We start from the raw sequence: 144,179 nt of genomic DNA on the forward strand, positions 1-144,179 counted from the left end.
TAGATGATCAACTTTTACTATCGATTGAACTAGTAAGTTATGTGAACTAATAGATATAACATTACGATAATATATGTGACCATTAATCAAAGGACTATTAGAATAGTGGGTTTACAAAAATAAAATCCGATTGAGAAGGTTAAGGTGGAAATAAGGATTAACAATAATAGGTTGCGTTTCTTTAGTTGGGCTCACCAATGTAGAATTATGGTCTACTATGATATTAGTACTGCTCTAATAATAGACCTAATCCTAAATTTGTAGATTTGTCATGATATAACTGCCTAATCTATAAGATCTTACGTGGAAGTCACACCATCGACTACACCAACTCACCGTATCGTAACAACTACCAATACATGATGAAGAACAAGCTTAGGCTAGAGAAAGAACAATATATTGAATATGAATAAAAGATATAAGGTAATATTCAGCAGAGACCACGCCTGCATGTCCGAGCCATGCCACTCGATCGACTCCAGTCCATTCAATTCATTCTCCGCGCCTTCTCCATTGTTAGGTATTTCTCCGCGTTAAATATTGAATATCTATTTTCTGAGTAGTCTCGTGTTCACAGCTTTGTGGATTGTGTGGCTGTTGTCCAATGCCACTACACTACTCTCCCACCAGAATCAACGTGATGTTGGTTCGATACCAAATTGGATGGGATCGTCGTGCGCCGGAGGTTACCAAGGATAATAAGAATCCTCCGGTATGTGATGATAAGCTGAAAGATAAATCAAAAAGAAGGCGGCAGCATCTGGTCGGGAAATACATGTAATAATTTTTAAAAAAATCTGCCTTCATGCTTAACACACTTAAAATGACAATTTGGGTGAAGATTATTTGAGCTATAAAAAATGGGATTACAGTAATAATAATAAAACAATGCGTGTTAATAGCCGTTGGTTAATAACTTGACGTATAGGTAGTAAGTATTTTGTGTTTAGAAATATTAAAGTAATGAATATTGTAGAAATGTTAATATTGGTATTAGTTTTGGTTTAAATTATGAAACCAATTTACAATTATGCCGGTAACCTATCCATATGTGATTTCCAATTGCATCTGTACTAGTAGGCTAACTGGAAGAACAAAAGTATTACCATGGAAAAGAATTCCAACTAGTGTTCCAGTTAGTTTGATACGGTTTATTTAGTTACGGGGAGATTTTCTCAACCTCATTTTTACTTGACCGTGATAGAATTTAGTAATACTACTAATACACATGAATGTTCATCAAAACAAAATTTAAATACGTGAGTGATGATTATATGAATTTTGGACAGATAGCTAGGAACAAATCGTTAAACATGAGTGTATTCGTAAGAGACATGCTCCAGACTCAATGTTCTGATCTGTGGCAGACTATTTATTTATACTTATATTTGCCGGCTGATGGTGCATACAAGTTAGTTGCAAGTATGCAGTTTATTATAAGGCGGAATACGATTCAATTGAGATATAGTGATTATAAGTTACTGAAATCAGTTAAGCCTGTGTCACATTACTAAGTGATGTGGTGCTGTAAGATGTACTCGGCCAAATACGTTTTTACAAGATGATTAACCGTGAGTGATGCTCATGTGATTATCAGGGAGTACATAAGTTGTAACCAAGGGAGTACACTCCCAACTCATGTCTATGATAACGGCTTGAACCTTAGTCAGTGTTGGGGTAAATTCGACATTGATGTTTTCAGTTTGCAGGAGATTTGCTCGACTGCTTATACTGATTATTTGCATGCATGATTGTGTCGCTAAACCATCAATTAGACTGACAAGGTTTTGAGATATTTACTGAATGAACAACTGATAGAGAAACATACTGTAATCATCTGTAGTGAATGAAGATAAAAGAAAAACAACACTAGTGATAATTATAAGTCAATTTGCTGACCGATTTTGTTAATAGTTTCATTAATTTTATCAATCATATTACGTGATTGTCAAGTCATGACAATGCTTTATGACGATATCCTGAAACTATTACGTTTAACTAGTTATAGTGCTGAATGAGGATTAGTCAGTGGAAAAATAGGTATTGTTGCTTTGGGTGATTCGAAATTATCAGAAATTTATAACGTTAAAGAATCCGAGACGCCTAATTTAATTATAAATTTTAATTCAGAAAGATTCGTTTAGTGTTAATTCTAGTAGGCTACGGAGTTTTGATTTTAAACGTTTGTTTAGCCAACAGCCACCTAGGGATTTAGTTATTTTACTAGTGCAGTTAATAGTACCTAAATTTTTAACCTTATTATCTAAACTATGTTCGCATTTTAGGCTGCTAATATGATTAATCAATCCATAAAGCCAAATACGATTAGCGACAACGACTATGATGGGTTTATTGATAAATGTTAAAGTCGATTCAGATGATTTCTAAATTTAGAAGACATGAAGATATAGTGTAACGTATGTGTGGGCCAGGTTGACAAGCAGGTTGTTGACGTATATGACAATTTAAAAATAATGAACATGATCAGATAAATAAATTCCAAGTTAAGACTGCTTGTGAAACTTCAAGCAGGAATATGACGCGTTATAAACATTCCATAAGAAGTTACTGCATTTAACCTAGGGACACTTACAAATATATGGCAAAAGCAACTGGAAAACATATACATGTTAAGTACAAAAAATCACTAAGTAAAATAGTTGAACTCGCCTGGATTATTTTTGAAAATTAGATTATTCAGTGGACGACATATATAACGCCATTCGTAAGGAGTAGTAATGATCCAAAAGTATCCAGAATAAAACATGCAGTATGGCAATTAATTCCAGGGTGCTTGATGGTGTTGACGTTTCTGCCACTCGCTCGGATTAGAACAATCGAATGAATTCAGTTAATTGTGTGGTTGTTATTGAACGAGCCATCTAAAATGACCTTATGATTGCAGAAAACCTATAGATGAAACTCACCGTATGTTTTTGGAGAAGTGTCATCCTTGTTGTTTGGCAATGGAACTCGAAAATATGAAATTAGGCAGGCAGTGGTCAGAAGAAAAGATATTACAGGATAGTGCATAGTTTAAAACAAGATGAGGTGTTAGGTGAAGGAACACTGATAATTAGATCCAGATAACTATTAAGTCCTTGATTGCATTGTTAGTCAATGTATACTTACGCTATTTACAGGTCATATTTGCTAGAGCTTGATGTTTAAACAAGTCTATGTTGCTGAAGCATGTAAATGCTATTAAAGCTTGTCAACGAACCATCAAAGCTAATTAGTTGATATAGATGATCAACTTTTACTATCGATTGAACTAGTAAGTTATGTGAACTAATAGATATAACATTACGATAATATATGTGACCATTAATCAAAGGACTATTAGAATAGTGGGTTTACAAAAATAAAATCCGATTGAGAAGGTTAAGGTGGAAATAAGGATTAACAATAATAGGTTGCGTTTCTTTAGTTGGGCTCACCAATGTAGAATTATGGTCTACTATGATATTAGTACTGCTCTAATAATAGACCTAATCCTAAATTTGTAGATTTGTCATGATATAACTGCCTAATCTATAAGATCTTACGTGGAAGACACACCATCGACTACACCAACTCACCGTATCGTAACAACTACCAATACATGATGAAGAACAAGCTTAGGCTAGAGAAAGAACAATATATTGAATATGAATAAAAGATATAAGGTAATATTCAGCAGAGACCACGCCTGCATGTCCGAGCCATGCCACTCGATCGACTCCAGTCCATTCAATTCATTCTCCGCGCCTTCTCCATTGTTAGGTATTTCTCCGCGTTAAATATTGAATATCTATTTTCTGAGTAGTCTCGTGTTCACAGCTTTGTGGATTGTGTGGCTGTTGTCCAATGCCACTACACTACTCTCCCACCAGAATCAACGTGATGTTGGTTCGATACCAAATTGGATGGGATCGTCGTGCGCCGGAGGTTACCAAGGATAATAAGAATCCTCCGGTATGTGATGATAAGCTGAAAGATAAATCAAAAAGAAGGCGGCAGCATCTGGTCGGGAAATACATGTAATAATTTTTAAAAAAATCTGCCTTCATGCTTAACACACTTAAAATGACAATTTGGGTGAAGATTATTTGAGCTATAAAAAATGGGATTACAGTAATAATAATAAAACAATGCGTGTTAATAGCCGTTGGTTAATAACTTGACGTATAGGTAGTAAGTATTTTGTGTTTAGAAATATTAAAGTAATGAATATTGTAGAAATGTTAATATTGGTATTAGTTTTGGTTTAAATTATGAAACCAATTTACAATTATGCCGGTAACCTATCCATATGTGATTTCCAATTGCATCTGTATTAGTAGGCTAACTGGAAGAACAAAAGTATTACCATGGAAAAGAATTCCAACTAGTGTTTCAGTTAGTTTGATACGGTTTATTTAGTTACGGGGAGATTTTCTCAACCTCATTTTTACTTGACCGTGATAGAATTTAGTAATACTACTAATACACATGAATGTTCATCAAAACAAAATTTAAATACGTGAGTGATGATTATATGAATTTTGGACAGATAGCTAGGAACAAATCGTTAAACATGAGTGTATTCGTAAGAGACATGCTCCAGACTCAATGTTCTGATCTGTGGCAGACTATTTATTTATACTTATATTTGCCGGCTGATGGTGCATACAAGTTAGTTGCAAGTATGCAGTTTATTATAAGGCGGAATACGATTCAATTGAGATATAGTGATTATAAGTTACTGAAATCAGTTAAGCCTGTGTCACATTACTAAGTGATGTGGTGCTGTAAGATGTACTCGGCCAAATACGTTTTTACAAGATGATTAACCGTGAGTGATGCTCATGTGATTATCAGGAGTACATAAGTTGTAACCAAGGGAGTACACTCCCAACTCATGTCTATGATAACGGCTTGAACCTTAGTCAGTGTTGGGGTAAATTCGACATTGATGTTTTCAGTTTGCAGGAGATTTGCTCGACTGCTTATACTGATTATTTGCATGCATGATTGTGTCGCTAAACCATCAATTAGACTGACAAGGTTTTGAGATATTTACTGAATGAACAACTGATAGAGAAACATACTGTAATCATCTGTAGTGAATGAAGATAAAAGAAAAACAACACTAGTGATAATTATAAGTCAATTTGCTGACCGATTTTGTTAATAGTTTCATTAATTTTATCAATCATATTACGTGATTGTCAAGTCATGACAATGCTTTATGACGATATCCTGAAACTATTACGTTTAACTAGTTATAGTGCTGAATGAGGATTAGTCAGTGGAAAAATAGGTATTGTTGCTTTGGGTGATTCGAAATTATCAGAAATTTATAACGTTAAAGAATCCGAGACGCCTAATTTAATTATAAATTTTAATTCAGAAAGATTCGTTTAGTGTTAATTCTAGTAGGCTACGGAGTTTTGATTTTAAACGTTTGTTTAGCCAACAGCCACCTAGGGATTTAGTTATTTTACTAGTGCAGTTAATAGTACCTAAATTTTTAACCTTATTATCTAAACTATGTTCGCATTTTAGGCTGCTAATATGATTAATCAATCCATAAAGCCAAATACGATTAGCGACAACGACTATGATGGGTTTATTGATAAATGTTAAAGTCGATTCAGATGATTTCTAAATTTAGAAGACATGAAGATATAGTGTAACGTATGTGCGGGCCAGGTTGACAAGCAGGTTGTTGACGTATATGACAATTTAAAAATAATGAACATGATCAGATAAATAAATTCCAAGTTAAGACTGCTTGTGAAACTTCAAGCAGGAATATGACGCGTTATAAACATTCCATAAGAAGTTACTGCATTTAACCTAGGGACACTTACAAATATATGGCAAAAGCAACTGGAAAACATATACATGTTAAGTACAAAAAATCACTAAGTAAAATAGTTGAACTCGCCTGGATTATTTTTGAAAATTAGATTATTCAGTGGACGACATATATAACGCCATTCGTAAGGAGTAGTAATGATCCAAAAGTATCCAGAATAAAACATGCAGTATGGCAATTAATTCCAGGGTGCTTGATGGTGTTGACGTTTCTGCCACTCGCTCGGATTAGAACAATCGAATGAATTCAGTTAATTGTGTGGTTGTTATTGAACGAGCCATCTAAAATGACCTTATGATTGCAGAAAACCTATAGATGAAACTCACCGTATGTTTTTGGAGAAGTGTCATCCTTGTTGTTTGGCAATGGAACTCGAAAATATGAAATTAGGCAGGCAGTGGTCAGAAGAAAAGATATTACAGGATAGTGCATAGTTTAAAACAGGATGAGGTGTTAGGTGAAGGAACACTGATAATTAGATCCAGATAACTATTAAGTCCTTGATTGCATTGTTAGTCAATGTATACTTACGCTATTTACAGGTCATATTTGCTAGAGCTTGATGTTTAAACAAGTCTATGTTGCTGAAGCATGTAAATGCTATTAAAGCTTGTCAACGAACCATCAAAGCTAATTAGTTGATATAGATGATCAACTTTTATTATCGATTGAACTAGTAAGTTATGTGAACTAATAGATATAACATTACGATAATATATGTGACCATTAATCAAAGGACTATTAGAATAGTGGGTTTACAAAAATAAAATCCGATTGAGAAGGTTAAGGTGGAAATAAGGATTAACAATAATAGGTTGCGTTTCTTTAGTTGGGCTCACCAATGTAGAATTATGGTCTACTATGATATTAGTACTGCTCTAATAATAGACCTAATCCTAAATTTGTAGATTTGTCATGATATAACTGCCTAATCTATAAGATCTTACGTGGAAGTCACACCATCGACTACACCAACTCACCGTATCGTAACAACTACCAATACATGATGAAGAACAAGCTTAGGCTAGAGAAAGAACAATATATTGAATATGAATAAAAGATATAAGGTAATATTCAGCAGAGACCACGCCTGCATGTCCGAGCCATGCCACTCGATCGACTCCAGTCCATTCAATTCATTCTCCGCGCCTTCTCCATTGTTAGGTATTTCTCCGCGTTAAATATTGAATATCTATTTTCTGAGTAGTCTCGTGTTCACAGCTTTGTGGATTGTGTGGCTGTTGTCCAATGCCACTACACTACTCTCCCACCAGAATCAACGTGATGTTGGTTCGATACCAAATTGGATGGGATCGTCGTGCGCCGGAGGTTACCAAGGATAATAAGAATCCTCCGGTATGTGATGATAAGCTGAAAGATAAATCAAAAAGAAGGCGGCAGCATCTGGTCGGGAAATACATGTAATAATTTTTAAAAAAATCTGCCTTCATGCTTAACACACTTAAAATGACAATTTGGGTGAAGATTATTTGAGCTATAAAAAATGGGATTACAGTAATAATAATAAAACAATGCGTGTTAATAGCCGTTGGTTAATAACTTGACGTATAGGTAGTAAGTATTTTGTGTTTAGAAATATTAAAGTAATGAATATTGTAGAAATGTTAATATTGGTATTAGTTTTGGTTTAAATTATGAAACCAATTTACAATTATGCCGGTAACCTATCCATATGTGATTTCCAATTGCATCTGTACTAGTAGGCTAACTGGAAGAACAAAAGTATTACCATGGAAAAGAATTCCAACTAGTGTTTCAGTTAGTTTGATACGGTTTATTTAGTTACGGGGAGATTTTCTCAACCTCATTTTTACGTGACCGTGATAGAATTTAGTAATACTACTAATACACATGAATGTTCATCAAAACAAAATTTAAACACGTGAGTGATGATTATATGAATTTTGGACAGATAGCTAGGAACAAATCGTTAAACATGAGTGTATTCGTAAGAGACATGCTCCAGACTCAATGTTCTGATCTGTGGCAGACTATTTATTTATACTTATATTTGCCGGCTGATGGTGCATACAAGTTAGTTGCAAGTATGCAGTTTATTATAAGGCGGAATACGATTCAATTGAGATATAGTGATTATAAGTTACTGAAATCAGTTAAGCCTGTGTCACATTACTAAGTGATGTGGTGCTGTAAGATGTACTCGGCCAAATACGTTTTTACAAGATGATTAACCGTGAGTGATGCTCATGTGATTATCAGGGAGTACATAAGTTGTAACCAAGGGGAGTACACTCCCAACTCATGTCTATGATAACGGCTTGAACCTTAGTCAGTGTTGGGGTAAATTCGACATTGATGTTTTCAGTTTGCAGGAGATTTGCTCGACTGCTTATACTGATTATTTGCATGCATGATTGTGTCGCTAAACCATCAATTAGACTGACAAGGTTTTGAGATATTTACTGAATGAACAACTGATAGAGAAACATACTGTAATCATCTGTAGTGAATGAAGATAAAAGAAAAACAACACTAGTGATAATTATAAGTCAATTTGCTGACCGATTTTGTTAATAGTTTCATTAATTTTATCAATCATATTACGTGATTGTCAAGTCATGACAATGCTTTATGACGATATCCTGAAACTATTACGTTTAACTAGTTATAGTGCTGAATGAGGATTAGTCAGTGGAAAAATAGGTATTGTTGCTTTGGGTGATTCGAAATTATCAGAAATTTATAACGTTAAAGAATCCGAGACGCCTAATTTAATTATAAATTTTAATTCAGAAAGATTCGTTTAGTGTTAATTCTAGTAGGCTACGGAGTTTTGATTTTAAACGTTTGTTTAGCCAACAGCCACCTAGGGATTTAGTTATTTTACTAGTGCAGTTAATAGTACCTAAATTTTTAACCTTATTATCTAAACTATGTTCGCATTTTAGGCTGCTAATATGATTAATCAATCCATAAAGCCAAATACGATTAGCGACAACGACTATGATGGGTTTATTGATAAATGTTAAAGTCGATTCAGATGATTTCTAAATTTAGAAGACATGAAGATATAGTGTAACGTATGTGCGGGCCAGGTTGACAAGCAGGTTGTTGACGTATATGACAATTTAAAAATAATGAACATGATCAGATAAATAAATTCCAAGTTAAGACTGCTTGTGAAACTTCAAGCAGGAATATGACGCGTTATAAACATTCCATAAGAAGTTACTGCATTTAACCTAGGGACACTTACAAATATATGGCAAAAGCAACTGGAAAACATATACATGTTAAGTACAAAAATCACTAAGTAAAATAGTTGAACTCGCCTGGATTATTTTTGAAAATTAGATTATTCAGTGGACGACATATATAACGCCATTCGTAAGGAGTAGTAATGATCCAAAAGTATCCAGAATAAAACATGCAGTATGGCAATTAATTCCAGGGTGCTTGATGGTGTTGACGTTTCTGCCACTCGCTCGGATTAGAACAATCGAATGAATTCAGTTAATTGTGTGGTTGTTATTGAACGAGCCATCTAAAATGACCTTATGATTGCAGAAAACCTATAGATGAAACTCACCGTATGTTTTTGGAGAAGTGTCATCCTTGTTGTTTGGCAATGGAACTCGAAAATATGAAATTAGGCAGGCAGTGGTCAGAAGAAAAGATATTACAGGATAGTGCATAGTTTAAAACAGGATGAGGTGTTAGGTGAAGGAACACTGATAATTAGATCCAGATAACTATTAAGTCCTTGATTGCATTGTTAGTCAATGTATACTTACGCTATTTACAGGTCATATTTGCTAGAGCTTGATGTTTAAACAAGTCTATGTTGCTGAAGCATGTAAATGCTATTAAAGCTTGTCAACGAACCATCAAAGCTAATTAGTTGATATAGATGATCAACTTTTACTATCGATTGAACTAGTAAGTTATGTGAACTAATAGATATAACATTACGATAATATATGTGACCATTAATCAAAGGACTATTAGAATAGTGGGTTTACAAAAATAAAATCCGATTGAGAAGGTTAAGGTGGAAATAAGGATTAACAATAATAGGTTGCGTTTCTTTAGTTGGGCTCACCAATGTAGAATTATGGTCTACTATGATATTAGTACTGCTCTAATAATAGACCTAATCCTAAATTTGTAGATTTGTCATGATATAACTGCCTAATCTATAAGATCTTACGTGGAAGTCACACCATCGACTACACCAACTCACTGTATCGTAACAACTACCAATACATGATGAAGAACAAGCTTAGGCTAGAGAAAGAACAATATATTGAATATGAATAAAAGATATAAGGTAACATTCAGCAGAGACCACGCCTGCATGTCCGAGCCATGCCACTCGATCGACTCCAGTCCATTCAATTCATTCTCCGCGCCTTCTCCATTGTTAGGTATTTCTCCGCGTTAAATATTGAATATCTATTTTCTGAGTAGTCTCGTGTTCACAGCTTTGTGGATTGTGTGGCTGTTGTCCAATGCCACTACACTACTCTCCCACCAGAATCAACGTGATGTTGGTTCGATACCAAATTGGATGGGATCGTCGTGCGCCGGAGGTTACCAAGGATAATAAGAATCCTCCGGTATGTGATGATAAGCTGAAAGATAAATCAAAAGAAGGCGGCAGCATCTGGTCGGGAAATACATGTAATAATTTTTAAAAAAATCTGCCTTCATGCTTAACACACTTAAAATGACAATTTGGGTGAAGATTATTTGAGCTATAAAAAATGGGATTACAGTAATAATAATAAAACAATGCGTGTTAATAGCCGTTGGTTAATAACTTGACGTATAGGTAGTAAGTATTTTGTGTTTAGAAATATTAAAGTAATGAATATTGTAGAAATGTTAATATTGGTATTAGTTTTGGTTTAAATTATGAAACCAATTTACAATTATGCCGGTAACCTATCCATATGTGATTTCCAATTGCATCTGTACTAGTAGGCTAACTGGAAGAACAAAAGTATTACCATGGAAAAGAATTCCAACTAGTGTTTCAGTTAGTTTGATACGGTTTATTTAGTTACGGGGAGATTTTCTCAACCTCATTTTTACGTGACCGTGATAGAATTTAGTAATACTACTAATACACATGAATGTTCATCAAAACAAAATTTAAATACGTGAGTGATGATTATATGAATTTTGGACAGATAGCTAGGAACAAATCGTTAAACATGAGTGTATTCGTAAGAGACATGCTCCAGACTCAATGTTCTGATCTGTGGCAGACTATTTATTTATACTTATATTTGCCGGCTGATGGTGCATACAAGTTAGTTGCAAGTATGCAGTTTATTATAAGGCGGAATACGATTCAATTGAGATATAGTGATTATAAGTTACTGAAATCAGTTAAGCCTGTGTCACATTACTAAGTGATGTGGTGCTGTAAGATGTACTCGGCCAAATACGTTTTTACAAGATGATTAACCGTGAGTGATGCTCATGTGATTATCAGGGAGTACATAAGTTGTAACCAAGGGGAGTACACTCCCAACTCATGTCTATGATAACGGCTTGAACCTTAGTCAGTGTTGGGGTAAATTCGACATTGATGTTTTCAGTTTGCAGGAGATTTGCTCGACTGCTTATACTGATTATTTGCATGCATGATTGTGTCGCTAAACCATCAATTAGACTGACAAGGTTTTGAGATATTTACTGAATGAACAACTGATAGAGAAACATACTGTAATCATCTGTAGTGAATGAAGATAAAAGAAAAACAACACTAGTGATAATTATAAGTCAATTTGCTGACCGATTTTGTTAATAGTTTCATTAATTTTATCAATCATATTACGTGATTGTCAAGTCATGACAATGCTTTATGACGATATCCTGAAACTATTACGTTTAACTAGTTATAGTGCTGAATGAGGATTAGTCAGTGGAAAAATAGGTATTGTTGCTTTGGGTGATTCGAAATTATCAGAAATTTATAACGTTAAAGAATCCGAGACGCCTAATTTAATTATAAATTTTAATTCAGAAAGATTCGTTTAGTGTTAATTCTAGTAGGCTACGGAGTTTTGATTTTAAACGTTTGTTTAGCCAACAGCCACCTAGGGATTTAGTTATTTTACTAGTGCAGTTAATAGTACCTAAATTTTTAACCTTATTATCTAAACTATGTTCGCATTTTAGGCTGCTAATATGATTAATCAATCCATAAAGCCAAATACGATTAGCGACAACGACTATGATGGGTTTATTGATAAATGTTAAAGTCGATTCAGATGATTTCTAAATTTAGAAGACATGAAGATATAGTGTAACGTATGTGCGGGCCAGGTTGACAAGCAGGTTGTTGACGTATATGACAATTTAAAAATACTGAACATGATCAGATAAATAAATTCCAAGTTAAGACTGCTTGTGAAACTTCAAGCAGGAATATGACGCGTTATAAACATTCCATAAGAAGTTACTGCATTTAACCTAGGGACACTTACAAATATATGGCAAAAGCAACTGGAAAACATATACATGTTAAGTACAAAAATCACTAAGTAAAATAGTTGAACTCGCCTGGATTATTTTTGAAAATTAGATTATTCAGTGGACGACATATATAACGCCATTCGTAAGGAGTAGTAATGATCCAAAAGTATCCAGAATAAAACATGCAGTATGGCAATTAATTCCAGGGTGCTTGATGGTGTTGACGTTTCTGCCACTCGCTCGGATTAGAACAATCGAATGAATTCAGTTAATTGTGTGGTTGTTATTGAACGAGCCATCTAAAATGACCTTATGATTGCAGAAAACCTATAGATGAAACTCACCGTATGTTTTTGGAGAAGTGTCATCCTTGTTGTTTGGCAATGGAACTCGAAAATATGAAATTAGGCAGGCAGTGGTCAGAAGAAAAGATATTACAGGATAGTGCATAGTTTAAAACAGGATGAGGTGTTAGGTGAAGGAACACTGATAATTAGATCCAGATAACTATTAAGTCCTTGATTGCATTGTTAGTCAATGTATACTTACGCTATTTACAGGTCATATTTGCTAGAGCTTGATGTTTAAACAAGTCTATGTTGCTGAAGCATGTAAATGCTATTAAAGCTTGTCAACGAACCATCAAAGCTAATTAGTTGATATAGATGATCAACTTTTACTATCGATTGAACTAGTAAGTTATGTGAACTAATAGATATAACATTACGATAATATATGTGACCATTAATCAAAGGACTATTAGAATAGTGGGTTTACAAAAATAAAATCCGATTGAGAAGGTTAAGGTGGAAATAAGGATTAACAATAATAGGTTGCGTTTCTTTAGTTGGGCTCACCAATGTAGAATTATGGTCTACTATGATATTAGTACTGCTCTAATAATAGACCTAATCCTAAATTTGTAGATTTGTCATGATATAACTGCCTAATCTATAAGATCTTACGTGGAAGTCACACCATCGACTACACCAACTCACCGTATCGTAACAACTACCAATACATGATGAAGAACAAGCTTAGGCTAGAGAAAGAACAATATATTGAATATGAATAAAAGATATAAGGTAATATTCAGCAGAGACCACGCCTGCATGTCCGAGCCATGCCACTCGATCGACTCCAGTCCATTCAATTCATTCTCCGCGCCTTCTCCATTGTTAGGTATTTCTCCGCGTTAAATATTGAATATCTATTTTCTGAGTAGTCTCGTGTTCACAGCTTTGTGGATTGTGTGGCTGTTGTGCAGTGCCACTACAGATCTTCGTTTAAGCTCAGGCGGTTGTAGTGTTTGTTTCCTGACCATTCTGTTTTTGCTCACATAAATCCCCTTCGTTGTGGATAGAGTTAAAATTAAACAAAGTTTAAGGGAATTTGTGATTTCAATTATGCCTACCGGACATCTGCTTGAGAGAGTACCATCACTCTCATAAAACATTTATAAAATGTTAATATCTTACAATCAGAATACTAGTTAATTAAGATGCAACATAGCTTTCCTGTGTTTTGTCTTTTTCAACAGAAAGTATTAAACCATTGAATAAAACTGATATGAATCTCTGACGTTATTACGTAGGTCATGTCGCACTGGCCTCACTATACTGCCGAAATATTTAGAAAAAAGCATGTCTGGGTGTATTTGAGAAGTTCATTATGGATATTAATGGGATATCAGGTTTCGGAGTGTTGAGTAGCCTACAAATAGACGTAGTGTTAGATTTGGTCCACAAATTAAACTATAAGGAGATGCCGATAAACTGATTTAATTCTTTTAGAAGTTCAGTTGTCTTTGATTAAACTTTACTTTGAACTGTTTGGAGATCTTTTAATCGGTCTCTGGATCTGGTCCCGAAGATGAATGACTGAGAGGTTTTCCTTTGCAGTTGCTTTTGTTCATGACCATTGTTGTGTTGTCTTTATACGATAGGAGTATGTGAATTGTATGAATTAGAAATCCCAGAAATAACGCAATCTAACCAAGAAGTACTAGATGAGCACGAAAAAACGTACTGTATATGGAGTTCGTAATAAAGCAGTCAACAAGTACAAAGGAATTATTAGTTCATACAAACACCACACTTTATCAGCTATGTACATGAAAACAGCTCTATTTTTTAGTAAGAGTTCTTTATTCGGTAGAAGGTAACTGGCATTACCAATGATAAACTTTAAGGTCGAAAAAGGGCTTTCTTCACCACTTGATAAGAAGAAGCCTATTCTACCATGTGGTGTTTGTATGAAGTAATGGTTCCTTTGTACTTGATGACCGCCCGATATCAAATTCCGAATACAATAATTTCGTTTGTGCCCACCTAGTATTTTTGGTCTAAATCACGCAACTCCTGGGATTACTAATTTGTAGAAAATTTCAATCACTTCCAATTATCACTTACCACCAGAAAGCTGAATTAATACGATGATTATTCAAAAACGGTAGGACACTTTAAAATATTAAAAAACGACAATATATGGTGCGAAAATGAATGAGGCACTTCGAACTAGTGAGTTCTACTGGAATTTCATAGTAGTTAGTGAGAAAATGATATATGTACATTCCAAGATTATTTTGTTTGCTGTTCGAGAGATTGTCATAAAGAAGCTCGCGACCCGTCTTTAATTCGTTTGTGAATATTAGCCTTTCGAATACGGTGCGTTGGGAACATGACAGCTGATCCCAAGAGTTAATATCTTGGTCAATAACAACTTAAAATTATTGCTGGCCTGATTTGTTGTAGGTTATTGTGAAATGCTCTCCTCCAGATCGCGGACACAGTATTCTTAGATTCGTCTGTACTCAGATCCAAATATATTGCACAGGAGGTTGTTCTGGAAACAATACTACTCTGTTCTGTTGTGTCCGGGGCACTAGGCATTTGCTACCTGTACCCAGAGTTTTCAGTTCGGTTTCTGTTCACCGAATTCTAGAAGGACTCATGTCAGATCGTAACAGGTACCCAATGGTCCTAGTTTTTAATGATACCCAACCAAAATTAACTCATTAATTAAAGGATTAAATATTTCCTCCCTAATTCTCCCGTTCTTATATATGAGATACAGCCCCGTCTTCTTTACCTCTGAACACTCTGGCATGTTGGAGCGTTTACATTGTAGTACTTACAATCGATGAGCACCTTAGCATCTCAAACCCCTGGTTTTTGAAAGTTTCTCTCGCATCACAAGCTAACCAAAAGCAGCCGAAAAGTGGACTTACACTCTTGAGTTTAGGAGCTAAGTATCTTGTACTACATTTTCTAAGATCTTAAACTGAGTGAAACATGGGTCAAGAACGTAGATATTCCGATGAATATCGGCCGATCTAAGAATTATTATGCATCTTTTAAAGTACAGAATGCGCATGTAGTGTTCATCACGATTCACTGTTAAGGCTTATACTCCAGCGCTAATATTCCTTTGACTTTATCCATTATTCTTTGATGACATAAGTCTGTGGCGCGTAATCAGACGTTTGGAACGACTTCTAATTTTTCAAAAGTATCGAACTCGACTTTAGAGTACTTCAGATGTTGTTAGATTATTCGATATTGGGACAAATTCATCTTAATATGAGGTTTGATTACATTTTTTATGCACATTCTCAGAGCTTTGATTCAATCCTGGAAAGCCCTTCAAAAATTCACATGGAATGAGCAAATTCAATATTATCACCATTTCAAAAGTCTTTAACATCCAAGGGGCACAAAATCTGCCGTGGTTTTAAGTGTGAAAATAGCAGTAGGGTGTATTCAAATTAGATGTCTATACCTCAGTAAATAAAAATGTAGATCTAGCAGCAATATACCTCTAAGAAGAGGATGTCCAATGCTTACCAACACTGCCGTCTGATATGTCTTTTATACGAATACCTCGAAACCAGTAAAACCAGGGGTTAGGAGTGAAAAGATGAGGAGATATTTTTGAAAAATTGCTGAGGCGTATAAGTGTACGGAACCTAAGCTGACTAATTGTTGTAAGCAAAAAGAGAAGCATTATCTATCCGAACGTGATCTGGTGTCCATGTTTGATAGAGAAGGTTTGGCTACGTTCTTATCCAGTTGAATTAAAGAGGTCGACGTCAATATCAAGAACCTGCAGTACCATTTGCTTTTGGATCTTGTCTACCACTACAAAAACTTCGGGATTTTTTAATAGGTGAATAAAATATAGAGCTGATGGTTATAAAATTACTAGTCAAACAGAAGTCTAATCACACCGATAAGATCGTTGAAACAGCTTTAATGTTTAATGGATAACCCAATTCCAAGTTTTGAGGCTTAGATACATTGTACGAAATATTTCACCACGGTGTTGTGCGCAAAGTTGAAGCGGGGAATTGGCACGTGTTTCGAAAAAGGCGGTGGTTTTGTACTTGTTGTGATTATCCTTGCTTTTGTGTAATTGTTGCATCAAAAGCATTCTTGATCTATATCAAAGTATTTTAGTTAAAGTTTCTTGTGGTACCGTTTTACTCATTGACTGACACTTGTGTTCATATTGTGTTTTACACCTTAATCTGGCTAAAATGGTTGGTAGTACTCACAAATGTGGACAACCAAACTGTTTGTTCCCTGTGGAGGAAGGAATGCAGTTTGATAAATTCAAAAAGTGGTTCCATAAGATGTGCACCCGTTTAACTCCCACCGCATACAAAAGATGTTCGAAGCTTAACCCACATTGGCTTTGCATGCTTTGCTGTCCAAATAAGATGTTACTAATACATGAGGCTATGAGCCTATTGGCTTTGGCCTGTAAGAAGAACGATGGCGCATGCGCTAATAACACGAGCACTGATAGTGACGAATGTGTCAGTTTAGTACATGCTTCTGCGAGACGCCTCAAACACACGGCTATGACTGACGGAAAAGTGAAATTTCAGTTAGCATTAACGACGGGGGTAGTACCACCTGACACTAACATTGTTAACCATGCAACTCTAGTGCAAACTGAAGATCTGGATAAAACCATCACTGTTCCAAATAGACCCAGTGTCCTGAGGGATAAAAAGTGGACTACAAAACGGAGAAAGCCGAAACGAAAAGAAAAAAGCTGTAGGCAGTACGCAGGTGGTTAGCAAGTCATTGGTGGACTTCCATTGTGAGTCACAAAATACACTACCAAAATCTGACAGTAGGAGAGAAACCCAACATGGCGTGACTGAGAAGAAGAATCTAATATCATCGGAAATTATTGTAAGTAAAGTGCCGGAGTCAAACGGCCCTGATCCCAAAATTAGACACGCTCATGATTCAGAGGAGCTGGGAGAATATATTCGTAGTATCTTACCAGATAACTCTAAAGGAGTCCAGGTCAAAAAACTGGTTAGAATAGGTAAGAGGACTGAGGAAAATGTTGAATCCCGACCACGCATACTCCTTAAGGTAATCCTAGGATCAGAGAAGCAACGGAACCTGTTAAGTAGCGCTTGTTGTCATGACTATTCCGACATCCGAGTTAGACCTGATATGTATATCGAAGATAGAATAAAAAGAAAGAAAACACCAGCTGAACTAGAAACCCACCGACAAAATGGTGAGGGAAATCTCCAGTTAGTGGCTTTTCGGATAGTCAGGTCTTGAAAGCGAATGCTACCAAGGCCTGTGTGGATAGGCCGTTCTACCTAGGAGTTTTATATGCCAACGCTCGTAGTCTAAGAAATAAGTTCTATGAACTAGAAGCATTAGTGGACAGATTAAGGCCACTCATCGTAGCAGTGACAGAAACTTGGTTAGTCCATGACTTAGACATTACTCCTGAATTATCTGGATACCATTACCTAAGGAGTGATAGACATAGATGTAAAAAAGGAGGTGGCGTCCTGTCATATATAGCCAATAATATAAATATACGCTCCTCTGCTAGTGAATCCCATGATAGCGGTACTTGTGAAGACATTGGCTGCAAATTGGCTATCGAATGTAGTTTATTTATGCTCGGTGTCATCTATCGCAGCCCGATCTGCTTAGCTGATGATTTTATTTAAGAGCACATTCATCTTTGGAGTGCAAATACCAGATACTTGATAATAGGAGACTTTAATGCACCTGATATTAGTTGGACTGAGATGATCTCGGAAGGATCTATAAACTCCTTTGATAGTAGAATCCTGGTAACAATAATGGAGCATGTACTAGTGCAGCATATATCCAAACCCACACGTTTTGGTGCTAACCAAGGTTCTTCTCTGTTGAACATGGTAATCACTCATGATACTGAGGATATTTTCGACCTAAATATTCTTCCGCCATTAGTGAACAGTGATCACGCTGTTTTGTCATTCATGTTTAGAACTAGGGATATGTTATACGATCAGGTTACACCCCGCCCAAATGTATGGAAAACTAACATGTCAGCCATTCAGGAATACGCTGTTAAGACATTGGATTGTAGATACTAGCTTATCAGTTGAAGAAGCATGGTCTGTATTTAAAGGTGAGTTTAGTTTAGTTACGTTCCTGTTCATATCATACCTGGTACGGTGAAGACCGAATAACCGTCCACCATGGATAACTAAAACAGTCAGGAAACTTCTTAGAAAAGGGAAGAAGCACTGGAATATTTTCATCTCTACTGGCTTAGAACAATACAGATCCAGTTATTGTAAGATTAGGAATACCTGTAAAGCGTTAATAGATAAGACTAGACGATCATATGAAAAACAATTGGTTAGGGATTCGAGATATAGTCCAAAAAGGTTATTCTCGTATTTAAAAAGGTAAACTCAGAGAAGCGATGGAATTCCATCACTTTTGATACAAGAAAATCCGTTAATCTTGACAGAAAATGATACCCAAAAAGCTGAAGCTTTATCGGAATATTTCAGTAGTGTTTTCTATTGGTAATGAGGAACGACCAACGATTCACTGTGATCGCGGCGGCTCACTGATGGACCCTGTAGTCATAGGAAAAAGTACTGTTTTAAGGCTACTTCAGCCTCTCAAACCTGATAAGTCCAGTGGTCCTGATGATATTTATCTTTGGATTATGAAAGCCCCATCAGATGTAATTGCTGAACCATTAGCGATACTGTTCGATATCTGCTACAAACCATGTTGAAGGGCACAATCTTTTCTCCAGGGAAAAACACGGTTTGATTAGAGGCCTATCATGCTTGATGAATCTTTTTATTGCAAAAAAGATCGGGTAGGAACATTCCAGGAATATTCCTGTAGATGTAATTTTCAAAGATCTAGGTGAAGACTTCGATAAGGTCTCCCATTCTAGTCTCAAATTCAGACTGTGATGTTTTGGAATCAATTATACAGTTGTAGATTGGATGAGTAACTTTCTCCATGACAGGATAAAAAGGGTGAGGGTTAGTGATGCTCTGTCTTCGTGGGTACCTGTAAAAAGTGGAGTTCAGCAAGATACGATCCTCGGTCCTCTTCTCTTTTTACTTTATGTAAATTAATTACCAACTGTTGCAAAATCATCCGTTCTACTCTTCGCTGATGACATAAATATTTGGAGACCCATACATAGTATGTCGGACAGAATATCATTAACGGACGATCTTAGCTCGGTAACATGGTTAGACAGGTGGTCACTAGAAGTAAATCCTAATAAGAGTGTAGTGATGCAGTTAAATAACTCTGATGAATCGCATGACTATACACTACCTGGATTCGTGCTACCCAAAGTAAGAAACTATAAAGATTAAGAGGTCATATTAAGCAGTGATCTCAAAACCACTAGTCACTGTAAGGCTGGTGCTGCGAAAGGCTATAGTGTATTACGGTTTATTCGTAGGTTTTTTTAATATTTAGATGATGAAATGTTTAGATTTTTATACCCGATTTACGTGAGACCACATTTAAAACGTGGGAGTCGAGCAGCGAGTCCTTGTTTCAAGTATGAAGCGGATATGCTAAAAAGAGTCCAACAACGAGGTACTAAGATGGTACAAGGTCTATCTAGCCTATCTTATGAAGACAGACTGAGACACCTCAACTTATTTCCATTATCTTACCGTAGAATACGGAGTGATCTAATACTGGCTTATCTCATACTGAACTATTACCTTGGTATTAACATATCTTATCTTTTACTTCCATCTAGGACTGATCATTTGAGAGGACACTCGAAGAATGTTCAAAAACCGAGATGAAATCGTTTACGTCTGGATTTTCGTTTCTTTCACCGAGTAGTGAATTACTGGAATTCTCTACCTGAACACGTAATATCAGCACCTTCGGTTGATACATTCAAAACGACATTGGACCTCCACAGTATTAAAAACTGTAAGGAATAATATGGTTCGATAGACATCATATCCTTATTACTGAAGACTGAATACTAAAAGTCGGAAAATTTTATTAGATATTCAGCAACACATCGCGTACTAATTTGTCTCTTTGCTTTCAAGTTGCTATGATCATTCAAGGAGAAATACTTCACTGTCCATAACTTTGCAACGTGTCTGTACACAATACATCTAATACTATGTGTATATTGAACATTCGGCTGAAGTAAAACAACATCTTTGTCCTTCACACAAGCGGCCATTTTCTTGGTGTTCGTTAACATGCCTTTGTAAAGAGGTTTAATGTTATTTCCCACCAATAAGTGCTCGTTTCTCGATGGCTTCTCCTGGTGAACATGAACAGTTTACCGAAGAAAGTACAAGTTCATTTCAGTTTGGTCACGATGAAAGGTCTTCTAAAAGGTAGTTGTAAATCACATTTACGATTGTTTAGTGATGAACAAAAATGTATTCTCGAACTTGAAAGAGCAATCGAGGCTAAAACGAAGGAGAAGAATAGTCTACGTACAGTGCATATTAAATCAAAACTTATTTTGTAGGGGAAAAGTTGCGTTCAATCCTTCGACTGTCTGAGCGTTTGGATGCTTTACTACCGTTGAAATTGGAGTCTAAAGAGAGGGAACTACGTCATTTTCTGGTGAGCAAAATTATATTAGTTTGAACTTTAAGTTGTTTTTTCTCATGATTTGCGTGAGCTTTCGAAATCAGAATGGACTGAATTAACACTGGTTAGGTTAATTTTTGATAAGATATGAGGACGTGCGTAGAAAAGGTTTGTATGTTTAATTGGTCTTAAGCAATTAGTTTCATAGCTACCATACCTATTTCCGTTCGATTTATCGATATTACAAAACAGGGTGAAGAGCACCTCGAGTATTGAAATTAAATTGAAATCAAAAATTGCTATTGTCTCAAAACATTTAGGATTTTGATGAATTATGTGCTAGCTTCTGAAATGCACCGATTTCATTCACTGTTCATAGACCAACTAAACATTGATAGTCTATTTGGGCAGGGTGTATCACGACAGATGTGACTAGCTAAGCCTATTAGCTCCAATGACCATTTAGTTCTCTTCTCTTTTCCCTCATTAAGACGGCGCTTAGTGGTTTCGGTTTCTCATTGCAGTCATCCCGCATTTCAAATTACCTGGCTCAGTCGGACCTCATTATTGGAATTTGAAAGGGTTTTCGAGACTATCATGACTCCAGAGGCCGACTATTCTGTAGCCGTATGGATGATTTCCTCTATTGCATTCATTACGATTTTAGAACCTCTGGACCTCTTTCTAACCTTGACAGTTTTTTGAACCACGCATAAGAAGCGTATCCTCATTATTTCCTTGGTTTTGTATAACATATTTTTGCTGACTGTTTGCTGATTGGCTAATATTTCTTAAGTTAACTTAAGATTCGTTCAAAGGTCGCCCATAAATTAGAGTCTCGCCAAAAACTCTTCTTATACCTAACTTAAGTAATACGATCTAGTGTGCATTGTACAGCAACTGCGAATACTATATTCCTTCCTGGTACTCAAATAATCGAAAAAATCGTATTGATTGTTGAGAAACGTGCAAAATAACTTCTGTGCAGTTGAAAGCACGTCATCTCTTCTCGCCCATATTCAGTACCTTCAAACAAACTTGCTAACAAACCTAGCCTCATCCTACTGTATTACTCTGTGAGCGTGTGGCATGGTCTGTGAAAATTAAGGGTATGTGTAAGCTACAATTTTTTGATCGTGTATTTTCCCAAAGCGTTGTTGTGTGTCGTGAAGCAATCGAGTGTGGGATGTTCCGGGAAGAGATAGGGAAAATCATTTTATGGAGTTGTAAATCCTCGCATCTATGGTGGCTAAATGTAAATTGCGTAGGACAAACCGCCGCCTCCCCCTAAAGACGATGTATTGTGTGAGGGTAGGTCGAAAGCAAGCTAAGGGCGGTCAAACCAAAACGTGACAACAATCCATAAAACCATGGGCTGTTGGACTGAATCATGTAGGTGCGTAAAAACTACCTTGTTGGGGTTCACAAAATTGTAACCAGTGGTTGCAGACGTTCGGTAACATGGTTAGAATCGGTCATTGTTATGTATATGTGTACTCATTAGTCTCTTTTAGATCTTGGATTTCAGAACTACTTTATATCTTTTATTGTGCAGATTAGTTTTGAAATCATATTGTCTGGTTTCTTTTACTGTCACTGATATTTTTAATACTTTGGGATTCGTCTTATTTCATATATCTCTGGTTTGGTGTGGGGACTAGATCCAGTGCACGTATTCTTCAAACTCTACGTTGATGATAACTTATTAACTTTTGAGGCAAACTATAAAAAGATCAAACTGTTCGAAGCAGACAGTAATGTAGTTATCATCATTAAGGCTGAGCTACTAGTACAATACAGAAACTTGTCTTGCAATTCTGTAAGTGCATTTAGTTTTGGAGATACGGATTATTGTATCATGAACTTCACAGAATTCCTTATTCAGTAAACTCAATGCAGAAAAGCATTCCATGTGGATTTTCGACTTGTGTACATGCATGTTGTGTTTGAAGGTATCTTATCTTGCTACTTGTTAGTTCTGGGTTCTACTAGCGCAAGATTATGGATTTTCACTCCTCGAGTACCTATTTGTTTGGTGCTCCTTGGTATTCTGTATTTTTTTCAACTTTGTATAGGATATATTACTAGATCTTTCATTTGGTATCTGCCTCAACGGACTTGAATAAGTTATGTAGTGACCTAAGGTTGACATGCAGCGACCTACCTAAGACATCGATGACTAGTTGAACTATAAGTTCTAAAGCTCAACAGAACTCACAATAAAGACAACTTGAACTTGTTTATCTTGAAAATATAAGTTCCAGATTACAGTCACATGAATAACTGAATTATCTAAAGAGAATAACTAAACAAAAATGTTTTATCACTTCAAGAAAAATTTTCGTACGAAACGGTCATCTAGCCAAAAGTTTTGAAAAAAAAATTATTTTTACAATATTACGACGATTCTGTGTATGTGAAACGGAACGAGTTCAATGGGATCCATGTTCCTGCTAATTGATACGTCCATTAAATCTATGAGATTAACCGAATACTTGGTTTGGTTGCGTGTATCTCAGTTCGGTAATGGTATTCCTTGGAATGAGGGTCGCCTCTTATCCAACAGGTTTGTCCCTCAATATCTACTAGATTCTTTATTCAGAAGAACCTTTTGCAAGAATACCAGATAGAAAAAGGTGGGAGATACGACCACTGCTTTTGTTATGCAAGGACTTCAGCTACATAGTTGTTAAACCTGTTTTATCCTACTAAAGAGTATCGGAGACGTGCTGTTTGATAATAGTTTCCTTTGAATGATCACTCATCGATGATCCCACTACCTTAGTAGTGCTGTGTTCTAAATATTTGTTTGTAGTGATGGTAAAGAACAACATTCTGTTAATTTTCTCATATCAAAACACTGACTTCAGTTGCTCTGACTGTTCTGGGTGTTTCTTGATACTACAAGTTATTTCCCGATTCTCTAATTGGATGTGTATATGGTCTGCCTATGACCCCGGTGAAGGAACGGTTATGTTGTTTCAACATTTATTTACAAATCACGGCTTCCTAGTTGAGGTTTTGGAACTCAGTCTTTACAATTTTGTATTCCTGTATATTTGGTGAAGATATTGTGATGAAATAAAAATGTTTCCTGATTACTCTCCAACTCAATCTGTATATTTTGGTCAGTTGAGTTTTCCTCTTTTGTTTCATCACAACATTTTTTATTTTGCTTTTTGTGATGAATTCTTCATTATTTTGTTGGAAAATGTTCGTGTCATAAATAAGATTAATGGGGACTTATCACACTTCGCTGTCATGACAAAAATCAGAGGAATTGAAAGTGAATAGTATTATAAGACTAAGGAATAAGACCAAACTAAGATTTCATAACTCCCTTATGACGATGTAATAAAAATCCATTCATTCGACCAAATACAACTGATTTTGAGCTAGTAACTACTTGTCTTATCAGCCTGCCTGGTATTGCAACACCTCAAGTGATATGCACCAGTTTGTGTGATTAATCCATATCACTACCATAAACGAATCCAACCACCATTACGAGATATCACTTTTTACTATGGCTAGTTATCTATTCACATACTGCACTCATATTAACTATGGCTTCTCGACATCTTGGTAATATCAATAGTCTTCAGTGATATAGAGCTGTATACGTGGGACAATTAGTGTTTAAGGAGTTCGAATTTCTTACATTACATCAACTTTACTTGATCGCATTAAACTTTCTTGGCTACTCAAGTTCCCATGTCCACTTTTAAAGAAACAGTGACTATTGTTCATATGGAAATAATTTAAAGAAATTCTTCGGATAAATTACCTTAAATTATCCTAGTGTAATACAATTCGATTTCCAATAGAGTAAATGGTTAAAAAATGACCAAGTTTGTCGTTAAACTACAACCAGTTCAAACCTATTAATGTTATTGCTGAATTACTGTGTTAACTGTATAAACGTTTGCATATTTTTGCTCATTGTTTTTCTTTGTACTATTTAGTACTCCAGTGAATCAAATCAGTGCTTGACTGGTTACAAAAATTTTCAATTAATATTGTATTCTGCTTATGTAGTTTTAAATCATAGTTCTTGTGAACACAGCGTATTCTAATTAAAAATTGATTATAATCTATTTCTAGACTAGATATTTTCTGTCGAATATTTCTATGAGCTTAAGTGCTAAGCTCTGAAGCCACTCACATTTCTTCAATCACAACTTCCTTTTTTTGTACTGTGTTTATTCCTATTTCTAATGACTCAGAAGTTAGCTTTTGAATAATTTTGATTTCTGCATCATGCTTAACAATTGTCGCTAAATTGTTAAACGCTGACTACTTGTTAAACCTAAATTTAATAATACCATTCAACCTGATATTTTTGTTCGCTGTTATTGAACATCTTTATTTGTGTATGTGTGTAATTCTTGTAAGCATTGCTTATACATTAAATAAATGAGATAAATACAAATGCAGTTTTTCTATTCTTACAGTTATTTATTAGCAACTAGGATTATTATTACTATGTAGTTTTTGTAATCGATCTTCAAGAATCGTTTGGAAAACAAAATAACCCCTTGATGGCATATTCAGTTATGACTTTTATCAGTTTCTTGTTACTATATGACTTTTTGCCATATGTTTATTGAAATTTCTAGTGCATCTCAATGCTAAATAATAATAATAATAATAATTTTTTACTACGTCCACATTTCTACAGATTTTACTGTGAAACATTGGTGAATAAATTTATGGCCAAATAACTCATTAACCTAATGATTTTGTTTATTAGAACTATTCTTTTTAATCCGTGTTCTGATAAGGAAAATGTCTAATATTGCAATTGTATAGCTTATTTTAAAAAATTGTGTTCTCCATGTAGAAATGCTTTCTCTTCTTAATAAACCTTGAAATCACATAGATCTTAGTTATCCTAAAATAAAACAACTTGTCTGTCACGTAATAGATATAAAATATCTAATTTTTGACAACTAGTTAGTCAGTCATAATGCAGAGCTTGACACCGTGAGTCAGTCCAGGTTGACATACTACAGCACGAAACAAAATAAACCGCAAATTATTAGGAATAATCTCATGTGCAATAATAATAAGAAAAGCTGAACCTTGTGAATATGGCTCGAAATGATAATTAAAAGACATGCTTGGACTCGAGATCTAAAGGAATGTATGGTGCATGCGTCACTAACCACACGGCGGTTTCGATAATCAGGTGAAATTTTTCAGAATTTCACTGCAAATAAACTTCTGTACGTTGTCTCGTTAGCAACATCCCACTTATCCTTGGATTAACTAACATAAAGTTTACTCACTTTCTGAAATTTTAATTTTTCAAGAGTCCTTAATTCAATAGTTGTCTTAACCTTTTGGATGCTGTATCGACTTGAACTTCCAAATAAATGACAGAAAGCATGTTTTGTTTCATTAAGTTAATTCAGTGTTAGAGTTTCTCAAAAATATTATTCTATGGAACAAGTAAACGACAAAAGCTACTATAGTGAACCTATTATTTGCGTCAATTTCAAATGTTCGTGTATTTGTATGTGGATTTATGTGCACGCATTTATAAATCAGAAAAATTTAACTGAACCAAGATTTAATCCAGTGCACTATATATTTTGATTATAACATGTGACTAGGGTTGAACGTTATTTTAAAGGTGACTTTGTAATGACTTTCTTCGTTAGTTTTCATCTTACCTGAAGAGGTGTCAACTGGTTGGTGTGCGTCAATTTTGGCAGCCATAATTTTCAGCTAGAACACTTCATCACATCCCTAAAGATATTTGTTTTAACTGGTTGAGAGCACCAATCAGAGGATTTTCCGATAGGTCTCGACTGGCAAGCATCAAATACAGCTCATTATTTACTTGCTTTGAACTTCATTGTAGTGATCTGATGCTAATAATCTGTAAAAGGGTAAAGCTTCGTAAAATATTGAGGCTTTGAAAATTCTAATAGCTTTGCGTTTTGTAGTTGTATATCCTTTTTAACATGACATGGCCTGTGTTTGTTACTCGATAACAGGAATTTTCTTTTGATCATATAGTAATTTGTTACTTGTAAGCCACTTTAAAGACAGATTTTAAATTCCATCGTACAGTATATTCAGGCTAATAAAGCTAGTAGACAATGCATCAAGGTAACAATTGTCAAGATTTTAAGTTCCAGGAAACATCTCAAAGGCTATGAAAACGTTTTGCCTCCATTTTGGAGGGGATATTTTTTCATATCTGCTGGGATGGAAGTATATATCATAAACCTGTTTCGAGTGATCCATACAATATATTTCCTCATAAGTTTGTGCGTTGAGAAATGGCATTGAACAGAGGTATAAATAAATCAGAAGTTCTTACTACTTGGCTGCTTAAAATACCATGTATACATTTCGTCAGGTGACTAGTACTAAAGTGTTAAATTTCAGCAATAAATTGGTTTTGGTCACATCCATATTTCTGATGTGTTAGTGATTTAACTGGATTTTCAACATAGTGAATGCCAGTAGCCAACGTAATTCTTCTGATAATTGTTTTTCTTTTCCCTTATTTTATATCGTTTCTTAGCTCCCTTCAGTGCCTCGTTCGAATGCGTGTGACGTTGATGCTAACAAAAGCCAGACCACTTCAGGCGGCTGTACAATTAGTTCCAATGTTCGCCCCGTTCCATCCTTGGTTAGTGGGTTAACCAAGTCTGTAGATAGTTTATTGGGTCCTGCAAATGCAGTGGCCCGTGCTACTAGTTCAAAAGGCGGGGCTCTTCTACCTACTCCTTATCCTAATCCTTCTCAGGCTAGTGGTAAATCTGTTACCCATAATCGTGGTATGCTACCGTCAGGAATTCATTCACAATCCACCAAGGCTTCTGTAGACAATGGACCATATATTAAAGATGTTCCAAATTATGCAGATGTATTAATTGATTCTTCTGTTAACTTGATACTATCTCGTTTACGCCGGACACAGTGTAATTTTGATAAACTTGTTGCAGCTAATCAATCGGAACTGCAGTCATTTACTTTTACTCAAAACAGGTAGGTTTAAGCGGTGAAAAGCATGTTATTAGTTTAGGCTGATACATAAGATTTAAAACCCCTTGTCCAAAGTCTTACGAAAATTACGGTAGCGTACTTGGTTACTTACTTAGTAGTATTAAAGTGTGTAAAGCTACACAACTGCTGATATTTTGACATTCGTGCTTCACTTAATGTGTCAGCATAATGACTTGGTTAGGTTTTTCATTTAACTTACCTCTATTCATTTTGTTCCCCTTTGATCAACGGGATTTACATAGACTGTTCATCTATGTTGCTTCCGAATTTTGTTACTCGAGTGTTATTGAAATGCTTCTGTATATTAGTAATCTATTTTCGTGCGTAATCGGATGCTACTTTGCTGATACAGAAACTTTTGTTGTATCTGAATATTATGAACTTCTTAGAATTTATGGATACTTATTAGTTATTTCGTAGTTTTTTTTCTCTAGAAATTAGTTATTAGTTTGTGATTTGCGACATGCTAACAATTCTTTAACATCAAAATTTCTGTTGCCTTGATATCATTTGCATTACACTTGCCTTTCTTATTTATTTGAACACGTAAATATTGGTAAGAAGAGGCACTGAACACATATGCGCCACACAAGTCACTTGATTTGTGTATGGGCTGTGATACTGCCCGGGTGCCCAGACTAAAGGAGGTGGTTTTCTTAGGAGGACACAGGCGGAGCTTTCGACCTAAATATCTGATCCACAAGGCAGTGGAGCAACATCAGGAGATCCAGTCTCATGGTAGCTGGTGACCAACAAGAGGTTAATACTGTTTCTTCCTTCATGATACTGGAGCCCATGTACACCGTTATTTTGAAATCAGGGTTTTCTATCTCTAGGTGAAGCTTCCGTGTTCACCAACCCGGTTAGACCGCCGGACATTCGTTTTTCGTCCTCAATTTCGTAAACAATACCCGGGCCGCGAGAAGGCAGTTTGTAGGACTTCTTTTGCACTGGCTGTATACGCGTGGCCATGTGAGAGCATTTCGAGAAGGAGAGCTGACTCTTCCAACCTTCGGTCGTACCTGGGCATTTGGGGGCATGTACCGCAAATAATAGAATATGATGACTTCGCTTGACATTCAGTCTTTATCTTCCTCTCGATCTTGAGCTCCAGCATTACTACGTACAAAACATTCTACTCTGTCTTTTCGAACCACATACCTACTATTTAGTCATTCATTTTATCTATGGTGCCACACTATTTCCACCTTTTTTGTTATTTTTATCTCATGCTAGTCATGCATGAAAACTTGGCCTAACTAATTCACATTTGTGCCAGGCTCTTTGTCGATGATGTCTATCAAAAACCGTTTGTTTCATCTATAGCGGTAACAAATCATTAAAAACCTTTAGTTCATAAGTAGACTGTTAGCAAGTACCTATAATTATTCAGTGCATCTTTTTTTAATTCTAATAGTGAATAGTAATCCTATAGGTATTAACTTTGCAAAAATGCATTTCGTTGTCTTATTCTCGCTTATTCAACTTATAGTCAAAATGGAAAAAGAATGATGATGCGTATTCGTGTTCTTGAACATGAAAATGAAGAACTAGCAAATGTCAATCGTACTGGTCGAACTGCTCGGTTAGAATCAGAAATTTCTTTACGACGTGCATTCGTAAATGACTTGAAAAATGCTCATTCAGGTAAGTGTATGTATATATGTGTGTGAGGGGGGAACTTAAGTTTTAGTCACGGTGTGTGACCAATAATAAAGATATGTAGACAAATTGTTCCATTTACTTACTTGTCCCAATCACAATAAATGCATTGAGTATGTAAAAAGCGCTTCATGGAACAGTACTTATGTGTATTCATCACAATAACCATTCTCGTTTTCTTGATATCATCGATAATAAGATTAACTCTCACCTTGTCACATTGTCGCTCTTCAGTTTCAATGAAGAATCGTCCAGTTCAAAAGTATTTCATTTCACTATCACAAACTAGTGAAAAGTCAGTAAATATTACTTCGTTCTCATAACTCATTAGTTCATACTCACGTACTCAATTTACGCCTCGTTTCATTGTCTACTATAGTAACCTAATTCAGTGTTGCTTTTGCTGTAAGTAAATTGTTAAATATCGCGGAACCTTGAAAACTGCTTACTTAATGACAAATTGCTCAGTATCAAAATCATGTGTTTTTATATTCCTATTAGTATTATCCATTTGTGAACTAACTGGCTTATCGTGATTCACCGGATAATTGCTAGTTTGACAGTGACTATGTAATTAACACACACCATATAAAAACATCTAATCTGAAAAATTGCATAATATATGTTTTCGCATTTGAAAAATGCAAGCTTTGGTTTAGCAATTTACCTGATGTTTTATTTTATATATGAATTCAGTGTAAAATTAAAGTAATTTGGCCACCAATTTAATGTAGATTAGTAAGCTATCAGTTCAGTTAACAATTGCCTGTCACATATATATTCATATAATCGGCTTCCTTCCAGATTATTTGTATGAACGCCAATGGGACTATCTACTATTCAGCTTCCCAAACGAAATTAAGTGTAGCTCGGTTAAAACTCCCAACTTACGAAGTTCTAATGGTTTTATCACTAAGCTACAACTCCATAATATTCAATGTATAGGTCAAAGTTAGTGTTTTATATCGACCTAGTAAAATAAAGCGGCCTGCTTGAATATCTGGGCTACCTGTTTCTGCCATCTGATTATTTCAACAAGTTATCTGTTTTTTTCATTTGTTTTAACTTATAATTATGTCCATTAATCGCATAACCTATTCAGGCGCTTTTATGAAAAGCCTACGACCTTTCGCTGCACAAGTTACAAAAAAGTACTATAAAAGACGTCGTGGTGGTTGGCAATATGCGTTAAAGAGAATGAACATTATTCGTATGTCGATTCCCAAGCTGCTAAATTCTAACTGCCGATCACGAATCAACGAAGTGGACTATCTGCAATTCCTACTAAGTCAAAATATGTATCGTAATTGTGGTGTCATCACAATTCAAGAATCTTGGTTAAATGATTTACAGGATGACTGCCTAGTATCACTACGTGACTTCAAAATTTATCGTCAGGATCGATCAAACAATAAAAAGAGGTGTGGTGGCGGTGTAGCTACGTTTGTAAACACAAACTGGTGTCGATCTTCGTTTGTGTGTTTTAAGTTTTCAAATGATTGTCTAACTCTAAGATGTCGTCCAAAACATCTGAATAAATACAAATATGTTTATGTTACTAGTATCTACGTTACTCCAGATTGCACATCATCTGCACTATCTGTTTTCGCTGATGAATTCACTGAGTTCGCTGTTACTGCCTTCAGTGATTCACTTTCAGTTGTACGTGGTGATTTCAATTCATTTGACTATAGCTTCCTTAAGTCACTTGGTCACCAAAATGTAGTAGATTTTCCTACCCGTTTGGATGCTCATTTAGACTTCGTCTTCATTAATGATGTGGGTATATATGCGACTCGAAAACGTGCTCCATTGTCTAGCTCGGATCACTGTATAATTCGTGTTCTACCTAAATTATATGAAAAGCATGGGAAGAGTACACTGTCACATCAAACCAAGAAAGTCAAATATAGGAATTACTCAGAAGAAAATATCCGAAATCTGAAAAACATGTTTCATACGACTAACTGGGAATTATTTACAGATGACTCACTGGAAAACACTACTGATGTTATCACTTGTTACCTTAAATTCTGTTTTGATATTTGTTGTCCCACTGAAACCATTTTTGTAAATTTTGATCAACTTACATTTTCACAACTAAAACGATTAAAGGAGATGAAAGAAAGAATGTACAAGGAGAAGAACTCTAATGAAGTTCGTAAGCTAAATGGTCTGATAAACCTAGAGATTAGACGTCTCAATTCTATGTTTACTCAAAAACTCTTGTCTTGCAAAAACTCTCCAAGTATGTGGAAACTCTTTAAAGAACTTACAGGTGACAGACAGTTTAGAAGCGATAACCAGCTGAATGTTTGACTTAAATAAGTCTTTTGTACGTCAGTCATCTGATGTGATGCTCCCTCTATCCACGGGTTTAAATAATAGCTGTGTTCCTACTTTCACTGAAACTGATGTACGAAGATGTCTCCAGTCACTTAATTCATCTCGATGTTTGGGACCTGATGGTATCCCAGACGTCCTTTTTATAAAGTGTGGTGACGTCCCATGTTATCCGTTCACAGCTATCTTTAACAGATCCTTCTCATCTAATCTCATACCGAAAATGTGGAGAAAGATGAAGATAATTCCTGTACCCAAGAAAGCATCTGGTGATAAGAATGTAAAATTTAGACCTATTGCAATAACTTCACCCTTCCTCAAAACAATGGAAAAATTAATAATACTTCCACTTCAGCCTGCGATAAAAGAGCATATTGATCAATATCAGTTTGCTTACAGACGCAAAAGAAGCACTTTAGATGCTGTTGCTGTTCTACATCACAACATAGTGTTCAACTTAGAAAACGGTGAAAAGTATGTTCGATGTGCTTTTCTGGACTATACTTCAGCTTTTGATTCTATACCAAGACAACGTTTACTTAACAAGTTAATCAGCGTCAACACTGACAGCTGGATAACCAACTGGCTGTGTTCCTACCTCCGGAAGGGAACAGTACACTGTGTTTGGAGGAAAGTGTTCAGAGTCTCTACTGTCTCATGAAGGTGTACCGCAAGGAGCTGTTCTTTCACCTCTTCTTTTGTCTTTTTCTGCATGATCTGCCATCTTGCACAGAAAACATTTTTGTAAAATATGCGGATGATCTCACTGTATGTATGCCTATCTCTTCCTCCTTACATTCCATAGAAATGAATGAGTTTTTGTCTCGTATCGATTGTTGGTCTGTTGATAATGGTCTCATATTTATTCCGTCTAAATGTCAAGCTTTAGCATGAGACATGAACGGCATCTAACCACCATTTTGAGATCCCATAATGCTTGTGCCATTGGAGACTCGTTGATAAACACAGTGTCGAAGATTAATTATCTTGGTGTCACCTTTTCCTCTGATCTGTCTTGGTCTTCTCACGTTTTATTGTTATCAAAGAAGGTTTTCCGTCTGACCTACTACATAAAGAGATTGCATGCTCTTGGGATTACTCGTCATTTACTCTTACAATTCGTCAATTCTTGCATATTACCTATTATTTTTTAATGTTCTCCATTATTCCTTCCCGGGCTTTTGAGAAAAGACTTTGCTGTATTGAGGAGAATGCTGAAGGCAGTTAGCAAGATGTGTGGTGAATCTTTCGAGGTCATAATTAATATGGTTGTCGACAGACATCTAAAATCATGCAAACTCCCGGCAGGTGTTATTTTATCACATACTAGCCATCCCCTTCACTCTTATCTTTCTCCTTGTATATCTTCTGGTAGAACGAGACGCAATTACATTAAAATCCATGTACGCAAGCAAAAGTATAAAAGTTTTATAATACCTTACCTTGCAAATATACTCTGTGACGAACAGGTTGTTAGAGTTAACCTAGTCAATAACCTACATTCTTATCCTGTCTTTAATTTTAAAAGTTGTACAGTTTTTCGTTTTTTTTTAAAAAAGCCTTTTTATTTTTTTTGTATTTGTTACTGTGTTTTTTTGTTGGTGTTGCGTAAGTAACTTGTTGAAATACCCTGTGCTGAGAATTCTATATTGTACCAAAATATAATATTGAATAAAACCATTAATAATAGAAAATAATTATTATTGAATAAACCGGCCTATTCATATATATAAACTGCTGATTATTATAAGTTCAAGTGCTATTCAGTAGTGATCTGATTTTCATGGAACTAAGGTCGGGAATGTACATGTCATTTGAAAGTATAAAATAGTAATCCTTACTCATTCAGTGCTAAACAAATTTAAGTCTTATAGCTAGACGGTGTTATTTCCCAAATACTGTATGTCATTGGAATTATTGAACATTTTTCGTTATATTAGTATCTGACAGACAGATCTATGATTGGATTATTTTCAAAATACAATATAAAACCAGTAGTTTCTACTTTTGCATACGTAATCGTAGTTTTTCCATTTTTAATCTTGTAAATCAATGATATTCCCTGAAAGCATTCTGATTTTCGTCTATAATCTTTATGTTAGCTAACTTTCTTTAGATATCTTTTCATTGGAATTTTATCTTCATGGAGAATTCACTTTTCACTTATTTAATGGACTTTAAAATTTTAGTGTGTGGTTCCTGGTAAAGATATACAAACTAGTGGTTCACCTGCTTCTCTTCCTAAAACAAATAATTTAACACATATGATCGTCCAAATAAATTAATATCGTAAAATAAATGATAAGAATTTCAAATCAGTTCGTAATTCATTATGTCACTCACAGTTCAACGTTTTTTTATGGCAATACAATCAGAGTTTTCTGTTCCAAATCTGTAAGCTCGACGAAAAGTTGACATGTATTTCTTTTCTAAGAACAATTGGTTTTGGACATATTTAAAGTATATTAGCTACAATTTTGTTATGCTGCTCTAAGGAAGGCGTTTCAACTTACCAAGATAACTGTGAAAAGTATTTTAAAGCTCTGTCCCATTTGTAACATTCGTCCTAGTTTGTTGTACCGTAGTCATGAGGAAAGGGACATCTACTGAGACTTTTTTAATATTTGTTTGCGCACTATAATTTTTTAGTTACTTCTTTCTGTTGAGGACTTATCTGACAAGATCAGCTGGATTTTTTTCAAACTTTTGACTTGTAAACTCTATGTAGAGATAGTTTTTTGTTCTTACTTAATTCTTGTAAGCACTGAGTCTGTTTGATACCGTGTCTAACAGTTTCTTATCGCTTTTTATTCTTTTAATAATTGTTCTTAATTCGTTTGCATCTGCTAATTGAGTACTCAATAAATGCTTTATTTTTTGTTGTTGAAGATATGGAGTATTTAGTGGAGGAGGCTGAGACTGAAACTGAAATGCTTGGTAGTTCTTTAATGATGCTGCAACAAAGACTACAACTAACTCAAAGCACTGCAGAACTCTTGGCTTCCGAACTACAAAAACTAGAACCAGTGATTTGTGCTGGGATGATGAATTCCGATGGCGATACTGATGCTAAGGACGTGTTGTTACATGAGGAAACAAAATTAGAAGACGTTACTTGTGTGTCTCCTGGACGACTGCAAAATTCTCTGAACGATAGTCTATACGATGAGGAGCTTATTTTGGATCCAGGTATTGAAATTAGCCGACAGTCTTCGGAATCTCCCAAATCCTATACTGATATACCAGTCGTTAGCGACGTCAATTCTCGGGTGACAGAAACTAAATATAATAAAAAGTCATGTATTTATGCCCGAGTTCTCCCCAAACCTGAAAATAATATTTCTGATGACGAAAATTTCGGTAAATCGAAACGTAGACGTGTCTCAGGTAGTTGTGGAGATTCATCAAATGAAAAATGCACAAGTCATTTAGACTCTTTATCATTTTTACCTGCTCCATTGTCTAGGAATACAGTATCTACTTCCGCCAGTGATCGAACTAAATCGCGTCCTGTAATCCCTGTACGCGGTCCACAACGGACGTTTCATTCAAACCGTGAGCATACTGCTCAAGTTACTCAAATAAAATCCATTTCATCAACAACAGCATCACCATTAGATGAATCTATTTCTAGTAAACTTTTAAAACTTTCTAAATTTAATAGTCAGTTAACTGTTGATTCCTCCATAAAATCCCCATGTATAAAGTCTTTCACATCTAATCATCCTAATGTTATTGATGGCTCGTCTTCATGAAATCCCTTTCCTATCCATTTATTTGTTCAAAATCTCTTACCTGTCTCTTTCGTATGTTGGATGTTATTTTTATCGTGTTTGTTTCTTCCTATATGGAGTGGTGTGTGTGTGTATTCAAATAGAAATTATTCTTGATTGTTTGATTTGCTGATGATGTTTGTCTTGATTTCCGATAGGTGGCTCGCTCGTGTTTGTTCCTAATTTGTTGGGCTTATGTTTCTTTCTTCACGCTCATAGATAAATGTATTCTCGTTCAATCTTTTTTTTATAAACGAACTACTGTTTCTTAAATGATATATCGAATAACACTGATAATCAATTAAACCCCACTTGTGTTTCCCTTCTGCGTTTGCACTCTATATATACATATATAAAAGAAATTGGATGTACTTAATATATGCTCCTGTCAATTTTTAAGTAGTGCGCGTATTAATAATTAAAAAAAATCTTTACAAAATAAACTAGCTATACATTATTTTGAACAAAAAGAAAGACTAGTTAAGTTTTCTCATTCTTTGCTATGATTAGTCTCAAGGTGTTATCAATCCTTTTGATTTAGATACTCAATACATTGAATATTATGTCGGTTTGATTTCATATAGGTGACATTATTGTTGATATTATTCATTATTATTATTATTGCTATATATAATGATGATGATGATGATCGTGATGTGAATGAAGTTAGCGATCAGTTGCATTTATTATCCATCAAAAGAATCACTTGAACATGTATACATATATCTTTCTGTCTGTATTCAGATAGACAAGGTATCTAATTTAATGAGAAAACAGTGAGAATTTTACTATTCACATATTATTAATGTATATATTTGTCAAAACAATATACATTTTAAAAATGCATAATAATATCACGAATTATTAACACAGATATTGATATGTGCAAATCTAAGTCATCTCATTTATTCATTACCAACAGCAGTGCTTTCACCCACGTACACAGGAATAGTGTGGCGTTTATGTATCGAAGCAAGTTACTGTTCATGTGTATTGCAATTTTATCGTTTCAGGTATTCCTTTTTTTCTAAACTGCCAATTATATGAGTATCTTTTTTACTCTATTTTTCTAATTTGGATATTTTTAGATTTAATTTTGAAAAATTATTTTTATACATAAACCTACTTCATTATTTCTGTTAACGTTCTTTATTGTTGGAAAGTTCTCTTTCTCAGATTTCATACTACCTACCGACCTGTGTGTGTGTGTGTGTGAACTGACCGGAAGAAGCTCTCAGTTTGTGATAGGAAGCAATTAACACTGTATAGAAAATTATGTGGTAATAACATTCTCAACGCTAAAACTTAGAATGATAATCAGTTCTGTTATTAGAAACATTTAGGTTTAAGAGGATCAAAGTTGTAAAATTTTCGAAGTAACAGTCACAATTATTCAGAAAAGCACCGAATTTCATACCAAAAGGCTGTCAGTGCATTACATTCGTAATTAATGCTCAATTCATATAGTGTATATACAACCGATTGATTGACATTAAGTTCACAAAACGTAACGGGATTGAATCCGTTTGTTTTTCTGCTGTTTGGATTTACTTTTATTCTGGTTGCCACGGCTTCCAATATACCGTTTACTTCTGAACCTGTCATGCTTTTATTTCAGCTGTGCATTATGTTATTCATCATTAGGATATGATAAGATCGTAGAGATCATTCTACTTGCTTTTTAAGAAGTTATGGTAATGCTTCTTATAAGCCGTTTTGTATAAAGCTTTTGTTTACTTCAAAATTGGAAGTCACCTAAGGAATGACTATCTTGAAAAATATATTAAAAAGAAATAACCTTGAGTCACATCAGGATCGCCCACATTTCAATAATATAATTGTGAAACACAATCGACTGTGAGCAAATTACTTTTATTAGTGCCAATTTCGCTTGATATCCACGTAACTATCCTTATCACTTTGTGTTATACATTCGAGTGGTGTTTCTTGGAGAAAGGATCATTCTTCTTAAATATTTGTTTTTTTTCATGGGATTCGTACTTCACACTATTAGGGAATTTTTTCAAAAAAGAAAAGTATGGAAATTACCAATGCTTGCGTTGAAATTGTTTTAAGACTGGAAAGTTTCATTTAATGAAAAAAACAAAACAATGAGAGTCATCATGTTCAGATGAAATTATTTAAGTATAAGTGTGAATTTCTTGGCCTCTATCAAAAAATCAAGATTGTTACAATGTAGTGAATTCAAAGCTTTGTGCGTAAACAGATTTGACTCATACAATTATCTTTATGTAATTAATCTTCGTTTCTAGATGAAATGAAGCTACATACTGCATTCTTTTATTTTAGATAATATTAAAGTTTTAATCCATATTTACAAAATATCATGTATTCTTTGTACGTGGGAGATAATCGTTTCGGAATATTTTTAAAAAAATCTCCATAAACTCTGAAGTGTGTTTGATAACTTGTAGTAATTACTCATATAATAATCTTTAACTGGATGCTAACCAATTACGAAATTATTATATTAGAAAGTCTTTCCTGCAGTAATTTTGTTTCTTTTATAACTCAAATCATTTGATCATTACTTATTTGAGTAGATAGAAGTAATCAACTGCTTTTGTTGTTTGTTATTGGTCACTGTGAGGTATTCGTTCTAATGAGTAGTAATATACAATTAACTGGGAATACATGATTAAAATATATGTTAATAAATTATGCGAGTAGAGAAATTAATGAATAGCTTATTTGCAGAGTATGATATTGTAGTCTAAATTGCTTATCTCTGTTTTTACTGCGTAGTCTTATTGTTTATAGTATTTTGATATTTTAAGCTTTTATTTAGTATATCGATAGTCGATGTGTTTTTACTGTTTTGTAACTATCGTTAAATTGTCAACTAAATTATCGCTCTATTTTGTATCACTCAGGATTTAGTTGTGTATAAATTGTGATTTCTCTCGTGGAATTTTGCCATGTTCTCAAAGCTTTTAATCCTACAAGTTTGACTCAGTATTAAAATGTTGGTTTGGTGTGTTCTTCTTCTGACTGGCTATTAGGTATAAACTTTCGCGGTCCTTGCTTATCGTCAGTTGTTTGGTTAGATAGATGTAAGGTAGATTCGTAGCCAATGAACTCTTTGTTTTATGATTTAATTATGTCAACATGTAGAGGACTGAAGGTCGCCACAGTATTGCTTCATAAGGAAGTTGAAGCCTACCATTTACATTGAATGTTCTTTTTAGTCAATACAGAATGACATCAAATTCTCCGTCAGCCTATTCATTTTCGATAGAATTTGGTGTGAGAACACTTCATTAGTCGGCTGACTGCAGGGATATTATGGGAACCCGAAAAAAATATTTGATCGCCTGTACTTTTTATGGGAAATTGTTTGGATTCTAAGTATCCACTGTTTGGATGTTATTTAATTGGTGCGAATATGAAATTGTTTTGGTAAATGCATTTTAAATGATCATTCTAATCATAGGACAGCTTTGTATCTTTATCAGTTATAACAAATAATTTTGGCTGTTGGTAATTTGCCAAATTTCAGTATTTTCATCCTATATCTTAATTAGTGTATGTGCTTCATGGACAAATTACGAAAGTTGATAGTCTTCTGTAATGTAAACATTTGCCTTACTGTATTTTTATTCCTAGCAGCCACTGAAAAGTTGTGGAAAACACTAGTTTTTGAGTTCATCATTACTAATGCCATGTCATTGTTTTGAAATAGATGGATCAGTCTATTGTACATATACGTATTTGAGTTTATTGTTCATTCACATCTGTCCAGTAGACTACAACTCTCTTTTATTTGCGATATGCGGTCAGAAGTTTTTAAATAATATCCACTTCAGAGACAATGATAGTTTAGACCAATAATTATGCGATCGGAAGTGATGGTACCTTTAAAAATTTATTAGCATGCAAAGCTACGACACTGCAATCAAATATTTTACAATCCTACATGTAATTACATGGATGGATTTATATTAGGGCAGATTTATCAGTAGCTAAACGAGTGTGGTCCGAGGTGCGATATTTATTAACATATAATCGGAACATGTTTTCCTATCGTGTATCCATTATCTAAAATTATGTACAAAAAGAAATTTGATGAGTTAAATATCTTTTAGAGCTGAAATTCATTATGTTTTTTGTAATGTGCATAATAACTAGGAATGCCTCGCAGAATTTAGTTTCTTCAGGAACTTTTCCTTAATTGTTATAACACCACCAATCTTTTATTATCATTCGATTGGTTACTATCATTTTTGTGGTTCAAGAGTCATGATTGTTGCCAATATAAAATTGTATTACAATATTAACTGTTTGGAACATATCAGATTCCTCTCGAATTCTTACCTTCTCTCAGTCGTTTAAGGAGATTACTCTTGTGAAGATAAGTTGACGAGCTCTCCAGAACACGTCGCTTCCGTTCATATTAAATATCTTTAAATGCTTCATAATTTGAAATAATCGTAAGCTTATGGATTACAAAATAGAACATCTACAAAGCTGTACAATTTAGAAATCAAGTGTGTGTGAAATAACACTCATTGGGCAATATATTTTATTATTATTATTATTACACGTCATGACATGATTATCAAAGAATATAAAGACAAGAAAATCGCATCTCTTTCTGCAAAAAAAAAAGATTCTGTTATAACTGACAAAGTTGAATCATTTCTTTGTATTCAAAAAGAAATATTTGAAATTAATAATTCTAATTTTACACTGATACTTCATTTTCGCATAGTTCTGCTACTTAAATAATTTTCTTCCCAATGAAAAATAATCTTGACTTATATGATTTTCTTGGAGTCGATAATAAGAAACAATCAGTGCATGGTGTGTTTGTTTATATCGAATCAACTATAAAATAATGATCATTATGCAACAACATTGTCTTTTTTATTAATAAAGGAGAGAGAGAGAGAGAGGGGAATAAGTCATAGCAAATACAACTAGCATTAATTTGTAAAATACAAATACGAAAGTTGAATTATGGTTTTTTTTTTCTGTTCTTCATTTGCAACTGATGATATTCAAGGTCTTCATCATTTCTCGAACCTGTTCATATACCTGTGAAAAAGAAACATTCTGTAAAGACGTTCTATATTCGTAACAATATTTGTTGAAATACAAAGAAACATTGTATTCTATATTATTGAAAAAACATGTTCGGCGAAAAACAAAACCGGTCGCTTAGTTTTTCTATCACTTATGGTGTAGTTATGTGTATAAGACCTGTTTGAACATCTGGGCTACCTGTTCTTGACATCTAAATATTTCAAAAAGTTATGTTTTTCTGCGTTTATGAAAATTTCACAACTTTTCGCTGTACAGGTTACAAAAAACCCAGTCAGAGACATCGTGGTTGCTGGCAATATGCAACGAAAATAATGTACAATATTCAGATGTCGATTCCTGAACTGCTAACATCTAATTGGTGGTCACTCAGTATTTATCGTCAGGGTTGATCAAGAATTACTTTGTGCTGAGAATACTGTTGCACCAATAATATAATAACTATTATTAATAATATCCATCAAACGTTCCGTATATAGAAAGCCGACAAGGACAGGACAGTATCTTAGTTTCCAGTCTAATCCAATATAAAGGTGGTTTAATAAGGGGCTTATTCTAATCCAGCGTGCATACAATCACTGCCAGTGAAGTCCTACTCACTACCTTCTCGCGGCGAGGGTGTTTACGAAAATGAGAGGACGGAAAGCGGATGTCCGGCGCTTTACCCGGGTCGGTGGATACGTAGAGTCCATCTAGGGGAGTTGGGAAACCCTGATTCCAAACCAATGGTGCACATGGGCCCCAGTATCCTGAAGGAACAAATGGCGTATGAGCCCACTGTTGGTCACCGGCTACCATGGGACTGCATCTCCTGAAGTTGCTCTACTACCTTGTGGATTAGATCTTTAGGCCGAAGACTCCGGGTGTGGCCTCTTAAGATAACCACCTACTTTAGTTTGGGCACCCGGGCAGTATCACAGCTCACACACAATTCGAATGATTTATGTGGCGCATATCTGTTCGGTGCCTTCTTGTACCAATGTTTATGTGTTTAAATAAATAAATTATCCAGCATGTTTTTCACATTGTGTTCTCTATTATTATCTTCGGCCACCCTTACCTTTTAATAGTTCATGTACGAAATAAGTATTACTTGAGGTACAGAATTACCATCCGGGTTCTGATTGATAAATCTTGTCGAATGTTATCAATCTAACCATAATCGTAACACGATTCATTTGATTAAATAACTGAAGCGTACTTCACTCTCAATTTATGAATAAAACATGCTGACGTGTTCATCCCAACTATTTTTTATACCCATAATAATAATTGAGATGATTAGAGTTTCTCAAAGAGATTTAGGCTTTAAGCTTTATTGAAATCATAAAATTATTTAAATAAATTTTAGTAATCGAATGTTTGAAGTACACGATGTTATACGGAAATCTTTCCTCTTCTGCATTATTCGTAAATTTCACCAGTTAATTATGGGTGGACAGGAAATTCCAGTTAATCGTGACCAACACAGATCTTGATATAAATGTATTAGGTCAACTCACTGTACCACACATCAGCACAAAAAAAGTTAACAGGACGAATAATAAACAAGTAGCAGTATCAATAATAGTGAGAATGATTAAACGTTATAGAATGCAGTTCGAAAAGGAATGGATTTGAAGAATTAAAAGATTTTAAATAATAAAGAAGCTTAATATTTAGGAGGGATAAAGAGTGGATAGGTCCGAGCCATTTTAGCCGATTTTGAATCATGTTGACTAATATCTACAGCCACTGAGTGTGCCTAACCAGGTAGTCTACACCAGGGATTTTTGGTTACATGTTTCAATCACCTCAACCGATAAAGACACGAACTCGTCGGTCGATTTACCTAGTATTTGTACACTAAAGCTCAGTTACGTTATCAATTTTCCGTCGTAGCAGAGGTCTACAAAGTACACTCACTGAATATTTAGACTTCACAACTAAATACATTACTATAATTCGTGGATTGGTTGGCGTTAGACATTAACAACATTGGATGCCAGCTCAGTGGCCCAGTAGGTTAATCGTTCGCGCGCGAGACTGAAAGCCCTGGGTTCGAATCCCGCGAGCGGGATCGTGGATGCGCACTGCTGAGGAGTCTCACAAAAGGACGAAACGGCTGTCCAGTGCTTCCAAGTTTTCAAAGGTAGTCTAACATCAATCGATTCATGATCTCAATCAAAAACTTCACAATCTCCACAACCCCTAAACTTATAATTTATATAATCGAATAATTATGTTTTTTGTGATATCCCAATGAGTATAAAATTGTATCCCTTATGTTTCGAGACTTGATCAATTGTGACTACATCTCAGTCCTACAGGAGGTCGGTCGCAGCCCGGATAGCTCAGTGGTAACGTCTCTGACTATGAAGCTGGGTGACACGAGATCGAATCCGTCAGGAGCACCGGTTCCCTTAAGATTACAGGTACACCTTGCTGACGAGTGCCAAGTAGCATGAAACCCTGGGTCCAGGGTTTCCTGTCGACTACCTCCAACCACCTAGTCTCAACATAGCGCATGCAGTGTCGAGTCAACTAGACTGGTGGCCACATACAACTTAGTCGATAGCATTCGATCTGCACTAAGAAGAAATTGACACACATGACATTGATCACCACCCAGTGATCAATCAATTGTGATCATAATAGGTCTGAACATGTCAATGTCACGTTAGTTGTGGTCAAGGTCATTTTGTATGAGACAACTATGTCTATTTGTATGTGTGATGGTGGGTATGAAAAATATGTAATTTGTAATATGAAGTAGTGTCGTTGGAGTTGTATGTGTGTAGTTTGTACGGAAAATAAATAAGGTCGAATGTAGTTGTTTGGATAATCTATCCAGGTTGGATGAATACTCGGGCCATTATGGTAGAGGGTTGCACTATTATATGAAACGGTTCGGCCAGTTACCTCTGTTCACTTACCATAAGAAATATTCTGAGGATGTGATCTGTCGATAAATTTGACAATTACAATGAGATAAACAGACTGGAATACAAAATTTCCGAAATTTTTCTCCCATCAAATGATTACGTGTAGTCGACCATATTATAAACTTGACGCTAATCTCGGAGAATATGTGATTTGACTCGGTTTAGAATACTCGAAGTAACAGAATATTTGTGCCTCAATATGTACAACAAAACAACATGATTGAACGCTTACTATAACTACACATTCACTAATTTGTTAACACAAAATAGTCAGAAAATCGTATGATAAAATATTACCTCAGGTATAGACTTATTTGCATTAATTCTGGTCACCAAATTTTGTGCTTCATAGAATTGAATAATCGGCATACATTGTTCTTTGAATTGTTTTATACTGGAATGTTCATCAATCATTGGAATAAAAAAACACATTAAGTTATAATTTACTAACATCCATGAAACGACTAGTAAGGAATGAAAAAGTCGTTTAGTTGAAAGAAACTATGATTCAAGGGTAAATCATACTATACTGGATTGAGACGGCCTCAAGGTGTTTCCCACAAGCAATCAGCATTTGCAGCAATTTCGTCTTACTACAACGGAAAGAGGTTAGAAAACTAAGCCTTGAAAATGGCGCACATCACTTTGCCCTATGGATTCTCGTCGCCAATGATAAGGGTTAATGGATTATTCAGTTAACACAAATCATGAACAACTCACAAAACGGTTGTATGTAAAGGGACTTAGGCAGTTTTTCCTTGAGTCACTTCCAGTAAGTTTTACAGTCGGTTACCTGAAACCACGTAACATCATAACAGAATATGCCTATCATGAGAGAATTACCGATGCTTTAATGTTTCTTCATTATCGTCCACTCGATTTGACTTTCGTCCAAGGCAACGTTGGATACATACCTGAAGAAACAAATTAGTTCATTAAATATTACATGGAGATTACATTTTGCATATATATATATATATATATATATATATATATATATATATATATAAACCAGTTTCACTCATGTAATAATAGTCGAAATTCTAAAAAATACTAGATTATTGGTGCCTTCTGAATTTCGCAAATCAAGTTAATCATAATTGTATCATTTTGAATTGGATAATATAGGAATACGTTGGAAAAGTGTTGTAATTGTTCAAGCAAAGACAATGCAACAGACTAAGAAGTTATTAATAATTTGACTAAACCAAGTAGGTAATTATGAAATATCACTTAGGGATTCCTAGATAATTGTAATCTGTGCTTAGAAACGTTGAGTAACATGATCCGAAATCGATCTATTTGGATTATTCCTTACCTTTCTTTTGGGCTAAAGAGCTTTGCTTTAATCCATACTTTTTATTCCCCAGTTTCATTGGCCAATTATACTTCTAATATTTAACAATCAACTAAGGTAGATAATTCATATCTACTACTCATCTTGACAGATTCCTTGATCGCTATCATAGACAGTACATTGCTCATCTTTTATCATCAAGTACTTTTTACTCAAGTTCAAAAGGAATGAAATTCCCCACTTTATCTTAAAATGTGAATATTCAAAATTTTGATTTGAATCGGAGCAGGAAGTAAGACGAAATTCGTTATTTATTCTCTGAAGAAGTCGCTTACATTGAGCTACGAAACGCCAGAAAATCTAATTTTTCACTCATTGGGATATTACAATTTTTTATTGTTATTTAAAACCACTGGATGTTGACTGAGTCGTCTATAGGTTAGGTGCCACCGAGATAACTAAAGGTCCTGAGCTCGTGAGTACGCTCTGTCGAGAGGTTACACAATAGGAGAAAGTAACTGTTGAACGCCTCCTTATTTTTAGTGGTTATCCAACTAAAATCAATCTATGAAATTCAACAATCTCTACAAAACCCTACAGTAACTATAATAGTTAGTTTGATTAATGATAAAGTAATAAATCAAAACTTACATCGTCTGGACAATCTAAAACAATGACATTTTTTAATATCGTATGAGGGCCTAAATCTTTTTCCCAACACAAACGATTTTCATCATTACGTGGAAAACCATCCACAAGAAAATTCGTACAATTAGCATTTTCAGAATTTTTTCGCATTGCCTATAAATAGAAATATTAAATTGTGTATCCAAAAAAAATAATAAAATAACGAATATCACCTTCAAATTAAATTAACCTCCACTGATTAATGGTTCAGTGATTAAGGCATTCAACAATGAGTTCCTAAGTTGGACGTTTGAACCCCGGTCCAACTCATTCCGTTTTAAAAGCAAGTAAGTAGTATCGTTAGCCTTTACATTTAGAGTGTGGTTCTAAGTCCAGTACACAAGTCTGTACGTGGATGATGAGTCAGTAAATAAATTTTGTACAAATCAATAACTACACTAACCTCACACAACAAAACAAAACTTATGATTAAAAACACAACGTATCAACTCATGATTAAACCAAACAATCTGATTTTTTACCAATATACAAACATTTAACGAATGCAACAATCACTCGTACACGACATTATAAGCATAAATGGATGGTGACTAAAAGTAGAATTCAGGATTCATGTTTTAGACATAAACAACATGGTTCAAGAAAAAATAAATTCGCAGACTGAAGACTATAAGATAATTCCAAACTCAAGATCTAAGGAATTACAAAGAATCGATGTATCTGAACCGTCTCTTGAACTATGTTACTTAACACCTCCAAAAATTGCTTACAATAATTCAGATGATCACAACCAAGTAGTCTGAATCTATCAACAAAGTTCAATTCAACAGTCACACGTTTTGGTTTGACCGCGATTAACTCTACAAAATATATCAGGCGAAAAATCCACATTAGACAATCTATTTTTTGGAACCGGAGCATTATCAGAAAAGTAAGTGGTATATATAATTAATTTGATCTTACGATGTAAAATATCTACACACACTAATTAAATTGTCAGTCTAAAATAATCAAAATGTACACGAAATAACCACCAAAAATAAAACTTGAACCAACTTGATATAATAAGCCACAGGTAATTTCAGCCGGTACGATTGTCCCATTTTTCATGTGTTCTTGTATTTCACTAGCAAATTCAGAACCTGGTGAATCGCGAGCTTGTCGAAGTAATTCACCAGCAGATAAATGTACAAATCCATATTCCTGATAAAAGGTAGATAGAAAACCGATTTTAAAAAAGTAGTATGGAAGCAAAATATTACAAAATCATACTATTTGTAAATAAAAAAATCCAAATAGTAGGTCAACCATCAATACCAAATCTCCGTTTAGATGATAAAAAATTAACTAATGATCTGAGTGACCTACATATAGATATGTTGACTTCTTAGTTAGGATCTAAACGATTATCTTAGTCAAAGGTTGGTAATCGTAAATGATATGAATATAGTAAATCGATTGATGAGGTATTGGATCTTTATCTACCGAGATGATTAGGATATGTAATACGTATCCCCACCCACCGACTAATTCGACAAGCGGTGTCTGCTAACGCAGTAAGTTAGGAGAAAGTTAGGTGTGGTCAAACCAAAACGTGGTATCAATTCATGGAGACATTGGCTAGTGGACTGGGCCATGTAATTATGTAGGTTGTAGTCAGCGCCGTACAAAAAGTAAATTCAAACAAACTAGGTTTACTGACCTTCACAATTTGCTGGCATACTGTACCTTTCCCAGCACCCGGTCCACCCAAAACAAAACAAATATTAAACTTCATATCCCGCCAACTGATGGTATTTGATTTAATGAAAACTGATCTTGCAACACAGAGTGACCAGATGATTCTAAAACAAAATTAAACCAAATTCCAAGAAAATAAACATTGTACTTCCTAATATTATTGGATCGTTGAGAACATTGATATTTGGACACGACATGTTGCATAAGTTTATACATATTCATACACTTCTTTTTTGCAACTTTCCCAATAAAATAATAGAACCTTTAAGATTTAAATGGGGCGGGATGTACATAAATATGTTCATAACGAGAAATACCACTGAAAATACCTTACAACTGCCTACATAAATATACTCGTGATAACTGATAACTAAAAATGTGGTGGTCGCAATTGAGAAAAGTTTCTTTTACAATTAGATCAGAGCATAACCATAAAGCAGAATCAGAAAAAGCGAAGCTACATGATACCTTTTCTTCAAAAGTTGTAGCAGGAAGGTGTTTTTCAAGCAATTAAGTTCATGACGGTACTAATGAACATTGGCTGATAAGCATAGATAACCGTTAGATGATTGGAAGACTAATAATTATGCGCGTAAGTGTACTCAATTTGTCCCAGGACTTAATATTTAACCTGTCCACCATGATTTTAAGCTATGATGAAGAAAATGAACATTAGACTTAAGTACAGAAATTTTGTATACAACACTCAAATTAATCGAGAAAACAACATTGAACATTAAAAAAAGATATAAACTTACAGTTACTAATATGACATGAACACAAGTCCATAAGAACCTGAAATCTAAGTTGCCCTACTGTATGAGATTTAACGTGTTTATTAATGCATGACTTAGGTTTATGAGAGTTGAGTGATCCACACACCCAAAATATCATAGTTCATATATATGATGAAAATTCATCAGAAAACCAATAAAACTGAAAATTTCTAAAAGGAAATGATAAAAAGATTCTAATCTGGATGGAGTCATATTTTACGAACCAGGTGGTTTAAATGATGAATTTATTGCCTGTTTACATACTATGAACACAAACTTATGAAATCTGAAAGCGCAATATTATTATGACCAACCTGAAGGAGTCGGAAAAACCTAACCTCGAAACTAGTACAACTTAATTTACAAAGATTACTATCCAAAACGTTTTGCGGAGTAATACTTCAAGGGTATATACCAAATAATTAGGAGGTAAGGAATGAGAGCGAGCGACACTTCATCCTCGTGTGATCTGTAGATGAAAATTCTGGGCCCGCTCCTTATTTTCATTTATGTAAATGATCTACCTTGAGTGGTATAGCCATGTATCCCGCTGTTTGAAGACGAACTTAAGGTATGGAGAAATACACACAATATAAATTTAGAGGTAAAATTGCGGGAAGATTAAAATTTAGTGATTGACTAGAATCGATAGCCGTAGGTAGACTCTAGAAAACGTCATAAAGAAAATAAAGTGTGGCAATTCACATTTCTACGCATAGCATGGAACAGTTATCAACTATAAGTAGTCATAGTAAGTAATGACCTCAGAACTACAATCAGTAGACATATGTTCAACACTCTGTGATGCATTTTAAGACGATTACATTGATCTTCTAAATATTAAATGGTAATAAAAGCAAAAGATAGAAGCAGTGAACGACAAGAGTCGGACTTTAAATTTCACACCTCACCTAGTTCAGATTACTAGAATCATCGTGTCATCCTTCTGTTCGAATATTCGAGACGCGAGACTAAGAGTTATGGAACGCAATTCATGAACTCTTACTCCTAACTTTTGATCCTAATCCTAATTTCCCATACTAATCTATGGTCCTATTTTGACAACAATAAGTCAGTGAGTTATCAATGTCAGTCTGGATTCTCTATACGGTACACTAATAATATCATAGTGACAACTTGAAGCGAATTTAAGAGTTACTTAGGGATTAAATAACCAGAAATCAGCAACCGGAATGCAACTTTTTAGTAAGCGCTCTAAAATATAGATAAATGAGATTAGAGGTGATTATAATCACCTACAAGACTTTGAAAAACATCAAGAAACTTATAAAAGCTAAATACCAGTTATTTAGGATGGGAATTATCGTTCTGCTTTCAGGATAGATCTTACCAACTAGTCCAACATCTTTTAATGACTAGCTACTAACCCTCAAACTCTCAAACGCTGACTCTCGGTCGAAACACTCCTAACTCAAGTATACTAACCCCAGTATTTCAGTACATAAGGAAACCACCATTCAATCTTTTCGACATACGAAATATAAGGAAAACCAGTAGACGGCGACAATTGCCGCTCCAGCTTAAGCTATACAAAACAGCGCTCTAAATCAGTGCATTGACCTGTTTAATTTTGATTAAGCACTAAAGTCCGACGTTGTAATGTGAGTAAACCGAGAGTTCTTAAGACGTCTTATGTGAAAGAGCAAGAACAGTAAGCAAACAAGCTAAACCAACATCACCTGGTGACCTTGAGTGATGACCAAGTATCCAGACCCCTTAAATATTGTGCTCAAAATATGTCAAAACGCGCAAATGTTCAATGCCTCAAATATTCATTGTAAGGCAAAATAAAAAGAGTGCTCAATTTTAGGTTCATTACAAATTCAAGCATCATTTCCGGAATTAAAAAGGACAGTGGTATTTTTCCTCGTTGAGTAAACTTTATTGTTTTGATCGTTTATTACGTATCAAGACTACTGTTTTCACTTTAATCGAATTTATTTCAGTTGAAGCATTCGACTAAAGTATCTTTACCGTTTCTCAATTAGTTTATCATCGGTACTCTTGAGTACCTTATTTTCTACTATATTTGTTAGTACTTTTGGTCATAACAATCTACAATTTTCCACTTTTTGGTCATAGATCATTTTTTGTCTCCGAGCATTATTGCATCTCGCTCTTTTTTAAAAGGATCCCTTTTTAGAGACCGAACAGTGCAAAAAAGGCAGTTGCTAACTTTCAGGTTGTCGTTATCCCATTGAAAGTGGTATGCAGTGCGATGAGTGCAAAGTCTCTTACTCTAGTGGAATTGGACCATAACCACACAATCCTCAAAGCTGAATACGAGATTACTCGGAAAATAGATATTCAATATTTAACGCGGAGAAACACCTAACGATGGAGAAGGCGAACAATGAATTGAATGGACTGGAGTTGATTGGATGGCATGGCTCGGCCATGCAGGCGTGGTCCAACTGAATGTTACCTTATATCTTCTATTCATATTAGATATATTGTTCCTTCTCTAGCCTAACCTTGTTCTACATCATGTATTTGTAATTGATACGATACTATCCTGCAATATCTTTTCTTCCGACCACTGCCTGCCTAATTTCAAATTTTCGAGTTCTATTGCCAAACAACAAGGATGAGTTTCAGCTATAAGTTTTCTGCAATCATAAGGTCATTTTAGATGTCTCGTTCAATGGCGACCACACAATTATCTGGATTCATTCGATTGTTCTGATCCTCACGAATGGCGTTATATATGTCGTCCAATGAATAATCTAATTTTCAAAAATAACCCAGGTGAGTTCAACTATTTTACTTAATGATTTTTTTTACTTAACATGTATATGTTTTCCGGTTGCTTTTGCCATATATTTGTAAGTGTCATTAGGCTAAATGCAGTAACTTCTTATGGAATGTTTATAACGCATCATATTCCTGCTTAAAGTTTCACAAGCAGTCTTAACTTTGAAATTATTTTCTGGTCATGTTCACTATTTTTAAATTGTCATATACGTCAACAACCTGCATGTTAACCTGGCCTAGGTCTATTATTAGAGCAGTACTAATATCATAGTAGACCATAATTCTACAGTAGCACAAAGTTTGCACGAATTTAACGCCTGCGGCTTTCAAAAGTTTCAGTAAAAAGGGTTGCGTATGACTTTGTCAGCGATGCTGTTCGGATGGAAACAGCTTGTTGTCCGAAGCCATCTCACTGCTAGATGCTGCGTAAAAGTGTTTTAGTAAGCGTAGTGAAAACACATCCAACAGCACTCGCTCTGTCGACACTCAAATTTATATTAAGCAAACTCAGGTGAGTTGGAAAATAGGTGACTCACACCGATCAAAGAAGGAAAAACATAGTCTCCAAAGAGGTCCGTCCTAAACAAAAACTCAAGAAAAGAATGTTCTTCTGTCCCCCGTCTTCCAAACGGCATCTAGCAGGAAACGCCTAGAAGCCGCAATCGCAAGGCTCGATCGGTTCCTAGCGAGAAACATAACCTAACTTCTCAGGTCATCGACAACCCTCCAGAATCCAACGGTAGGCTTGACTCAACTGTCGTTGCTTCTCCTGGCGCCGTTGACGAATGGGTACGGGTTGTAAAGAGGAAACAACGTACTGATATAAAAGAGAATCCTGCCGCCGTAAAATTAGTCGAAATATTGAAGGCTGACAGATCAGTTATTTTTCATAGAATCAAGGGGAGCGAGAGCTCTGAATCAAAAAGCTCGTTTTGAGCATGACATTGTACTGATTAAACAGATGCTTGATCAAATCATGCCTCAAAATATCAACGGGGTCATATTGCTAAAGGTGTACAGACCAGGAAGTCTAGAGAACTTGAAAGTAAATCAAGCCAGACTGCTCAAAGTAGTATTCAAATCTTCGAACGAACGCGACCTAATTTTACAGAATGGACATAAATTAAAGGGTTCAGAAGTTTTTATCCATTAGGACTTACCATTGGCAGACCGTGTAAAAAGACGGGAAGCCGACAAAGAACTACAACTTAGGTTAGACGCTAACGAAAAGAACCTGAAAATTGTAAATTTTCGGGTTCGGAGAACCCATTTAACTATATTAGTTGTTTCTCTGGTTAGTTGGATGTGATTCAGTCACTGATAAGTAGGAGCAATTAGAACCTTATGGTCTTAGACAAACACTTAGATAACTCGCTAATTGTTTGGTGGAGAATACCGAACAATTAAATGCTTGAAAATCAAAAGGTTAAATTGTAGTGGAATTATTCTTCAGGTATTTTTCATCGGCAAGATATTGCAGATTGTTCCATGGTGTCGCCAGCCTGATGACGTCGTAATCCTTTGCTGACTCTCAAGACACTTTGGTAGCACGTATTTCTGTGCAAATGCACTTACACAAGGAATGAGTTAACCCTGTTTCATTAAGGATTGGCGACTATGTTATGCGGCATCACTTGCAAATCCATTAAGTATTTCGAGGGTATAATCCAGTCGACCATATGAAATCATGTTACAAATTAGTAACCGTAGATTCTGTCCTCAGTTTACTGGACATTGAATGCTCAAATTCTGCCTGCCAAACAAAATAGTAAACTGTCTGGAGGTTAAGAGGATTTAATTCGCTACTTTTACATCCTGTCAAAAGTCGAACTGTATGACTAGTTTCTATGAACGACGTACCCTAGCTCCTTGGGACCTTCATGATAGCCTTTATCGCGTATCAATCTCAGCAGCAAGGAAGTACCGCCGGGTTTGAAGCCGGTGTAGGTTTTGTCGTTTTGTGATGGCCGTAATCGAAAGTAAGTCGCCCGGTAAATTTTACTAACGGAGTTATAATATTATTTTTAAATTGTCTTATTCGTAATGGAGTTTTCGAATTTCGGTAATTGCACTAGAAATGTACCTTACTGTTCTTTGAATTATCATGGAAATAATTCTGCTTTTGAATCGTGATAGTCTGTACTCTTGTTTTACTGTTCCTTAGTTGCTCTCATATGAAGTGTTAAACACAATAATATAGCCTAAGTATCATTATATTACAATTCCTATCATTTAAGTGATAGGAAACATTACATATTGTATGTATCTGGATATTTTTCCAGTCATGTTAGTTTTGAAGCTGGAGATATTTTATTTGCTAGTATCAGTTTTTTCATAGTTCACCTAATAACATACAAACACCGAGGTCCAATGTTGGTCGCAGCGACAAGCAAATAACTTTACATGTCTACGAATATATCTATAGTTGTCTAGGCTTAAAAAGAAAATTCTGGATTTATATGATACTCATTGAGTTCTAAAGCTTTATGTGCCTAAAATAAGATGGGATCACCACCAAATTTTTCTAAGAGTGCAAGCATAGTGTCTACTGAAAGATTATAAAGTCAAACAAAATATTTATCTATGCTTTCATCATGGTGCTGTGCAAAAAAGCTTTCCTCTGGTCTGTTCCTTAATATCCTTCAAATATGGTAGGTGATTGTGGAATAACAAGCGTGGATTTAAATGCATGCATGGACAGCGAAAAGTCTTCAGTTTGGCCAACCATTTTTTACTTTGGTTGAGTCTCCTATCCCATCAGAACAGGAATGCTTGCTAGTCGAAATCCAACCAATTATTCCAGCTTGGTTCCTAGCTCTTACTGTAATCGACACTGCGTTCACTGAACATGAATGTCAGGATCTTCAAATAAACAAACATGGGATTTGATTTTCGAACCAGCTGATGGCAGTCAAGCTCATAGTGTTGCAGTTTTGTCAGAAATCCATCAACGTCTTGATTTTCTAGTGTTGTTCAATTATTGTCCAATAACTATGCAAATGCTAAAGATGAAGCTTTCAGGTTCATTCTTGCTGCAAGTAGATTAGCAACTTACTGCCTCGTAGTTTATGTCGATTTCAATCAAGGGTACTAAATATACCATAAGCGATTGAGACTTACCGGATATCTGATTTAACTTCCTTACTTTTGCACAAACATCCCAACCATGTGAAGGCTATGCCGGATATCTATGAAATGGACGCTTAACTTCCTTAAAGCAAAATAGATGACAATAGGCTCCTCACCTTCCAATGTACTAAAGTACTTACGGGTACTGTCGATGGTTTTTATTAGTAGTATGACGTTGGTCACAGACTGAATTTTTGTTTTTTAACCACTTCTCTGACCAAAAACATGTCTCCTTAACGTTCCGATACAAAAATACTGATGTGCACATGAGTTACTGCGCAACATGTTTTTTCCTACGAATATGCTCAATCTCGAATGCTGTTAGGGTTGTTTGAGCGGTTCCTACCTTCCGTCCGCCCACACCATGGGAGGATACTTGTTTTTGAGGTACTTGAAAAAAAAATTGACTGGTAATAGTCTTAATGACCTGGGATCGTGACTGCTTGAGGCCGGTCACCCACGGCCGTTTCGCAAATAGTTTTTTTGCGTAAGCTTTGCACTAGCATATTGCTATGCTATTATTATGTGGCATCTTGAATCAGTGAATGTATATTCCCGGTCCTACTTTGCGTATGACTAACTGAGTAACTTTTAAGGTCATGCCGCTTGTGAGGGAAACCCGTGGAAGTACTTGAGGTATGCTATTCTTATAATCGGCCTTTTAAACCCCTTCGATTGTAGAGAGACAGGTTCTTTGCAGATGCTGGTCGTCTGAGGTAAGGACTTCACTGCTGTCACATCTCTATACAGTCATCAGTACTACGTCCCCCTCGGACCAAGAGTTTTGTTTCTTTTAGTCTAATTCTCTAGCCAACCTGCCTGATATAGTAAGACCTGAAGGAACGAGTGTTCCGGTCAACATATCTTGAATGGATCACAACAAACAAACCCAAACATGCCTAGGTAGCAACTTCGGTAACGTCATTATCATATTGCTATTATTACTAACATTTGTGGCAGTATTAGACGGTTTCTGAGGCTATCGTTATTAACTTATACACAGTTTGCCCTTAATAGTAGACTTTGTTTCACAAATATTGTAGGACTTTTCTTTTCTAAATTTGTGTATAAATAAACCTGTCGTTACGTATATTATCATTTCCAGAGCATAAATCATGATGGTTATCTGATATATGTAATGCATTCCTTTAACTAATGAAACGACATTCGTATTAACTCAAACCAAATGAAAATTATTCTTGAGTTTACTTGCGTAAAGCAAATTGCTTCTCTCGAGAACAAATGACTTAATGAGTGTTTCAGCAGATTCATTAGTTATATTCCTTATTCATTTAAAACCATAGGCCGTTTAACGCTATGAAGTAACCAACTATTTGGAAGTGATATTTTTATTTAAAAAAGTATCCTATGAGTATAGAGTTACTTGACTAGAGTTAGCTAATCACTTGTATGCTGACTCTTCGTACAACTAGTGGTTTTACTGATTTTAAGTGGGCATTTTCACATCCATTAACTTGGTTTAAATCAGTAGTGATACATGCATATATTGGTCACAACCGACTGAGTCCGCCAAATGTGTTAACCCGTTCTCATGTCACATTAACACGAGGAAGCAAAACTTACAAGGTGAATATTAGAGAAATAAAAATACTGTAGTAACAACGACAATTGGAAAGACAAAATATCGATAAAGGATAAACGAAAAAAGAAAAGGGTTTTATGAAGGATTAATCCAACACAAAATTTAGGGCAAAATAAAGGGTGAATGCATTTTCACTATTGCGACCGATCTCAAACCATGTCAACCAACGTTTAAAACTACTAATCGTGGTTATTATGCTCACTCCAACCGGGGTGTCTGAATCTACCTACACTGCTTAGTCAAGTAGTCACTAACTTTATGAACTGATGCTACGTCTTGGTTTGATTTCCCCTAGCTTTCTTCACCACTTCTACACTAGCTAACATCGCCCATCCTAAATAAATTGCTTGTCCCATTATTTTTTTACTCTCACTCATTTTCATTCATTTGTTTTATTTTTGTAATTTTTATACTTGTCTTTCTTTCTTTGTCTCTTCATAATCTCATTTTCTTATTGTGGCACATATAAGATTTTGTGTCCCGTTGTATCAATATTTATGTTTAAACAGTTAAATGAATAACATCGCTCATCAGGGTAGACAATGGTTGGGTACACCTAATACTTGTCCCTACCATCTCAGTTTATGAAGATTCAGTATCTCATCAACCAATTTACTATCTTTACGTAGTGCTCTGCATATAACAATAGCATCACTTGATTTCTACACTATATGCGTAAGCATGCGTAATTACGAAACGATAGCCTGTTGGTTAGAGCTTCTAACTTTCAACTTCAGTCACATATTCGAACTTCATACACATATATTTCGATTTGGAAAGTTGTGTATTATCACTAACCCTCGCATATTGGGGCTCAAAGGCGAATACCCAAATATAGGTCTGAATATTGGGTTTTTACGTGTATATACTTCCCGTTATATCGTAGTTGCAGTTTTCATTTATGCTTCCAACTAGAAGTAAATTTTTCTTAACATATCTTTTTTAAAATCTTTTACATTCAGTGAAATTAATTACATTAGTCTGACGTATTTCGTCTTTTATTGTATTGAGACCAAATGCTCTATATAGCAAATTTTTGACTGTATACACTGGTTGTTTTTGCGTGCCAAAATAAATGATTCACACCTTTACGTCGTTTTTACTGTTAACGATTTAATCTTCGAGTCAAAAAATGTTTTATAAAATCTTACCTGAAAGTAAGGGGATGGATTATTAATTAGAATATTCGGCGTTTAATCATTGAGTAGAGCAGTGATCTCATAGCTAAGGTGTCCGATTTTCAGTCACTAGGTCCCAAGTTCAATCTCCGCCTCATCTACTTAGGTTTGGACAGCCATTTAGTATCATTAGCCCTCACAATAAGGTGCTGGCTCACAATCAAGTACCTGATGAGTGAGTTCATTCGATTTAATAATCATTAAGTCCCAAGTTCATGTGTTTCAGTTAGAACTGCTAGTCATGATGACTAAATTTCACAACAAATCACAACTCGAACCTTTATACACAAATCGATAATTATTTGTCAAGTTGCATTTAGACATTTGAAAAAATATTCATCGACTGAAGTCTTACATTTTTAAAAACAATCATGAAAGAAAAGTGATCAGAGAAGATAACAAGGGCTAATACATTTTCTAACGATGAAGATACGCTATCGTAAACAATGCTGAGCTCTGACGTTGTCAATCTGTGTAGCTTTAAATTATAAAACTAGAATTATCCACATTGCTTTCTGTTGTTAATCATTTAGTTTACTTCTACCCCATGACATCAGTTTGACACCTCTTTTGACCGTAACTGTCTTGATATCGCTATGAACGAAACGAGCTATATTGACTGGGACATTCATTCGTTCAGGTCCTACCATATTCCGACCGTTGTTGGTACCTTGACGTGGTGGTCGGGCTTGCCTATCGTGATAAAACAACCGAGCTACACTGGTTGGAACAACCGTTCCTCAAGGTCCTATTATGTCAGGTTGGTTGAAGAACGGTAAGACTAAAAGCAACAAACCCAAGTTCCGAAGGCGAAGTCGTACTACTGACTGTACAGAGGTGTGACAGCAGTAAGGTGTTTCCTTCAGACAACCAGCATGACAGCGATGCTGCCTTCCTATAAGGAGGGGTGGGGTTAGAAAAGGTCGACCCTAAAAATGCACACCTCGCCTTATCTCACAGATATCCGTCTCCGGCGGTAGGGTCTCAACAAGTACGGAGCTAACACAAAAATTACTCATAAAAGGGTCGTGTGTGACCGACCTCAAGCAGTTGTTCCTTGGGCATTGCCGTCACACTCTCAGGTCACTAAGACCACCTCTAATCCAATTTCCTTTCCAGGTACCTCCAGAAGGACCCTTCCATGGTGCGGGCAACCGGGAAGTGATAACCGCCCTCATACCTCTAACAGCACTCAAGACCACTGTACTCATAATCAACCTCCCTCTTCACTTATTATTCCTCCTACATCGACTTTCACCTCTAAACTTCCTTTTTCGGTTTCCCCCTCAAGTGTCACCATAACCAACGATTCTAATGAGCAAAACACTGTCCCAGGTCTACTGAAACCTCGCTCCAAACTACACATTGGAGCCTTCAACGTACGAACCCTATGTCAAATCGGTCAGCAGGCTTCCTTGGCTAAAACCCTAGGATCTCGTACCATTGATGTATGGTGTGTCTCCAAAAAACACATACAGGATCCTAGTGTGGTCATTCACTTGACCTCACCTCGGCAAAATGGAGAGTCGACGAGATACACACTCCGTGTATCTGGTGACCTGATGGCCAGTTCTCGTAGACCGGCCTCAGGGAGTTGCTCCTTGGGCTATGTTGTCACGCTCCTAGGTTGTTAAGACCCATTCTTGACCAAGTTTCCTTCTCAGACCTGAAAAAGTATCCCACGTCATGAGCAGCCGAGAAATAGAAACCACTCTCATACTCCTAACAGGACACAAAATGAGTTTGATACCTACTTCCAGCCTAACATAGTTTAACATTTACGATGTTTCAAATTGACTTATCTAATCGGCTTATTTGAGAATTATTTAGTTTTACAATACCTATCCTCATGTTCTGTTATTTATGATTGTCTGTCATTGTTTCGCTTACTGAAAATGCTTACTCAATCCATATAATAGTAACTCTCAAGTCAACTAGATAAAAATTTTACTTGATTGTTAATCAATAATTCTTTATTTTCCCTTTTTCTAAAATTGTTTTTACAGCTTTATTACCTGGAATCCAGTCATTTTTGTCAGTGGATTTGAGTACTATACAATTACCTCCCCATGTAGAGCAAAAACGTCAGAGATTCCTTGAACTTATTGAAGTTCTTAGTTTAGGACCTATACCTCCATTACCGAAAAATAGTCATATTACAACAAATCCTGTTACAATCAATACTGTTACTGCTGGATGTCATGGTAGTGGTGATATTATTAATACTACTAATACCATTACCACTACTAACAATAATAATTATAATGTGACAGTGTTACAAAGAAGACCATTAAGTAGTAGCATTGCACGTTTCTTTTCAAATAAGCGTTATTCTCTTCCTCCTACGATAAGCTGGTAAGTTTTTGAGTTGCTTATCTTTTTTGTCTGTTGATGAAATGACACTTTTTAGCCAGATCGAATATTCTCCATTAATTCGTTATTATGCTTTTAAAGTAGTTTGTCTTTTTTCTACTGATATTATGGCTTCATAACAACTCACATATAAAGTTTGTGATGTATGCTGCCCTTTTCCCTCAACCTTAAGGTTTTCTTGACTCAGTATCATATGTCAAAATAGATAGCACATAAGCACTTGCAATCCATATTTCCCGAAACTTGCTATTCACTGAAGAATTTTATTGTATGAGAACATCATACAATACTATTGCTCATTATTGTTCTTTTTTACCAGAGATACATTTTGTTAGTTGTCATATTTACGTATAGCTTAAATTAAGTTGCTCATTTTTTAGGTATATATCTCAAGTTTTCTCTTTGTACATCAATTCTTATCACAACAATTACTCTAAAATGTTTTTGTCTACAGAGATTGGTGTATGTTGTTTTTTCTTGTTGGTTATTATTCATCACAATGTTAGACTTACCTCTCATCCACCAATATACCCTCTTCTCCTGTCAGAGATACCAGACGCTTGCCTATACGAACTAGCATTTGAGATCTACTATCATTACCCTCATCATCAAATCTCAATGTGTTAAAATGAGTGTTTCTCTGGGATTCTTATTTTCGTAACATGAAAGGACCTACCTGTTTTCAGTCTTGTATTCTCATCACCACATAAACATTCAGACTCCTCTCTCACTCCATTCTTCTGTTATCAAACGTCTGTGGACAGTGAATTCAATTTTTAAAAAAAGGATTAGGGGAAAAAGAAACATTTTAATAGGTGCAATTCTTTACTTTTTATTCTTGTATTATGGACACAATAAATTAACCTATCTAAATTTTTGGAATGAAACTCATTGAAAGTCTGAGTTTATGTCCTTTATAATTCACTAATTTTCAGTCTATTTCATTGGAGTCAATGAAAATGAATAACTAAAAATCATATGTTTATGTTTTCTTTGTGATGAATGAGTAGTTGGATGTAGAACTACCTGTCAATAAATATTCATTTTATTGTCTAGTGAGTAATGGCAAGTATCTGATAATTTGTCTTACTCTATATTTTAACTTTCCCCAGTTATATTTGTTTGCCTGTCTTTTTCCTATCAATTATCTTTAAAATAAGTATGAAGATAATTAATCTTGTTTAATGTTGTTTCTTCCCGGTAAATTTTCATTTCTTCTTTACGATTTGTTAGATGCATATTCGCTCATATGCATATATATTTCTGTCTGGAAATATTTAACCATGGGTGTTTCTGAAGCATTGTTGGGATATAATGAGACTAATGAGTTGGGTACTTTTGAAATTCAACATAGAGTTTTGTGTATTAAAATGATTAATCAATTAAAGAGACTGCGAAATTCCGTTAAGTCAAGTGGCTGAAATATATCATACCGTGTTGCTCAATCAATTACTTACTATGACACTGTATGTTGATTGACTTAGGAGTGGTTTAAAAGGAAGATAATGACTGTTTAGAAAATGCATCACAGTAGCCTGCATAGTGGTTGACTGTTTTGGATTAATCTACGTCGATCGATATATGATTCCATGTGATGATCCTAATCAGTAACTAAACCATGTATAACATGACCTAGAATCTTCGGTTTTGTGTCGTTCTGTGGACACTGTTATTCAATATCTTTCATTCCTTTTAAAGTACATCTCTTATAATTAGCTTTCCACTGCTATGAATATTATTATTTTTATTTATCTCCATCCTCATCTTGGGCATTTTCTCCTTTAATATGTTGATGTGAGGTTTGACAACTTGACCTGATACATGTTCCTGCCAGGCCCCAGATTGTCTTCGTCATAGAGAAGGATTTTCTGATTATGTAGACGGTCATTCGCTTTGTGTTCTCTCATTTTCAACAACACCCCCTATACAAAAATACGATGAGTAGGACTACCTTGGCAACAGCTATACAGGTGTAACCATTTGAGAGCATTTCGATAGATAATGGGCTCTTCTCATTATCGGTCTTACCAGGGCATTTGGGGGCACCATGACCTTCGCCATCATATCACTCCATAGATTTTATTGACTATCAGGGATGCTTCAAGAGATTATATGACTTGTATTATTTATAAATATATATTATCACTGTCAAATGTAAACTACTTAAAAAGTGAAATTTTCACTGTTTTGTAACGCACCTTCATTGAAAAGAAACCCCTAATAATGGTAGATGACTCACCATTACCATTACAATTGAGTACTAATATTAATACATAAGTTTTGTATGAATATGAATAGGGACAAGTGAAAATAGACTGATAATCCTGACAATAATATTACCAATCATAGACGCGTATATAAAATGAATCATAAAATTTAATAATATTAACCGAAAGAAAAGAGAACACAAAAAGCAAGTCATTTCATCGAAAAGGAAAATATCAATGAGGAAAAGAATACAAGTGAAAGACAGGGTGAAATAAAATAAAATAATTACAACATGTATGATAGAAATAACCATAAATTGGGCGATTATTGCAATTCAAATGCAAACAACAACAAAGCATACGTACTTAAAACCAGTTAAGCACAGATAACTCACTATATGTCATGAATATGTATCAATCAGTGTGTGAGTTCTGTGGTTTAATAGTTAAGGTATTCGATTTCAACCACTTAGTTCCAGATCCTAACACAGTTCCTCCTTTTCTGGTTTAGACTACAGTGTAGTATCGTTAGCCTGCGTACCTATTGAATGAGTTAGATGGATTAAAATAATTCAATCAGTTTACGTTACTGCATATCATATCTAGAATGAGAAAACTAAAAGAGATATGAATCAGAAAAGCGGTAACTTAACAATTGTGATGGAAAGCTAATCATAAGAAACATATATTTGTAATTGTCCATGCTTTGCAGTTGTAAGTATCCAGAACTGAATTGGGGCCACTCCTTTTTGGGGTATGTGGATCCCTAATAAATGACGTTTAAGGCGATATGTAATGAATTTGATTCTCGTTATAAAAACCAGCACTAAGATGCAGGTATATTCAGTTGACAAGTCCTATGTGATATGAAACGCTCATCCTGGATTCCACTACTAGCCGCAATCCAACTGCACAGCGTTTGTTAAAAGAAGCAAATAAGGTCAAAGAATGGAAAATACTAAGAAACTTTGCTTTAGGTTTGAAGGAAGGTGAAAAAATGAATACAATCGCTTTATTACAACTGATATTAGGCCACATCATCCGAGTTTTATAACTATCATCTACATTCATCTCATAAATCCTCAGTCATTGGACTATAGGTTTGCATTCGGTCACTCTACATAATTTGAATATTCACTGAAATGCCATCTCCAACCCTGGGAATTTTCAGATTAAGATCAAATACGTAACTCTTTTCTTGGTTTTCTGAGTGTTTCATGTCTCATCCTAATCATCACACTAAAAGAAGCTGATAAATGTCCATGGAAAAATGAATTATCCTTTAAATTCTGCTTGTTTATTTTGTTGGACCATGTTTTTATTCAAATAGTTCAGAGTATTCACAAACTTTAAATCCCTAGTCCATTGATTGATTTAATACCTTTACTGTCTAGTGACACTAATAAACCTATGTACTAGATCTTAGTTAATAATTGACTGATCTCTGTGTAGTCGTGTCTATCCAGTCCTTTAGTGCTCGATCGAATTCTATAGATCAGGTTGCAGTATGGCTACTAGTCTAAGTGGTTTGACATCACATTCAGTATATCCAGATGTTAAGTGGTTGGTGTGAGTTTATGCTTTGGTGATCAAGGCATATCTACAACACTGAAGGGTGCGACGCTCCATGCGGAATTCGAGTCCGCGCCACCCAATCTCACAAGTCTGAGAAGCTACCACTAAGTGATTTGAGCCACTGACTTCCCCCAACCACTTAACAACTAAACCTTAGTAAATTGACTTACTAGTACATAAATTCTTACTATTATATATTCAGATTTATAATGTTATTAATTAATGCAGATTATCCTTCTGTTTAATGCGTATAGGAAACATTATTTCTTACTCAATATTCAATATAGCTTTGATACTTACATATATACAAACATTATTAATAATGAGAATACATGTGTATACATTTGCCAAGATTTGAAATAATAACATATCAGTTTATCTAACTAAGATTCAACGTAAGTTTGTTTATTCGAGACATATAGTTAATTGAGATTTAGAATACATAAAAATTCCATTATTTTCACTTAGATCTTTTTAATCAAGCTTTACTGTAATTATACAATAATATTTATATGCAAATATGAAAAATAACAAATTAATCAAGACAGTTTATGGGTTAACGATAACAATAAAGTAGATTGCATAAATAAACATAATAATTAGACAGTACAAATTAATAGTAAGATGACGGGTATATTACTTCTGCTACAACAACAACAACTACTACCACCATTAGTGGCAAGAATAACGGTTTAAAGCAATATTTCAACATAGGAAGTAGGTCAAACATCAAAATAACAATTATTAAAGTTACGTATTAAAAGCAGTCAGTATAAACCTATAGATATATGAATATGTATTAGACAAAAACATAAGGAAAATAATTTAGTTCACTTGTATGTATTGTCCTTATAATATTTCAATATTTCTCATGTACATTTATCTAGTTAATGAGATAGTAAATGCGCTAAATTCCACTGTCTTCTTTGGTATATAGACCTTAAGTTTCTTTGCTATTGTTGAATGATTTAGGTTAAGTGTCTGAATTGAGAGATTTTCATTACTTTTCTGATCATTGTCATTAACACCTCGATTGTCGTTCTAGATATCATCGGCTTTTCATCTATAAAAGCCCCCGAATTCCCTGGTACGACTGGGAGTGAAGAGAGTCAGCTCTCCCTTCCGAATTGCTATCATATGGCCACGTGGATACAACCACTGCCAGGGATATCCTACTCACTGCCTTCTCGCGGCGAGGATGTTGTTTACGAAATTGAAAGGACAAAAAGCGAATGTCTGGCGCTCTAACCGAGTTGATGGATATGGAGGATCCATCTCGGGGAGTTGGAAAACCCTAATTCCAAACCAATGGTGCTCATGGGCGCCTGGATCCTGAGGGAGAAAATGGCGTTTGTCACCGGTCATCATGAGACTGCACCTTTTTACATTGCTCCACTGCCTTGTTGATTAGACATTTATGTCAGAGCCTCGGGGTGTGACCCCCTAAGAAAACTATTTACTTCGGTCTGGGCACCCGGACATTATTCCAGCCCTCACACAAATCGAATGATGGAGTGTAGCGTATATATATATGGTACCTCCTCGTACCGATGTTTATGTGTTTAAATAAATAAACGTCAGCTGATACTTTGTTTAGAACTGAGCTTTTCAGTTTATGTTGATGACTCGGTTGGTTTCGTTATTTTTATTCATCCTTGCATTTTTGTTGACCTTTGATCATGAGATTGGTTAACCTTTAGCGTATCGATTGATAGATTAAATCTATTTCACTATGTTTACTGATCATCGATTAATCTTAAATACCATACTTCTAGAAATTCTTTAACATTCTTAAAATTTCTTTGGTCCAAAATCTCTCTGTTTGACTAATCATTTTCATTTTATACAAATTAAACACTGACAAATTTGTGCGTATATTTTCACTGTTTTGTGTTTTTCAATAAATTGTTTTATAATTGTCTTAAAACATTTTCAATCTTTGTGTAATGTATAATGAGACCATCAAAACGAATATATATAAACACAAACATCGGTACAAGGAGGCACCAAATATATATGCGTTACACTCCATCATTCGATTTGTGTGAGAGCTGGAATACTGCCCGGGCGTTTAGTATATGGTTTTGGGGATCGTTGAGTTTTAATTGAGATAATGAACCGATCAATGCTAGATCACCACTGAAAATATTGTACGACCGTTTCGTTCTCGTATGGAACTCCTCAGCAGTGCGCATCCATGATTCAGCACAATATTAATAAAATATACCAGGTAATTAGTAATTTGCTAGATGCTGACATTACAAATTCTAGTGTTTATGAAGATAACTACAAGTGCTCTACAGAATATTTAGAAGACGTGGTAGTGGGAGGGGGGCTGAATAAGGGGATAAATACTTAGATATATTAATCAATAGATGGACAAATTGGAATTGTTGTTTAATGATCAATAAGATAGTTTGAAAAGAAGTTCAATACATTCGTAAATAAATCAAAGTTAAAAGGATTCTCCATGATGTGAACAAATCAGAATAGATAATCCTTTTTTTTAATAGTTTAGATTTTATAATCCTTTTTTTGTTTTGTTAACTGATTCCCATTTGATATTAACTGTATGCTTGTTTTAACGAAACATAGTCAATTCTTTTAAAGAGATTTAATCATATATGAATCATTCAACAAATCTTAACTTATACTGTCAGTTAATTAACTCAGATTTGATTTCATTCTTTGTTTTAAAACTTTTCTTACTGTTAATTATTGCTGTCTTTAGTGTATTGCCCTTTAGTATCAGAGTTAAAATTAATTTATCATTAATCAAAACATTTCAACTTAGTATTTATGTATTATTTATCTATCCTCGAAATTGAAAAGAAAAACACACTCTGAATGTCAAGTTTGTTTGATAGTACTGAGACTAAAATAGATGAAGAAATGTTTGTACTTATAACAAAATGTTTGAAATGTAGATATATTTCCTAACTCAATAGTAGATAAATACAAGTCATTATGATATAAATATTACAATGAAAGTTTAAATCTCAAACAAAATAAGTGGTATATATGTATTCAATGACTACTTACGACATACATTATCCTGAGACATAAATTTTACCACTTGTTATTTTATTTATTTTAACACATAGATATTGGTACAAGGAGGCACCAACTACATATGCGCCACACAGATCTCATTTGATATGTGTGAGGGCTGTGATACTGCCCGGGTGCCCAAACCGAACCAGGTGGTTTTCTCAGGGGGTCACTCCCCGAGCCTTCGACCTGAAGGTCTGATCCACAAGGCAGTGGAGCATCTTGAGGAGATGCAGTCCCATGGTAGCCGGTGACCAACAATTGGTTCATACGTCATTTGTTTCTTTTAGGATACTGGAGCCCATGTGCACCATTGGTTTGGAATCCAGCTAGAGCCCCGGACATTCGCTTTTCGTCCTCCCATTTTCGTAAACAACACCCTCGTCACGAGAAGGCAGTGAGTAGGACTTCCCTGGCAGAGGCTATATACCACTTGGTCAAGCGAAATATCATGCACCTGGTTGACATACACTATGAACTACATGTATACAGTCACTGTCTACCTGACATTTTAAATTGGTAAGAATAAATAGATGTATATTAAAACTGCAAAAACGCTCAAATAAACGAAAACTTTGGAAAATTTATGAATGTAGAGTTTCTTACTTTTGTATGAACCTATATAGATGGGCAATAAAGCAAGAAAGAAAAAGATATAGAATATGTACAAACTTATCTTATGTTCATAGGTTAGGGGCTTCTGGATTTGAATTGCAATAATTTCATGAACACTTGATTTTGTAAGATTAATAAGATTACCTAGCAGATCATCATCTAGCTGGTATGTTATTGTTATTATCATTATTATTATCGCTGTTGAGTATTTATTAATGTAGATCCATTATGTAAAAGTAACTGAAATGAAATATTTCCTCGTTTTCTTTATTTATTTATTCGTCTTCATACTAAATATCTGAATGATAATTTTTCACTATACATAATGTCTACGATACAATAGTTTCCTTTTCTTTTTCTTTTACTCCCATCATCTTATGATTATTGATATAAACTGCTTTTCATTATAACTTATTCAATATATTATTAAAAGAATGATTAAACAAATAAAAGAACACCGATTTGTATACAAGCTGTTTCTTTTCAGTTTTTTTTTGTCAAAAATAAAAAGTTTTTTAATCTGATTTTTTTGGCTTTGTTAGTAGTTTACTACTCTCTGGATGAATTGCGAAAACATGTATATTTGATCATGTGTGTAAATACCTAGAAAAACATGATATGTGTTTCAACATGTCTGTTTATATTTTGAGAATAGACTTATTACATAGATTTGTTATCTATTTAGTGCATTTTTTTGTTCCTGTTGTCGTTGCTTCAATCTACCGTTTTTTTGTGTACTAAATAAAAAAGCACAAACTACATGACTCATCAGTTTCTATCATCCGATAAAACTGTGGACATTCTGTAATGTTTATATGTGTTCTCTACTTACTTGTTTTTTTTTATTACAAAAGATTAATTTTAATAAATTATAACATTGATTCATAAACTCGAAGATATTTTATTTATATAATAGCTGAAGTACAGTGATAATAGTAATAATCATAATATTGACGACGATGGTGACTGTTCACTTTTACCAAATGCACATTACTGTCTTTCTCATTCTTTCTTTACGCGTTTAGTTTTTTTTAATTTCTTTCTTTCAGTAAAGCAATTGTGTAAATGTGATTACTTTTTCAGTAGTCTCAATAATAAATTATTAGCTATTATATATATATATATATATATATCCTTCTTGGTTTGTAAACACACTGTTTCATTGCTATGAATGTCTATATGGGGCAAAGGGAAATGTTTCATTTAAAAATTGTTTATTACTGTTTTGTAAATATTTACGTGTTTTTTTTATATCGATGTTTATTAAACAGTACATAAAGGTTTCACGTTTATTTAGATTACTGGGTATGAATATCGCTAACTACTTTTCTGAAGCTATTATTTTGTCGAATGAGTACATGATAACTACAAAGTTATAATAATTGTGCACTTCATATTTGTGGAGTTGCCAACTTTTTAACACAATGTATATGATTTAATCGTATAAATTTAAGTCATAGGATAATTTATTCGTAAGGTATGTACGTCCAAAACAGATTTCCATGATATTATCTTTGAGTATCATGTTTTAGTGGCTAGCCAGAACGTATGTCCCATCGTATTTCGAACTGATTATTCACTGAGATAACTAATAGCTTATCCAACGGACATGAATTTTTGTTTGTAGAGGTAGGTAGCTCAATGGATAATGCGTTGAAGTGAAAGTTAATGGGTTCGAATCCAAATGTTAAGCATTAGTAGTGGAATGCAGGTGCATCCACTTGATAAGTCCCAAATAGGTTGGAACGCACCCCCAGTGCTTCACTGCCTGTGTTGGATCCCTTGTTTAAATACTAATCCGACTATTTCGTTTCGAGTAGTATCTTTTTCTCTCTCACGAATGCAGCTCCAAGCCTATTGTATATTATATATATATTTTTCCTCCTTTCACTTGAGAAATACACTGAGTGGAGTGGCGATTCAATGGTTACTATGTTAGATTTCCAGTTTCTAAGTTGCAAGTTCAAACTTCACTCTGTCTAATTTTATTAGATCAACTAGGGAATATTATTAACCGTCACATGCCGAATGTGACTCAAAGCCAAGTACATTAATCCGTAACATCTGGTAAATGAGTTGAATAACATAATACATCTTTGGTTGATTATCTCATGAGTTCCTAGATTTTCGTATTTTCCATTATGTTATTAACTTAATTACTACTTAGTAATAAATAATTTTGTATATAAAGATTTCTTCCTGATTTAATGGGTTTTTTTCTCTCCATAGTCCATCACCACCATCTGTTCTCATAGATTCGTTCAAAACACCTGTTACAACAACTTCTGGTACATCAGTTGATAAGAGAAATTCACAAGTCTCCGATATATTTCAATCATCATCGTCATCATCTGGTCATTCAATCCATGGAATTTCATACGAATCACCATCAGACAATAAATCTGTTCATAGTTTTGATAGAACAAGAAATTCACTTATAACATCAGTTCCATCTTCTCTTCCACCTCCTTTACCACCAAAAAAGTCCCAACTACATAAGTTATTTTGTAAATTAGACGATCCATATGAAGTACCAAAACATGCCACAACAGTATTAGTGGCTAACACCAACACCACTACTGCTGCAGAACCAGCAACCAGTTTAACATCATCATTATCAGCGTCATCAACAACCACACCTATCCGTTCGAAATCATCAATTACATCCACTAACGGATTGTTATACAGAAAGAAACAATTCAATCGATTGTCATTATCACCTCAATTAGGTATGTCTTATCGTATTTATGTGTATGCGTGTGTTTATGCATCACTAAAAGGTGTTGTCTTTTACTATTTGTCATTCTTCCTCTTATTAACTCTTTTCCCAGTCCGGATATTCACGTACTTGACTTTTAATCAAACTGCTGGTTTGCGAACCAACAATACTATCAGGTTGACCAAAGTGTTGTAGTTGGAGTGTAATTTGAATCTGCGGTTTAGTTGGTGAATTTCGTACAATTTAACAACTGAGCCACTGTTCCACTTTGATATTCATTACTTATTTTAAGTATATTTTTTAATTGTGGTTTCTATTAAATTCTTAAGATTTATAACTCTGTAGTTAGTCTGCTTGGAAGACCTCATATTATCAAATCCTTTTAATAGCTTCTTATATGTATGAATAATATTTTTTCAATTCATATTTCTGCATTGACCTTTGTCTTGTTATTTGATTGTTTGTTCTCATTTTTAGTTTTGCTTATTTTCCTGTATCCCTCCTAGGTCATTGTTTGTTATCATGTATTTATTATGGTGCAATTTCAATTTTGATCTCTTCAATATCAAGCTTATTCTGAACTATTTACTACTCTCTCTGTCTTCGATCACTTTGCGTATTTTATCGCTGAAATGTTATGTACAAGTGATCGTGTAGATTGAATTTGTTATTAGAAGTATATCTTAATCGATTGTAATTAGGAGTTAGTATAGGCTATACTGAAAAATTACAACAATTCACATATTTCAATCATTATTTTGATTCTTGTTCACATTGACGATACAGTAGAACAAATTTGTTTTCGTTAGATTTCAGGCTTGTGTTCCTTTCCATCGATTCAATACCATTAGTTGCGTCTATATATATATATATATATATATATATATATATATATATAATCTTAATTTAACAAAAGCAGTGAAGTAAATTTATACTGTTGATTGTTATTTGGAAGATAATCATATGATTAAGAGATTGATGTTGTCAGTTGTTTTTGGAGTTTTACAAGTTCCGTTATTCCAATCATGTAGTCTTTTCGAAAAATGGTATCATCTTTTATTAAAACTGTTGACACTTATTGACAATTGTTTCTTAAGCAGAATTTTGTAGTCTATTTGTTTCGTAGTGATTATTGACCTTGTTTCATATGTAAGTTTACTTACTATTCCATTTTCAGTATACATTTTAAAAGATTGATGTCTTCGTTTTTAATAACTGGACCTGATTGATTTCCATAACTTTATAGTCTTGCCACTCGTGCTATGTTTTTATTAACACAAAACCTTTAAAAATGAGAATATGCTTATTATTTGTTTTATTATCGATTATTATAACTCTCTCTTTTTTTAAATTGAACTTTCCACCCTAGAAATTATTCAAGATAAAAAAACTAACTCAACTGTTCCACATGATTGGCTTGACAATAATACTGCAGTTAGTGACGTGACGACAACGCTAGTCGATTCAGTTGGATTATCGGACACAATTCATACTATCAAACAGGATAGAACATTAGTGTAAGCGTTTATACACATATATTTAATATTTTGGGTAAATAACACGGATTCTGACTTTATAGAATATACTGGTATCATTATTGAAAGAAGTTTATCGTATTAGTTTGGAGAGTTTGTGTAAATTGTTGGTTTTTAGAGTGTATATCACGGACTAACCTTAGTTAGACAAACATTGAAAACCAAGAAGTACTAGATTGTTTTCGTAATTTACGTTTATAACTACAATGGGGATCATATGACCCGGAATTTTTAGGACCCGCTGCTTGCGTCTTAACCTTTAAATTACTGACTCGTCATCTGATGGTTTACATTTCTAGCTTCAGTTGATTCACAATATTGCACAATCGTTTGGATAGTCCTATATTGAAATGAAAAAGTTTTTCAATGCTTCCTGATTTTCACTAATAGTCTATGGTCAGTCAGTGATATAAACTATAAAATGTTAACTATTCTTGGAAAAATTCGAGTAACTAATGAGCATAGATCATTGTGTTTGTCCTGGTGTGATGTGTGCTACTTATATCGACATAAGTAATATATGGTGTTAGTCGTGAACAGAAGGTCTGACAGCAGAGAAACAAGAGGATCGAACAGTAAAGAGTGGAAACAGGATGCGATTTGTATGAAAATACAAGAACAATGAAGTCTGAGTGATTTTGAAACAATTGGTGGACATTTTTCAAATTAAGCATTTACTTAATGATTGTTAGGTTTTATTAAGAAGTCCTGTAATTTTGTGTTAAATACATTCGATTGTCCCCACTGGTGTTCTTGTTCACTACACTGGGACCTTAATGGACGTTAATCGTGTGACAGATTGTTCGAAATGGATTTATTAGCTTAACTGGTAAACATATTTAATTGTTTTATTTTCTTTACTCAGTTTAAATATATGAACCCTAATTTCACAATCTTAATGGTGCATTAGTTCATTTCAATCTTAGTTTTTTGTTTCGAATCTTGTATGTCTATGTGTGTGTGTGTGTGATAGAGAGAAAGATGGAGCGAGATTAAGAAAGAATGCGACAATTCTCAGTGTAATATCCATATACACCTGTAAGTAATGTGAACAATAAACAAACGTATTCAATCTTTTATTATACCTTCGCATAATTTTTATCATCTTCGAATATATATTCACATTTAAGCTATCGTTAGTGCTTTACTAGGGTTTATGACGAATATATTACTTGTAAATATATATATTGATTGACATTTTTCAAGTTATTCAGTGTCCAATTATCAATGATAAATGGTTTTTCTTGGTTATAGTACTTCCATTTTGTATGTATACTGTCCATTATTGGCGTCATTTGAAAATCTAAGCAAATTATGTGTTAATTATATTGTTTAATACATACATACTGTTTAGTCATTACTACTGATAGGAATGGTAATGATATGAATGCCTACATTAATGATAATAATGGTAATAATAATTATTATTATGCAGTGATTATTGAAAATTTTATTATTGTATATAGTTTCATTTGTCAGTAAATTCATATGTTACGTTTAAATATTCATTTCTCGCTCTTTACACGCTTTTATTATCCCTCCTCTTACTTTATATGTATGTGAGTGCGCCTGTTGATAGTTGTGTTCACTTCTTTCGTGGTTCTCATACCCTGTTCATGAAAAAATCGCATTAAATTTTAACAGATCCTTTCTCTGTGTTTCCTTGTTTTTCTGATTGGAATATTCTCTACTTTACATTAAACCAGATGTATCTCTGATGTATTCACAGTATTTCTATTTCTTTTATTAAATACGCATAAGATATCCCATGTCTGGACACCAATAATATTAAATCAGGGCTTTCCAACTCCGCCAAGTGATCCCTCTGTATCTGCGAGTCTGGTTTAAGGATCAAAAATTAAATTTTCACTCTTAATAGTAAACTGAATTTCTAGACTTCTTAATGATGGAAGTGATTATTTTGTACATTAAATACAAATGACCAAGATTCAAGTCTTAATAATGATATCTACAAATAGTTGTATTCCTACAAAAAGACTTAGTCTCGAATCACTCTCTCTTATATCAAATATCTGATGAATAGGAATGTAGTTATCGATAATAGGATTTGATAGTATTTCTAATAAGCAATTAGACTTTGAAGCTCTGATAAGTTTAGAGAAGTTTGATTGTGATTTAGAGGATGGCCATACCACAATGTGGCATCGTCCACAAAGTTATTGACTGTGTCATGCAAGTAGGTACATTTTCTTTAGCTGGGATCCACGCGATTACCGCAATCAATATTTGTAGACAATAATTGACATAACACTGAATCAATCATAGAGGCGTATATTCATTCACTCTTTGTCTCCCATTAGATCACTTTTATTCTACAAGTCCATTTTTCTCGAACCATCATTACTGTCCATGGTTGATGTTCTTTACTACTACTAACCCTGTTACTACTTCTATAGTGAATGAACGCTTAGGTGGGGTTAACCAATTATTATTTAGTACAAAATTACTGTATCTTCGTAAATTATGAAAACCTTACATTAAGTACTTTATTCGCACATCTTCCATCAGTTGTCCTTTACATCGTTCATGATTCAACCAATTCTCAATTCCTTTATGTTTCCCTTTCTGTTTTTTTTTAGTTCAATCTTCTCAACTTTCTTTTGACAGACATTCCACTTCTGATTAGTGTTACATACTACTTATATCTGTCGATATAAATAGCATACACCACACTTCTACTATAACATTTGTTTCATTCCATTATGGTGATATCGTTTGGCAACTTGAACCTACACACGTATTTGTGACAAGTTTAACGTTGCCTATGACTGACTGAAGTTAGTATTACGATATAACTATTGATTAGTAATAATTTTGTTCTTTTACTTCATAGGTGATAATTTTAGGGTTATAACTACTTTAGTCTTTAATCTTTCTAGAAAATAGAACACTTTTAATATCTACCCTACATTAAATGGTAACAGTCAGTATTCTGTTTTATTTTTTTTCGTATTAACTAATGTTTACTAAGTTAGTTGTTCGTAACACGAAATATTTTTCTTATCTCTAGGTGACATTCGTCTACGTATTCCATAGTTTACTTATTAGTTTTATCTATTCTGCGTTAAACTAATCTAGTTCTTTAATTGAAAAAAACTTTCAAAACATTTTGAAATGATGGAGAAAGTTTACAGCTCAATTGAATTCTTTTAGTTTTATTCATCTCTCTAAGCTAGAGATTACTTACTTACTTACGCCTGCTACTCTTAATGGAGCATAGGCCGCTGACCAGCATTCTCCAACCCACTCTGTCCTGGGCCTTCTTTTCTAATTCCATCCAATTCTTGTCCATTTTTCTCATGTCTATCTCCATTTCTCGGCGTAATGTGTTCTTTGGTCTTCCTCTTTTCCTTTGGCCTTGAGGATTCCATGTGAGGGCTTGTCTTGTGACGCAGTTGGGTGCTTTCCTCAAGGTGTGTCCTATCCACTTCCAGCGCTTCTTCCTGATTTCTTCCTCTGCTGGGATCTAGTTTGTTCTTTCCCACAGTTGGTTGTTGCTAATAGTGTCTGGCCAACGGATCTGAAGTATTTTGCGTAGACAACTGTTAATAAACGCTTGTATCTTCTGGATGATGGCTTTCGTAGTTCTCCAGGTTTCTGCCCCATACAGTAGAACTGTCTTGACATTTGTATTGAAAATCCTGACCTTGGTGTTGGTTGATAGTTGCTTTGAGTTCCAGATGTTCTTCAGTTGTAAATATGCTGCTCTTGCTTTACCGATCCGCGCTTTCACATCTGCATCAGACCCACCATGTTCACATTTTCCAAATCGTCTCCGTCAATTGTGATTGGATTGATGCATGCTGTGTTGTATCGGAGTTTATTTTTATCTAAACACATAAACATTAGTACAAGGAGGCACCAAGTAGATATGTGTCACACAAATCATTCGATTTGTGTGAGGGCTGAGATACTGCCCCGGTGCCCAAACCGAAGCAGGGTTGTATCGGAGAATCTTGCTTTTCCCTTTGTGTATATTGAGACCTACTGTTGCTGAGGCTGCTGCTACATTGGTCGTCTTCTCCTTCATTTGTTGTTGCGTCCAGGTTTTATCTCCTCGTTTCTGCAGCATTTTGAAGACTCTCCCGGTTTCTCACATTGTACGAGTATTCCATGTACCTAAATAAATGGTTGCTCTGGTTGTCAGAAGGGGCATCGGCCTCGTGATTTCCGAAGGAACTCGGCTTTCATAATGAGGCGTCATAGTTCTTCTAAATGAAGACCTTCTGACTCCCAGGGCAGAGTTTAAAAGATTTGAATATTTTTTTCTTGTTAGCGTTTTTTTAGCGAGTTGGTTTTCTACGGGATGGGGTCGCTAACCCCATGCCAACCCTCCTTCTTTATCCGGGCTTGGGACCGGCAGTAGTCCCCGGAGGGACTCCAGGCGGAGTTAGGCTAGAGATAGTTTAATTGGAAAGCTTTTATGCAAGTTTTATGCAACACCATCAGTGCTTACTGTATGAAAAAGTGAGCTTTTTTAATTTTTCCATCAGTCATATATCAATTTGTCTTGATGTCCTTAATTGTAAGTGATTATTCTTTTATGTTTTACTGTTATCCGGTGTATTTATTTATATTCAAAATTGATTGTCTTCGTCTTGTTGTCATTTACTAGTTTTGCTGCCTAAATATTTTCACTTACACTCTGTACTCAACATTCTGTTGTTTTATTTACATATAAGAACTACTTTGTAAAAAAATCTCCTTACACTATATATTGATTCACTTGTTATTTCTACTAAGTTATATTATCTTGATTTATTATGTATCCCTTTAATTATGGTTTTGTGTATATTGTGTGTACAATGTAGTCAAGTATCTCCTCAAAATGTATAAACATTACCAATATCAATTTCCTATTCCAAAATTTAAACCATTTGTTTCAATTTGGTTTAGTTGCATTCAATAGTTGGTACGAATGTTGATATACATGGATGCTAATTTATTTTTATTCTTCTTCCATTATGTTTGTTATTGTTTGCGTTACTATAGCTACTTCGTCGTTGGTCTTGTTGCTTGATATGCGACGAAGGGTGGGAGGTGGACATGTACATACACACATATATGTTTATGTTTATAAGGTGGGTCGGCAAAGAGAGAATATTAGCGTTAACCACAATGGTAATTTTTTATTGGCAATATTTATTCTACGTATTGCGTATTTTTTGTTTTTATATTGTCACGATGTAAGTATGAATAATGCTTTGATTATTTCTAAAGATAGAAATTGTTTTGTCTTGTTTATAGTCTCAGGACAACAGGGCCTATAATGGTGTTAAATATATGGTTCGATATAAGTATATTACTTTGATCAGTGTAATGCATTTTGTTGTTGAATGGACTAAGTGTAGGTGTAGGTAAAAAAAAGGAGAGTTAGCAAGATAAGAATTTATTGATGGTCTTAAAAGATGTATATGTATATAGATCTTTCTTTTTGTTGTTGTTGGTCAAATTATGTGTTAAACTGAGAGTGAAATATCGTAACAAATTCTGTCAAATATTTTTCGATTTTTTGTTTCTTTGACTCGTAACTAACAATAATTGCAGGTCAAATATCATTAGGCATGTGTATATGCAATATGTGTCAATTACTGACACAAACCGGTTTCGGTTCATGTTGTTAACATCATAAATCAGTACACTGAGAAAGGAATTTGACAAGATAAGTAGTATAAGAGAGGAGAAATAAAATCGAATATAATAGAAAGCTATATGTGTTATGGATATTCGTACAAGAAGAATAACTGAAATGTATGACACTACTATAAATGAAGAAGGTGATATGGCTGATAACTGCAGTCAATTACTGACTGTATCATTTAATATCTTTAAGCGTAAATTACAGCTGATGTATAAACTCTAACCAAGAAAAGTACATATACTTGTATGAATCAGATTAAAAGTTAATTAATTTATTATTAGTGGCTTTATTCAATATTATTTTTTTGGTACAATACATAATTCTCAGCATAAAGTATTTCAACAGGTTTCCCTTATTTCCTGATCGATCCTTGCGATAAATATTGAGTGGTCTCCAGTTAGATGTTAGCAGTTCAGGAATCGACATGTGAATAATGTATATTCTTTTCCATGCGTGTTACAAGCAACCACGATGTCTTTGATTAGGTTCTTTTGCAACTTGTAAAGCGAAAGCTCTTAAACTTGTCACAAGCGCACCTGAATAGGTTATGAGAATAATAAGCATAATGTTGTGTTAAAACAAACAAGGAAACGTATAAATTGTTGAAATATCTAGATGGCAGGAACAGGTAGCCCAAATATTCAAACAGACCGCCTAGTGACTTCATAGCCTTATGCTATATTTTCATTTACTCACCTCTTTTCAAGGTAGGTGGTAGCTAGACATGTATAATACATCTTAAGGGTGTTTACAAAGCTATCCATCAATAATCTGTTCCTATCTAGTATTTCAAGTTTAATTTCAGAATTATTCACTTGAAAGTTTCTTTTATAAGTATGCAAATGGACATCTACTTAATCATTTGTTCAGTATTTTTAGAGACTTAAATAGTTTATCTATAAGCCATGTAGATAAACATAGATATTTTTTCGAGAGGTATCTTATTACTGAATTAGTGATTTATTTTAACCGTTAATTTTTCGTAAGTATATTTTGTAGTTGCTGTTTATTTTATACGAATTGCAATCACTTGTCAGTAACTGATGCCATCTGCCGATCGAATTCTTTCGATCAAATTAAAATAGAATCAGTTTAAGGGACTCTATGATATGTTTATTATCTTTAAACTACTGAAAGAGAATTACGAACCTAGATCTCGTATAAGGTATTGTTTATTGAAAAAGCAACTACAATTTCGGAAAACTTTTACTTCTTGTTGAGTTCGAACCAACATCACTTATCACAGTTTTAAAAGTAATCAGCTAGCTATTCTCCATCTCGGACATTCTTTAGAATCGAAACCTTTTCATCCATTAATCATATGGTAAAGCTAAAACTTATCACTGAGTCAGCAGTAAACGTGTAAACCCCTTCAAAGGTCAGCGCTACAAATTAGGATTAAGAGTTGTTATTTCCGAACAAAGAATGAATCGTAACTGCTAGGGGTTATTTATGGACTATTATGACACCTATTCTTATCGCAGAATTATTAAGTAACTAGATTATATATATATATATATCTTTTATCATAAGCTTTCGATTCACCTATTGGCTATTATTATATGATTTACCATTCCTAACTTATTCCCAAATTATCAGTTATAGTATCCTATACTCACAGCCACTTTTAGCTTGCTCTTGTATGTTTATTATTTTTCATCTTATGGTGTGATGCGGTCTGGTCTGCTTGTGTTTCGCAGGCCATGGAACATAATTTGCTAACGAGGATTTTGGGAAGAATAGCCATCATAATTGCTGGGAGATTTTTAAACTAGAGAATAATCATAGCATTGGAAAAAATCCCACTCTCGTTCGAACAGTGTCAGTCACTGTTTTAGCAGCAACAGCGGATTTTTTTAAAACGAGTTCGAATTTATAGGGAAATTTATCGAAGTAACTTGTACTGAGAATTTCATATTGCACCAAAAATATAATATTGAATAAAGCCATTAATAGTAATAATAAATCAGATGCAATTTTGTTAGGTGCTGATTTTTCTAACGATCCATTATTTTCCTATGAAATTCCTAATAAATTCGAGGAAAATATTTCAGAAGAATCAACTCCTGGTGATGTCATATCAAATGTTATTTGTCCTTATAATGTATTTGTTTCTGGTTTTATTATTATTATTATTATTTGAACACATAAATGTTGGTACAAGAGGGCACCAAATATATATGCGCCACACCATATTTGTGTGTGTGTGTGTGGGCCGTGATACTGCCCGAGTGCCCGAACCGAAGTAGGTGGTTTTCTTAGGAGGCCACACCCCGAGCCTTTGACCTAAAGGTTCGATCCACAAGTCAGTGGAGCATCGTGAGGAGATGCAGTCCCATGGTAGCCGGTGACCAACGATTGATTCATACGTCATTTGTTGTTTCAGGTTCCTGGAGCCCATGTGCACCATTGGTTTGGGATCCGGTTAAAGTGCCGGACATTCGCTTTTCGTTCTCTCATTTTCGTAAACGACACCCCCGCCACGAGAAGACAATGAGCAGGACTTCCCTGCAGCGGCTGTATACGCGTGGCCGTGTGAGTGCATTTCGAGAGGGAGGGCGGGCCCACCCCACTCTCGGCCATACCAGGGCATTTGTTTCTGGTGGAAAACTTGGTCAATGCAGTAGATGTTAGTAACAGTATTAGAGATTTTCCATCTAACATATGATACAAAGAGAAAATATGGTAGTTGTGATCTAAGGGAGTACAAAAGGTGAATACACCTCCGCCGCTGAGAATGATTCGGAGTCATATCACCCAAAACCTCTAAATATTGATTGCGATAATCACGCGGAACTGAACCATGTAGTCTGCACTTACCTCTATAACTCAGTGGCTTCATGGACTGATGTTATATATATGTTTAATTGTCTCTAGCTTTCTTGTTCCAGTCATGAGGCGTCGGCATTTTCGGTGGCTGGGCATTGATAATATTTGTCCTAACCGTCTCAGTCGTTAAAGACTCACCACCTTGTCAACCGTGCCAGTTTAACTATAGTTTTCACCACAGAATGACGTCAGCTGAGGACGATTTCATTACTACGGAACACTAGATAGTCTTTTCACTATAGTTTGGGTTTCCTTTTTTGAGGGTCCTAGACCATGTTAAACTCAAAGCAATCTATTTTTTTTAAAAAAAGTCCTGGATCATTCTCATACTTGATTGTGAATGTGCTAATTAAGGAGTGTCAAATTAAACACGAATCAACTGTTATTGGCTTCCCGTACTCATTTTATATTCCTTTGTATATAAAGTGTTTTTCAATCGATTTACAAAATTAATTCGATTAAAATTATTACTACTACTCACATGACTATTTGTTTTGATAAACGATAAACTAACCAATTAAAAACAGTGTTAATTGTCTTATTTAAAAATCCCATTTCTTTGTAAGCTATGGGTATAACATATACGTCAGCTAAGGGGAACGGATCATGTGTGTATGTATATGTATGTGTGTGTGTGTGAATACGTTGAATAAATCTGTTCAGCGTAAAACTTGTTTGTTTTTTTGTGTCTGTGACTTACATTGGAGAAAAGAGGATTGTGTGTCTGTCTATAGACTAGCAGATGATGATTAGTGCATACACGCAAATCGTTTTGTTTACATGTTCTATGACTCATCGTTCTATTGAATCCAGTTACTATATATATGTATATGTGTGTTTGCTATTTTATCTAAATGCCGATTTGTCTACGCCTTTCTTTCCGGACAGTTAAGTGTTGTTTATGATTGATTATGAATGAATAAAAGTCTATTTTTAATTATGGATTACTGTTTAACGTTTGTGTAGAATCTTATTAATGAACAGTTTAGAATCCGGCCATCTTTTTTTATTCAAGACATTACAATGTACAATTTTTTTTTTGGTGTATGCTTTTATTCAGTTCATCATTTATTTGCGTCATTCAAACTTTTGTACAATCTTTTTGTAGTTAAGTCGTAGTATTTCAAAGATTTATTAGGATATTGAATGTGGTCTTTTATTACTGACCATGTGAGATCAGTTAAAGTGTCACTGAAACACTGTTCGATGATGTCGTAGTTTTAAATTTAACAATGCCTACGTTTTACCTATCACAAGATCAACTTTTGAACATTTAAAACTCCTTGGTTAAGTTTCAGTACGGTGTTAAACTTAGCTTACTTCCAAACTCAAGGGGAGAAATATTTGATTCCTTTCAATCAATTATAAAACAACAAATATGGATGAATCAAAGGAATTACAAAATGTATGTTATTTTTATGTCGTCAATCAATTTTTCTAGATCACCTTTCTACTCCTTTGTTTTGGTCTTGAAAAACATCTGAGAAAGGTTTTCATTCATAAAGAATATCCTTATCTGAGAGTCTTTGTGTAGTTGTGAGTAGTTTTTACGTGACTCAGTATGTCCTCGGTGTTATTCGTTGGTACATCCTCCACAGTGGGATCAATAAAATGAAGTATCTATACAAATGATGATTGGGACCGTTCTTTCTAATACATTTGTACTCTTATCAGATATCTTTATAAATTCTATCTCTTGACAATACATACTTTTAGATTGGAGGAACAGATGTTATTATGGGATTCTTAATTTGTACTATAATTCAAATACTCCTAATCATCATAATAAATCAGCAGTTTACCCACTTAAATCTCTTCTACTTATTAAAGTTGCATTCACCTCAATAATTTTTCCAATAACCATCAAAAGGAAATGATACTTTAGATCAAATTTCTCCACATTAATTAATTGTCAAGCCATCTTTAATCAGCACATCATAGTTTAGTATGTGTACCATGACCTTGGAGTCATTTCCTTGAACTTGAGTAATTCGACGTGATCTGTAAATTTAACAATACCAAGTGCATTTAGCTGTGATTTTTTTCTATCACTTTTAAACTACATCACTTGTAATTTCTTTAAACATTGGTTTTTGATAATTCAGGTTTTAAAAAGTGAGTAAATTTAAATAATTTACAATAGACTTGATTCATTCTGTTTTACGCTTTAGTTGCGTTTGGAATTAAGGTTCTTTTATGAAGAAGAATATTGGGTCATTATTGTTACTTGAAAGGATTTTACTGAGATTGTTTTACTTTATCAACTGTGTTCATCATAAAGTGGTTTCAGTTGAGTTAGAAGTGAATAGTAGGAAGTACTAAACAAATGTCTCGTCCTAGTATTGGATTTCTCATCAGCTACCTGACTAGTCATTTCAACTTGTCTTAAAGTTCTAGTGAGTATTTATAGTTGGTGTTCAGATATATGGGTAATAAAACAGTTGTTACCCGTGGCACTAAATATTCATTGTGCTATATTTGGAGTTGGTTTAAGTAGAAATTGTTCAGTTGGACGCTGACCCAGCTGTTTTAATCGTTAAGCTTTTGCCGCGAGTACTGAAGACCCTGGATTTGGTTTTTAATGGTTCATACTATTTTGGATTTCTATACCAGAATGCCCTTGTTACTTTGAGATAAGAATATTATTCACCAGTCGAAAAATGCCCATCCACTAAGTCTACGTACATTCATATTCAATTGTAACTGTCATCTCCCCCTCAAAATGGCAGTATTGACATCATATATTTGCGTTTTTAGGTTTCATATAATAATGTTCCTATAAAGCAATGAAACTATATTATATTCTGTTCATTTTATAATTTATTTGATCATTTAATTAATTATGTTACGAGTATTTATATCTCTGACTAGACAATCTGTATATATTGTCAATCAATAGCGCAAACTTCGATATTCTCAATTGTTCATTCATTTCATTATGTAATTAGACTGACAAAACTATTCTTGAATAATTAATTTTATGTATATATTCTCATGTGACCATATAATAAACTTGTCCAATTGAGGTTGATCTATATGCATGACAAACACTTTATTAATACAATTTACAAGCTGAGATATAGGTTTTTGAAGAGGAATGAATACCATACACAAATGTGTCTATCAAACAGTTTTACTTATAGGTTGATTAGATGGTAATTAATAGCAAAGCTGACGTATAACCAATCAATAGTGATTAATCTGGTCAACTATTTATCATACTGTTTATTTTGATTATGATTTTGGATTATTCGTTATTAGCATAGTGTGTTTGTAGGAATTACGTAGTTTACATCATGAACTGACCTTAGTTAAACAGCCATTGAAAAGCAGGAAGTACTGGATAGCTATTTCGTCGTAGTATGGAACATTGTACGTCCTCAACCTTCACCAGGGATCGAACTCAGGACCTTCAGGTCTCATGGAGAGTGCTTTAAACAACGACATATAATGGTTTACAGTCTTAACTTCAATCGATTCCCAATATTACGGAGTCATTTCCTAATGCTGTTAAACGGTAGTTGCCTCATATCTGGCATAGTCGATTTCTACTGGTTACGCCGTGTCACTAGGTCTCAGGGAATCTCATCTCTCAAAATCTAATCACTGTTGAACGTTCATGATTATTACTAGTATTGGAAGAGATTTGTATTCGTCAGTCATGAATGATATATCCCCATTTTGTAATAAAATTAATCTTATTATTATTATATTCATTATTCTTAAAGTGAATTTACATTATTTTTTATGTTTCTATTATGTCCATTGGACATTTTATGATTTTGTATCTCTGATATTCAATAAATACTTTATTTTCACGTCTAATGTATACTTTAGCTGTTTTTAAATGTATTCGACATTATATTGTGTTCATAAATGTCACATTGGATCACAGTAATCATGTGATAAATACTGATATTTGATTAACTAATTGATCAAGGACACATCATTATATACTAGTTGTTGTCGTCGTCAGTGGTGTCAGTTAATATTCTTGTACACTTACACAATGTATCACAAATTTGATTACAAGTTTGATAATTCATATGCTACATTTATTTAATTTTCAGATTGTTTATTCATAAGCAGATAAATAAATAACTAAACAATATGTAAAACTTGCTAATCGGTGTTCGGGGTGGTTGGAAGAAATTTAGGGGCGGCCAAACCAAAACGTGGCCATCAGTGCTTGAAGTTACTAACTTCTAGTCTGAGCCATGTTGGTAGATGCAGACTACTTAGTTGGGGTCCGCGTGACTATCGTAACCAATGGTTGGAGACTCTTGATGACATGGCTCAGAATCACAATGGCGTCGGTGTATACACTCTCTGTCTTCCCTTAAACTAAGAGATTAAAATCGCTTCATATCTTTCTTTCTACGAACCAATTCTTTCTTCCTGTACTATATCCTTATATGCAATCTTTCTTTTATATATTACCACCTCTGAATTAACTACTTTTATGAATCCGATGTCCATCTTGTTGTGTTAATGAGGTATGGCAACTTGGACCGATGCATATATGTGCCTGGTCCTACGTTGTAGCTGACTGACTGACTGACTGACTGATGTAAAACTAATTTTTTTTACCAATTAATTCTTTTGTTCTTTTTTTCTCTTTCTGTGTATTTATTTTAATGGATACACACATGTACTCATAGAGTTTGTTTATTAATTAACTGATCTTTTGATCAATTAAATAAAAAGATCATTACACTTAGTTTACCCTCCTTCCCCCTAAAAAGTGAAAACAATTCACCTAAGAAATCCATTCGAAAGTCTATTGTGGTGATTATAAAATGTAAATAGGTAGTTAATTGGATTGTCTGCCGTAAATCGGTCATTTTGTTCAAATTTATGACAAAAGAAAATGTCTGACTATGAATAATGAAAGAATTCTAGTCGTAATTCATAGATAGGTAAGATGGGGGCGTGTTCATGTATGGCTATTGAATGGAAGAAAGTGTATTACGGTACTATATACCACAAACCACAGAAAAAAGAAGTTGGATTTTGTATATTTCTTTTTGTTTATGTTTCGCACTGTAGACTAACCTCAGATAACCTGTGAAGATGAGGAAGTGTTAGAGACACTTGTTTCATACTGGTATACAATTTGTTAACAATGCTTATCCTTGACCTCAATGAGAATTGAAACCAAGACTTTCCTTATCTTATAAGAAGCATTTAACATTTAAATAATTGAGTTGGTATCCATTAGTCTGGCTTCACAATTGGAAATTTCTACACAAAAGAATATACGTATATACTTGTGTATAATATCTTAATATATATTCTGAATACATCTTACCGTAGATTAGTAAAACCGTGTATATGTCACGTGATTTTTTAATTGAAATCATGAACCGATTGATGTTAGATCACCGTTGAAAACCTGAAAGCATTGGACGGCCGTTTCGTCCTGTTGCGGGGCTCCTCAGCAGGGCCTTTAGTCTCGCCCGCGAACGCTTGACCTATTGGACCACTGAGCTGGCATCCAATGGTTTTAGTGTCTAACATCAACCAATCCACGAAATCGCGCGACCATCTCCCATTTTACTGAGATAGATACCTGTCTCTACCCGACACGGATTAGCTTCACTGATCACGGCTTCTCACTAGAACTCCGAGAATTCCCTCACGAAACTGGTCACTAGTGAACATATATTAATTATCAGTATGGAGGTTATGGAGATTATTAAGTTTTTGATTGAGATCATGAACCGATTGCGGAGTCCCACAATAGGACGAAACGGCCGTCCAGTGCTTCCAGGTTTCCAAAGGTGGACATAACATTAATCGGTTCATGATCTCAATCAAAAACTTAATAATCTCCACAACCCCTATACTGATAATTACATGATTTATTGTGTTTTTTTATAGTCCCAGAAAAGAAGTTATTATCATACTTAAAATTCATCAAGTTTAGATTTCTTATTATTAATATTTGTATCTAACTAATTCTGATGAATATGTCATCCTTTTTTTCAATCGAGATTCTCTTTGATCTTAACTATGATTATGTTTTTATAATTCAAATATTTTGAAATTAAGGGTAATTCCTCATAAATTTCTATAAATTTCAACTGGTGATAGAATCTAGAATGTGGCTTTCTTTTTGTTTAGGACTTATATGTTGAATGTATATGCATCTGTATCGAGGTTTTTCATTATGATTTGAATTCAGTACCTCTTACCTTAGAATTCGGTCAAGAATATCATCAATAGGATAATTAAATCCTTCTTTAATAACTTTATAAATATAATTCTGTTTTTTATTTATAGTTTACATCACGGGGATTGATGTTGGTTAGATAAGCACTGAGAGTTATAGACTAGATCCTTGATTAAGTTGTGGAGACGCTCTGTGCTGATGAGTCTCATTCTAGAAAAAAAAACGACTACATAGTGCTCTCAGGTTTCCAATAGTTGTCTAGTTCAGATCAGTCCATTATGTAAACTGTAAGTTTTGATAATAGCGTTTTAGAAATTTTGTTACATTAGTACCAAGGCAATTGATAGATTTTTGCTAAGTATGACAGTCATTATCTATACTTTGTTTTTTATTTAAAGAGAGGAAACAGAGGAGTTGATAAAGCTAAACTATATTGATGGCCTGAAGCGACTGATGAGCCAATGTGAAAAATGTTTTTAATTATAAAACAATTTACAGTAAGAAATAATAAAATTACAATAGACAATTAGTTTTAAATGACTAGTGAACGGTTGCATATTGAATTACTATCATAGACAAAAACACTTTAGGCTTAGATGTTCAAATTTGGTCGTATAGTTAGGCTTATGAGTTTGAGTTATAAGTATTAGAGTTGAGGTATGTTAGGGTCAGGATTTGTGAATAGGCTGGACGAATTCATCTTATCGATGAAGGCACCCTTGACGATGCCTTGAATCATATTAACTACGCTCAAATGCGGCATTGGTCAGCAGCAGTTTTTAATAAGATACATGCTTTCTTCTACTGTGCTCGAAATGACATATCACCAACAAGGATATGAAAAAAAACAATAAGCCATTTTGGAGCATAAGGTCGATGGATACGTAAAGGAGGAACAGTTATGGTTTTGAGAAGAAACAAAGGTTAAGGTTTTCGTAAATGATGAGGTTAAATAGAACCATTTGTCATACAGAATTCTAGTTCTTCTAAATATGTACCGAATGCTTCAATAAAGCTAAAAAAAGATGAAGGCTTATTGTATTTGAGATGGTTTTTTTTGTGGAGTTTGTGGTAATATCAATGGTTAAGATCATGAGTCAGTTGAAGCTAGACCACCATGGAAAACCTGGAAGCACTGGACGGCCGTTTCGCCCTATTGTGGGACTCCTCAGCAGTGCGCACCCACGACCTCGCCCCCTGCGAGATTCGAACCCAGGAGCTACTGGTTTCGCACGCGAGCACTTAACCACTAGACCACTGAGCCGGCATCCAACAGTGTTAATGTCTAACTTCAACTAATCCACGAAATTGAGTGACACATTCACCGGTTAAGTGCTGGTTAAGTGCTCGCGCGCGAAACCAGTAGGTCCTGAGTTCGAATCTCGCAGGGGGCGAGGTCGTGGCTGCGCACTGCTGAGGAGTCCCACAATAGGACGAAACGGCCATCCAGTGCTTCCAGGTTTTCAATGGTGGTCTAGCTTCAGCTGACTCATGGGCTTATTGTATTTGTCAGGTTTTTGTTTATTTTATTATATGACTTTAAACGTCGAGTCTATTTTGATCGAATGATCTTTGTTCTCAAACTGTTCGATTGTCTATTTGCTTATATATATGTGCTTGAATTATTTGCTTCTTTTCTTTTGGTACAGTAATGTCTAGAAAGTTGCTATAGTGAAGGGGAGAGATACTGTAAAAGTATAACTTTTGGAACTATCCTTCAAAGAATTATTATTTGTATTTTTATTGTATAACTATTAACTATTTGTATTCTAGTTGTCAGCCTTTGTTTGGCGCATAAACACTTGTTCTATGTTTTATTTTCTTATCGCTTGTTAGTTATGAACTCATTACTTTGTTTTATTTGACTTATGTCCATATTATACTTCCTTATTTATGCTTATATGAGACTTGAAAATTAGCTCATCACACTAGTTTTAATTATGAACTGAACTGTACAACACAGTTTATTCGCTTGCTATGTTGTTATCCTTTTCTGACTATCGGGCAAGCGAGCATATGGGAACTGCATCCTACGTCAATAAGTATAGATCTCGGCTGTTACCTTTCTGTCTTTTGGTTGCTGATTAAAGAAAAGTCATTAGCCCTATACCGCCGGTGTCGGTGGATTAATTAATACTCGAACTAGAGATTCTACATTTCTTTTTTTGATCACACGAACTCCGAAATATAATACAGGAAATCTGTTCCTTTTATCGTTGGATCCAACGTAATATCGATATATTTGTTTGTTCTTTTTTATCTGAAATTCCACCTTGTTAGATTACCAAAGAAAAATGTAACTGGCTGTCAAGCACGTCGGCCGAGCAGTTCTTTAACTGATTCGATATGGACATTAGCTGGTATACTGTCACATCGTTATAAATCAAATAAATGGATACAATTGAATTTATGTCTGTTAACAAATAATTCAAGATTAGTTGCTTATAAAACTGGTCACTCAATGACACCATCATTAGCTTTATTCTTATACGGTTCCACTGGTATTTATTCCGGTCGTGACAGTGGTATGGAACATGTGATTAAAATAGTACATTCTAGTCGTGAAATTATTGTCTTGGCTGCACCTACAGAAGAACAAGCATTGATTTGGGTTCGAGTAAGTTGAATTATTATGGAAATACACATCATCTATTGTTTTTTTATAATTGAATAAATTGATTGTATGAAGGTTGTATTGTTCATCACAAATTGTCTTCATTTAGAATACTGTTGAAAACTAAAGAGTACTAAACAATTGTTTTGTCGTAGTATTATGGAATTCATCAGCTTTGCTTACTTACGATCCCATCAGTGTTTATATTCAAGATTTTCAGTTTTAGCAGCGAACACCCTTAGAATAAATAAGTCAGCATCCAGCGGTACAATTTCAAAATGAATTAATTTTAGATATAGTGATATGATCATGTGATGTCATCGGTGTTATGCAAATTCGTGGTTGATGGAAGACTGAAACGGTTGTAGTATTGTGTGTAGTAGATATATGTATTTTGGCGTATTATAGAATATACCGAGATTGGGAATATGCACTCACTAATGATTTTATCTGTGTACAGTAAATAAGTGACGATAATTGACTCAACTATTTAAGGGGTAAATATTTCCTAGTTCTGATAAGAAATAATTATCTCTTACCTAATTTGTTTCACATTTCATTCAATGATAAGTTGTTATAATGAAGAATACCTGTATACTAGGTATTTTGTTCAACACATCATTTAATTCATGTTACAGGGTACTATTTACAATTTCTTATACTGTATTTTCGTTAAGGGAAATAAAATATATCATAGAACTAAAAAAAAGAAACATTATTATGTTAGTACATATTTATGATACGGTTACTGTTATAGTTTGAAAAATCCATGTGATGGCCAAATTTATGTGGATCGGTTTAATTCAAATATAGTCTATTTTTTGTGGTGGACACTTATCTATAGGAGTTATTGAAAACTACATAACGGTTTGAAAAATACTTAGGAGTACATTAAAACACACACATACACGACCGTACAACGCATGGAAATCATGAGATTCAGGTATAGTATTTACATGGATGATTCAGGTGTTTAGTATTCTCTGAATTTCTTTAGTGCTTCTCTATGATGTTTACCAGAGATGTGAAAAATATTTTCTCAAGTAAACCTCATAATACTTTATTTTCACTATTTTAAATAATGAACGGATCTTAAGCAATCATTGAAAACCGGAAGCACTGGTAATGGGACTTCCCACCATTGCACACTCACTATCCTATCGGGGATCGATGGATACTTAACTTTTAGACCTCTGAGTCGGTTTACATTCTTTAAACTCACGATATTGATCAACCTTAAGTGTCTCAGACCCGACTTGTTTGAACTTCACCGATTACATAGCTCATTAGAATTTTATTTGTGCTGACTACCATAACACTGATATGTTGACTTAAATATTGTTGTAATATCTTCTTTCTTAAAATTTAGCAAATCAACCAGTACTCTCAAGGTTCTATACCAACGGAAGTTTGTTCATTTCTACCACATTTGAATGTCCCAAATTCCGTCAATACTCAAACGTCTCCTACTACTTTTACTAATAATACTAACAAGAATACAACTGACCGAAACTTCACATCTCCACAGTTATCAAGTTGCAATAATCGTTCTTCTATGGATGTAACTGATTTACAGGTAAGGTGTATGATATGTATTCTTTTGATATCACTTGATGGCCATTCATATGGTTTATTGTAAATTGAACGTCCTCATCATTGTGCTAATCGTTTGTGACATTTCATTTATTCACTTTGCCTACTTAATAATCAATAAGTAGCATAATGTAAGTCTTTTATATTAATCAGTCTCAGAGTTGAAAGCGTTGTAGGTATTCTGTAAAAGATTTATTCAATATCTTTTTAAAATACAAATACTCAATCAGTCGTTTATGATTAGTGTAGGACCTAGGATGAAATATACAATGGCCTAGAAATTGTCATTATCAGTAAGACCGATGTGAGATTGATAAAACGAATTGTAGAAGGGTGAAAATAACACTGGTATCAGTGATCTTAAGAGAAATTAAACATAATCAATATGCTACATAAAGAAGATATATATTCACGGAATAGAAGGTAAAAATGATAGATAATAATAATCATAAATCAAGAATTTATAACATAAACTAATATGATCGGTACCATATTTGTAGAACACCTTAATTTCTCTTTTGAATTTTTCCCTTTCCCTGGTTTCTCATCAGCTAGCTAGTTATATATCTTACATTTTCATATCATATTCTGGGACATAAAGTATTTTGTCATTTTTTTCTTTTTGATTTTTCAGGCTGACAGTGATTTTTTAACTTTAAACAAAACAATATGTATTGATTCAATTCCATCTGTAAATCCTACAAAAAGTCCATCATTTGATAACCGTAATGTTGGCCTTTTAATTAGTTCTTGTGAAATTAATTCTCAGCGTAATCGGAAAGCAGAAAAATCTATGACAAACCACAGAATAACAAATCCTATTGATGATGTTATCAATACTAATGACTCTTCCCTTAATGGTAGCGGTATGACAGATTCAATTCATCATTGTCTCTCTTCTAGTGTTGTAATACCATCAAGACCTTTATCATCGATGACATTATCGTCTGTATTCGATTCAAGTACGATAAGTATAAAACAGAATTCACGTCGTAGTAGTTTAATTTCATCAATGCGTCGTAAAGTAGAATCGTTTAGTTCTAAACGTCGTATACGCAAATCTTTACCACAATCTTTACAACCATCAACTAATGGTTATTCGAACGTATCTCAAAATGAAATGGTGTTAACAGGACATAGACGAATGCTAAGTGATGGGCAGTGGAAAAATAACTTATCTAGCTCAAAATTTTCATCAGTTCAATGTCTTCAACAACAATCACAGCATATGATTTCATCACCACCGCTACCACCTCCTCCCGCTGCTTGTGTATGGGACTCATCTGGGAATTCTGGCAAAGGATTTGGTTGGTCCCATTTAGTATCAGCTGGTGTGAGATTTTTAAATCAACACACAACACCAACAGTTATCCCATCTTCCACAAATAATGGTCGACCTCGATCTGTGCGTTATGATTCTTCAGCGGCAACATCGGATCTTTTCTCTTCACAGATATGCTTGACATCAAATTATGGTCCATTATTGGATTTAAACACAATAAGGTCTCATTCTACTGCTCCATATACTATTGATGCATCCAATGATAATCACATAGTCATATCAGGTAAGCTCGTATTAACTAATGACTTTCCTTTATAATGAGATGAATTTAATATTTTGTTTACTTTACTAACATATAAATTAGAAATCTTGGTTGTATTACAATTAAATATGGCAAATATATGAGGGTGGCAAAATGTAGAATACTTCATTTTGTAGGTATTTTTAAATTACCATTATTTTGTTTTACATAATCATCTATTTGACTAGATAGGAAGATAGAGGTAATTCATATATTAAATACAGTTTCCGTGTACTTGGCTTTTAAATACACTTTATGTGTAAGGGCTAGTGATACAATCGGGCTACACAAACGGAGGTACTTAAGTCGGGACTCAGATGTTCGATCTGGTGGCTGAAAAGTGGATACCTTAAGTACTTTGTTCTACTGCTACATGTCTATGTGATCAGATAGCTGAGTAAGTGGTATTTACTGGTTGTTTTTATTATATCGACAAGTCTTTTCTGTAATTCATTTAACTTCTCATCGTATGAATTTCGGTAGTTCCATTTTCTAATGGATCTGTTTCTGCAAACTATCTCTTCACGTAGGTCACTTATCCGACTACGTTATTTGTGAATGTACAGGTTTGCCAGTTTGTTTGATAGATGCTATCATATAGCATAGGCGATCTTGTACATTATTTTTAATTCAATTTAAATATGTGCTTGTTACATGAGTTATAATTATCCATCGTATTACTAATTTCTTAATTTGTTAAAGAGAAAACTAGAAATGGAATGATTTCTTTTCCACAGATCTACTCTTCTATAGAAAAATTAGCATCAGTGGGAGTAAGTATTTTGTGTCCTTTTTAAAACTGGCATTCATTCATACATCGTTTCTACTCCACAATGATGATGTATTAGACTATAGTCAGTCCAATTAATTTTCGATATAGTGATCTTGTGGTTTTGATATTACTTCGGTAAAATTTTCTCTAAAACTGAAAAAAAGCTGTTTTTTGACTCTGTCTAGTTTCACAACATTGTATATACTATTCATTGTAAGGATTGAAATTATCCTGTTGTTGATATTCAGAACAGAGTTTTTTTTAACCAGTATTTGTTGATGTATGTGCATCCTATAGAAATTTCTTTGTTATAACCGTTTTATCACAATTTTTTTTTTTAGAATAATGGGATTATGACTCATAGAGTGAAATTCAGGATGCGTATTTATTCCTGTTTAGGACTTGTCAGTTGTATGTATCTAGATCTTGGTGACAAACACATGCTAGTGGCTATCTGAACTCAATAGATCGACGGCTAATGCGTTGAGTGGTTCAAGCGAATGATATTGGTCTTGAGTCTCAGTGTGAAAATTAACTTTGGAATGCAAGTGTGCTTTAAGCTGACAGGTCTTAGTCAAGACAAAATGCACGTTCTTGATTCTATTTTTAGACGCAGTGTATCATATAGCTAAAAGTATATTTTTTACTAACTTTTCGTTGACCTCATACTCTCTGTCCTTATTCTCAACACTCCATGTTTAACTTTTCCTACTTTTTTTTCCCACCATCCACCTCTAGGTGATGCTTTTATTTCTATACCTGATCAAGTGCCTTGGACGATTAAATGGTGCTGTTTAAAATTGAATTGTCTTGAAATCTATCAAAATAGTAGAAAAGATTATTATAGTAAAATCAGTCAAAATTCTAATGAATATATCGATGAAAATTATAATTGGCCTATATTTTCATTACCATTGAATAGTGATAAAGTTGAATTAGGTTTGGCTGGCAGTAGTGATAAACGACATTCATCGGCTATCCGTTTAGCTGTTCCAACCGAGTGTACAACACCATTATTGTTTGATGCTATTGATAAATCACAAATGGGTTCATGGATAAGAGGATTTATCCAAGCATTAGGGCTTGTTGGGCCAATAGATGTTGCACAACAGAAGAGTAAGTTTGGTCCTTTTATTACCTCGTAATAATTTTGTGTAATCATAGTTATGAATTACTGACTGATCACCAATGTAAACCCGGTAGTACTGGACGGCAATTTCGTTATAGTGTGAGACACCTCGGCAGTCTGCACCAACGTCCCAGTCACATGTGGTCGAATCTATGACCGTCGGTCTTGCATGCGAACTCCTAACTTCTCTACACCACTGACCGAGCATCTAATGGTGTACACAGCTAACTTCAATCGATTCACGATATTGCGCAAACCTCATCTATTCCTTGAGGTGAATACCTATCATATTCGAGATGGCTGGACTCCACCTATACTAATAATAATAGTAAACATGTGCCCCCTAGTGACTAGCTTCAAGATGTAATTTTTGGGATTCTAATGAGAAGGATTGACTATTAGGGTTCAATCATGTTGAGTGGCAGACAGCTATCCATCTCATGGAATGGATGAGGTTTGTGCAATATCGTGAATCGATTGAAGTAAGCTGTGTGTACCATTGGATGCTCGGTCAGTGGTGTAGAGATTAGGCGTTCGTGTGCAAGACCGATGGTCACTGATTCGACCACATGTGACTGGGATGTGGGTGCAGACTGCCGAGACGTCCCACACTAAAACGAAATGGCTGTCTAGTGCTTCCGGATTTTCAGTGGTGATCTGTCCCTGACCACTTCGTTGTCTAGCCAATGGGAATTCGACATTGTGTATTTTTTCAACAAAGTTGGACGATTTTATTTTTATTTCATTTATTATGCGACCAATGGATCATATTTAACGGCAATAGTGCACAGTCGGTAGTCGTCAACGTAATATAACGCCTGGGATAAACATATCCATTAACCTCCCAAATCGCTCATACTAATTTAATACATAGTCAGTTGGAATTAAACAGATAAATATCAAACTGGTCAAAATAATAGTAGTATCAATAACAATGAGGTCTTAACGGGCAAAAGGTAATGATGTTATTGTTTATCAGTTTGAATGAACGAGTTAGTCATTCATAAACAGGATATAACCTCATGGTGCAAGTTCAAGTTGGCTTAAAAGTATATCAACACAACAAGATGAAATTTTCAAGTTAAATTCCACACTGGTAGAAGTATTAATAGCCATTCGTAGTAAAAAAGAATATTAGTCTTTAGAGAATATGAATAAATTCACATAACAAAAAGCATATGATAATTTTATAACTTAATATCCGAGATGGAGGTGGAAGTGATGGTAAAGAGTGAATGCATCCATCCCATTTTGATCAATTCTGAATCATTTCACTCATCATCATCCCCCACTATTGATCATGATAATCACGTGGACCGCCAGTCAGATGATGGTCTTTCAAGATTGTTTCTTGATCGAGCAAAGAGAGAGATTGAGCCAAATGTCTTTCAACATTCACTTTTACTTAATGCAGAATTATTAAAGTTGAATAAACGTTTCTTTTACAAAACTCTAAAATGTTTTTCTAAGTTTTGGCTTCCTCTACTGTTGGTTTATAATACGTAATTCCTTTTTAGAAGAAAAGAGTGATCATTTTCCTAACTTTTAACATTAACGGATTGTTATAACTTGTGGCCTGTTAATGTATAACGTAATGATACCTCCAATTAGAGAACAGTGAATTATCGATCGGACCAATGACGTATAAAACCCATGCGAGCAGTCTAGAGTACTTATCGGTCCCGCTTCCTGCCTAGCCCAGCCAGTTAAGTCCAGAATATCAATCTCAGCCTCTGAGATAAGAATCATTTATTTCAAACATACTGGGTTTATATACCAACCAGACAGACCACATCGTACCATAAAGTAGGAAACAACATTTGTATAAGATTTGGCCAAATGTGGCTGTGAATGTAGGAGGTAGTAATTAATGGACAGGGCATAATTCAAGAATGGTAAATCGTATAATAATAGTTCATAGGTTAAAATAGAGCTTATAATAAGAGGGAAATGAATATGAATAGTTTAGTTATTTAACAATTATACGGTAAAAATATACACATGGTATTGGTCCATAAATGGATTACAAAATTTACCATTTGTTATTCTTATCGGGATATAACACGGATCCATAATCGATCTCTCATTCATCGATTTTTTTTGTTTTGTACATTCAGATTATTCTCTACATAGAATGTCTTCAATAGGACCTAAAAACACTGTTCTCCTTCATCCTCCTTGTGTTAGTGTACAAGAAAATCATATTCATTCTGTTCCTTTAATAAAAAATCATACTGTTTTACCATTAACAACAACTATGAATCCATTAACATCAACATCACTGATTCATCGTATACCGAATTCAATTATGGAAACATCTCAAACATCAATGTATTATTCTGATATACATGACAATGATGTTGATGACGACGTTAATGATCTTGTTGATAATAGTAATAATCCATTCTTTGTAAATGTTGAAAAACAAGAAACATCTTCATCAAATATGGTGATTTATGACGAAGTATGTCCTCCACAACCAAGTTTTGCAACGACGACGACCACTGCTAATACTCCTGTTACATCGTTGTTATCATCAACAGATACCACTAGAAATCCACCTAGTTTATCTAAAAGACGTTGGAGTTCACCTTTGTTAATTGTTGATTCATGTACAAAATTCCCTGGATCATTTTATTTATCAAATATTGAATCAAATAATGCTTTATTAACTAACAATAACAGTAATAATAATAATAGTCATAATAAATCATCTAATTGGCATATTATACCACCACCAAGTAGAAGATTATTAGCTCAACCATTGCCTCCATTACCGTCAGTTGGACCAAGTACATGTGAATCAATGGCTGGTACAATTACAAGTGATGGTAGCTGTACTTCATCGAATATAACACCAGATGATTTCGTTGGTTGTGTTGATGATGTTAATGATGATAATAATGGTTATCAAGATGAAGATGAACGTGTAAAACTCATTAGATCCATTAATATGAATTTGGAAGTAAGTAATGTTTATTTAAGTAATTCATTGTATCAGTTTAAATAAAACTATTTGGCTCATTAGTTAAATGAAACAGGAAATGAATTCATCTTATTCTATAACTTGATGTTAGAAATAAAAAAAAGTTTTAGGAGTAAGTATCGTTTGAAAGACTTAATCGTACGCGAAATTCGAGGACCAAACGATGAGATTCTTCTTGGGATTAAACTGCATATAGCCAACCAGCCAGTCAGTCGATCATTCTCAGCGTAGAATCTGGCACGTATATACAGAGGCTCAAGTTGCCATACCCTATTAGCACAGAGTGATGAACTTGTCAAACCAAATCTCAAAATATTAGAGGTAGTATGAATGGTGATAGTACCGATTAGACATCGAAGACAAGATCCAAGGAAATATAAGTTGGTGATTTAAAAACAAAAAAAATTATTGGGAATTCATGAGCTTAGCACTTAGGGGAAGACAAAGAATAGATGCACCTGCGCCATTGCAAATGATTTTGAGTCATATCATTTAAAACCTATAATCATCGGCTACGAGAATGATATGGACTCCAAACAGGTAGTCTAAAGTCTATGACTTCATAAACTGGTACAATCTTTCAGTATGACTGCCACAAGCTTTCTTCCAGCTTATTGCATCAAATAACATCCCCGTCGAGGTAGGTGGTGGATGGGTATACATAACACATATTCCAACCCTCTCAATTGATGAAGATTTACTACTTCATCAATCGATTTGCTAAATTTACTTATAACCATATTCCTAACTTGAAGGCACTTACAACCAAATTAAAGTAACTCACGAATATCCTCTATTATTAATGGCCATTTTTCACACCTATAAGTTAGGACAAAGAGAACTGCTGGCTGGTAAACTCATCTTTTGTTTGGCATATATTGGACCAGTGGCTCAACGGAGAAAATGTTTAACCTTTAGCCTTTGAGCTGTTGGTTCGATTTAGGCGGCTGGATGGTTTCACTGTCTTTCATACTTGGATTGTGGGTCAAAGTCAAGTACACGGATGTGCATCTGACAAATGAAGTGATATTAGTATTAATAAATAGGTATAAACAAAAGGATATTTATGAACCTCAGTTTTCATGTCGATTACATAGTCACAGAGTGAGAGTGTGTTTTATAGAGCAAAAGAGTAAGCATAATTTTACAACACTCATTATGAATCAGAATGTGGAGCACAGCTATATATCACCAGCAAAATAGGAGTAAGTGTTTATTTTTCGAAAATTGACAGACTGTTAGAAACACCTACGTCTCAGTAAATAATGGCAAAGTATAACAAATTAAAATTTCAGACTAATTCATCCACTGGTTATTTAGTAACGATCCACGCTTTAAGTGTGATGGTCGATGATATTACCCGGTTGCCGAAGCCGAAATGGGTCAGGGTGCGATTTTGAAACTTAGCGACTGAAAGTCGAACGCCCTAATTACTAAGAGGAATGAAAATGCTTTCGAAAGTACCGACATTTAACAACAATAAATTCGAAATAGGTGTACATAAATGCATTGAATTGGTGGTTTGTTATAACTTATTTTGCGTCATCATGAGTCAATGCATCCAAGTCATTAAAAATGATTGAATATAATATATTCTACTAAACAATTATTAGTAGCATAATTTGACATACTTCAAAAAAGTTGACAAGTGATCAATTAATTTTTTGTCCATCATTTTTGATAACGTTTTTCTAATTTTCACATGAAATCTCCTTTTAGAAAGTTTGATTAATCCACTGTTTCTGCTGTTACAGACTGATAACTATCCGTTGTATTGGTCGAAGAAAGACAAAACGTCAGACCGCTGTGATTTGCCATCATCCACACTGAATCGTCGATATGCCAGTATGAGTAGTTTAGAATATTCTGTACCATTCAACGAATCATCGACAAGTATGTATGACTACAACAATAATAATAATAATAGTAGTACTAATGACCAAAAGAAACCGAAGAGGAAGGACGGAAATAAGAGTATTTTAAAACAATTCCTTTCGCATAAACAATGTCATTCTTGGATCAATAATAATGAGAACAATAATAATAAAGCAGAAAATAATAACAATTCTACACTGAACATAATGAATAATAGTGGTAGTAATTCAGTGTGTACAGCACTTATGACAGATGGTATTTATTCATCACCCTTGTGCACAGCATTTACATTTATATCTGAGTCAGATAATTCAACTTTGCACAAAGCAGATTCGGATCTTGTTACTAGTGATACTACTAATACTACTTGTACGACCACTACCACTAGTACATGTACAAATGTTTTTAGTAATGATGGTGATAATGATAATATCAGTCGAAGAAATTCAGGTAATGATTTCATAGGTTTATTGGTAATGATTTTTGTATGATTCTTCCCTCTTTTATTAAATTTGCTTACTATCTTTAACCAATTACACTTTGATCACTTCAAAGTCGTTTATCTAATAATTAGGGAAGTTTATAAATACTCTTTTTTACTTATAAGCTGTTTGAAATATGTAATTTTACAATGAACATCTGTAGGAAGTAATTATCTACAGATGGATTTCTTGAATAAGTTCGTATACTATCGCACACAGAGTCTTAGCACGACTGTAGTCAAAACAGGTAACTATATATATATATATATATATATATATATATATATATATATATATATATATATATATATATATATATATATATATATATATATATATATATATAGCCAATAATTATATTGTTTTTCTGAATTATAAATTAATACAGTTAATACAAAAACGCAAAATCGTAGTCAAATTACAAAGACGACAATAAACATATATATACCGGACAGTAGCATGGACACGACAAGTGTTATTCTTGCATATATAACTGGCGAAATTTAATGAATAATAGTTAGATAGGAAGACTTAGAATGAGAACTAGTCTGGTATTAAATGAGTCTTAGGTGGTGGGGATTTTATTCAAATATTATCGATTGATTAACTCCTAATAATAGAGCTTAACGCCCTCCTCAAAGCGCTGATAAATTATTGTGATCTTAGATAATTGGATGTAGTTGAGAGAAAACCTTGGATTTAAGTTTTGCATTAGTTGACACTCTTCAGTGGGGAATACGTGTAGTATTCATGGGACAGATGCTCTCTATGGTACTGGAACGCTGCCATCGAGCTATTTAAACCATAATCAATCTGCTGTAGGATTCAGTAGTAATGTACCGTATTGTGAATATTGTTGTGTTTTTAAGGCCGGTTTAAAATCACGTGATTTATTCGCCAATCGAAATACGACTTATTCAATCTTAGTGCTGTGCTAAACCAATGACGTTCAACCTGTATGAGCAACGTAGCGTCTTTATTGGTCCTTTGTTCGCCTAGCCCGTTCACAACGTCAACAACAGCTTTCACTATTTGAATCATTAATTTCAAACATACTTGGTTTGTATACCAGCCAAACAGACCGCCTCATACCATAAAATAGGAAGTAACATTTACACAAGATCAAGTCAAAATGTAGCTGTGAACGTGGGAGACTGTAATCAATAAACTGAACATAGCTTAAGAACAGTAAACCGTATAATAATAATCTGTAGGTCAGAATGAAGCTTATAATAAGAAGAATATAGATATTCATAATCTAGTTACTGAACAATTATACGATAGGAATATATATGTAATATTGGTCCACTAATAGTTCTCAGAAGTTACCGTTAATTTAATCTTCACTAGCATATAACAAATATGTCTAACGTTTGTTCGAATTACACAGGATGCATCAATCCCCTGACGAATGCAACTTCATCTTGCTGATGACTCTCCACTAGAAAGAAACCTAAATCTAAATTTTTCTGCTGACGGCCTCCAAACACCTAAAGGTTCAACAAAGTATATGTGATGTTCAGTCATTTATACTAGTGTCTATATTGCAACTGGATCGATAGAATTCATTCAATATCAAAGAACTAGATAAACATAGAATCACCCGTCAATTAGTGGTCAATCAATGTATCATATCATTTGAATCGTCTTTGACTATATAAGAGTGTTTATCTGTATCTGTTTATTGGACTCATTGAGAAAATTAACTGAAATACTATTTGATTTTTATTAGCATTAGGAGTTTCCAGTTGACATTATTGACTTTAGCTCGATAACCGTTGGATACCAGAAAGCAGTGGACAATTGTCTCGTCCTAGTGTGCTACTCTTGGTTAATGCCCATTCGAGTTTAACTGTTCTCTGTCTTTCAATGTTTCAATTTATAAATAACTAAGAAACTTTCTAATCATTATGAATAATGATGAAAAATGTTGGAGATGTGTTTCTCACGAAGCTGACCTATGTCAATGCCTAATTCGTTCGTGGATAGAAGTGAATTATTGGAAGGTGTTGACCGTTTCATGTATTTTGGATGCCTCATCAACTGTAGTTCTTTAACCAGCGGGTCATTTTATACATCAACTAAGCAATTAAGTTTACATGCATGTATAGAAAAGTTTTTATAGAGAACCAAGTTCTGATCTTAACCTTATTTTATCATTCTAAAAAGTAGCGGCTGGAGCATTTCAGACCTGGGAGCGTGACTGCAATGCCCGTGGGCCGGCTGAACACGTATTTTGTGAGTAATGTTAGACGAGTTAGCTTCATACTCTTAAGGCCTTGCAGACAGCAACGGAAATCCGTGAGATAATACAAGGTGTGTTGTTTTTATGTGTGGTATTTTCTAACCCTTTCCATTGTGATAAGGCGATATCGCTGCAAATGATGATTGCCTGAAATAGAAACCTTACTACTTCACATCTCAATACAGTCAGCATTACGACTTCTTCCTCAAACTACAAGTTTTTTGCTTCTAGTCTTACCGTACTCCAAACAACCTACTTGGTGTGGTAAGACCTGAAGGAATGGATGTTCCAGCCAATACAGTTCGTTTGTCTCATTACAATATGCAAGCCCGACTACCACACCACGATAGCAACTACGTTGAAGATCTAACTGCTTATTGTAGTGTGATTGCTCATCAATATTTTGCACGACCTGATCGATCAGTTTCACGTTCTTAGTTTTTGTGAAATGAAAAACTGTCATGTTAAGCAACAATTTCTGACAATTAAAAAAAAAAAATTTTTTTTCATATTTTAGGAGATGAAGTCAGTTTATGGAATGTGAAAGCTGAAAACTTTTTATGTTCCAGAGATCCAGCTCTTGTAGAGTATATGAAATCATCTAAATTAATTAGTGCTAGACGATGTGTTTCTTGTTTAACTGGTAATAAACCGACAGTCCTACAGAAAAATTCCAATATAGATGGTATTCCAATTTCTTCATCAACTCTTCCTGTTCGTTGTGGATCCGATGACACAGCAACAACAATAATGAATACAGAAGCGATTACTAGTGATCCAGTTTTATGTCAAAAATTGAATAAACATTGGAATCGAAATTCATATTCATCGAATTCTTCTCGTACAGCCACTTCATCAGGTGTGGCTCTGATAGCTGAATTTTCATCACCAGGTTCTGGTGGAACTACTCGGCCTTCATCAATGGCAATGCCTAACTATCATCCTCCTGTAACCCTTGTTGAAGAGGAACAAACTAACATTGAGGTAAGGTAGTCGTTTGAAATTGATGTTAATATAGTAATATATTTTGCTGATAGTACTTTTTGTTGGGTTAGTCAGAGTATTTTATTTAGACTTCATGATCCTAGCCTTTAAGTATTGTATAGTATGAAACTTGCCCATCAAAGTACCCCCTTCCTCCATGCAGAATGTTTACTGATATAGGATTACGTTGGAAGAAAGCTAGGGGATGGCAAAATCAAGGTTTACCACCAGTTCACGAAATCATTGATTGTTAAGCTGAGTCGTGTAGGTAGATGCAGTGTGATTAGGGTCCACATGATATTCACCTGCTTCCTTCTACTATCACTAATACTGATACTGTTACTATTTCTACTAACTTGGTATTTGTCTTGATAATTTCACATCTCTGTGCTGACATGGTGCTACGGCTACTTGAACCGATCATGTACATGCGTGATTTTCTACATTGCCTATGACTGATTGACGACGAACTTGTTCATTAAAATAGCAAATCACTCTCAGAATAGTTATTGTTGAGTTCGTCTGATATTTTGTAGACAAATTTCAAATGTTAGGTAAAGCTATTGTCTCCCTTAGTTTCATCTTAACTGTTTGAAATCCAATGATTTACTTCAGCTGTATCCTGGAGAAATATATAACGATGCAAATCTAAATGTCAGTTTTTCATTGGGTGTAGGGTTAAACACAGTCTAAACTAATTTGATTGTAAAAATGTCAACAGATCCGTTTCACATGTCACCAGTTGCTTACAATGATAAACAAAACTGATGGCATTGTAGTGATTAACGAATTATCGTAAATGTAGACAGATTATTAATTAAGTTTCTAGAGATGAAAGAGATGGAAGTAGTAGGAGACAACATTGGGAAGTTCTACTCATATTTCTTTACACTGCAATTATTGATAACCATTCACTTGAAATATGATCTCTTCATATGGACACCTAGACTGTTGTATATGGTTTAGTTTAAAATAATTCAGTAGCTGTTATGTAGCCATCAGAAATATAAAAATGCCCAAGATCTCATATATAATCATATATAATTTAAGATTTGTCTGATTATCGTAAATTTCCGTTTTAATTACCAGAATAGTCCGATTCATGTCCACAACGATTGGTATGATCTTCCTCTGAATTTAGGACAGTTAAAAGATACGCGAAAGTATCAGTCATCCTCTGATTATGGATGTCAAGTGGAAATTCCTACTTCTAACCTTTCTATTCTAAACTGTCACCAATATCCTCATAATCTAGTGAATAGTATGAACGAAAACAACATCAAGGACTCAGTAACAGTGAAAGATTCCATCCCACATTCTACATCTTTGACTCTTATTACGTCACAACTAGATGAGATTAAACAGGAAACAAATAGTCTACGATCAATAATGTAAGTTTAATGATTTGTATGACAAGTTATTTGTATCTGAGAAATTGTTTGGAACTATAAGTTCCTTAGTATTTACAGTCTTTTAAATTTTTCTATGAAAGTGAATTTTATTACTCTTTGATGATTATTTCATGTTTGAATCCGTTTATTATCTCAACTATTTTATTGTCCATGATATGTCTATGGTACTCCTCAGCAATGGGCGTCGGCGATCCTGTCACAAATTTGATGACGATGATAGTTTATTGGAAAGGTGACCATCTTTCAGCCACTAAGTGACAAGTTCAAAATCCACTTTACCTATGACATTTCAAGAAATGACGTGATATTGTGTTTTATGCTACTTATGTTGACAGATTTAAGTCATGTGTGAAACCGATCCGAAGTAGAATACCTACCAAAGGAAGGTTGAGAAGATTGAACTAAAAAAAAACATAGGAAAACATAAAGCAATTAAGAATTAGAAGAATCATGAAGGATGTAAAGAACAATTGATGGAAGATTTGCTAATGAAGTATTTAATGCATAATTTTTATATTTTGCCAAAGTATTCTGTAATTTTGCGTTGAACACTAAATTTGTTTTCTCCACCAAGTCTGTTTTCACTACTTAGTATCAATAACCTATACACTTGGTGTTTGTTTGACTTGATGTCAAGTACACAAATCTTGTAATCACAATTGATTGATCACTGGGTGGTGATCAATGTCATGCTTGTCTAGTCCTTATTATTGCAGATCGAATGCTATCGATCATGTTGCAATGTGGCCACCAGTCTAGGTGACTCGACACTGCGGGCACTATGTATTGAGATTTAGATGGTGGTTGGAGGTAGTCAACAGGAAACCCTGGACCCGGGTTTCGTGCTACTTGGCACTCGTCAGCAATGTGTACCTATAATCTTGAAGGAACTGGTGCTCCCTGGTGGATTCGATCTCGTGTCACCCAGCTTCACAGTCAGAGACGTTACCACTGAGCTATCCGAGCCGTGACTAACCTCCTGTAGGACTGAGATGTAATCACAATTGATTGATCACTGGGTGATGATCAATGTCATGCTTGTCTAGTCCTTATTAGTGCCCGCAGTGTCGAGTCACCTAGACTGGTGGCCACATTGCAACATGATCGATAGCATTCGATCTGCACTAATAAGGACTAGACAAGCATGACATTGATCACCACCCAGTGATCAATCAATTGTGATTACATCTCAGTCCTACAGGAGGTTAGTCACGGCTCGGATAGCTCAGTGGTAACGTCTCTGACTGTGAAGCTGGGTGACACGAGATCGAATCCGCCAGGGAGCACCAGTTCCCTCAAGATTACAGGTACACCTTGCTGACGAGTGCCAAGTAGCACGAAACCCGGGTCCAGGGTTTCCTGTTGACTACCTCCAACCACCATCTAAAACACAAATCTTGTATTTGATAAAGAAGTTAATAATAAAGACTAGAACTGTCCATAATAGTCAGTTTTATTTAAATTACACTTTAATTCATTTAGTTCAATATTCACATCATTAACAATAATTTCACTCAATTGAACTTTTTCAGGCGTATTAAAAACAATCAGATAGTAAGTTTTAATCTCTAATTATAGTTAGTAGTACAGAGTTATTTACAATTTTAATTCATTTCACAACATTGTTTATCTAAGATCTTATCAATGGATTTATATGACCATGTTCTTAACTAACATCGGTTCAATCATTCTTTCTCTTCAATAAAAATTAATATCAGAAGGGGTTTTTGTGGATATTATAGTAATTTCAGTAGTTGAGATCATGAGTCAATTGAAGCTAGATCATCATGAAAAATTTGGTTTCAAAAGGTATATCCTGGAGTTCTAGTGAGAAGCAGTGGCCAGTGGAGTTCAACGGGGTCTTTTGTGAGATAGTAACTCACTGATGACAATGGTGGATGTGTCGCTCGATTTCGTGGGTTAGTTGAAGTTAGACATTAACACCGTTGGTTGCCAGCTCAGTGGTCTAAAGGTGAAGCGCTCGCACGCGAGACTGATAGATCCTGGGTTCGAATTCCGCGAGGTGGGATCGTGGATGCGCACTCCCGAGGAGTCTCACAATAGGATGAAACGGCCGTCCAGTGCTTCCAGGTTTTCCATGGTGGTCTAGCTTTAATTGACTCATGATCTCGACTATTGAAAAATTAATTTGTTTAGAATATTAAATGGAACTTTGTTTAAAATTTTTTTCTCTTGTCCTGTTCATATTAATTTTATGAATTTTTAGAAGAAATCTATCATTTCAACTGTCGGATCATCTCGCTCGTGATTGTTGTGATCAATGTGTAAAAAATGTTGAGAGCCTACCGAAATCTGATGTTGTTGACATTTCCACATCAAATAGTGAGATTCTTCTTGATCAAGGTAATACTCCAATTGATAAGAATCTTTCTAATAATAATAATATTGATAATAATAATAATATGCCCAATGGTTGTAACAGAAAGGTTGTAAGAATGGAAGACGAGGAGACAACAGCTAATTTTTATGCACGTTTAACTGCTGTAGAAATGTTGCTTAGAAATGCTGAATCTACTGAAGCTCGATTAGAAAAAGAATTTAGTCACTTAATAATCAATGATGAGAATTCATCATTGCCACCACCACCACCACCACCACCACCACCACCACCACCACCACCACCACCACCACCACCACCACCACCACCACCACCACCACCACCACCATCGTCGTTGTCCACGGCCATTTTCATTGAAGATTCAAAACCAGAACAAGAGCAACGAATCTTGGATGAAAAATCTTTGATGAATGTAAGTTGTTATAGTTTTGATTATTAGTGTTTGTCTATTATATATTTAGTTATTTATTTTGTACATGATTCCTAATTGTTTGTCTGTGTATCTTTGTCTATCTGTTTATTTTGTATGAGCGTATAACAGTTTATTATTGTTAGTAAATAATGTATACCTGCTTTGGTTTGGGCATCCGGGCAGTATCACAGCTCTCACACATATCAAATGAGATTTGTGTGGCGCATATGTAGTTGGTGCCTCCTTGTACCAATATCTATGTGTTAAAATAAATAAATAATGTATGAGATTGTTACTATCTGATGGTCTGATGGTGGTGACTGAACAATATGGATCTGAAGTTGATCATAATAACTCAGAAGATGTACTCACTCGTTATCTTTTTTCCTTGATCTTAAATATTCCAGTGGTAGTCCTTCAATGTTATTACTATTTCGTTCTTTTTTAAACAGTATTCTCCATGTTTATTACTTAATTTTTATGATTTCTACGGTATTTTGTTCGATTTCTTTCAATATTCCTCATATTAATTTGATTGGATTGTGTTAATGTTGTATGCCGATTCGATTTAACCCATATTTGTGCTCAGACTACTTGGATTATGTCAGATTCACCGACTGGAAAGTTTCCACTAAACAACTTGATGGTTAATTAAATATTGGAAAACACACAGACATAAAGTAGTCTGTAACCGTTAAAATTATTATTTTCTGTAACCATACAGACTGATAAAGTTGTATAGTGTAATTAATGTTTTTTGTCTGTATAAAAGTGAACCCTTGTATGCTACTTGGACTTAATATTATGATAATTAGTTTGTCTAATGAATATCCTAACCATGACTGTAAAAGCTTTAAAGTATTTCTCCGTTATCCCCTTCAAAATACACTATATACTCTCGGTAAATATGCTTATTTACATTTTTGTCTTCATCGTTCATGACGTCTCTGGAATAACTGAAAGGTGTTTAGGTTCTTCAACCGTGTACCGCGTCGTTGGAACATATTTCAACTCTACATCGCGTCCTAGTACTGTAATCTCATAACCATATTTTCATTTCTGGATCAAAACAAAATACAGTGTGTATTTAATAGATAGTTTGGAGATCGAAATCCCTTAAGTTTTGTAACAAAGCATTTCTTAACTTCCGTTTACGTATGTATTGTACATAATAAAGTAATCAAAATATCCATTGTTTAGTGATTGTGTGTCACGAAGATCAAGCTGAGTTAATGCAATTGATTGTCTATCCAATTACGTCATAACTACTAGCAGTCCTAGAAGGTATCTCTACGTGTTTATTCGACAAAAACCATGTTTATCCAGCTCTAAATACTAACCAATGTTGTTTATATTGTTAAGCTGCTAAGAGAATAGTGTATTGTGATCACTTAATAATTAGTAGGTTACAGTTTGAGGTGATAACATCAAGGCTAGCATGAAGTTATTATTAGCTCATTCGTTTTTTGATAGATGTCTTTACCCAGTGGGTTTTATTTGACATATATTAAGTTCTGTACTCTTACTTAACAGGAGTACTAATTTATTGAGTTCACCGATAATGAGTCCGGTTACTCTAATGTTACTAATAACATTCATTTTACCTGTTATGCCTACTACGTATGCTAACGCTAACTGGTATTCTGTCTACCTATAGCCTGATCAATCAGAACGCGAGAAAAACCAACAATCTCAATCAAAAACTAAATAATTTCCACAACCCCTATACTAGTAATCAACATGTGCTCACTAGTGACTAGCTTCGTGAGGGAATTCTCGGAGTTATAGTGAGAAGCCGTGACCATTGGAGCTAATCCTTGTCGGGTAGAGACAGGTATCTACCTCAGTACAACGGAAGTTGGTCGCGCAGTTTCGTGGATTGGCTGATGTTAGACACTATCACCGTTGGTTGCCGGCTCAGTGGTCCACTTGGTTAGGCGTTCGTGCGCGAGACCGAAGGCCCTGGGTTCTAATCCCGCGAGCGGGATCGTGGATGTGCACTGCTGAGGAGTCCCACAATAGGGCGAAACGGCCGTCCAGTGCTTCCAGGTTTCCAAAGGTGGTGGTCTAACATCAATCGGTTCATGATCTCAATGAAAAAAATTTAATATGTATTGTTTTCTGGCGTACATAATAATATGAATTAATTACAAGACCACAACGCATCATAAATAGGAAATCATAATTTGTTCATAAATTAGGTGGATTGATGATGCAGTAATGAGTAACAGGGGCACAAATAATTGACCGTTATTTGTGACCACTAAAAGATATATCAGTAGAAGTATATTATGGGAACGAGTCAATCACGTTCAAAAACGCGGTTTTTCTTTACATATATAACGAACAACAGAAATATTATTGTACAGCGTTTAACGTTTAAAACGATCGTGAGAAACTATTTATCATCGTAAAGTAGAAATGGTACTATCGAACATATGATATACCCGATTCTGTCTCAATACATTTTATATGACAGACAAATAGGCATTATACCTAAATCTTAATCCTGAAACAAATCTTCAACTGGTGACGCTATATTTTATGGATGAATTAATCAGATAGCGTGGAATTCGCTCATCTTTTTTTGCATGATAGTTGATTCCTGCTTGTAATGAAAACCTTAACCCTAAACCCTTAATCCTTACCCTAAATAGCTAATCCTTACTGGTTTCCTCAAGATGAGTTCGAGAAGTCTTCGTCCATTACAATGGTATTGTTTTCTTTTTCGTAAGCTATCCATTTATAAGATCTGTTTTTTTGAATAATTAAGAACTGATTGGAAATTTGTCGGACTTGTTTTAAGTTCGTCCTATTGTGGTGTGTGCTACTTATATTGACATAAATAGTATATGATGTTAGTCGTGAACATAAGGTCTGGCAGCAGAGAGACAAGAGGATCGAACAGTAAAGAATGGAAACACAGAATGCAATTTGTATGGAAATGCAAGAACAATGAATTCTGAGTGATTTTGAGACAATTGGTGGACATTTTTCAAATTAAGCATTTACTTAATGATTGTAAGATTTTATTAAGAAGTCCTGTAATTTTGTATTAAATACATTCGATTGTCCCCATTCGTGTTCTGTTCACTACACTATTATACTGTACTCTTGTTTAATATATCAACAGTTCAACTTAAGCTTACAATTGGGGAAGTGTAAAAGTATTATAAATCAGTTATTCATCCCCATATCACATTACTGTTACGAAAAACAAAAGGAAATTCAAATCATCGTGTATTGAATAAGAAAAAGAGAATTCAGCGAAGAAAATTTTCTTTTCGACGAAATCATTTACTTAAGCTGTACATTCGTATATATAGTTATATGAAAAATGTATGTCTATAGAAGGATAGAAAGGATTGTATCACAAAAAATGAATTCGACAATAAATAACAAATGAGGTTAACGTACTAACAAAATTTAAGGGTCAGATAATAGTCCAATTGAACGATTGACAGATATGAAGAAAAACGACAAAACAACAAAGGTCATAATAATAAACTGAATGATAATCAAGAAAACTTGTAAAAGGTAATAATAATAGATGATTAGAGTTTAAAGTGCAAAATAGTAATTTAAAATATGGATAATAATAAAAGTGCATTAAAAAAAACACCTAGAAACATACCCATTAAGGCCAGGGAAGGATAAGAGGTTGGACAAATCGTTTCTGCACGCAAAGTTCAGGCTTTAGTTTGTGGATTGCCAATGCCTCTGAGGTGCATAAAATATTGATTCGAACCCCCTTCGATCCAGTTCCTTTGACTCTGTAAACTATTTTAAACGAGGAGTCTTTTGGAGCGATATGTCCACAGTTGATTAAGTGCTCCTCTATTGAACTTTTGATTGTTTTTCGCTCCCCTTTCAAAAGCCAAGCCGGATAATGTTCCGAGATGCGTTTGGATAATGATCGCTTTGTGCGGCCTATGTAACATGCCCCACATGAGCAAGTGAATTTATAGATACACATTGAAGTGGCCCAAAGCGAAAGTTTGTCCTTTACACACCCCAGAATGGTAGGTCGGCTAGAGAAGATGATTCGAAGTTTAGCTGCGTGGAATGTTTTATTCATTGATTTCGAAATCCGTTTATTTAGGATTTCAGCAGCTGTATCTCCCTTAAATTCCATATTCATAAATAGAGTTTTTTCTCTACTGTCAATGCTTTATCATGGGGTCTAGGTACCAAGTTTCTATCAATGAATCTCGGTGGATAACCATTTTTGATGAGGGTCTGTTGAAGATAAAATAGTTCCCCATCTATTGTGTCATTGGAACAAATTCGCCTGATCCTTGAGGATAAAGAATGAATTAAGTTCCTTTTTCTAATTAATGGAACCCAACTGTGGAAGTTCGTGTATTGTCCATTCCAAGTGGGTTTTCTGTATATCGATCTCTGTAATAAACCGTCAGGCATTCTTTTTAAATGGATATCAAGAAAATGAAATTCGTGGTTTGTCTCTGCTTCTAAGGTGAATTGGATTGATGGGTGACAGCTATTGAAAATATTCAAAATATCATTGAGGTCACTGTCTTCTTCGCAAATAATGAAAGTGTCATCCATATATCTTTTATATAAATGAAATCTTTCAATTATTGGTCGAAGTACCGAATTTTTTAGGTTCGCCATAAAACAATCAGCCAGGAGAGGACCCAATGGAGAGCCCATTGCAACTCCATCTATTTGTTTATAGAAAATATCATTAAATCTAAATTGCACGTTGAGCGTACATCTTAGAAGTAGTTCTTTAAGGTAATGTATCGGGATACGCATATCAAGATTATTATTTTCAATATAGTCACATAAAAAACAAATGGTTTCTGTGAGGGGAACATTTGTGAAAAGAGAAGTGACGTCTAATGAGAACATTTTTTTACCGGATACATTGATATTTCTAATGGAGTCAACAAAGTCAAAGGAATCAAGAGAATTGTGTTTGTTGATATGATTTTTAACAGGTTGTAGAATGTTAACTAACCATTTAGCGATTAAGTGATAGGGAGAATCGTTCATATCCAGTATAGGACGTAGTGGGTTATTATTCTTATGAACTTTTGGTAGTCCATATAGTCTTGGTACAACAGAACCAGATACGAATGTACAACTTAAGTAAATGATTTCGTCGAAAAGAAAATTTTCTTCGCTGAATTCTCTTTTTCTTATTCAATGACACTATGGGTTATTTTAATTATCTGAATCATCGTGTATTATAAGCATGGTATCTTGGTGATATGTCAATTGTCTAACCGAATAAAATCCATTTATTTCATTATTCAACTTCATTTTCTATAAAGAAAACATACTTGGCAATTTTACATTTCTCTCCTCCCCCCCCTTATCGATACACTGTATATAACACATACTATTGAAAATGCCTCAATAAAATATTTGTTTGCTGTTCCGTTTATTTTTCTTCCTAGAAATGTATTCAGGACAATGAATATGTTTGTTCTCGTTGTAAGAATAACAATACAATCAATAATATTACACGTAATAAACATGGGAAAATTGAACATCAAGACTGTAAATTAAACTCATCCTTTGAGCAAAAAATCAATAATACTATTCCTTTGTCAAGTTATCGTGACCGAAGTCATAGTGGTCTTACAAGACGACGACAACGACAGAGACAACAACATCATCATCATTGTGTTGCTGTTGATAGTTCCAACTATTCAAAGCCATCTAATTGTAATATAATTGAAACTCAAACTATCGAATGTTGTTCACAAGTTACTGTATCATCATCATTATCTTCCTAGGTTAATGTGGTTACACAATCATTTTCTCGTGTACATTCACATTCTAGTTCATCATTGATTTAAGTCTTCATAATTTTATCCCCTTTTCCCTATTTCTCTGTATATTAATTGCCATCAAAATGGAAAGAGCGAGAGAGAGAGAGAGAGAGAGGTAAAGAATAAAAATAGACACATTCACATTTCAAAGAGCATTTACTTCTATTCTGTTCCAATAAATTTTTCTTATTATTTCGTTTTTTAATAATTTTGATCCTAGAATTCTGTTTATCATTTGATCATTTCGGTATTTTTTCTTCCCCCACTTACATGTGTCATATTCGTTCCCAGTTGTCTCTCTTCAATTCTCCACTTTTCTTTTTAATCACTCCTAATTTTGTATTTATATGTATCTTTGGATAGAAATAACTATTTGTCTTCCTGAATTAGCATTTGATTCCCTTTTGTCATTATTATTAATAATGCTGAATCATCCACTCCGGTTATACCTTCAATTTTAAAACAATGAATCTATGCATCATTTTATACATAATTCTAAAACTATAATGAAAACATTCCTTTCTGTTTTAAAATGTCCTGTTTGTTTTTATTTTTCGCCTTTTTCTTATAGTAGCTATCAATTTCATGATATAAACGTGTATTTATGTAATTTTACTATTACTACTGGTTATTTATCATTATGATCCATTTGATGAATTCTCCATCGGCTTTTGTCATTCACATCCGATAATATCCTTTGCTAGTTCATTGTTATATTAACCATTTCTCTGATATAGATATCAATCATGATTGAGAGAATCATGTTTTTCTGTTATTATTTCTGATTGTTTTTACAGTTGATTTGATCACTGGGTGGGTACTGACCAACATCGTGTGTATCAGGTCGTTCTTAGTGCAGATCAAATTCTATCAACCTAGTGGCAATGTAGCCACTAGTTTAGGTGACTTGACATTGTGTGTACCATGTTGAGATGAAATGGTGGTTGGAGGTACTCGACAGGAAACTCTGAACTTAGGTTTCATGCTATTCGACGCTTGTCAGAAAGGTGTACCTGTAATCCTGAGGGTACTGATACTCCCTGACGGATTCGATCACGTATCGACCAGCTTCATAGTCAGAGACATTACGACTGAGTTATCCAGGCCGTTGTAGCGTTGACTACGCATCTGGGTCACTCGGGATCGAATCCGTCAGAAGCATCAGTTCCTTCAAGTTTACAGATACACCTTCGTGATTTGCGTTAAATAACACGAAACCTAAGCCCAGAGTTTCCTGTTGATCAACACCAACTCATCTCAACATTGTGGTTGTTTTATTTAACATCTATTCAGCTTAACTGAGATATATAGTGCTTTTAAAAAGAGGAAAGTTCATTCATAATCTGAGTAAAGAAATATCATACTAATATTTGTGTGGGTTGAATATATTTCTTTGAAATAATAGAAACTACTAATCAAATAAAAGTAGTAAACATCTTAAATGAAATTTTTAAGCAAAGATGGATAGTGGCTAGCAGGGAGTCCAGGATGCTCGTTCCGTTCTATTTGGGACTCGTCAGCCGAATGTATCTGCATCCCAGAGTTGATGTTCAACTCGGAACTCGAACCCAGTACTGTTCGCTTCAAACGCCATCGCGTTATCCACTTAGCTACTGAGTCCTGATAGCCACCTGCTTGTGGAATGGGGTAAAGTTTAAATTCACTTGGTGTTGTTTTACTTGTATCTTCCCATTCTTATTTAGGACTGCAATTGGTCAGTCTCATATATGCATATGTGAATCATGTGCGGATCGTCTCGATATAGCCTTAAGTTATCTTTGCCTAAAAAGCTTGTGACTTAAGGCTATATCGAGGCAATCTGCACAGGATTCACATATGCATATATGAGACTGACCAATTGCAGTCCTAAATAAGAATGGGAAGATACAAGTAAAACAATACCAAGTGAATTTATCCTTAATGAAAGTATTCCAGGTCGATTCCAGTTTACATTTCACCTTATTAGAGATATTATTTATGAATATAGGAAATGTTTTTAAACGTACTTTGTAATCTTGATGAAAATGCGTTCATTTCAAAACATAACAACTTGAATTGGCCAAAGATATCTTTCAATTCGTATATTTCCCATTATCTCTATAGGCATATTTTCCTTTATGTACATAAATATATGACTTACATTTGAGAGTTAGTGTTGTCAATGTAGATCACATTAGATCGTAATTATGGGGAAATCATTTTGTTAGTTGACTGAATATAATTTTATCAACTACATATATTCATAGCACTCTTTGATAATCTGAATTTATTTAAAAATAAAAAGTAAATGGTAATTATGGAGCTTAAGGACTTACCGCTCTAAATCTATCTCCTAAGCCATCTTTCCGAGAAATCTCGAAAACTTGAATTTCAAATAGTCGAAGAGAAGTGAGCCGTTAATTTAAAAACAAAATACAAGAGTATTTATATGTGACAATAACGTGCTAGAGACGTACGTAGATCTGCGAAAGTTAGTGACAAAGTCGGTAATCATCCATTCACGGTGACACATTGTCTATCGTTGCCGTAGAAATCTTTCGTAAGTTCGGTTGAATAGTAATTAGATGAAATACTTCCACCATTTTCCTAGCTTCGAGAAACTTTTTCGATAATTTTCGAGGACTGACAATAAATAATACCACATTGTATGTGTGGTTGAAAAAAGAATTCATCGTAGGGCGGAACATATATATATTCGCACACAGTTGGACATAGACTGTTAGTAAATGAAAACGATAGTCTTTCATATATATATTTGAAATAAGTAAACACTGGCAAGCTGGGAAGTTATAGATTCATCTGATTACAAACAATAAGTAGTTGGGATTCGCTGACACATAATATCTCACACTTTAAGCTAATCTCTTGAATTTGGTTTGTTGTATGTGTAATATTTGTCAGTTTATTCTGGTTACAATTACGATACCCTTATGATTGCAGCCATGTATTTGATATTATACAGTTTTGTCATGGTTTTATCTATAGTTACATGATTTACATGAAATTTGTTGTGAATGAATGCTAAGTGAGAGACTGTACATCATATGTTGCTTTTAAAAACTTGCTAAATGCAACATATTAGGGAAGTAATACAACTGTGTATTGGAAGTGACAGAAATTCAGTCCAGTGTGATTCCGATGGCTGCAGACACATTAGCAACCTACTTTTCAATGGTTTCAACCATATCGTCCAACCGTAAATCTGTGAGTTCCGTTAAAAACATGGATTAAACATGTTTTCGACTAGATACAGATTACTGATATCGGTAGCTAATAAAATATCCGAATGTTGTGTTTGTTTTTCCTATAGGATTGAAGTGAACTGACAGGTTTAATTGTAGGAGAACTATAGACTTTCTAATTATGCAAATTTGACGAGACAATTTGATTGCATTTTATACATGTGATAAATGACAATACAAATCGTAGTGATCACTACTGACATTCTCCCCACAGATCACATTGTATCACGTTAACGAGTTTCCTTAAATTTCAGGAATGCGAGCAGACAATATAATGGACATAATGGCAGTTGTTCTGGTTGTTAAATTGCTGCCAACTGAATCACGAGAGTAGCGAATATTTTTCTGACGGAACATCTAACAAGTTTGTTGGAAGTTCTGAAACAGGCGGGTTAACAGATATTTCTAAATTATCAAGACATTTTTCAATCAGTTTTTCATGTTTCATATCAAATGGTCCTCTGATCAGTGTTTTGACAGTCTTCCGAAACATTATCATCGAAGTGAACATTATTTTGTTATCAACGCATTCTCATGAAAATGCTTCACTGTGTTTAGCGTTATTGTTTCAGCTACCAAGTTTTCAGAAATGAAGGCGATGTTGACGTGGGATCCGATCTACGATGATTACACTTCAAATTCATACAAACAGATATCCACTGTTCTCTGTGACATGATATATGCACTTTCAATAGTTATCAGTTTCAGTTAGTATTCATGTGTAGTATCAGTGTGGTGATTGGTAAGCGATTCATATTCCAGTCAACTTAGTACAGATGTACTGATGTAATACTCGTGAACTTGTTCAACTAAATAATATTAAGCAGTCAGTTTTTCATTTCTCAATCGACAGAATGACTAAATCAGTCATAGTGACAATATTGTTAAGATAGAGTAATGCAATAGATAGGTGGAATACAATTTAGTATTAAGTAAAGTTTTTCCTCAATGTTCACAATATTCATAAGGGTTTCAAATTATCATTGATATGATTGGTGACTACATCCAACATTCTCACCAATATTTATAATCTTTCACCATCTCTCTGTTTTCCTGTTCGGATCCTAAATGTTTCAAATGATGCGATTCGTATCTGCTCAGACAAAATAACATGTGGTGTAGTTTCATTATGACCAATCGGTATTTGAGATAAGGACAGTAGTGGGAATATTGGTGTTGAGTCGATGTTAATGTCAACATTTTTATATCCGAAAATAACCGATCGGTTTATAACGAGTTGTCAAACAATTCGCTTCGTAATAATTTCGATGTGCTAACAGTCTGTTGTCTGTGGGGACCTTCCACATGAACTTCGTCGGTGATTTCCAATCGTTTGGTCTGAGCTGACTCACTAACTTGTTTCGTGACAAATGGTCATAGTTTCTTTTATCCATAATATTCAAAATTCAATTGTGTTAAAACATTCACACATTGGATGGACAACAAATGCTTTAGATACATGATGTTTGGTACTGAAAGAACGGCTACTATAAACCTAACACGTACGGGAATTTTATGAGTAGTTTATATTTCATTGAAATCACTAAACAATCATGTTCAGGCAGCCGTTAAAAACCTGGAAGTATTAAGACGAAACGTCGTCCAGTCCCAACATTTTCTTACCATTTCTTTCTGTTGTTTGAGGGCAGCGTCTCCAGCGTTGCTTGCTATATGAACAAAATTTAATGCTGTCACCATACTCCTTATGTGGTGTGTACTACTGATGTCGACAGAAATCCGGGTCGAATAAATCCGTATCCGAAGTCTTTGTATTTCCACTTCGCATAGTGAGCATAGCAATGGTTCACGTGTTCAAGTATAAACAGTGGGACCGCGGATATTACAGACTAAACTAGATATTTTTCTACAGGTAATTTCTAGTTTTATGGACCTAAATTTAGTCATATTCATTGAGAATTCGTGTAATACTTTACCTCCGTTGTTTATCCACAGTTTCTTACATTCCAAAACTTATGTAGATGAATTGATAACAATTCTTCTGATACTCATCTTCAGATTAGTTAGAACCAATATGGAATCATTTAGCATTTGAAGTATTCAATAAAATAAAATGAATATATGTGAATCATGTACTTTATTAAAAAATAAATTAAAGAATTCGCTTTTATATAATTTTGGTAAATAACAACTAAATCTTTGTAGTGACGTTTTAAGTGAAATATTTGGCTACTGAATAATTTTTAAGTAGTTAAAAAATTTTTCTATATTTTTTCGTTAACTTTCATTTTGTTAATTGTACTGTGACCCAATATTTTGTATCATTACGCTTCAGTGGTTTATAGACTCTAAGAACTGTTGACCGTGATTAACTTTAATTATGTACCACATAAAAGGGGTATGCACGATTTGTTAATTCTTAACTATTATTATAATTATTATAGTAGATGTCCGGTTTCCTCCAATCTTACTATAAGATATATTAACTTTTAAAGTGATATATTTAATGACCCATAAAATATGAGTAGGATTTTTTCAATTAGTTTTAACGATTGAAACATAGAGAGTATCGTTATGATGAACGTTTACATGTTTAAGTGAATTAATTAAGGAAATGATAGTATATTGTTTCATTCTAAGGTACTGATTAGGTTTTTATTATTAAATTATTTTTTTTTAAACAGAGGTTATTATCATTTATTCTGTTAGTGACTTGATGAATAGAGAATTCTGGGTGTATGTTTCGTATTGGTTTGCATTCATTAGGGAGACATATCTGTAATTTAGAGGGAACTGATATTCCCTATGATATTTGATCCTATTTCACCTAGCCTCTTATTTTGTGACGTAACTACTGAGCTTTTCGGGTCATGACTGACCTTCTGTAGGACTGAGACACTCACAACTGTTTATTTTCCGAGTAGTGACTAATGTTATACGTGTCTAAAACTTTTCAACTATTAATTGAGTTTCATCGATCAAGCTATGATGTTGCAATTAGTTTTATTGACTGGATATTGTGTATATTGTATTGAGATTTTAGGTGGTTGGAGGAGGTCGATAAGTAACCACAGATTGGATTAAGCTGAAGAACTATTTAACACTAAAGAGGACTAAATGACTTTGAGCAATCCTTAAGAATTTTCAACCATTAACTTATTCATGAGTCAATTCATAATCTTCAGTATGAGGTTGTGAAGACAGTATCATTGAAATCACTAATTGATTCAAGTTAGAGAATCATTAAAAACCCAGAAGTGCCGGACAGTCATTTTCTACTGGTAAATGGCTTTTCAGCAGTACGAATCCATGACTCAGCAACGAGGAATCAAACCCAAGGCCTTCAGTCTCTCATGCAAACTCTTAACCTCTACACCGTTGAGTTGGAATCCAATGATGTACTTCAATCAGTTCATGACATTAATCGACCATCTTCCGCTACCTTCTGTGGGTACCTTCCTCACACCCGATACGGCTGAAGTCCATTGTTTAGCACGGAGACAGAAGGTTCTAGGTTCGTTTCTCGGTTGTGCTGTCGAGAAATTGCACTGCTGAGGAGTCTCATACTAAAACGAAATGGTCATCCAGTGCATCCAGGTTTTAAATGGTTATCCAACTTTGATCGGTTCATGATTTCTACTAAATTCACCATCTCTAGATGAAAAGACAATGATTGCCATCATGAAATTTTCTCAATCATGAAATGATCAATGTCTAATGCACTCAGTTAAAACTGTCTCACTCTAAAAACATAGTTCCTTTCCCTACTTTTTATTTCAACTATTTTGTAAGAAAGTTTTGGTGCAAATATTCAAATTCATTGAAAATGTTCAGTGTTCATTACAGAATCGAAAAGTTAATTCAATTTTCAATTCCAATGGAATACTGGTTCATATTCTTTTTTGTTGCTTATGTTCTTTATCTCCACATTCATGATATAATCAAGTAAAAAACAACTTATTATTATTATTATTTATAATTAATTGATCACTGGACGTTGATCAATGTCATGTGTGTCAAATCCTTCTTAATGCAGATCGAAAACTATCGACGAAGTTGCAAAATAGCCACTTGTCTAGGTAACTCGACATTATGTGCACTACGTTAAGATAAGATGGTGGTTGGAGGTAATCAACGGGAAACCCTGGACTAAGGTTTCGTGCTATTTGGTACTCGTCAGCAAGGTATACCTGTAATCTTGAGGGAACGTGTGTTCCCTGATGGATTCGACGTATTCGTTCTACACTAAGAAGGACCTGACACACATGACATGGATCACTACCCAGTGATCAGTCAATTGTGATTACATCTCACTCCTACAGGAGATCAGTCGTGACCCGGATAGTCCAATGGTAATATCTCTAACTATGAAGCTAGCTGATACGTGATCGAATCCGTCAGGGAGCACCAGTTCCCTCAAGAGTACAGGTAAACCTTCCTGACGAGTGCCAAGTAACACGAAACCCAGGTCCAAGGTTTCCTGTTGACCACCTCTAACCACCATATTATTATCATTGTTTATCTTTTTATTTAAACAAATAACACATTTTAATACGGTTTGTTACTGTTTCAAAAAGAACCTAGTTGATTATCAAAAAGATTTTTTTGTTTTTTTTCCCATGATTATTTACCAACAATCTGTTTCCCCAGTTATTATGAATATCATTGTTGTTTTGAAAAAAATCTTCCTTTTGTTTAAAACTCCCCGTTTTTGTATTCTTAAGAAAGAAATCAGAATAAATTATAATATTTATTTTCTTTTATTTAGTTGAATGTTCAATTTGGCGCGGTTGATTCAATCTATTGAACATATTGAACAATATTTTGAAATTATAAAATCAAATGAATAACAATGAAACGAAGAGAGAAAATCCATCTACATTTAAATTGTTATACAGTTTATATCATAGAATGATTATAGTTAAATAACCATTGAAAACAATGTAGTACTCAGTTAGGTGTAGCGTCTATCGATAGATCTGGACGTCATCCCTTGGTAAGGTTCTGGATATGTACAACTGGAAAGTTCTATACTGGAACAAAATAGCTGTTTAAAGTTTGTTTAATGACATAAACTATCACCACAAAGTTCTCATATTAGTAAAGTTATTTTATTGAATTGATTAAGTAGTAATTATGTAAAGTTTTTAGATACTATGAGATCTATAAGTATGATTGATGGAGAAAAATGTTCGGGTTTCATCTTTTGAAATCCATTAAATTGATATTTTGTCATTCCATTTTTAATAACTGAGACTAATTATACTACTTAAAAGATTGTTCTGTATTGTTTTGTAATTTTGAAAAAACTGCCTTTAAATATAAAGGATGATTATATTAGTCTTCTGATCATCACTAGTAGATAGGGAGGATAAGATTCACACTACGGAAATCATCAAACTACATTACGAGGCAAGCGCTAACTTGGAATCTTGAAGGAAAGTGGCAAAGAGGAAGGCTGAAGAATACACTATGTTGAGAATTGGAAGCAGATATGAAAAGGATGAATTGCAACTGGAAAGAATTGCTCTAAAAACAGAGTTGGATGAAGACTGCTGGTAGATGGCCTTCGTTCCTCCACCAGGAGTAACAAGCGTAAGTAAGTAAGTAAGTGTACAGTGTAGCTGTAGATAAAACAATATTGGTGTTAATGTAGTTTTAAAGGATAGATTAATTTTTCCATGAAATTGTATAACTTTACTGACTTAATTGTCTAGAGCATATTTTTAAAGTATATCTAGTCATAGAGTACTCTAATATGCTACAATGGTTAACTAATTATTATTCAAATACTCATTTACAATAAGGAGGTCATGAGTTATGATTAACTATGAGTTATAAGGTCATATAAGTTATCCATCATATGTATGGTTAATTGGTTTGTAAGTGTCATTACCACGATTTGACCAGATAATTTTGAATAAATTGAGAATTAAATAAATTGGTAATCCTATTTGTAAAGTCCTAATGTGTAAAAAAGAAATAAAATTTCTAACACTTCGTGATTTAGTGTGAGCCACTTCTTCAGGGAACGTCTGTATTATTATTTTTCAATATAAGTTTGTAGAGTTTCCATTGAGATCATGAGTCGATCAATTTTAGGCAACTACTGAAAACCTGGATTTATTTGATGACTGTTTCGTCCTGGTATGGGACTCCTCAACAGTGCGCATTCACGATCCCACACGTGCGATTATTTTATTTATTTCGACTATTAAAATCAATTTTGACGAAACAAAAACGTGGCATCAGTCATTGAAATGCCACATAATTTACAACGTATGTAAATTTTAATCATCAATTGTTGATCGTTATCAGAAGGGGTTTTGTGGAGATTTTAGTAATTTTATGGTTGAATTCATTAGTCAATTGAAGCTAGACCTGTTATAACTTGTTTGAATGCTTATTTTTTTGACTCTTTTAATGCTACTTTGTATCGACTCATGAATTCAACTATAAAATTATTTTTGATTGAAATTATGAGTCAGTTGAAGCTAGACCGCTATGGAAAACCTGGCAACACTGGACGGCCGTCTCGTCCTACTATGAGACTCCTCAGCAGTGCGCTTCCACGACCCCCCACCCCGCGGGATTCGAACCCAGGACCTATCAGTCTTGAGCCAGGCGCTTAACCAACTAGACCACTGCGCCTGCCGGGATCCAACGGTGTTAATGTCTAACTTCAACCAATCCACAAAATAGCGCGACCATCTTCCATTGTACTGAGGTAGACACCTGTTTTTACCCGACACGGATTAGCTCCACTGGTCACGGCTTCTCACCAGAACTCCGAGAATTTTATTATTGATCAATTTATAATGTTAAAGTCAGTGATGACTAACTACTATAATATTTAATATAAGTGGTATAATTTACATATGAACTAAATTGTAACCGAATGACGTAATGTAAATTTGTTGAGACTATTTCATTACAGATGATAGAAGATTATTATATAAATAAAAAAGAAACTGATTTCTCCTTTTAACAAAACAGATCAAAAATATCATTCTTTCATTATAACGTTAAGATTGCAAATCATAAACATATAAGAATAGACGAGAAAAAGAAATAGATTAATGCAAGAAATGAACTCATTCTAGTTAAAAAAACAAAACAAACCGTGTCTCTATTATCAGTTACTAAGAATAAAAGTTGTCGCCTGAGGCCGATGGTTTTATTATTTGCACGAGTGCTAGGGTACTTGTTTCTGTGTGTGTGTGTGTACGTATGTACGTGCGCGTGTATTTCACCTTATGTTTTTTATCATTATCACTGTTAAGAATGCATGATTTCTAACTGATAAAATGAGTTTATGGTTTGTGAAAAATTCCATTGGGAAATAATAAAAAAGTAACGTAAAAATAAATGAAAAATTAAAATTGATTTGGGTGACGTTTTCTCTTTTCTTCCTTCTCTCTTTCTTTCTTTCTTCTTCGTCTTCTTCTTTCGATAATTTTGAAGGAATAATGAAATTTTTTAGTTTCATGTATCTTATAAGAACCAAACTTTTAGTGTAATTTTAGCTAGATTTATATTCGTGGATGCGCACTGCTGAGGAGTCCCATACTAGGGTGAAACGGCCGTCCAGTGCTTCCAGGTTTTCCATGGTGGTCTACCTTCACTTGACTCATGATTTCAACCAGTGAAATTTCTAAAATCTCCACAGAACCCTTTCTGATATTATTTGATAAATCAAATTTATATTCACCTTAGTACTACTGAATTCATAGTTAGTAGTGTGCTATTTTAATTGATAATTATTTTACATACTATGTTGAACTGTTCCAAATAGTGGTTTGAATAATTTTTTCTGGTTAGCGTTTTTTTAGAGAGTTAGTTTTCTACGGGATGGGGTTGCCAACCTCATGCCCAACCCTCTTCCTTTATCCGGGCTTTGGATCGGCAGTAGTCCCAGAGGGGCTCCAGGCAGAGTTGTTCCAAAGAATATGAAATCTTAATTTATTGACTACAACCTTTTGTTTGGTTGAGAGAGTTTTGTGGTAATTTATCTAATTTATAGGTTGTACTTCTTATATCTGAAGAATCAGAGATTAGGTACTAAAGTAATCAAGGAATCACTTAGTTTTTGTTAATAATGCTACAGTCTTACTTGTATACACTTATTCGGATGACTTTTGCTTTCTACTGATTGGTTATTTCTAGTTTTCATTTGCTGGTTTTCTGTATCCTTGGAGGTCATGCTTTGGTTAATGTATGTATTGAGTTGTACTACATCAAGTTATTCAGCTTTTTTCCCTGTGTTAGCGATTGATTGATGAAAATTAGAGATTTCAGGTGTGTAACAAGTATCACTAATGTAAGTGACTATTTGCCAATTTATGTCCCAAATTGAATGAAATATTTCAAGCACTAATCCTTGTGAACATCAACTCACTTATCCCCATATTTCAGCTTTCACCTTGCGATATAAGTATCTTGCTTTAGATTCATGAATGTTTCGTAAGTGTGCATTACTAAGGAGTTCGATATTAGGTTGATATGACTGTCTCGTTTTCCTCGGTTTTCAATGTTACTCCATTTGAGATCGGTCCGCACTGAATACATTGTATATGCCTACGTACTTAGTCATAACTTATATCTGATTCTTTAAGCACTGGTGATGATCTTATTTAAATAATCACTTTGGCAACTTCTGCATCTGGGTTTCACTGAACAGAACGAGAAAACGTATTCACTCTTTATGTTACTGCATATCTAAGATCTGTAGTACTGCAGTGAAAAGAACACGAGTGGGGACAGTCGAATGTACTTGACACGAAATTACAGAGCATCTCAATAAAATCTGAGAACCATATAGTAAGTTGTTAATTTGAAAAATATCAATCCATCATATCAAACTTGACTGTTGCAAACATCAACTCATTGTCCCAGATTTCATTGTTCATGCTTTTTCATACCAATCGCGTACCGTTCCCGTTCTTTCCTTATCTATCTTCTGCTGAAATACATTCTATGCCTGACCACTGTTATATACTACTTATGTGAATATAAGTAACCCACACCACAATACCAGATAGACTGAGGTATAAAACTTGTGTTCCTCACAAAAACACAAGTTGAAAACTATTATTCAATTGTCGTTGTATAGAGAAAAAAAACAGTCGAAAAATGTCATTTCAAGTAGAATACGTTTGTCAGTATGTAAGCTAAATCTCTATATTCTCGCTTTATTTAAAGGATACAATTAATTACTGACATAAATCTTATTCATTGTATTCATGTCATAATGAATTCAAACTTGGTTAATCTATTGTATCACGACACAAAATAACTAAAAAAAAAACGTTTTAATCAAGGAAACAATTCATTGTTGTATTATGAAAAACAATTCAAATGCTACTGTACAGAACTTACTTTGTAATCTGGAAACAATAAAATGAGACTGACATTGTGAATAAGAAATTCTAAAGTTGATTGTAAGGTGGTGGTTGTGGAGTATTGACAGGAAATATTAGAACTACTTTTTTTTTCTATCTGGCACTTGTCAACAAGATGTACTCGTAGTTTTGAAGAAACACATACTGTCTAGCGGATTCGATACTGTATCACATAACTTTAAAGTTAGAAACGTTACCACTGAGCTACTTGGGACGCGAGTGAACTCCTTTGTGGCTGAGATACATTTACAATTGAATGATCACTGTGTAATGACCAATGTCATGTATATCAAGTCCTTTTTCGAGCTAATGGATTTCATTAGGATAAGTTGAGATTTGTCCGTTAGTCTAATTGATTCAACACTATATTCGCTTGGTTGTGATATAAGGTAGTAGCCATATTGTAGCTTGATCGATAGAATTCAATCAGCACTAAGAAGGACTCAACACATATGGCATAGGTCATTGTCCAGTGATCGATCAAATGTAAAGTTAATTGCTTTTCCTGTGTGTGTTCTACTCTGTCATCCCATTTTACTTAAATTGATGAATGTATTATAATACACTCTACAAGCCTTAATTTTTATATCAGTTTTCATTTCTTATTTCTACTTGGACTTAAAGTGTCCTTCTTTCTCCATGAGTTTCATTTTCCATTTGTGTTTTAAATGTGATTTTAATTGGTTACTTGGTCACTAGATAATCGTATGAGATTTAGTAGCAGTCATTTAACCAGGACGGCCATCAGACAAATCAAGAGTGGGGAAGCAGCAGGACCTGACAATATACCAGCTGAGGCACTGAAGCAACTGCAGTCATGCTCCACCTTCTATTCTTCTTCCTTCTTCTAGTGGTCGACTGGATTATGAAGACCTCCACATCTGAGGGAAGGCGCAGAATACAATAGACAGCTAGGAATCAGTAAGAAGAGTTGGACTTTGCAGACGACCTGGCCCTTCTATCCCATACACACGAACAAATACAGATGAATACAACTAGTGCAGCAGAAGCATCTGCAGTATTAAGCCTCAACATACACAATAGAAAAAGCAAGATCCTCAAATGCATCACGGAGAACATCAACCCAACCACACTTGATGGCAAAACCATGGAAGAAATGAAAACTTTCTCGTACCTGGCTAGCATCATCGATGAGACAGGAGGATCGGATACAGATGTAAAAGCGAGGATTGGCAAAGTAAGAGTTGCATTTCTACAATTGATGAACATATGGAATTCAAAACAACTGTCAAGCAACATCAAAGTCAGAATCTCCAATACGAACGTCGAGGCAGTTCTACCGTACGAAGCTGAAACTTGGAGAACTACCACAAATATAATCATGTTATTAATATGTAATATTTATTCTCTTCTGTTCTTCTTATAAATTTGATTTTTCCATCATTAAATGAACTGTTATTTGTGTGATAGTGATAGTAAGACCAAATAAATGGATGTATCTAACTGATAATTAATCCAATAGTTGAGATCATGAGTCAATTGAAGCTAGATCACCATGGGAAGCCTGGAAGCACTGGGTTCGAAACTCGCGAAGAGGGATCGTGGTTGCGCACCACTGAAAAGTCCCACAATACGTCGAAACGGCCATCCAGTGCTTCCACATTTTTCATGGTGGTCTAGCTTCAATTCAATCATGATCTCAATTATTGAAATTACTATAATATCCACAAAAACCCCTTATGATGACTATTCAATAAAAAGTTTGATCAATAACTTGTGGAGGGGGACGGGAGAATATATTCGAGATATTTCCTATAATTTGTATTATCAATCTACCTGATAAGCATTATTATGGTAATGCACAACAGTGTATAATTTTTAGAAGGCAATACAAAATAATGATTAGAATTTATTTCAGTACAGCCTAAACCAAACAATCACTAAGTGAACGATGTGATTGATAAGCTAACGAATTAATTATAAATAAATAAACGAATAAATAATATATTTGTAATATCCCAATGAGTAGAAAATTGGATTTTCTGACGTTTCGTGACTTAGTGTAAGTCACTTCTTCAGAGAATAAATAACCAAATTAAAATTAATCCAAGTTTAAATAGTACAACGGAACAATGCAAGAATAATATTATGTGATCAATCAGAAACAGGTCTGAACAAGTTGATGTCATGTCATTTCGGTCAAGGTGATTTATAAGTGTTATGTATGTTAATTTGTGTGTATGTATGTGTGTACACTGTTAAAGATGAAAAGTTGTGTGACATTTATGGTGAGAAAGGATAGAGTTTAAATTGTAATATGGTAGTGTGAATTGTAAATACGATCAGATTGAATGGCTGGGATAGATAGTCCAAGTAGGATGTATGGTGAGGCCTTCTTTTCTATTGAGCGAAGTAGGATTAAGCATTATATGGAATGCTTCAGCTACTCTCATTTCTTTGTAATTGGAAAAGCCTTTTTGCAATATTTTGATATTTTTAAAATCAATTTGGTGGTTGTTGAAAATGGCATGAACTGCTAATGCCGATTTAATTTGAAGTTTGTCCAATTTTACGGGATTGTTAGGAGATTACTTTGTGTACTTAATATGTTTTTTTGGCTCTAGTCAAGATTTCTCTAGATGACTCTCCAATATAGAAGGTATCACAATCGATACAACCTAATTTGTAGACGCAGTTCTGTGTAGACATGAAAGGTATTTTATCTTTTAAGCGAACTAAAGTATTTCGTAGTGTGTTCGTTGTTTTGTACTATACTTTAATTCTGTGTTGTTTTAAGATTCTTTGAAGTTCTTTTGTTGTACCATGACGATATGGTAAAACTGTAGTACCAATCCATGGTATTTCATAAATAAAAAAAAAATCAGCGAAGAAAATTTTCTTTTCGACGAAATCATTTACTTAAGCTGTACATTCGTATATATATAGTTATATATGGAAAATGTATATCTATAGAAGGATAGAAAGGATTGTATCACAAAAAATGGATTCGACAATAAATAACAAATGAGGTTAACGTACTAATCAAGGGGTAAGGAAGAACAAAATTTAAGGGTCAGATAATAGTCCAATTGAACGATTGACAGATATGAAGAAAAACGACAAAACAACAAAGGTCATAATAATAAACTGAATGATAATCAAGAAAACTTGTAAAAGGTAATAATAATAGATGATTAGAGTTTAAAGTGCAAAATAGTAATTTAAAATATGGATAATAATAAAAGTGCATTTAAAAAAAACACCTAGAAACATACCCATTAAGGCCAGGGAAGGATAAGAGGTTGGACAAATCGTTTCTGCACGCAAAGTTCAGGCTTTAGTTTGTGGATTGCCAATGCCTCTGAGGTGCATAAAATATTGATTCGAACCCCCTTCGATCCAGTTCCTTTGACTCTGTAAACTATTTTAAACGAGGAGTCTTTTGGAGCGATATGTCCACAGTTGATTAAGTGCTCCTCTATTGAACTTTTGATTGTTTTTCGCTCCCCTTTCAAAAGCCAGGCCGGATAATGTTCCGAGATGCGTTTGGATAATGATCGCTTTGTGCGGCCTATGTAACATGCCCCACATGAGCAAGTGAATTTATAGATACACATTGAAGTGGCCCAAAGCGAATGTTTGTCCTTTACACACCCCAGAATGGTAGGTCGGCTAGAGAAGATGATTCGAAGTTTAGCTGCGTGGAATGTTTTATTCATTGATTTCGAAATCCGTTTATTTAGGATTTCAGCAGCTGTATCTCCCTTAAATTCCATATTCATAAATAGAGTTTTTTCTCTACTGTCAATGCTTTATCATGGGGTCTAGGTACCAAGTTTCTATCAATGAATCTCGGTGGATAACCATTTTTGATGAGGGTCTGTCGAAGATAAAATAGTTCCCCATCTATTGTGTCATTGAAACAAATTCGCCTGATCCTTGAGGATAAAGAATGAATTAAGTTCCTTTTTCTACCTAATGGGACCCAACTATGGAAGTTCGTGTATTGTCCATTCCAAGTGGGTTTTCTGTATATCGATCTCTGTAATAAACCATCAGGCAATCTTTTTAAACGGATATCAAGAAAATGAAATTCATGGTTTTGTAGGGCCAGCGAAATGTCGCTAAGCCCTAACCAAATCATCCGGCAGTTGGGCCATTGAATATCGAGCAGATCATCGATCCTCGTCAAGATCAGGGACAACCAACGCGCATCAGTTAGTCGTATGCCATGGACTGGCCCATGCGGCAGTGGTCTCACTTTCGCTTGTATCTACTTTAACTAATATATTTCTGTAATAACGTCCTCTGTGTTGTACAGTCTTCAAAGCATCTATGGTACCTTGATACGTCAATGGGGTAGTCCACTTAAGGTGCTGATCACGAGGTGTGACTTCGACATTAGCTAGTTTGTCACAGCATTCACGTCTAACTCGAGTAGGCCTCCAATCATTTCGACATAGATCATCTACGTTGGTGATTTACAGTTTGTCTCTGCTTCTTCGCTGATTTCTCTTTTTCTTATTCAATGACACTATTGGTTATTTTAATTACCATGGTATTTCACTCGAACTATTATTATAACGCACTAAACCGTCTTGTTTTAATATGCTTCTGAAAATCTTCATAGGAAAATTATTGAATTGTAAGATACTAATTACATTCTTTAGTTCTTTTTGTTTATCTTCTGATGTGATGATCTTGTTAGCTTTTCTAAAAAGATTTAAGGCTGGCGAGATCTTAGCACTGATAGGATGTGCTGAATGGAGGTCAATATAGCGATTGGAGTGTGTAGACTTTCGGTAGATGGATTGATTTAGAATTCCATTTAGATTTCTTTTCATTAAGCAATATAAGAATGGTAGCTCACCATGTTCATTTTCATTTTCCTTCGTGAATTTGATGTGAGATGAAAGCGTATTTATCCGTTTAGAAAAAGATCTTAGATGAGTCTTTTTTATCACAACAAATGTATCACCTACATATCTAAGCCAAATTCGTGGTATAATGTCCTGGGTTCTAACAATCCCGTAGAATTGGACAAACTTCAAATTAAATCGGCATTAGCAGTTCATGCCATTTTCAACAACCACCAAATTGATTTTAAAAATATCAAAATATTGCAAAAAGGCTTTTCCAATTACAAAGAAATGAGAGTAGCTGAAGCATTCCATATAATGCTTAATCCTACTTCGCTCAATAGAAAAGAAGGCCTCACCATACATCCTACTTGGACTATCTATCCCAGCCATTCAATCTGATCGTATTTACAATTCACACTACCATATTACAATTTAAACTCTATCCTTTCTCACCATAAATGTCACACAACTTTTCATCTTTAACAGTGTACACACATACATACACACAAATTAACATACATAACACTTATAAATCACCTTGACCGAAATGACATGACATCAACTTGTTCAGACCTGTTTCTGATTGATCACATAATATTATTCTTGCATTGTTCCGTTGTACTATTTAAACTTGGATTAATTTTAATTTGGTTATTTATTCTCTGAAGAAGTGACTTACACTAAGTCACGAAACGTCAGAAAATCCAATTTTCTACTCATTGGGATATTACAAATATATTATTTATTCGTTTATTTATTTATAATTAATTCGTTAGCTTATCAATCACATCGTTCACTTAGTGATTGTTTGGTTTAGGCTGTACTGAAATAAATTCTAATCATTATTTTGTATTGCCTTCTAAAAATTATACACTGTTGTGCATTACCATAATAATGCTTATCAGGTAGATTGATAATACAAATTATAGGAAATATCTCGAATATATTCTCCCGTCCCCCTCCACAAGTTATTGATCAAACTTTTTATTGAATAGTCATCATAAGGGGTTTTTGTGGATATTATAGTAATTTCAATAATTGAGATCATGATTGAATTGAAGCTAGACCACCATGAAAAATGTGGAAGCACTGGATGGCCGTTTCGACGTATTGTGGGACTTTTCAGTGGTGCGCAACCACGATCCCTCTTCGCGAGTTTCGAACCCAGTGCTTCCAGGCTTCCCATGGTGATCTAGCTTCAATTGACTCATGATCTCAACTATTGGATTAATTATCAGTTAGATACATCCATTTATTTGGTCTTACTATCACTATCACACAAATAACAGTTCATTTAATGATGGAAAAATCAAATTTATAAGAAGAACAGAGGAAAATAAATATTACATAATCGTAAGAAGACGAGAGTTATTCAATTACATTGAATTGAAGAAAACAGGAAAATATATTCAGAAATTCACTGACTTTTATGGTAACCATGTTGTACTTGATAATGAAATTGTTGTTAACAGAAAAGTGGACGTGACAAATGAAACTGAATAATAATAATAATAATCATATACATTACCGAATCTGTTTTATAATTGAATATCTGTCTATTTATATCTATATATGAATATGTAATTTTGTTGTCAACTGTCTGATTATACGAATAAATATCCTTAGGCAATGCAAGTAACATTTTATACTCTAACAATGTATAAACGAGTATGTTACTAAATGGGATAAACGAAAGAAATACAAATATAACTGTTCAGTTATCAATGAAAATGAATTACAGTCTAGTTATTGTTTCATGTTATCACTTAATTTAATGAGACAATTATCTACCGATGATAATGGAAGATGGTCGCGCAGTACGGTGGATTGGTTGAAGTCGGAGATTAACATCGTTGAATATTGACACATTGATCTAGAGGTTATGCGTTAACACGCGAGACCGAAGGTCCTGAGTTTGGATTCCACGTGAAGGATCATGGATGCGTACTGTTGGAGTCTCATGCCAAGATGAAACGGCCGTCCAGTGCTTTCAGGTTTTTAGTGGTGGTGTAACATTGATCGATTCCAGATTTCAATGAAAACTCAACAATCTCCAAAGCCCTATACTGATAATGACAACTATTTAAAGAAAAATCATGGTAACTTATTCAAAATGTTATTCTACTGTTCAATTTTCTGGGTACTAAACCTGTGTTCTAGCTAAATGCTATCCATTGCTCTCATTTTTAAATATAAATGGGTTCTGTATACTTATAAGTCGTCAATTCATTTTCTTCTTTTGTCCTTCGCTCGTACAAGTCCTTGCAAACACGCTGCTTTTCACATCCGCACAGTGTAGAGAGTACGATTAGTCTAGACAACATACAAATATTTTACAGTATGAAACCAATATGAAATCTTGGTAATGATAGTTATCCATATGAAACTTAATACCATGGGACGGCCGTCCAGTTCTCTCAGGTTTTCCATAGTGGTCTAGCTTCAATTGACTCATGATTTCAACCAGTGAAATTTCTAAAAATGGTGATAGTTTAATTCAAGAATAATTTACATTACAAGTTGACTTAAACTAACCACTGAAAAGCTATTTCGATCTCGTATGATACACCTTATCACTCACTACCCATCGGTGATTTGACTTAGGATTAAACTTACATATATCAGACATCTTAACGAGCATATTCTCATTTGACTGTATAGGGATTAGAATAATAATATACTATTTTATGTAACTAGTTATTAAAGGTGATATATGAAAACTAGAAAAATATTAAGTTTAAAAATGAACTCAATGAAACTAACCTCTTGACTAAACCGGTTGTTGAGTGAAGGAATGAATGAATAGGCTTTATTTAAATGAATAGTACTTATATTTTATAAGATTGTCTGAAGTAAACTGTTAAATTTCATGTTTAATATTATGGAGAAAAATTGAGAGTAAGAAGAAACTCATGACTAGAATTAGTGTATAATCCTTTGTATATATAATATTGAAAGCGTGAGGCGACTTATATCGAAAAGACTATTAAAAATCTTAAAGCACTAAATGGCCGTTTCACCCTAATATAAAACTCCTCAACAGTGCACATCGTGGACTGGTTGGCGTTAGATATTAATACCGTTGGATGCCGACTTGGTGGTCTAGAGCTTAAATGTTCACGCGCAAGATAGAAGGTTTTGAGTTTGGACCCCACGTAAGGGACCGTGGATGCTCACTGTTAAAGAGTCCCATACTAGGATGAAATAGCCATCTAGTGCTTCCAGGTTTTTCATGGATGTCTAATATTGATAGATTTATGATCATAATGAAAACTCAACAATCTTCACTACCCTGTACTGATAGTTTTCAATAGTTTTTAAGCCTTATCTTGGCAGAATGGTTTTTCAAGTTAAATCGACCTAATTTTACAAGTAAATGACTGACAAAATTAAATTAGTATCATTTTAAAGGCTTCTCAGTAGTGTTTCATTGCAATAAAATAATCTAGTCTGGTAAACTGGGTAAAATGCTTCGCGTTCAGTTAATTCTAACATCTTTTCACATTATTCTGATTATTCTTCGACAGTAAAAACGGTTGCATCTGGTGTTTATTCATAGAACAGATTATGTTACTAAATGACGATTAGAAACGATTATGACGGATGACAAACTTACAATATTGGGTTTTGAATGGTTATAGCTATTTGAACGAATAGTTATCTATTATTCCGTGATTTTTCAAGCATTATTTGTCTGAAATCAGTTCGCAATGTTGACTAAAAATACTCAACCATATTTACAACAATACAAAAATAACTGATGACATAGGATGGTCGTTGATCTTTATGGTAAATTGATTTAATATCAATTTTAGTGATTTGTGGAGAATGTAGTATTTTCACAGTCGAATTTATGAGTATATCTAAGCTAGACCACCATTGAAAACATAGAATCAATAAACGACCATTTCGTTGTAGTATGCGACTCCTCAGTAGTGCTCATCCACGATCCCGAACTCGGGGTTCAAACAGAGGACCTTCGGCTTCACGCGCTAACGCTGAGCTGTGATCCAGCGGTGTTAATGTCTATCTTCAATCGATCTACAATCTCCACAAATCTCCAAAATCGTTAATATTCATGTGCTCACTAGTGACTGGGTTCAAGATGGATTTCCTGGAGTTCTATTGAGAAGCCCTGACCAGTGGAGTCCAATCTGCGTCGGGTGTGAGACAGTTGCCCACCTCAAACAATGAATGACGGGTTGCAGAAGACCATGGACTAATTGAATTCAGACATTAACACCGTCGAATCCCGACTCAGTGGTCTAGGGGTTAGGCGTTCGCGCGCGAGACTGATGGTCTTGAAGCCAATTCTCGCATGCAGGATCGTGGTTGAGCACTGCTGAGGAGTGCCATACTAGGACGAAAAGTTCGTCCAGTGCTTCCGGGTTTTCAGTGGTGGTCTAGCTTAGATCGACTAGTGAATTCAACTTTGAAAAAATTGGTATAAGGCGGAAATTTAAAGTATTAGGTTTCATTTCAACAGTTTGAAGATAATTAGCTAACATTGTATGTTAAAGGGTCTAGATTCAGTCCCTGACGGGATTATAACTGAGTAAACATTTTAGAATATAACAGGAAAGTTATCCAGTACTTGCTATTTTAATTTAAACTTTAGTTGGAGTGATTTTCTGTTGAAAATAGTCTTGAAATCGACCTACCTTAATATGGATTCTAATCTAAGGATATATTTCACCTCTTTAAATTTATTGATCGCATATAATTTATACTCAAAGGATATGTGTTTATTGTTACAGATAGCATAGTGAACAAGAACACAAGTGGGAACAATCGGATGTGTTCGAATACAGAATTACAGAATATCTCAATGAAATCTGCGAACCTTACAGTAAATACATAATTTGCAAAATGTCAATGAGTTGTCTCAGACTTCATTGTTTCTTCACTTCCACAGCAATTATTCTCTGTTCTTGTTTTCTTTTCTTCGATCTTCTTAACCTTCTGCCTCCAGGTATTTCACTCTCGATCGATAATGCATACTACTTATATCTATCGACATCAGTAGCACACATCACAATAGTACTTTAAAGCTATATGTATTGAAAATTAATTATTTTCTGATTCGATTGTTACTAGTCACACGAAATTTTCCCAAAATAGGCGTTTTTTTATTGTATTTAGACGAAATAAATAAACCAAATAGCTTTCATTAATAGTTCACAATCATTTAATCTATTTATTCTATTGTATTGGTTTCGTTTCGATGTTAATTAATCGATATCAATTATTCTTTCTTTCTTTCTTTATTTGCTGAAAAGCGCCATTCTACTGTTGGTTATATGTTGAATAAATAATAAACATGTGGTTTATGCTACTGATATTGACAGATATAAGTAGTATGTATCATCGACCGAAAGTGAAACACCTGACGGCAGACGGTTTTAGAAGATTGGAGAAAAAAGAATGACAACAGAAGATGATTGGTGTAGAAACGAAAAAAACAAGGAAGTCTGAGATGGTTGATTGGTATTTTGCAAACGAAGTATTTATTATATGGTTCTCGGATTTTAATAAGATTTTGTGTAATTTTATGTTGAAATTGTCTAGACTTGTGTTCTCGTTCACTACAAACGAATATCAATTAAATAGTTTGTTTTAGATGTTCTAATACATTTGAAATGGGTATGTAAATGTGAGTATTCGAAGTTAGTGGAAATCAAGTTGATCATTTACTTATAAGACAAAACTTTCACTAAGAATAGTGATAATTTCATAGTTTACATAGTAAACTAAGCTTAATGAGACAACTGATAACAAATCAGGAAGTAGTAGACAACGATTTCAACTCTAGTACGATACTGTTTATAAGTGCTCATCCGCGAGCCCACTATGGATCAAACGAAAGACACTTGGTTCTTGGAGTGATTTCTTAACCTCTAGAATTTCTATATAGTGGTATATATACCCAATTTTAGGCACTCTTGTTTGTACTTGAGGATTTTGTTTTCGATCCCATAAGCGATCGTGAATGAACATTTCTGAAAAGTTTCATACTGAAATGAGACACCTATGCATTGCTTCTTGATTTTCAGCAAATGTTTAATAAATGTCAGTCCTCTGTGTAAACTATAAAATCCAACATTCTCCCTAAAACTGTTTTTGAATCGTAAATAACAAAATTATCATATTGTATTTTATTTTCGGTTAGTGATTATTAGTGAAATCCAGGACGCATATTTTATTTAGTGTAGGATTCGTTGTTCGGAAGTGCAACGCTTTGTTAGGAATTGATCTTATATTCATTTCTTCAGTAACCAGAGAGTTGTCTAGTCGAATCAAGGATCATAACAGATACTAACGTATTCAAAGGATGTATAAAAAAAGTTGGGAACAAAAAATCTTGAAATAATGGTAAATATAACTACAATGTAGAAGATTCACAACTTAAATGGATATTTCTGGTTGTGTTCTTTACTTTTGATCTTAAGGTTTAAATACGTAGTACTCATTATCATTCTTCGGAACGATAGTCTCTGTGGAAAAACAACCCACTAGTCGTAAGATGAGAAGTTAATCGCGCAAGATAGTCAACATAAAAAGAAGGCTAAGAAAGCTTTCAAAACCTTCATCGACAAAGTCGTCAGAACAGGTTAATTTACCGCTTACAGAACAATCTACCAGCTTATTTTCTAACGAAGTAAGTGTAAATGATGTTACTCAAAATGACAGAAAAAACATCCTAATTAAATCATCAAGCCAAAAAACACACTTAAATCTCACCAAAGTTAATGTAACTGAAAACAATCTAATTAACTTTCTGTTCTAGTTAACTGATAGGTAAAATAAATGACTATCTATGTCTAATTATCCAGTATATCTTCAGTGATTTCCTTAAAAGAAGAGATTTTTAATGGGAAATGTTAAGAAAATATCTAAATATGGACAATTTAGATATACATAATGTAGTGAACAAGAACACCAATGCTGAAAATCGAATGTACTTGATACGAAATTACAGTGCATCTCACTAAAATCTGAAGATTAGAACGAATAGTTTGACATAAATTGGGCGTCGAGTATAGAGAAGTCATTATATGTGAAAAGTATATTTGAAACAATGTCAGCGATTGAAATTTAAATAGTTCTGACGTTTTATCCAGCTTACTTGTCTGGAATTCTTCAGGGTAATAGTCCAAAAGAACACAACTAGAAGTATCCACATGAGTTGTAAACCTTCTACAATATAGTTATATTTACCATATAGTAAATGCTTATCCATTGTCTCAAACTTGACTTTTCCTTTTTACAAATATCAGTCCATTATCTCAGATTTTATTGTTCATGCATTTTCATACTAATTGCGTTCCGTTCCCGTTCTTTTCTTATTGATGTTCTACTGAAATACACTATATGCCTGACTACCGTTATATACTACTTATGGTGGATATAAGTAATCGACACCACAATATTACTTAGTTTCATACGTAGATATACTCAATAAATCAAGTGACTTTACAAACGGAACATTTTACCAAGATATATGTATTTCATTAAGTTGTTGATGTGACAGTACCGAATGGATAATATGATAATACAATCATGTGTTCTCATAGTAGATTAATAATTAACTGATGTTAAGTATTGTTCAAATCAAGTTATACAAATCTGATTGTAAATAAATCATATAAAAACAATAGAGTTTTATGACTGATTTACCCTGTGAATCAAATAAAACCTTTTCAGTAGCATTTGTTTCTCACTATGAATCATTGGATTTGGAGTTTTCAGTACACAACACAGGTCAGTTAAACACCCAATAGACATAACAATGACATAAGGATTATTCAATTAAAATTCTAAGTTTATTTAATTCAATGTACTGCATTTGTTTCATATGGAATATGATAAAAGCATAGTTTACTGATGAACCAGTCAGATCGAAGATAATAGTTGTTGGATTTCTGTGCAGAATACCTTGTATCATATAAAGAGTAAAGTAATTTAAGCACTTGTCAGATATAATAATAACTAATATAAAAACTTTTATATTGTGAAGGTGTATGATAGATTCATAAGTTATTGATTTAGATCATGAACTGATTGATGTTAGACCATCAGTAAAAACCTAGAAGTATTGGACGACCGTTTCGTCCTATTGTGGGACTCAGCAGTGCGCATCCACGATCTCACTTCCGGGACTTGAACCCAGAACTTTTGACCCCATGCGAGAACGTTTCACTTTTAGACCACTGTATTATTCTACAGAAATTTCTTATTTATTTTTCTACATGTATATATTTGTAGAACAACAAAGAAGAAAGTTTGAATAATACATGAGTACCAATTGATAGATTCATCTCTTCCATCTTTCATTTTACTCTTGTGGTCTAAATGTATTTAATAATGATAACAATAATAATATTGGATTAAGTAGTTAGATTTAAACATTCATAATATAATTATCATTAGTAGATCAGTATAATTTATCCATTTATTGAACTATCTATCTACCAATCTCATTACTGACATGAACATTATAGATTTGTGCTTGTGTGTGTGTGTGTGTGAGAGAGAGAGAGAGGTAATTTTAAAAGTAAGGCAGGTAAGTGAATAAATAAATGAGTAAACAAATTACTGTACTATAGCCCGATCCTCATCAAATTACATCCCTTATAATTGACATGGTAATTGTGAACAGATTGATAAAATGAGTAGTATTAGTATTATAGTCCATTAAAAAAAGTATTAAACTGTAGTATTTAGAAAACGAATAAACAATAGATCTAATTATCTGATCATTTTTGATCGAAGTCATTAAAACCAATGAATGATAACACGCCTAGTTAAGATCTATAAAGAAGATAATGAATAATAATAATACAGATTTATGAGTAGTTTTCATTATGTCCTGAAATCAATTGTAGATATACTGATTCTCAGGAGATGTATACATAGTGTTGTGTGGTTTAATACGAATATAGTGAATCTGTCTATTTGTTTCTTGATCATTAAAAGTTATCTTAGTTATTATCAATTCATGGTGATAAACTATTAAAAAACAATAACAGTTCAATGATATTCGTCTTGTAGGTTGAGTACAAAGCAGTTGAGTTAATGAATAAGAAGTTTGAAAGTTTTTATTAGAAGCTAATCTAAATGCTTCATAAGGTAAGCCCTCACATAGAATCCTCAAAGTCAAAAGAGAAGAGGAAGACGAAAGAACACATTACGTCGAAAAATGGAGACAGATATGAAAAGAATGAACAACAATTGGATAGAACTAGAAAAGAAGATCCAGGACAGAGTGGGATGGAGAATGCTGGTCGGCGGCCTATGCTCCATTGGGAGTAAAAGGCGTAAGTATGTGTAATTCTTGTAAGTATACATTTATTCTATCATATTAAAAGATTATCGAATTAAAAACGTGACGATCAATTAAATAGTTCTAAGTGGGTAAACTCTTATCTGAGAATGTTTCTTTCCTGTCTATTATTATTGTTTAGTTAAAAACGTTCAGTTTACATGTATTTGTCAAAGCGGATACATCGAATGGACAGGAAGGAAGTTAATATAAGTGAATTTCCAAATATAGTTCATAAAAGTCGTGACTAAACGTATAAAAGGTTTTTGAATGTATAATCGCGCATTATTTGCTTAACAGTACATATGATGTTGATAACTCAAACTCCTTCGAAAGCTATTACATTAAGAATTAAACTGAATTTATATAGTATATCAATTTTGTAATTCTTTGTTGAAATTTCATTCATGAGAATGTTACGTAAGATTTCCTTTACTAGATCCTAATTATTATTTCTAATATCTTACTTCTTACTTCAGAGATTTATTGAGACATTAAACATTTTTTAAGCAATATTTAATCTCAGTAGTTGAGATCATGAGTCAGTTGAAGCTAGACCACCATGGAAGAGCTGTAAGCACTGGAAGGCCGTTTCATCCTATCGTGGGACTCCTCAGCAGTGCTCATCCACGACTTTGCATCTCGGGATTGGAACCCAGGACCTATCAGTCTCGTATGCGACTGCTTAACCACTAGACCACTGAGCTGGCCTCCATGATCTCAACTATTAAAATTACTACGATCTCCACAAAAGCACTTCTGACATGACTTAATCTATGGCATTAATCTAAAAATATGTTTTCAATACTCTTCTCAATTCTCTTTCTTAGGATATTCCTATTTTTAACCGGTAAATATGCAAATATTTGAATGATTTTCAAGTCTTTCATTATGATTATCTCCTATTTTCTTATACCTACAAGCTATAGTTAATTTTCCTGAAGACTGTTCCGGTAGAAAATATGTAAACGTGTTTTATCTTCAATGGTTGATACTAATGAAGTATTCCACACAACCATACCAGCCAAATCGGCCTATCATTCATCAATATGTTGGGGATATACTTCCACTTTTAGTCAAATCTATATAGATCTATAAATCTACTTCCTTTGCAAGGGGCACGCTACACTAGTCGTACACTTTCTAAATGATTTACACTAATACTTCTAGGTTTTCATTTACTGGAGAGAATCCATAAAAATGAATGAATTAGTACTTTTCTGCTACTATTTGTATTTCTTCATTTCAATTAGAAGAATAATGAAAGCTTCGCAATTAAGATTAAAAACGTTTAGGAAATACCGAATGTGTTCATATGAATTGAAAAGTCATCTTATCCTTATATTAATAAGGATGTGTAAAGTAATTTATGGATGAATATTCAAAAATGAAGAATATTTGAGCGAACAATTATTTTCAATAACTTCATCATCAGGCTCTACAGTTATAAGTCCATAATGATTGTGATATTTTACATAGGCCAAAATAAGGCATGTATTAATGAATTTGACAATGATATGTGTTAAAAATGGTGCACGTTTGCATCTGTTACGATACATATACTTGGTATAAAACAGAGAAAGCTTCTTCTATTTTGATATGATGTTCACTATCTACCAAGTGAGAAAGAATGGTGCTGTTAATCGATTTGGCAACTCCTTTTCCCAACCATGCTGGTACATGTTCACGAACACGCAACGATAAAGCCGTCTGAGTACTGCCTATGTAACTAGCTTCACAGGAGCAGTTGAATTGGTATACACACATGGAAGAGCCCATCTTCGGTAACCTATCCTTGGTTAGTTGTGTGAGTACTGGTTTAGTTGAGAAAATTAGCTTGGCGGCGTGAAACGTCCTTTCGACAGATCTTTTGAGTCGACTTGTTAAAATATTATCCGCTATGTCCTCTTTAAAGTCTAGTCTCAGATATAAGGTCTTTTTACTGACTGTGTCACAATTTCTTTTTTTAGGTATTTCTTAAGGAAATTATCAGGATATCCATTAATTCGTAATACGTTCTTTAGTATATCTGTTTCGCCATCCACACTGTCTTCAGAACATAATAACTTGATTCTGTGGTTGAGACAACGAAATTTATTTTATATTGAAGAGGTGTGAAGCTTCGGAAATGGGTATACTAACCGGTCCATGTACTCCTTCTAAATGTATTTCTCTTTATGGAACCGTTTATCCTTCTAGAAAGTAGAACATCCAGAAGAGCTATACTATTGTCTTTCTCCTCCTCGCTGGTGAATTTAATGGCTAGATGGACAATAATGAAAGAGTCCAGCATCTCCTGTTTGTCGATATTTTCGCCACATATGATTAATGTGTCACCTATGTATCGACAGTAATAATCAAGTTTACTTAGGATGTCTTTAAGCGGTCCATTTTCTAGTTTAACCAGAAAAATATTAGCCTCGTTTTTGGCTTCTGTAAAATATTATAATTATGGACTTATAACTGTAGAGCCTGATGATGAAGTTATTGAAAACAATTGTTCGCTCGAATATCCTCTTCATTTTTGAATATTCTATGGGGACTTTTAAACTGCGGAATATTGAAAATATGAATGGAGATTAGACATTGATTACCTTCACTTAGAAAACTGATAAGATAAATTGCGTGATATAGGGGATTCGAAAAGATAATGTAAATTTAAGACAATTGAATAATAATAATCATAGATCAATGGAAATATAACTTTATGTAATATTTAATCAAGTAAAGATTGTATGACAAACATAAACAAAAACCCCTTCTGATACTAATCAACATATGCTCATTAGTGACTGGCTTCAAGGTATATATCCTGGAGTTCTAGAGAGAAGCAGTGGCCAGTGGAGTTCAGCCGAGTCAGTTGTGAGATAACAACTCACTGATGACAATGGTGGGTGTCGCTCGATTTCGTGGATTGGTTGAAATTAGATATTAACACCGTTGGATGCAGGCCGGGTCAGTGGTCTTGTGGCTAAGTGCTCGCGCGCGAAACAATTAGGTCCTGAGTTCGAATCTCGCAGGGGGTGAGGGCGTGGATGCGCACTGCTGAGGAGTCCCACAAAAGGACGAAACGGCCGTCCAGTGTTTCCAGGTTTTCCATGGTGGTCTAGCTTCAATTGACTCATGATCTCAACTGTTTAAATTACTACAATCTCCACAAAAACCCCTTCTAATTGTAGTATTAATAATAAGAGATTTTATATGTTGCTTTGGCGCATATGGTTCAGAATTAAACTGGTACATTGTTAAAGTTTTAGAAGTCCATGACTTTTCCATTTGAGTTCCCTTAGATGCCACTTGCTTGACTGTGTAGATTTTGTCGAAGGTCCGTTGCCGTATTTGAATTATTCTTCAAGAAATAATCTATAGGGTCAAATAATTAGGATCAGTGGGAAACTGATTCAGTAATAATCATAATAATAATAATAGTCGGAAATGATTTCAATCAAAATTATCAATTTACTATAGTAGTGATAAGTTAATATCTATCTCTTTCAAAACACAAATTTAAAATGTATTGAATTATGCCGCTGCTTATTTTTGAAGTGAAACTTGATCAGTCTTGATTGGGAAATGTATTTTGTGCATTTTGTGTGGATTACTTAGACATAACCAATGTGACACAGATTTAAATATTAGGGGTTTACTTGTACTGTATGTTGGTAATTTTAAGTGATTTATGAAGGTTACTAGTATATCTGTTCATGAATAAATATTGGGTTATTGTTCTATCCTGGGCTGTGAGATTGTTCTTAAATTTCAAATTAATTGAAGGGTTCTTAGTAAAATGAATATATACACTCTTCTCTATATTCTTTTAATGTATGTAGATTAACATGTACATGCAAACATCAAATTGTTAAAGTCTTTATTTACTAAATCCTACACGAATAGTCTCAAAGTACAATGATAAAGTGTATCTTCACCATAATTTTAAGGTTTAAAATAAAGTAGTTTGTATATGATACAATTATAAGCAACAAATATGAGTGCATCATGAAAAATTACATGAAATATTGTAGTAAATATGTTCTATTACATAGGTTCTGGGTTCGAATCTCGCGAGGGCCGGGATCGTGGGTGCTCACTGTTGAGGAGTCCCGTACTAGGACGAAACGGCCGTCCATGCTTCCAGGTTTTCCATGGTGGTCTAGCTTCAATTGATTCATGTTATGGAATAATTTGAAAAAGTCTATATTTTCCCGTTGTCTATATTAAATACTTTCTTAAATCAATCTTGTTTGAAATATGTGTATGCGTAACGGATTACATGGATATTACATTATAGTCATGAGTTTTAGTATATTAGAATTTTGATTAACAAAAGTATATCCTTTAAGGAAATTCTATGAATGTTTGTTAGTTAAATATAAAGTATGTACGGTTAACAATTTATTTATCTGATTTAGTCGAAAATTATCTTAGATGTCAGTCATTTACAACATGAACTGAGGCGCCGTCTTGTTTTACTTAAAACCTGTATAACAGTCAAATTCAATGTATTTGTACTGTAAATATATTATAACAGTAATTTAAAGAAATCAACTAACGAGATCACTGGGAAAAACATTTCATTTTGCAGAGCTTTAAACAGTCTGCTTTAGTTAATAAATTATTCAATGATGGAGTACAGCCTCAGGCTAACTCAGTGTGTTTTTATCCGTTTACTTGCTCTTGTAGAACAAAGTACAAACTCTTCAAACCCCTCTTGAAACATCATTCGTTGCGTATGCTGGAAGTAAACAACTGTCCTCTACTCATAATCCATTTTTAGTTTAATGTGTCATATTACTCTTTTGATCGATTGTTGTCGTATAGAGCAGAATAAGTGGAAGGTTGAACTCTTCGAATGAACCTACGATGTGTCATTTAGTTAATAGGTCACTAATCCTGTAGGGAATATACGTGAACTTATTGATAATCACGCTAGAGAGAATACAGTGGCTGTTTTAATAATGGCCCGATTACACTGGCTCCAATCCAAATATTTGTTCTTTTTCTTACTGTTGTATTAATTACATAATCTAGTTTTGATACTTGAGAACACTTTTGACTATAACATTTGATTTGATTTACTATTCGTCTTATTATTTGTTCTAATTAAATCTTAATACAACAAAAGATATTGGTGAACAGAGACTTTTCTCTGATAAAATGTCCAAATAGTTTCTTTTTCTTTTTACCATGAACTTGGATTGTTTAAAATACTTTTGAGTTTTATACAAAATGAAACCACGAATTAATGATGGCAAATGAAAAATGTGTGCAATAATACAATACAATTAAGATAGTAGCTGGAGGTAGTCAAC

At 34.3% G+C, this 144,179-nt stretch overlaps 3 protein-coding genes across 7 annotated transcripts; 2 read left to right on the plus strand and 1 right to left on the minus strand.

The window, feature by feature from the left end:
* Positions 1-20,798: 20,798 nt before the first annotated feature.
* On the plus strand, positions 20,799-40,679 carry MS3_00009173 (uncharacterized protein; the record flags this gene model as incomplete). Of its 3 annotated transcripts, none has more annotated exons than XM_051217506.1 (7): positions 20,799-20,993; positions 21,025-21,095; positions 21,131-21,228; positions 27,737-28,203; positions 29,714-29,868; positions 35,116-37,012; positions 40,345-40,679. In XM_051217506.1, the coding sequence occupies 6 exons, from the start codon at positions 20,908-20,910 to the stop codon at positions 35,979-35,981; spliced, it is 1,743 nt and encodes a 580-aa protein (XP_051064925.1). In that variant the 3' UTR covers positions 35,982-37,012; positions 40,345-40,679. The 3 variants fall into 3 exon arrangements, with proteins under 3 accessions (XP_051064925.1, XP_051064924.1, XP_035587575.1); XM_035733253.2 differs by lacking the exon at positions 40,345-40,679 and having other exon boundaries at positions 20,853-20,860; positions 20,895-20,993; XM_051217507.1 differs by lacking the exons at positions 35,116-37,012; positions 40,345-40,679 and having other exon boundaries at positions 21,261-28,203; positions 29,714-32,331.
* On the minus strand, positions 40,511-50,202 carry CMPK1 (cytidine monophosphate (UMP-CMP) kinase 1, cytosolic; the record flags this gene model as incomplete). Of its 2 annotated transcripts, XM_051219548.1 has the most annotated exons (8): positions 40,529-41,057; positions 44,285-44,381; positions 44,831-44,901; positions 45,936-46,085; positions 46,989-47,135; positions 47,635-47,776; positions 47,821-47,934; positions 50,144-50,202. In XM_051219548.1, coding segments are annotated over 8 exons (837 nt in total), but the record flags the coding sequence as incomplete, so codon positions are not given. The 2 variants fall into 2 exon arrangements, with proteins under 2 accessions (XP_051064926.1, XP_051064927.1); XM_051219549.1 differs by lacking the exon at positions 44,285-44,381 and having other exon boundaries at positions 40,511-41,057.
* A 2,782-nt stretch (positions 50,203-52,984) lies between these two features.
* MS3_00009176 (uncharacterized protein) lies at positions 52,985-113,352 on the plus strand (the record flags this gene model as incomplete). Of its 2 annotated transcripts, XM_012940605.3 has the most annotated exons (14): positions 53,187-53,202; positions 59,140-59,488; positions 69,184-69,683; positions 71,043-71,190; positions 88,155-88,491; positions 89,858-90,064; positions 90,716-91,646; positions 93,175-93,552; positions 95,683-96,530; positions 98,306-98,876; positions 101,671-102,137; positions 103,227-103,528; positions 105,777-105,999; positions 111,789-113,352. In XM_012940605.3, 14 exons carry the CDS (start codon positions 53,187-53,189, stop codon positions 112,086-112,088), a joined length of 5,577 nt encoding a protein of 1,858 aa, XP_012796059.2. In that variant the 3' UTR covers positions 112,089-113,352. The 2 variants fall into 2 exon arrangements, with proteins under 2 accessions (XP_051064928.1, XP_012796059.2); XM_051217510.1 differs by lacking the exons at positions 105,777-105,999; positions 111,789-113,352 and adding an exon at positions 76,222-76,310 and having other exon boundaries at positions 52,985-53,202; positions 103,227-104,326.
* Positions 113,353-144,179: the final 30,827 nt, after the last annotated feature.

This window comes from Schistosoma haematobium, chromosome 5 (assembly GCF_000699445.3).
Source record: "Schistosoma haematobium chromosome 5, whole genome shotgun sequence".
In the NCBI taxonomy this organism is placed as follows: domain Eukaryota; kingdom Metazoa; phylum Platyhelminthes; class Trematoda; order Strigeidida; family Schistosomatidae; genus Schistosoma; species Schistosoma haematobium.